This window comes from Scatophagus argus, chromosome 18, assembly GCF_020382885.2.
Source record: "Scatophagus argus isolate fScaArg1 chromosome 18, fScaArg1.pri, whole genome shotgun sequence".
Classification (NCBI taxonomy): Eukaryota; Metazoa; Chordata; class Actinopteri; family Scatophagidae; genus Scatophagus; species Scatophagus argus.
The window spans coordinates 10,254,185-10,396,341 of NC_058510.1; the positions used below are offsets into that span (position 1 = coordinate 10,254,185).

At 39.6% G+C, this 142,157-nt stretch overlaps 10 protein-coding genes across 18 annotated transcripts; 5 read left to right on the forward strand and 5 right to left on the reverse strand.

The window, feature by feature from the left end:
* Positions 1-15,422: 15,422 nt before the first annotated feature.
* LOC124049509 (inositol monophosphatase 1-like) lies at positions 15,423-19,833 on the reverse strand. Its single transcript, XM_046371228.1, has 9 exons — positions 19,793-19,833; positions 18,773-18,874; positions 18,517-18,650; positions 18,300-18,404; positions 17,907-17,952; positions 17,708-17,816; positions 17,237-17,345; positions 15,946-16,097; positions 15,423-15,765 (listed from the first exon to the last, which is right to left on the reverse strand). Exons 2-9 carry the CDS (start codon positions 18,833-18,835, stop codon positions 15,638-15,640), a joined length of 846 nt encoding a protein of 281 aa, XP_046227184.1. The 5' UTR covers positions 18,836-18,874; positions 19,793-19,833; the 3' UTR covers positions 15,423-15,637.
* LOC124049506 (inositol monophosphatase 1-like) lies at positions 18,772-30,575 on the reverse strand. 4 transcript variants are annotated; one of them, XM_046371225.1, is made up of 10 exons: positions 30,487-30,575; positions 30,022-30,141; positions 29,246-29,379; positions 28,859-28,963; positions 28,568-28,613; positions 28,233-28,341; positions 27,901-28,009; positions 26,534-26,685; positions 19,793-24,959; positions 18,772-18,874 (listed from the first exon to the last, which is right to left on the reverse strand). In XM_046371225.1, exons 2-9 carry the CDS (start codon positions 30,082-30,084, stop codon positions 24,838-24,840), a joined length of 840 nt encoding a protein of 279 aa, XP_046227181.1. In that variant the 5' UTR covers positions 30,085-30,141; positions 30,487-30,575; the 3' UTR covers positions 18,772-18,874; positions 19,793-24,837. The 4 variants fall into 4 exon arrangements, with proteins under 4 accessions (XP_046227181.1, XP_046227179.1, XP_046227180.1 ...); XM_046371223.1 differs by having other exon boundaries at positions 30,022-30,104; positions 30,487-30,526; XM_046371224.1 differs by having other exon boundaries at positions 30,295-30,493.
* Positions 30,576-30,584: 9 nt separating this feature from the next.
* On the forward strand, positions 30,585-40,836 carry LOC124049507 (ADP-ribosyl cyclase/cyclic ADP-ribose hydrolase 1). 2 transcript variants are annotated; one of them, XR_006841421.1, is made up of 12 exons: positions 30,585-30,740; positions 31,089-34,150; positions 34,444-34,568; positions 34,681-34,801; positions 35,300-35,426; positions 35,538-35,673; positions 36,426-36,508; positions 36,647-36,720; positions 36,808-36,900; positions 37,392-37,478; positions 38,008-38,563; positions 40,662-40,836. XR_006841421.1 is itself a non-coding variant. In XM_046371227.1 (11 exons), exons 3-11 carry the CDS (start codon positions 34,460-34,462, stop codon positions 38,105-38,107), a joined length of 930 nt encoding a protein of 309 aa, XP_046227183.1. In that variant the 5' UTR covers positions 30,585-30,740; positions 31,089-34,150; positions 34,444-34,459; the 3' UTR covers positions 38,108-39,606. The 2 variants fall into 2 exon arrangements, 1 of the variants encoding a protein (XP_046227183.1); XM_046371227.1 differs by lacking the exon at positions 40,662-40,836 and having other exon boundaries at positions 38,008-39,606.
* LOC124049510 (ADP-ribosyl cyclase/cyclic ADP-ribose hydrolase 1-like) lies at positions 39,681-46,053 on the forward strand. Its single transcript, XM_046371229.1, has 8 exons — positions 39,681-39,942; positions 41,169-41,295; positions 41,408-41,543; positions 42,854-42,936; positions 44,319-44,392; positions 45,406-45,492; positions 45,758-45,841; positions 45,936-46,053. The coding sequence occupies exons 1-8, from the start codon at positions 39,764-39,766 to the stop codon at positions 45,991-45,993; spliced, it is 828 nt and encodes a 275-aa protein (XP_046227185.1). The 5' UTR covers positions 39,681-39,763; the 3' UTR covers positions 45,994-46,053.
* A 5,420-nt stretch (positions 46,054-51,473) lies between these two features.
* On the forward strand, positions 51,474-56,160 carry LOC124049476 (TNFAIP3-interacting protein 3-like). Its single transcript, XM_046371168.1, has 10 exons — positions 51,474-51,866; positions 52,729-52,841; positions 52,948-53,038; positions 53,264-53,335; positions 53,422-53,487; positions 53,583-53,699; positions 53,805-53,930; positions 54,062-54,139; positions 54,705-54,830; positions 54,952-56,160. Exons 1-10 carry the CDS (start codon positions 51,864-51,866, stop codon positions 55,081-55,083), a joined length of 924 nt encoding a protein of 307 aa, XP_046227124.1. The 5' UTR covers positions 51,474-51,863; the 3' UTR covers positions 55,084-56,160.
* Positions 53,684-60,050, reverse strand: LOC124049474 (cocaine esterase-like). The gene is made up of 14 exons (XM_046371166.1): positions 60,000-60,050; positions 59,759-59,868; positions 59,421-59,619; positions 59,132-59,270; positions 58,698-58,831; positions 57,861-58,014; positions 57,664-57,768; positions 57,481-57,582; positions 56,573-56,713; positions 56,226-56,306; positions 55,854-55,995; positions 55,605-55,754; positions 55,430-55,502; positions 53,684-55,336 (listed from the first exon to the last, which is right to left on the reverse strand). Exons 2-14 carry the CDS (start codon positions 59,820-59,822, stop codon positions 55,159-55,161), a joined length of 1,662 nt encoding a protein of 553 aa, XP_046227122.1. The 5' UTR covers positions 59,823-59,868; positions 60,000-60,050; the 3' UTR covers positions 53,684-55,158.
* A 134-nt stretch (positions 60,051-60,184) lies between these two features.
* Positions 60,185-86,403, reverse strand: LOC124049475 (F-box/LRR-repeat protein 7-like). Its single transcript, XM_046371167.1, has 4 exons — positions 85,442-86,403; positions 80,359-80,448; positions 62,993-63,610; positions 60,185-61,662 (listed from the first exon to the last, which is right to left on the reverse strand). The coding sequence occupies exons 1-4, from the start codon at positions 85,476-85,478 to the stop codon at positions 60,926-60,928; spliced, it is 1,482 nt and encodes a 493-aa protein (XP_046227123.1). The 5' UTR covers positions 85,479-86,403; the 3' UTR covers positions 60,185-60,925.
* A 1,301-nt stretch (positions 86,404-87,704) lies between these two features.
* On the reverse strand, positions 87,705-93,734 carry zgc:111976 (uncharacterized protein LOC553663 homolog). 2 transcript variants are annotated; one of them, XM_046371396.1, is made up of 19 exons: positions 93,593-93,734; positions 93,359-93,471; positions 93,126-93,184; positions 92,845-92,936; positions 91,665-91,740; positions 91,519-91,573; positions 91,230-91,356; positions 91,128-91,156; positions 90,864-90,935; positions 90,696-90,770; positions 90,527-90,603; positions 90,388-90,450; positions 90,142-90,241; positions 89,896-90,020; positions 89,630-89,751; positions 89,275-89,473; positions 89,019-89,114; positions 88,711-88,813; positions 87,705-88,548 (listed from the first exon to the last, which is right to left on the reverse strand). In XM_046371396.1, exons 4-19 carry the CDS (start codon positions 92,932-92,934, stop codon positions 88,191-88,193), a joined length of 1,767 nt encoding a protein of 588 aa, XP_046227352.1. In that variant the 5' UTR covers positions 92,935-92,936; positions 93,126-93,184; positions 93,359-93,471; positions 93,593-93,734; the 3' UTR covers positions 87,705-88,190. The 2 variants fall into 2 exon arrangements, with proteins under 2 accessions (XP_046227352.1, XP_046227351.1); XM_046371395.1 differs by lacking the exons at positions 93,126-93,184; positions 93,359-93,471; positions 93,593-93,734 and adding an exon at positions 93,031-93,064.
* Positions 93,456-97,349, forward strand: ralaa (v-ral simian leukemia viral oncogene homolog Aa (ras related)). 4 transcript variants are annotated; one of them, XM_046371397.1, is made up of 6 exons: positions 93,456-93,594; positions 95,178-95,430; positions 95,559-95,767; positions 95,997-96,171; positions 96,307-96,431; positions 96,537-97,349. In XM_046371397.1, exons 2-5 carry the CDS (start codon positions 95,317-95,319, stop codon positions 96,427-96,429), a joined length of 621 nt encoding a protein of 206 aa, XP_046227353.1. In that variant the 5' UTR covers positions 93,456-93,594; positions 95,178-95,316; the 3' UTR covers positions 96,430-96,431; positions 96,537-97,349. The 4 variants fall into 4 exon arrangements, with proteins under 4 accessions (XP_046227353.1, XP_046227355.1, XP_046227354.1 ...); XM_046371399.1 differs by having other exon boundaries at positions 95,205-95,430; positions 96,307-97,349; XM_046371398.1 differs by lacking the exon at positions 93,456-93,594 and adding an exon at positions 93,751-93,894 and having other exon boundaries at positions 96,307-97,349.
* Positions 97,350-100,355: 3,006 nt separating this feature from the next.
* On the forward strand, positions 100,356-109,518 carry cdk13 (cyclin-dependent kinase 13). Its single transcript, XM_046371501.1, has 14 exons — positions 100,356-102,457; positions 102,846-103,412; positions 103,521-103,679; positions 103,782-103,921; positions 104,103-104,273; positions 104,364-104,553; positions 104,679-104,735; positions 104,863-104,964; positions 105,086-105,163; positions 105,743-105,859; positions 105,949-106,080; positions 106,168-106,364; positions 106,976-107,476; positions 107,989-109,518. The coding sequence occupies exons 1-14, from the start codon at positions 101,310-101,312 to the stop codon at positions 108,687-108,689; spliced, it is 4,260 nt and encodes a 1,419-aa protein (XP_046227457.1). The 5' UTR covers positions 100,356-101,309; the 3' UTR covers positions 108,690-109,518.
* Positions 109,519-142,157: the final 32,639 nt, after the last annotated feature.

A 142,157-nucleotide genomic window follows, 5' to 3' on the forward strand; every position in this document is an offset into this window, starting at 1 on the left:
CCAAGACAAAAGAGTTCACAGAATATACAGCTTTAACACTTCCTAAATTTTCGCATGAACATGAATAACATCACTTCTGATTTAACGCTTTGGTTCAGCTAGTGTATTTTTCATAGTGTTCATGGGGAATTATAGATTTCAGCCTGTAAGCTGACAGCGTGAATGTTACAGGGCAATAACGTGAAAGTGAACTGCACAAGTGTTTGCCTGAAATAGCCCTGGTTAAAAAACATTCATGAAGTAAAGCACTACAATTTCTCACAGTTCTAAGTGTAAATGATTTAGTGACTTTCAGACCCTCTTACTTTAATCACTTTAAAAATGAAGCTGATTAACAGTGGTGGTAGGAGGCACATAGTGCAGCATATTTCTCTCCCTGCACAACCTATTCTTTGATGTTGTTGTTTTTGTTTGTTGCACCGCCCCATCATTTGAATATCACACAGAGAGGGGGCTCCTACTCGGCCACTTGCTGCGCCTTTGTTGCCGTGATTAAAGCAGGTGTCGCGCAGGGTTGTGTTTGTTAATGACAGTTTGCATTTAAATAGCTGTCACTCGTCTGTCAAGGGGAGGGGAGGAGGGGAAAATGTTTGTTTCCGGGCCTCCAACGTACTCAGAATGCATCTCTTTTACATAAGCTTAACCTAGCTTTGCAAATGAGCAGGGAAAGTTTTGCAGGAGTGTACCTGTATAGACTCTCCACTGACGCTGGGAAGCCATGAAAGTCCAAACTTTAAAGGGGGGCAAAGTGCAAGCTAACCCAGTTGAAAGTATTTGTTTACAGCATGAAGAGCTGAATGTATCTGATGGATGCACATTTTTGTTGCACAAGAAAGTTCGTAGAAACAATCAGAAATTACCTGAAAAGAAAAGGGTTTTAAATGAAATAGACCACCCGGTTTGTTTCCTACATAAGCCTCTGCACCCCGTAACAGCTACACAACACGTATAAGCATTTTTTTTTTGTTTTTTTTTTTACAAAAGTATGAAGTGTGAAGCTTGTAATTGCCTTCCAAAAGTGTTTTTTGATCAACCTACATTGTTTGTCTGGGCCTTCCAAAATGGTTCCATTACAAAAATTATTCATGACTATTTTCGGATTTGCCACCTTGTTGAAATTTAGTTAGGGTCTGGCACAAAAATTTCTCGGTAAAGATTAGGGTAAGATCATTGTCATAGTTTTGTGAATGGAGTTGGTTAAGTGTAAACCAGTGACATAGACCAAGCAATATTACTTGAAATGATCAATTAATTATGCAGATAGTATGTCAACAGAAAATTGATCGACAACTAGTTAAATAAATAACCATTTTAGCCACTGTTTAAGCAAAAATGAAAACTGGAGCTAACTGCTCCATTGTGTTCACCAGCTAGTTGCTAACTTTGACTTTCAGGTAATGTGGGAGTGGGTTTGTTAGGGCATTTCCACTTAAAGCAGGTTGATGATGTGAGCAACAAGAGGGTACCAAAACAGTAAAGCCACAAAACCAAGACAATCAGCTTAAAGACGTTAAAATGTTCATAGAGCTGAAGGGAAGTGCAGGTTTGAAAGCTAATTCTCTGTGGGTTTATAGCTACAAGCGAGTCATTTGATCCATTATTAATGAGTGCAGCAAGAAGAAACATATTAGACATATTAAATACTCTGCATTGTATCTTAATTTGGTCTAGAAAGTGATGATAAAAAGAAATGGTAGGTTCTCATCTTAGTTAGAATTTTACGGCCAAGTCTAAAGCTTGTTTGGCTTTAATTATTATTAGTACTCTGAGTAAAGAGGATTTATATTTACAACTGCCACGTATGTCTGTATTTTACAATAAAGTTGGAAGACTGAACCTTTGAAATTTATTGTGCTGGGGTATGTGTCATGATTCCTAAAGTTTTCCTGCATTTTAACACGGTGTCTGAAAACAGTGCTTGGCCCACAGAGACTGCATCATGGCACAATGCAGCATCCTTTCAGAGGAAAGTGACAACCAGGAAGCAAACATGACATTTTCTCTACACTAAAACAGGTGATGTTCCTAGGTTGTATACAGAGTGTGTTTTTATAGGCCACTGGAAAAACTGTGGTATCAAGGAACGAATTCAGAATGGCAACTAAAAATCAAAAGAGATGCCTCACTGAGGTATTAACCCTAATCAAGAAAAGAATGGTGGACGACCCATATGTCAAGAACAATTGTATTGTCCTTGAAAAGCAAATTTCTCTTTACTAAAATGGCCCTGCAATTGCGCTGTTTGATTGTTTAGGTGCCCTTGATGGGTCAGCAGCAAACATCATTTATTCGCTTTCCTCCCAACAAAGTTGGTGAAACAAACTACAGGAGGGGGGGGAATTGCCTTCTGGAAGTAATTAGCCATAATCATGCTGTTGCTGTAGCTATTGGTGGCATTAGCTTACCTTCGCTCTTAATCACTGTTTGTTTATAAGCACCCAAGGGTCTTGAAAATTTAAAAATAAGCAAACGACCGAGGCTTTAGAAGTGGCTTTACGGATGTGTATGGGAAATTTTCAAACAACAGAACACAGGGTCCGGAAATGACTTTGGACAGTAATGAGTGGCTGACATCTTGTTGTGTTACAGACTGCCTGTTTGCCTTTTCATCTGAGCTGGAGTCATCATATCAGCTCTAACAAAAAAAAAAACACATATCTGCAATCTGTGACTGAAATCCTCCATCCATTGTTTTACAAATATGTATCCAGCCTAACTCTAATTCTATTTATTAGCACTGAGAAACCAGGTTGCTCATTACACTCACCTATTGATTGCTTCATCCTTACAGAAGGGAGATTAGCGGTCAACTTTCAACACCTCAATCAATAATCATCTCCCTAATTGGGTATTTGCAACAAGAAAGTGGACTCACTCGTCACACAAACAAGGAAAGAAAGACTAAAATTCACTATTTTGAGACAGCTGGGTTTTGGCCCTTATTCATCCGAAGATTGCTCTTGTAGCTTTAATTTGAAATTAGGGTGCTATTCTTGTTAAGGATGTGGCAGTCTTGCTGTCTGTAAAATATAATAATCCGGGTCTTACTGAATAACACCACAAATCCCACAGGACGGAGGAGCATGTGCTCATTAATTTGCAGACTTTCTTCTATGGGGGTCTTTTTCAAAACTGTTTGGGTCTGGAAGGATTCTGTAGAAACAAAAAAATTGACCGTAGGTGGAAAAAAAAAATCTCACACTGTGTGATTCTAAAATGGTTTTAAGATGTCAACATGGAATTTGAAAACAAAAGTTGTTTGGTATTTTTTTTCTATTTCTCCTTTACAAGGTCAGTGACTGTCAAGCTGTGCCTCTTCAATTAACTTCAAAGCCACTGAAAAGTCTGCATTCTTTTTGTGCACATCGCATTTATCTGTGATTGACTTCTCTCTCTGTCTCTCTCTTTGCATGCCGTGCTTCCCATCTGGCTTCCCATTCAATCAGAAAAAGATTCAAGGAAAGCACAGAGTTGCACAGCTTCTCGCTCTATCTAGATAATTGAAACAAATGCCCATTTGAAACCAAGAGTGTCTGCTTAATTTACAGACAGTGTGATCCTGAAGCATTTTTTGGAAGCAACAACTCTCCATCAGCTGGTCCCATTCATAAACACTAACAATGTAACTGCACTCCAAGCCAGTTTGAAGCGAGAAAAGAGCATAATGTAACAGATGAAGATTTTCTCGCCTCCTCAGAAGTTGACGAATAAACAGAAAACAGTGATCAGAATACATTAGTTTAAACTGGAGTCTGGTCTCCCTAAATTTTGTGAAATGAGCACATTGTCAGAAAATTAAAATACACGGTCTGTGCTTGAAAAGTGGTACAAATCACTTTTCATACTAATTCCAATTTCATACTAATGCTTGCAATAAAAACAAGCTGTAGTTTGAAAGTGATGGTAGAAAGTATTGGTGTGAAAATTGTTTATGGGGGTAAAACGTGTCGGCATGCCCGTTATGGTTCCTGACAGTCTGTCCAAATTCCGCCCTAAATTTCCAAAACAGTTACTACTCAGCCCAGGCCACCATCTTTGTCCCCAAGTCTGTTGCAACTATGCTGTATACCCTATACCACCCTACTTTGTTCTTCTCCAGTGTTGTTTACCACCCTGTTCTCCTCCTGTGTTATCTATCTCCCTTTTCACCTCCTGTGCTGCTGAAAAGTTTCAGAGTGACAGAGACGGTAAGATGGTAAGTCACTCACCCCAAATCTGCACAATGTGAGCAGAAAAGGAGAGACACTGAGCTGAACTGCATGCTCACAGTCCTCAAGTTATGTTACATAACTAGCTAGACAGTATAATAGCTGTCCCTGCTTTAACACCCAGTTCAACTGGTGATTTTTGACACACAAATTAAAAGAATGTTTTTAACCAATAACAAACTATATTGACAGATGTGAGTCTAAAATGGAGGAAGCTATTGTTGCTTACAGCTGTGTTGCACTCCTCTGCTGGAATAGCCGACTTTTCAAATGAGTCCTTGTTTGGGTTTGTGTGGGTTTTCTCCAGGTACTCCGGCTTCCTCCCAAAAACATGCAACATGCACATTAGGTTAATTGGCTACTCTACATTGCCCCTAGGTGTGAGTGTGTGATTGTCTGTCTTTGTGTGTCGGACCTGCGATTGGCTCGCGACCAGTCCAGGGTGAACCCCGCCTCTCACCCGTAGTCAGCTGGGATAGGCTCCCGCAACCCTGACGGATAAGTGGTATAGAAAATGGATGGATGGATGGATTAATTATATTATTAGAGAATTATTTGGAGAATTATATTATTCATTTATTATTTTCTTGTTAGCTGAGCTGCTAGCAAGTTAAGTAGCTTGGAGAGCAATTAGCTGACCAGAACTTGCATTATTTTCTGGTTGGTGTTTTTAATCAATTATGTAAAACTCTTTGGATGCTTTTGTGTATGAAATGTTTGCCTTTGACTTCTGGCTGATCGCAAAGAAATAGCTGCCACTTTTCTTCAAGCCTTGACTCCAGCTGCATGCTGTCCTCCATTTTTCCACTTGATAACATTACATCTTATAACATTACTATTGCATGAAAAGAAACGCAATTTTCACATGAATCACGCCTGCAGTCTGCAATCAGTGGTTTCAAAGTTTGTCTTTTTTTCTTGCTTTTGCTGCTTTTCTTTCTTTGAATATTTCTATGTTGCTCAAATCAGCTAGCAAGAACTCAGAAGAATTTCTAGTTTCTGTCAAGCCTAAAACTTGGGGCCTGACCAGACACTGCGGGGGACAGTTAAAAGGACTAGCGGTCCATGCCTTGAGCCGGTGCTGATGGGAGGGGAGCTGCAGCACCCCATTCCCCTCTACCGATTCATCCAGCTCCCAGAGGATCGCTGGTAAACACTGCACCTCAACCCTGAGGCCAATTAGCCTGCAAGATCAGCCTAGTGAGAGGCCTGCTGTAAAAGGGAGGGGGACTTAATTCAAAGAGAAGACTCTGTGAGAGTTCAGCTATCCTAATCGCTAAAAGAGCTCAAGTCCCAGGGGTACCATTCAGGCTTTCAGGAATTGTAAAGGAGTTTTATTGTTTGAAAAAAGTGGTGAAATAATGCACCATGGTGATTTTATATAATCATGTGGTGTTATCATATGAAAAATAACAACCAAGCAAGCGATATCTACAGAGAGGTTGGTAGTCTGTGACCCTCAAAAGCAGATCAACCCACAAACTGAACTTCTATCCACAAGACCATACACGTTCATTTTTTTCTCCAACTTTGGCCAGGATTTGAGAAATTTAATTTTATTTTTAGTTTAGCGTCCATCACAGCACCAAATGAGGTCTGTAAACTGTGATAGTGTAGCAAGTGTGGGAAACGGAGGTTAACAGGAGACCATGTGAATCACAAAACTGTTAATTAGAATCATACAGTATCCAAGCAACAGCAACAGGGCACCAAAGAAAATTAGTTATTTAGTTGGGCGCCATTCTGCTCCTGTTGGCTCACCAGTTGACCTCTGTCCTGTACACTTGCTCTGTACCCATCATGTTTTATTGCCAGATTCTGACACCATAATGCCACAGCAGCAGTTTCGTTTTAGTATTTCATCTTTTTTTTTTTTTTTGTAATAAATTAATTTTTTCCCCAGCAGAGGAATTACAAGTGGCAAAACACATCATAGACAAACAAGGTTCAGGAAAATATTTGAACCAAGGGTTTAAAAATGCTACCAATTTGTCACATGCGGTTACTCGAACTTGAGATCAAAACTAGAAAGTAGCTTCAAGCAGAAGGGGAAACAGAAATCGTGCAATTCTTCTGATATCCAATTCTATTCTTGAACAAGAGCTGTATCGATGTGCACAAAGCATTTCCACAAATATTAATAAAAAAAAAAAATCTACCCTCCTCAAAGAGACACTTTAACCTGCTTTGTATCATTACAAACCTTGACCTGAACCTTATGAAAGAAATTTGGAAAGAAATGGAGCATCAACGGTGAGTCTTATCGCACACCTCCAGTCTCTGTGGTTGAAATTTTTATGCTCTGTGGTTCAATGTTAGTAACTCCCTATGGCCCGGTTACAAAATGGTCATTACTCTTACAGCAGCAGATTCTTGTGCATGGATGGGGAATAAGATATTCAGGAATCACATACAAGCATAATTTGCCTACATAGTTTTCTTTTGTAGTTCTTGTATTGTATTCCGTCTTTAGGTCATTTGTTGAAACCATACAAGCCAGCCCATCCACTACACTCTGGTACAGCAAAAGAGCTTGCTACTGTGTCGTTACAAAGAAGCCACCACTCAACAAAACTAGGAACGTCCACTATGCAGGAACAAGCTCCCTATTCATTTCAGAATACACATCTTCTGCAAACTCATCAGTTCCGAGTGCACCTTGGCCATGCAGTGCTGATCCCAGACCCTGGATGAAATCAGGCAAAGAAGCCAATTGAGGTGGTGAAGTTGAAAACTGTAGATTGTATCCACATGGCTGAATGTAAACCTTGGATAAAAGCACCATTTACATAAATGGAATAATTTTGCTATTTTGTAGATCTTGGTTGTATATTGTAATTATATTGTTTAATGTTTAATGTTACCACCTCTATGTCTGTCTACTCTTCGTGCAACACGCATTACACACAGGGAGTTTTTCCTTGTTGAAGAATAGAGGCTGTTAGTTCTGGGCAGATCACAAAGCTCTCTGGGACACACTTTCTGGCAATAAAAATAAACTTAACTGGAATTGATTCAAGAACCCCCAGTGTCAAGCGAAAATTTGGTGGCCTGAACCTTATTCCCACCTTAAGCTCTTTCCTCATGCTTTGCTCCATGTCGTTATACAAAAGTTTGGGGCAGCTCTTCAAACACTGCTGAGTAGTTCCATCCAGTGTAACATTTTTCTGTTATCCTCCTTGTCATGATGGTTGATTGTGGACTTTCTGCTAGACACAGGCCATAAACCTTCACAGACACAAGCAGCCTAACAAGACTTGAGCATGTCTGCTCCGAGACACTGAACCGGTGGCTTCTCTCGCCGTCTATCTGCTTCGGAAAATGAGAGGAGCATCTCCAAAAATGTGTCTCTATAACAGTAGCCTGTGTGTCCCTGAGGATACTGAGCTAGCACGGTCTGCCAGTCTATCACGCAGGAGCACACTGCTTTTGTGACAAACTGGCAGACTAACATCTTTCATTCCTGTAGCTCCTCTGTGCTTTTCTTCTTCTTCCTAGACAATCCTCACAATAACCTCAGTGGTGAGTGCATGATGACACAGTGTTCCCTGTTGCTTTCTGTTGATTCAGTGCAGCGCACCAGTGGATATCAGTGCTTGAACACTCCACATTCATTTAAAAAATGTGTTGCATATACAACAGAGAGCCGTCAAAACATCACAAAAGGTCAGAGTACAGATTTAATTACTTTTTATTGTGCGTCACGCATTTCTGCAACGCCGTATAACAACAAATACTCCAGCAAACCTCTCATTTGCCTGCAGCAGAGAAATCATGCTTTGTCAAAGTTTGTCAGAGGGTAGACTTTCCAACAAGCTCTATTTTAACAGGTGAGCAGCCTGGCCATCTTTAAATCCTTCAGAGGCTGTATCCATTACAGAATCCATGAGAGGTGGGTAAGAGGCAGCGAGCATTGAGGGGCTGCTTCACTGCACACCACACAACCTCTCTTTACACTCTAACTGGCAATTGTTAAATTCACACTCATGTCAGTCTTCACAGTTTAGAGCCCTGTCAGGTATCTCCTTGTGGACAGAACTTCGCTTCAGTCACTGATGTCTTGGAATAAAACAGAAAAGTAATTCTGCAGTCTGATGGCGTCGCTGTCTGGTTTTTTTTCCTTTTTTCTTATTACACAGTGGCCTTAAAGATTCATGAGGGAACTTGCATTCAAATAAGTTTAATATCCATCCTGTTTCATACAAGTAACAACACAGTCTGGCAGAGGAGAGTGAATCATAGTGCCCTAGTGACTTGGAAGTGCCCAGATATGCAAATGTGTGAGTTGGTGCAATAGATTATTCAAATGCATAGATGCTTTGCCTTTGGGGTTGCCCTGCTGCCGAGCTGTGCTTACTCCCCGTGCGTAATGGCCCCCTTGTGCTGTGTTTCCTCTTAACAGTCGAGGAGGGAGGGGGGAAGCAGTGACTATTTTCAGACGGGCTGGTGACACAAGGTGACAAGGTCTAGCCGGTGACCTCATAGGCCGCCCACACATCTGGGTGGACGAATGGCTGTCTGATGTCCCTTTTCTGGAATTTAACAAGACATCTAGCTTATTGGAAACTGTTTTATCTGAGTAGTCAAGTGCAGTGCAGTTTGTCAGAACAGGAGCAGAAAAGGCAGAACTGAGGAGGCGACACAAATAATAAAGTTAAAACTATTTGCTAACCTTGCAAATGTGTCATCATGTTGTTCATTATTTGAATATGAGCAATTCTTCCATTAAGGGAATAGTTAGTCAGTTACAGTTTAGGACATTTACATCCTTATGGAGAGTTAGATGAGAAAACTTATATTACATTCATGTCTGAAGGGTAAATATGGATCAGTGGATAGTTAACTTAGCACAAAGGCTGGAAACAAAGGGAAACAGCTACCCTGGCTGTGACCCAGTTTTGAAGATAACTAGTAAATACATTTTATCCTGTTTGTTTGAAGAAGTATACAAATGAAGTACACAAGCAGCAGTTGATGCTGGACTGTTCCTTGGTGTGGACTAGTAGCTTCTTGGAGACTCCACTGGTTTCCTGGCAACTGCTCCTGTCGTCTGTGGTCAACTGTGTTATTTGGCCCCAATTGGTTCCTACTGACGATTCAAATCTTTAACAAATCATGCATAGCATATACAGTACAATGTCATTTTAAAAAAGGCTAAAATAATTACTAGGATAATAAATAATTAATGTGTTTGTTGTTATTTTCTGCTTCTGAATGACAAACAATGTGCTCTTATAGTGGAAAGTAACCCAACAACCCTGTCTCATAACCCCAAGTACTTCAACACCTCGGACATGTTCCGGTTGTGTTCACTTAAATTGTTTTTTAATCACTATTTGATTCTATTAAATACTCTTATTAGACTCCAATAATGTTTTCATACAGTTAAATTGTCAGTGTTCAGGTGGTTTTGTCTGGTTATGTCTGCATTCACTTGGAGTGAAGCTGGACATTCAGTCATTTATTCAGTACTATAACTTACAACTATTCTATTAAAAGCGGTTCAGTTTTGGTTTTTGGTGTTTTCATGGGATCTAACCTCAGTAAGAATAATAACTCTTAACTCTTCTATTTAGAGTTCAGAGCTTTCCTGAAATCCACCAGTCCTGTCAATTAAAAGCACAAGGTGAGGCTGGTACAATTTGCGTGCTTATTTGTCAAATTAGTGACTAATGAGAAACGTTCCCTTACTGTGATTTGATCCATCTGCCACTGGTCTAAGGCTGTAACTGCTAATTGCTAATGCCTACACAAGCACCAGGCTGGGATATTGATTCCACATCCTCACATCGCAAACATCTTGAACGACACTGAGGAACCAGTGGCGATAGGCTGGCACATTACAGGACGTCATGGTGCTAGAGGAGGGTAATTTACTGGGACCGTGTACAGGCATGCACGTACTGCTGTGCTCACACTTAAAAACTCCTTAGACTGTAACACATGTGGACAGGTGACAAGTGGTCGGTGAGGGAGCAGAGCGCAAGAAATGTGCTCACTTAGAGGAAAAGTACAGAATCAGCAGATGTAATTAAATCTGGGGTATTAAAAAGCAAAGATTAAGTGTGTGTTTAATGGATCAATAATGACGGACAGACAAGACAAAGAAGATTAATCAAAGTGCTCAGAAAATGGAGCACTTAGGCAAGCAATTAATTTGTCAAGGAAACATCGCAGGGACAAAAAAAAATCTGTTAAAATAAATGTAAGAACGGCTTCGAGGGCTATTACTTAGGATTATCACCATTGATTTTGTCTATATCTGTGTGTGAGTGTGATGTTAATATTACTATCGATTCACCACTTTTGAGCAGTTTTTGATAGACACCACTCACATGCTGCATCTCATTAACGTCCCTTTTAAGATTTCATTACAATGTCTCGACCGTTCCCTCATTTCCTCGAGGAAGGTTATGAATATATCGATCCAGATGGAAAGCATAAGTTCGGCACACGCTTTGATGAAATGCGTCTCAACTTTTTTTTTTTTTTTAGAATAGTGTAATAGTGCATCAAAAACAACTGGGACTGGGAGCCTGCAAGTCAATATGGCTGCCGGCCAGGACAAGCTAATTTCTTTGGCTTTGCTTCAGATGTTTTGCATAACATGACTTAAACTGACTGACAAAAAGAAGAAGGAGAAGAAGAAAAAACAAAAATAAGAAATGAAAGTCGATCTTAGTACGTGTATTAATCCCTGCAAATCACTTAAAGGGAACTGTACTGTATATTACTGGATGCACAGGGCTGTGTATTATTGTTTTGCATTTATAGCGGCCACAAGCCTCTGTTACCTAATTATGACAGCTAATGGTAACAAGTGTAAATTAAAGGGCTCCTGCCTTTTCCATTTTGACTATAGTCATTATTGTTTACTGTGATTCTATGTGCTGGACCCACAGGATCTGCCGACTCAATCTCCTGCGGCCTGCTTTGTTTCTGGCTCTATTGAACCAGAAAAGATGGTCTCTTAGTGGATATCTGGGGGCTTTTCTGCTCGTGATGGTCTCTTTTTTTCTGTGTTCAATTTCATTACACTTACTGACACACTTCTAGACATTAACTGTGTGAAATTAGGAAATCAAACAGCAATGTTATCTCAGACCATTGCTTTACACTCCCCACAGTATTGATTGCAGGGTGTAATATATGGTGGACTATTGATTGTTGAATACATACATTATAATCTAACTAATCTATCATAAGTAATTTCTTCAATTTCTTCTAATTGGACGATAGCTTTCTACAAACAGGTTATTTGAATAATTTTACTCCTTACATCTGTAGCCTGCAAGCACTTCTGCACTCAACGTCTTTGAAAGTAACATTTCCCTTTTTTGCAATATGAATAACCGCCATGTTATCATTTCCAGATTTCAGCTCTCGAACTTTCAACAGTAACCCCAGGGTCTTGCTTCAGCCACTACATCCTTTACCTTTCACAATTTCCTCGCTATATGTGTTCACAGTTCCACCTGTAAATTGGCTTCCCCATCCCCCCCATAAAAAAACAAATTTTAAAAAACCCGATGCATGTCATGGCAACTGCAACACCGGTGTATGAAGAGAAGAGCTGAAAGCTAAGTCGACTGATCAAGTCGGTGATCGACTTAAAATTATTCAGCAGCTACATTAAATAATCAATAAATCAACTGAAGGCATTTTTCAAGCAACAGCGCCAAACTTTTGAGTGTTCCAACTTATCAAATGTTGGAAACGGCTACTTCCACTTACATTGAACAGAATACTTTTGGACCGTTGGTCAAACAAAACAATACAAATGAAAGCACAAGCGCTCAAAAATTAGGTTTGTGTACAAATAATTTGCAACAGTAAATATGTGTTGAAGGAAATGTAATGCAGGCTGCATTATGTTTGCTATTAACAAATGTTGTATAATTTATTAGACAAGTTGCAAAAACACTGATTTGGAACATATCTACAAAATATTCAGAAACAATGCATTTCAGTTGTCTCACACCAAAATATCAGGCTGTGCCATAAAATATCTCCTGGTAGTGACTTCAGTATTAAATTAACCATAAACTTTTTTTATGGTGATATTTGGGCCCTGGAGCATTTGGCAAAAGCTCTGTAAAGGTCATGATGGTTTCAGGTCTGGTTTGATAAAGATAAAGTCTGACTGGGAACACAACGTATTAATCGGTTTATTGTTGAAATAATGATCTTTACATAACCTTAACCAAAGTGTTTTTATTCCCACGACTGAGGTGAGCATTCTTTTTCTGCACCTACCTCTAACAGTGCTATAATAACTATTTTCTGAGACCCCATTGCAATCCAACTTAAACCGCTCCACTCGTGGGGTATGTGCAGGGATTGAACTGACTTCACTGAATCTGACAGGACCCTAAAACCACCTGATAACCTGAGCCACACATACTGCATCTTCAGTCAGGCAACCAAAACAACAATAAATTAATCACTTGGCTTCATCTTGGTAGAAAGTGGGGTGTGAGTTAATCAGCCTCACTAAACCACTAATGACATGTGCCAGAGAGAAATGTTCGTATAAACGAAAAGATTCTTGCAATAATGAAGGGAACTTGACAATGGGAGTTTTGAATGTGACCGTTAAAATCCAATTTGTTGTTAATCGCAGCTCCTCTCAACTGGATCTGAGCTGGTGAGGGTCATGGACACAAGCTCTCTGCATGGGCTGAAAAAATTTAATGCAGAGCATCTTCGTCCAACATGGGGGCAGGTTTTTGGTCCCATTTTCTTTTTTTGGAGTCTGTTAGGATTTAGTTTCTATTAAGTGCTTTCAGATTTTTGCGTGGTTTTAAATTGTCTTGGTATTATGTTCAATATGTCCTTCAGGTCGGGATTCATTTTTACCGGTCTTTAGGTTCCTTGTACCTGCTGTTTTATTTCTGCGCTTATGCTGTTCTTAATTAGCCATTGGAAAGCTGGTCTTCTGAAAACACAAATATTTAATCTCACACCGGAATCAATTTACAGACTTTATGGAGCCATGAAGGTCAATGGCCATGTTTTCATATTTAACCTTCAAATGGTACTATTTACCTCTACATACTACCTTCACTTACACACTCATGATCTGCTTACATACTATTATTAATATTATTATTATTATTTTATTTTGCACTGCAACTTTTACAACTTTTCCTTCACATGTCTCAACAATTCTAAATTAATCAATGACGCATCTGAGTGTATAAATAGTTAATAAGGATCAGCAACATGTAATCATATTTAATCACATACGACTGATTACTCACAAGCAGATCCTTGTGTTATATGACATTTTTAATAGCTTCAAAACTCGCTACAAAATGTTTAATGCTTTACTTCAAGAACCACTTAATAGATTCATCAGTGGTTGGAGTTAGCTCAGATGTTAGGAAAAGTAAAAAAGTATTTGTACATTTATTAGTCCCATAACTGGGAAATTACAGTCTTAACAATAAATGTAATACACAAATACTTCATGCCATGGTTACATGCTGTCAATATATTATGACTGCTCTGTTATCAATCAGTCATTATCAGTCTATAGATTAGTTCAATGTGTCTTTCAGGGCAGCATTATTAGACACATGAATAAACACTCACACTGACAACTACATTATGGTGTATTACAATGTGTTATAAACCAATGATTGATTTTCTATACACTGCTAAAATCAAAATATTTAAATCTTTTGAAAAAATATATTATTCTGTACAATATAAAGCCACCTCGCTTGTTTTAAGAAGTCATTTAATGTAATCAGAATACCGTTATACTGTTATTGTATCTCTTTATAATAAAACTGTCGCTGGTGGTCATCTAATGGCATTCTGACTGAGAGCTGACTCTACTGTAACTGATACACATTTCATAATAACACACAGGCATTTTGGCATGATTTAGCATGAGGAAAACAATGACAGTTTCAAATAATATGCTAAAGTGACTTTTATGTACTTGCATGCGCTTCTCTGACCTCGGTGACATTTACTGTATCATCCTACAAGGCAAATTCCAGCCATCTGGGACTCCAGGCAGGTTCAAGCAAATGTTAATATGTACAAGTATTATTTGGTCTGTTCCACTGCAACACATTACACCCCACCACCACCGCCACTATATGATAGAAAAAAATAAAGTATTAAATTACACATCTGATGGGCAAAGATTTTGCCTTTTGAAATACTGACAAAGAACATTTCTGTCAGAACATCTCATGTCTTCATCATACACCACACAGTAGCAGATGTACTTATCATAATTATACAAAGAAATTGCAGTTATTTATGTTTCAAAGGCACCAGTTCAAAAACATATTCACAGACTCCTCACCTCCTCCCATCTCCTCCCAGCCTCCTGCTGTTATTGTTGCTGCTGCTGTTGCCATTGTTGTTCCTGCTGTTTGTGTTGCTGCTACTCTGTTTGCTGTTCCTTAGCTTGCTCCTGCACCTTTATACCCTGCACTAGTGACCATTCTCATAGCCAGTTGTTAATTTACAGATAATAAAGAACAAGAGTGCAGAAGAGAATTGAAAAATCACCTCATCTCATGGGGTCACTTTTTTCCTTATCATAAGGAGAGAAAAGGTAATGATAAAGCATAATGGGAGTTCAGAGCATGCTGTGCCACAATACACACTTATAATACTTGTGAATTTAATCTGTAAAATTACTGCAAGTTCAACCACCAACATGAAATGAGAGCATCTTAAATATCCCATCTAATTGTTGGTGTATTACTGGCCTCTAGTGGTGAATGTGAATATGAGCTGAAATAAATTGTGCAAACAGCAATAATGCTCAAATAGAGGCTCTCAGGCAATATGGCGATGTTAACTGAAGGTAATTTATATGGCACTTGACAAGGCCAGTGTTTATAGAGTTACTTCAACACTGACTTAACTCAGTGCTAAGGAACGTTGCCTCTAATGAGGGTAATCATCCCTGCAGAATTTCACTCATTTCTATAAGATAATTACACATTAGATTTACATGAGGCAGGAGGAAAAATAGATTCACTGATAGGAAAAATAATTCAGGGAAAATGACCATCAGTCTCTGACTGTGGAGCTTATAATAACAACAATAATAACAAACTTGGCTAAGTCACATTTCATGCAAGATTAAATGCAAACACGGACAGCTTCATGGACATGTGTGCAAATTACAACATGCTACAATGCTACAAAAACATTTAAAAGCACAATCACAGCCATTTTCTACTTCACTTAATATTTTTATTTACAAATCACAAAAGGGCAATCACATGTAACCAGAAGGTTACTTCATTTGGACAATTGAAATCATGCACAGCCAATGAAACACACCCAGTATGCAAATGCAGACAATCAGTGGTGATTACAGCAGACGCTTTTAAGACATACAGATACAAAAGAGTGGACTTTTCTTCTGATAGCAATTTTGAAATGCATTCTCATTTCTCCTGCACTGGCTCGTCATCCCTCGCCACTGGGAATATTTCAATTTCCTTGATGATCCGCTTAGCAATAACCTCATTGTTTGCTGAAACCATCCTTCGAGACATCAAATCAAACGGTCCCCCTAAATTGTCAAACAAAGCTTTTATTCAGAGCGGTTTCACCAAAACACAAATCCTGCTTTTAGCCACAGTATTTACTTACATCCTTCTCATTCATTAACTTTAATTTGTAAGCCACTGCATACACCTCAGTGCTGCTTAAGCAATTGATGCTCTGTGATCAGATTTGAAAGCATACGCACCATCAACATCCATTAGTACTCCTCCGGCTTCTTTCACTATAACTGCTCCAGCAGCAATGTCCCAGCAGTGGATCCCAATCTCAAAGAAGGCCTCCACCGCCCCCGTTGCCACCAGACACATGTTAGTGGCAGCTGTCCCAGACCCACGCAGCCTGTCAGGACAGATCAATTGGAGATGAATGCATACAAGTAGGCTACATTGCCCTAAAAAGGCAGTGAACAGTAACCACAGAGGCAGTGAAGTAGACAAAAAGGGTTGAAACATTATTGCTCTGCAAACTCTACGTGTGAGCAGTAGGCTACTTTAATTGTATGCTTTTTTTAAAAGGCTGATTGTTTTTCTAAACAAAATAATAAAAAAATAAAAATGCATTTACTTTGGATGATTATTAAAGCAAAAGAAAATGCAATATTTCTCTCTGTCTTGTCATTTTTTACTGGTTTGTCTGAGAAAATAAACAATTAGGGAAACAAATATTTGCTAGCGCCTTTAGTAGACTAATGGCAGGTCCTGCTTTTATTCATTCCAATGAGAAAAGTGAAAGTGAGCTCAAATTATGACCAATCCGCCACAAGCCAAGTCTGCCAAACATTCTGACATTAAAATTCTATTTTTCAGACAGATAAATGAGGAGAAAATAAACCTGCTTGTAACCTGCTGCTGTCTCAGCAGCACACTGTAAGAAGACCTGAAGAAACCTGTAGCAAGCATGTCAAGACAGCGGACCAAACCAAGTGCCAAAATAAGGCACAAACATGAACAGTTTTGACGGTAGCTAATGTTGTGTTACTTTGACACGGACAAACAATATCCCTCGGGAATGTTTTATTCTTAAAAATGCCCAGTGGTGAGAGAGTTGAGGAGCTGAGGTGGCGATGCCCACGTAGGAGACGCTGAAGTGTATACCATTTCACATGATGGCACACACATGTTATCGAGAATCTTTGGCTAGCTGTCACTGTCTTTCTAGTATCATGGCAAAGGCAAGCTTTGCAAGCATTCCCATTCCCCATATGGCTCTTGCATTAGCTATCTAGGATGCTGTTTTTCCGTGATTGCAGTAAGTGCAACTATGGCTTTTCAGAGCCAAGAGATGATTAAATCAGAGTGCAGTTACCGTTTTTTTAGCGAGTCACTGCAAATTGCAAGTGCCTTTTTCAGAGAAATTACGCAGAATAGTTATTATAAAGAAAGATAAATGTCATAAAGTCATATTCCAACTCAATTTCGATTTCGTAGGGCAGAAAAGTCCTCCAAATGAGTCAGCATAGCATTGCTAAGACCGCTTACCCATGCACTGGAATGCAGAGAATCTTCTGCATGGTGGAGAAGATCTTTGTCACTTTTTCCTTGCTTCTGTCAGTTCCATGCTCAGAAATTATAATGGACTTATGGATATCTGCAAGGACAGTACGCCAAAGGGGTTATTTGGTTTATTTTACTGGTGTGACAGTGACTGTAAGGGTGGACACACTCAAACAGAAAATACTAGTCAAAGTCTTTCATACTGAAGGTGTGTAACCTTTTTGATCAAGAGGATTCTGCTTGAATGATTTATTAATATGTTGTAAAATATGTAACCTTGAGGTCCTTGATGTGAAAGTGTATAGATATGTCATATTCAATTTCAATTTCAAAAGCAAAAGATAGCACCAGTTTGTGGTGCTGAAAAGCTCAATTTGTGTTATTAGTTCTTTCTTCAAATATGCAAAATATGTCCAAACTTTTGACTGGAACTGCAGAAAAATAAGACATTGTTACCTTTTACATCAGACACCTGAATCGCTTCATCATCACAGAAAGCTCCCTTTCCCTTCCTGGCTTTATACATCTTGTCCTCCAAGCAGCTGTACACCACGCCAAACTCCAGCTGAAAACAGACATAATATCAGCCTTTGCATACTTAGTACGTATAGATTTACTTTCACAGACTGTAAAACTGTTTCCTGTTTGGACATACCTCCTTATTGACGGCAAAGGCGATAGACACAGCCACGAATGGAAACCTGTGAATGAGTAATTTCATGTACGTAAGAAAAAAAAAAGGATGTTAAAATATATCCACCTGTTTGTCTGTGTATTGAATAACTGGAAATACCTGCCAAACTACCCCATTTATGTGGGCTAATCTGAAACTTCTATCTTGCTGTGTTGCTGGCCAGGAGTTCAGAAATTTCAATGAGTTAAAGGTGAAATTTAGATCTAATCAATGGAGTCATTCCATAGCCATATTGTGCAATCAGCAATTACTTCACAATACATTCAAGCCAAATAAATAAATAAATACTGCATTACATTTCAAATGCTTAGTTCAACATAAAATAAGTCTCCTTTAGCAACACTGACATCTTACCCATGCACAAAGTTTGTGGTGCCATCCACTGGGTCTATGATCCATGTAGGTTTTTCAGTCAAGTCACACGCCTGCCCCTTTGCAACGGACTCCTCCCCAATGAAGCTGCAGCAGAGAAGCGAAGGATCAATATGAAAATATGACATACCAATTAGATGCCTCTGTTACAAACACACAAACGTTCTTACATGGGTGTGTATCTGTGTGCATGTCTCACCAGTGTGTGCCAAATTTCTCTTTAAGAGACCCAATGATGATTTTTTCCACCCTCTCATCGGTTTTCGTGACGAGGTCAACCGTGGAGCTCTTTGTCATCACCCTTATTTCACTCTCCCCAGCTTTCCTAATTTCCTAAATGGAAGGAATATTACTTATGAACAGGAGATTGAAATTGGGTACGCTTTGATCATAACAACCTCCCAAATTTTACCCAACACCAGATTTAGACACTATGACAGATGACTCTTACATACCGCTCCAGCTTTTCTCGCCACTTCAACAGCAAAGTCATATGCCTCCTGCCATGGGTCGCCCATTTTGTTTTCCGGTGGTGTTTTCTGGGGTGGGGTGACTTACTGAGGAGAGCATGTAAAATGAATTATGCTTGTAAAAGTGCTGCAATCACTAAATGCAAAAAGTTCGACTTAAATAAATCTAAAAGTTATTTCTTAAAAATTAGTGTCAATCTTAAAAAAAAATGGGCGAATGCCTTTTTTTCTGAGGCAAACAAAACAGAACTTATAAACCTGCATGCTTGGCACACTTCTCTGACAAAACAATGGGTTACACAACACTGCTGCAGCTGGCTGTCTGTTCTGCATTATTCTAAATCACCACCAAAGGCCACAGCTGATTCAGAAACAACAGATGGAAAGTCAGAGGTTCTTCATTAAATACACAAAAATTAAAGCATGTGATTGTTATTTCCTGCATTTTATATTTTACAATTTAGAAAATAACACAGTATTTTGAATTTTGATGTCATTCCTAATTTCACTTAAGTCAAAGTGCTTAGTATTAGCATCAAAATATAGTTGAAGAACCAAAAGAAAAAGTACTCATCATACAGAATAGCCAATTTCAGAATAATATGGCCCTAAGTTATATTAGTGAATTACGATTACTGATGCAAGTTCATAATCAATGACAATACATTATAACTACATTATAATATCGATTTTGTATCAATAATCGGAACCTGCAAACTAACAACTCAACTTTGAAACAAATGTAGTGGGGTTAAAAGTAACCAGTTTTGGCTTCAAAAATGTGGTGCAATAGCAGCATAAAATGACATGAAATGGAAATAAGTTCCACAAAACTAAGTACTGAGTTAGATTCCACCACTGTGAGTGTCAGAGCAATGGCACAGAAGAATAAAGAGTCATAAAGAGTTTCTGGTGATAAAATCCACACACAAAATGAATATTATCCATCTGGTATGATGGGAAACATTAGCACATTTGTGTGTCTAAGATGACAGAAAATCTTACCTTGTGAGTCAGGTGGTGCTGCCAAAGGTTTAACTACTAGACGCTAGTGCAGCTTCTTTTGAAAGACTAAGTTACCTCATTGGAGAGATGAGGCAACTAAAAAGAGCTGGTATGACAGAGTGGGAAAAGTACTAGCACCGCCCTCATCTGTTCTTTTACAGCAACCAAAGGAGAAAAAAAAAGTCTGTGGTTATGAGTACAGACCTGCAACAACATGATACCACATCTACTGTAGTGGATCTATGGCCATATAAGTGGAAAATTTAGGGGTGTCTTTGTAACTTTCCGGAGCCAACCGGAGGTGGTATAATGCGGAGGTGTTGCGTTCAGACACACCCTGGCGTGAACATTTCTGTAACATACGTGTACGCAGCAGCTGATGTGACTAATAATTAAATGCCGAACAGTGCACGATAGAAATTCCATTCTCTTACTGGTATGTCAGATCATAAACCTTTCGCACATAAATCAGACTTGCTGAGCTGAAAATATGTTTTTTTTTAGTTTTAACATGGGATTTGCATGACAAACAAAACTCCTGTCAGTTTTGTATTTCCTGACAGTTTCACAGCTATTGAGTTTTCTCTTTAGGTCCTTTTATTGTATTATTCAACTGGTGGAAAATACTTGGAGAGGCCCCCTGGTGAGTCAGCATACATGCCTGTTTCTCGCCGTGGCTGCTGAAAGTTGGATAAAGTTTTGACAACATCTTCATGAATTGAAATAAAGTAGATACTGGTACATAGATCTACTTGTACCTGTACATTCATATGTCATAAGTTTTCATTCCCGCAACAGTTATCACGAGAACATGTAAAAGCAAGTACTTACAACATCTCGTTGTACAGCGAGGTACCTTAAATGCAAATCAGATCTCCTTGTCTGTGAGAGACTCAGAACATTCAGGACATACTGCAAGGTACAAGTATCAAAAAACAATACTGCAACACTGGTTCAAGTGGACTTAAGTCTCCTGAAGTAAGTAAGTAAGGAATGTTTTGGCCCCAAATGACATCATTTTAACTCTCTTTCTTTCATATACTGCGCTTAAGTCCACAGGGAGTGACAGTTTTGTGAATCTTCAGGCTACAAAAAACAGCAGATAGTTGTCTTGCAGGAAATCATATCTTGCTGCAAGACTGATTGTTCAAATCATAGGAAATGCTGCATGTGTCAAGAAAATTACATTGTGCCTGTTGCTGACAACCTTGTAACATGATGACAGTGGTCCCCAGGTGGATCATTTGCAGTCAGTCTTTGAAAAAGGAGGTAGCATATGTAAAGAGAACAGGAATTCACCATTCCAGTCCTTGGGTTAACTGAGAAATAAACATTTTAAGAGATCAGGTTTATAAATATACACAAAATAAAAATAATAATAATTCTATAAGTTCTACATTGTCTGACACCTTTGTCGGTGTTAGTAAAACAGCACAGCGTGGAATTTTGCAGAGGCTCGTCCAGACATGACGTTCGTCAACGCCACATCTTGCATAACTCAAGTTCACGTGTGTTGAAATACCCTAAACCTGTTTTGACTGTTTGCTAGCAATGACAAGATGAGCGCTAAAGCGAATGTTAAAGGACTACATCCAATCCTCTCCATGCGAGTTAGCAATGTGATGTCGATCAACATGACACTTGCGTTATGCAATGACAACCCTGGCAAACAACACTGTCATCCTACTTTACAAGGATTCACAAGCTGCACAGCTAAAATAAACAGACCTCTGTTGAAGTTAACACATCGGTACGCGGTATCATGAAGAGAGGGTTTTGTTGAAAGTTTTGTTTGACCGGGAACAGCGGGAGAACAGTAGTCACCCTGTTGTCCCTGTTGTGCACTAAATATAAAATGCTCTCTAAAATGGTGGGAGACAGGCTGAGGGAAGTGATAGGACAGGCAAAACAAATACATCAGTCGTGCTGTCTCCCTGGCAGGTCCGTTATGAATAATTTATCCAGGATGACGGATGTTTTGGATGTTTGGTTCCCTAGAATCACAGCTGTAACTGAGGCCTGCCATGATCGTGCAGTTGCTGAAGGTCAACGGTACACTGTGAAAGATGAGCAGGAGAGCAGGAGCTTCAGACAGGTTGTTTCCGGTCTACAGGCCTTTATAATTGTGCCACCGAGGCCCATCTGATTTTGAGCCTTCATTCATGCTAGCATCCCTGTTACTTGGTTATCCCTGGTTACTTTGGCACACTGGGGCCTTTAGCTCAATGCTAATTTCAGCAGCAGGCTTACATGCTCACGATGAATATGTTAACATGTTGCTGTTTAGCATGTTAACCACCTTAGTTTAGCGTGTTATGAACATCTGCTAATCAGCAATAAACACAAAGTACTGTCAAGGCTAATATTAGTGTTGCATTTGGTCAGAAAATAAATCTCTTCATGGTGCTAGACCAACAGTTAGGAGTTATTACAATTCATCATGAGGGGCAGATGAATGTCTGTACCAAATTTTATGTGAATCTATTAAGTTGAGTTTGTTGAGACAATACACTAAAAACCAAAGATATCAATCTGCCAAGAACTGCCAAGTCAGTAGGCCTCATTCTCCAGTGAGCATGAATGTCTGCACCAAATTCTGTAGCAATCCATGAACAGCTGTTTTGACATTTCACACACACAGAAAAGAAAAAAAAAATCAACTTTGTGGTCACAAAGTCAGAGGATCAATCAGCTTCATGCTCTGACGACTGTTAATACGTCAATGCAAAATCCATCACATATCATCTAATAGGTGTTAAGATGGATCAGTTTGGATCAAAGTGGTGGACCTCCGAGATCAACTGTCATTACTATAACCAGGTAGCATGGCTAAAATAAATACATAACATGATGGCAAACCAAGCCAAAGACAGAGCACAAAGACACGTACTGGGGCATTAACAAAACTGAAGAAGCAATTGAAACAAAGGAAGAAAAAAAAACACAAAATCTAATCAACATCTACAGAGCCTGACTCTGCCTTCTCCAGGGACACATTTTTGGGATGTAGCAGGAAAGCATAGCCTTGCCAGTTTTTCAAAGAACAATGGATGGTACTTCCCTTAACTGAAACCAGGACATAGCAGTAAAAGTACATGCTTGGTTGGCTGCGCTATTAATGCCTGTAACAAACAAGTAACAAAAACATTAAATGTCAAAAGATGGCGATGCAACAGGACTAGTTGAGCAATCATTGATGTAAAGGCGGTAGATCGAGGGGGACTTCAGCTGTCCGGCCCTGGTGATTACCCCTGCTGCAGACTAACAGAGACCATTGATTTCTGTGGAAGCCGCGACAGCAGTTTAAAAACCTGGGTTTGCTCAAGTAAAGTGTTTTAAAACCATTTGTCGGTCATCGGCAAGTGTAGGTATTGAAAAAATAAAGAGACAAAAGTCCTTGGAGAGCAGAACTTGAGGCTATTTCATAGAGCACATCAGCCCGGGGGGGCATCCAATGCTCTGCATGTGCAGCATCTACAGCACTGACTGAAAGGGCAGAGGAAATGCAACAGAGAATTTCACATGGTGTAACGGCTTTGAAAAGCTTTTATCTCCCTACTAAATCACAATGTTAGCAGTCTGTGATTTTTTTTTCTTCTGTTTTATGGAGTTTTAGAGGCCTGCTGTGTTCTGTTTATTTGGTTTCCTGTTTGGAGCAAGAGATGCTTTGTCTCTTCATATTTTTTGCTTTATAGGTTTTATAAGGAGGAGATAGTTTATCATCTTTCCAGGTCAGACTGAATATGGACATTTATTTATGTTTGAACACACACGGCTGGTGCGAACCACTAGTCTGGTCTTATGAAGGTGTTCAGAAGCCTGGCTGGAGATTAAGGATGGAGGAATTTTTATTTATCCAACGTAGTTCGAGATAAAATCTGATTTCAGAGCATATGGTCGGGTATAGCAGCTGTTGTTTTCTCACAGTGAAGGAATTATAATGTTGCACGACCGCTGGAGTGACGTAACATCGGAGCAGCGCTGGGAGAATTTACTGTTCTGTTAATTTTCTTGCTTTTGGTGTTGTGGGTGGTTTAATTACATATCTCAGAGGGAATAAGTCATGACACAAAACTGTCATGTTTAATTAAACAAATCAAAGTTGCTGTGTCAGCATTTTTCTGCACAAATGTTTGCGGTCACGCTTCTGTTGCCACTTTTTAGTTCCTGAGTACAGCCAACATGTGGATGCAGGCTGACACCTATCCCTGCAGGGCATTAAAGACAAGTAGTGCTTCAGAGAGAGGCTCTGCACAAGCAGGAGATTTTTATAGCACTTTATATTCATCGACTTCATTTTACCTTTTAAAAAAAAAAAAAACTAAAATATGCACCTATTTTAAAAGAACACCATCAGTTTGGACTTCAACTGAAATAAATAAATCACTTCATGGACACAAAGAAACAGGTATACAGTACAGTAGTTATATGTACGCAATGTCTGGCATACATCTTTTTGCATATCAGTGCAAACCAGTGACAGGATTGGATCATTTTCTTACTGTAAAAACAAATACATCTACTAATTAAATACAATAACCTAAGAATCAAGCCCCAAAGTCCTGTAGAAAAAAGCAGTATTACTGGTAAAACCTGAACACATTTACATTAAAATTATTGTATTGCAATACTGTATGGAAGGATTTTATCAGTGAAGTTCCTTGATTTGGTTATGATAGCATTTGTCCACATAAATAAGTAAAAACAATTAAAAAAAGGCTGACGGATCAGAGACAATACTGTAAAAATAAGCTTTTAAATTTTTTTTTCATTAATCATGTCATTACGGTATAAATAAGTTGAAACAGAAAAGGAATTCTGAATCTGTGAATGTCTAAGTGCAGAATTACAACAATGACAAGAGAGCAGAAAGAAGAACGAAAGTCTAAGCTCTGAATATTTGACAAACCCACTCACCATTCAGAGGTAGGTTTATCGTTGTTTGGTGCTTAAGGCAAAGTTTGAATCGTTACCTGCTTAAGACACGAGTTAAAACATCTGCACGTTTAAATAACTGTTCAGTTGGCTGAAGAGACGGTGGATGTTTACTGGCCTTCCATGTCGTCCCTGCCAACGTGAAACTCTGTTACCTCCTTCGCAATACGTTCTGCTATTTTGCTGCTGCTCGCGACGATTAGCCTCCGTGACATTAGATCAAACGGTCCACCTGGATGAAAAGAGGAAATAATAAATATTACTGTAATTGCATTGCTGTAAAGTTAGTCAGAACATCTTTTTTTTTATTTTGCATGTGTTAACATGTGCGACAACATTTTTCAGCATGCACGTTTCTTTAAGATTTTAAGTCCTTATTGACTTTGATGACTAGTGAAGATTTTTTTAACAAATTGCCTTGTTTCTCAATAAACTAACCTTTTTGTCGTACTGCCCTGTTTATTTTGGGTTTTTCTACACTCTGTGCTTCAAATATTATTGTAAGTAGGCTTAAATGTGAAATATCTATTGATTTTTGCAGTTAAACCCCAGAGAAGATGATTAGGCATCTAATGTGGCATTTGGTAAATCATTTTAAACGGCAAGTGGCAAACTGTTCCTACGTTCACAAGAAATAAGATTTAATTCACCAATGCATTCATTTTGAGATTATATAAGAACAATTTTCAAATACCAAGCTAGTCATAAAGAGGAAAACTGTTGCTCAGTATAACAGCAGATGGTGAAGGCACTGGAACAAATTTCAAAAATGATGATCCCACTCATGTTAAAACTGTGCACAAGTGATGATCAGATGGGCCACTCGGGTCAGTGATTCAAGTCATTAGTAAAGAACACAATCAGTTGCATTTTGTCAGTCACATCAAGACACTTCAGTGTCTTAGCTGCACCACTGTACACAAAGTAATGCAGGAACAACAGCATGACAGGCTCTGAATTTTACAAACCACAAAACTAACTGTGATGGAAGTGGAGGAGGGTGACAGAAACAAGAGGACAGCATGAGGACGGGCAGCACGACTCCAGTCTGTCGGCTGTTCAGACACTTTCTGACTGTCAGTGAAGTCAGCTAAATCACTGATGAAGGAGACAGTGGTACAACCTCCTCTACTGCCGTCCACTGTGGTTGACTCTGACTGACAGCACGGAGAGAAGCTCCATGGTATGGAATGGAATTTTAAAACTGAACTATAAGCTGGTCGCACTCTTCTTCTTTCTCTGACTGTGTGGACATCTGATGTTCCCACATCACGCATGATGGAGGGAGGGATTAAAATACATTTGTGCTGCTTGTCTCATTATTCCAACAAATCCATAAAAGGAGACCAACATTACGCATCAGCGATTCAAACGGGCAGCAGCACAAATCTTAACATACACGCACTCCTTCACTGTACTTGTTAAACATATAGATATATACATACACATACACACACACATATATACATAACGTTTAGGTCCCATGTTACATCAATGGCAGCATTGCCCAAATTTAAAATAAGATTTCGCAAACCTGGCCACTTCCTGTTTCTGGTACAAAACCATTGGCTACCCCTCACTAGCTGTACTCCATCTTTGACTGCTTTTGACAGACACTTGTGAGTCGAAAGAGGGATTAAAAACAAACAACAGGAAGAGTTAGAGACAATAAATAATTCATAAACATTAATAGCTTCTTTTGCTTGCACTGAAAATCAAGCACCCTGTCACCCACTTCTGTCAAATCATCCAGTGAGTCAGTCAGAAGTTGGTGCTTGAATAGCTCAAGGTTTCCTGGTGACTCACCTGAGATGTCCATGATAACTCCTCCTGCTTCAGTAACAACCGCCGCCCCTCCAGCCATGTCCCAGCAGTGGATGCCCATGTGGTAGTAAGCATCAGCTGATCCGCACGCTACCAGACACATGTTGACTGCTGCGCTGCCCGGGGAGCGGATACTGTGGATGGAAACAGGATATCTTGTCTGCACTTGATGGCACGCAATACACTGTTATCCCCTAGATGGTTTTGTAAAAGTCTAGAGAAGAGCAGCACAAAGTTTTTCCCTTGAAACTTAATTGACTGACTTTGTGTGCAAAAGGTCACTCTGTCTGCTATACTCAGATTATGAAAAAATAATTAATAACTAGGGATCTTACATAGCAAGAGCATTTTTACCTCAAAAAATCAGTATACTACAGTACAGAACAGTACTTCAGTAAACTGGTCACATTCCTGTACCTTAGCATGCTTCTTAAACATTAGTGCTCCATTCAACCGGGCATGGCAGCATATTTTCCGGCTGTGTCACGGCTACCAGAGCTGATCACGGCCAAACTAGACAATGGCTGTGATTCCACCAGACACGCTGCAGCATGTTTCAGAAGCGGTTCTCTGCTCTGCTCCACTGAAAATACACGCCTAGTCTATTTTTGACAAACTTCACGTTAACCAGCACAGGACAGACTGTGCTTGGCACGACTGGTGCAGAGATTCAACCTGAAACACCTGGTGCAGACTACCAATTCTATATCACAACAAAATATTTAACTACACAGCACTAAAATCAAGGGAGAATGGCCAAATTAACAAAATCTGAGCAAGTACTGCGCCAGCAAAGTGTGCCGAGTGTGCCCATGGAATCAGTCAGGCTACCAGGGCATCCCTCTACACAGTCCTTTAAGCTGCAGAGTCTGCTGCCGTTCCCACACTGAATTCAAAATGCCTTCAGACGCAGGAGGGATTCATAGGAAACAATGCATGATTGTAATCCTGAATTCCTGTTTCTATTTTTACCTCAGGGATATCAGCCTCACTGCTTACTATGTACTATCCTACTGCTGTATGAAAACTATGCCATATTACTGCTAAAGTAAAAACTAAGTAAAAAAGAAAGTTTTCTTTCTTCTTTCCAGTCTTCAACTGGGAAAGTAAAGGATTTTTCATTTGTGGATAATTAGTCATTTTTAAAAGGGTATAAAAGGAAGGTGCCTCAATACCTAAAACTTACAGTGAACTGCTGCTGTGGAAACCTACCCACACCACACGCCTAAAATCAGATTGCAGGAGCAATTACTTTTAACAGACTTCTTTACGAAGTAATGGCAGGAGTCACCAGATCAACCAGGACTGAAATGTTAAGAATTAAGTATTGTGTATTAGGGTATATTTACCCATGTACAGGGATGGAGAGGATGGTCTTGACGTTGGCCAACATTGTTTTGAACTGTTCAGGATCCTTCTTGAAGCCCATTTCTGTCAGTACCAAGGACTGGCTAATATCTTGAATGAAAAGCACAAAATCTATCACTCAACAACTGACAGCCTGTTCATTCCTCTAAAAACACAGAATCACAGTCAGTAATTTACAACTTATGTCTCTGAGGTGTCACTGTGAAGAGCTAGTTGTGCAAGCAGAAAATATTGCTGTGGTACTGCCTCCGCCTGGTGGATTTGTTAAAAACTGCAGCACTTACGCCTGATGTCATCATTTGACTATATTCACCTTCCTGTCCAGACACCTTTATAGGGACTCCATTACAGAAAGCCCCTTTGCCTCTCCGTGCTGTGTACATTTTGTCTTCAATGCAGCTGTAGACAATCCCAAACTCTATCTGTGAAGACACGAAGCAGGACAGAAAACAGCAGTGATTAAGTGGTGTGGGAGGATGGCTAAAAATAGAACAACAATCGTATTAAAGAGAAGAAACCTAAAGAGAACACTGCTGCGTTAGTCATCTGAAATTCACTGGGTTATCTGGGCAATTACTGTGTGGATGAGTCTTATAATTAAGATGTTGCAGTGTCAAAAACAATGTGTGATTCAACAATAAATCTTACCTCTTTCTTCACAGCGAAGCCAATTGATACAGACACAAACGGGAATCTGCATAAAAGAAATTTACTGCATAAAACATTCATTTAATGAACTCCCTCTAGGTTTAAGCTCAGAGGAATCAATTTCTATTATCAGTTCAGTTTCATCTGTGTTGTCTAATTATCCCTGACAGACAGGACAATCCAAGAGAGAACCTAATTAAAAGATAAAAATAGTTAAAGAGCGACAAAGATAAATGCAGAGCCATATCAGGTTTCTCAATGGTTTGTACAGAATTTCACTGCAGGCAGTACCTGTGAACAAAGTTGGTGGTACCGTCAATAGGGTCAATGATCCAAGTGGGATTGTCAGTTAGAATACTGGGAGCACCTGCTGCTACTGACTCCTCACCTATGAAGCTGAAAATCACAGAACGAAAGAAAAAGAACAAGTTCCACTTGTTACCTACAGTAAAACGACTGATTAAACTTCATACTGTGAACCTGAAGCGATTCCTTTTAACTTTTTAGGAGTCTATACTAGGTGACATTAAGTACATTTTACATTTAGTATTTCCCCATCAGAATTTATTTTAGGTTGTGTAGAGTAGGCTTAGCATTAATTTCTTCATATTTACACAAAACTGAATAAAACCAAATGTTTTTATACATTTGGATGATTGATGATTGCTAGTAAGGTACCTGTGAGTGGGGTACTTTTCCTTGATGGAGGATATAATTAGCTGTTCCACTTTCTGGTCCGTTTCGGTCACCAGGTCAACCGGTGAGCTCTTCTGCATGACGGCGATGTCCATCTGGAGGGCCTCACGGATCATCTGGCAGGAACCAATGACAAATTCAGCGGGGGGGATTTTTTTTGGATGACTGACTACATCTGTTCCCTTAATTAGCCTAACAAGTGGTGTGTTTGGTAACATACAGGTGGCAGCAATTGGTCAGAGATGATCAGGTAAAAGGTCCAGAGTCCAAATATATTTATTATCTTTGTATTTAACATGTTAACACAGTCTCCTAAAATCATGCCCATTTTGCACAAAAGGCAGATATATAACATCACTCTTCCAATCACAGATGGATGTGAATGTCCCATATATGCATGAATCAGGATCACTACGGCAATTCGCACCTGTCTATTGTTCACCTGTACCATTTTATTTATGTTGCTGTATCTCATAACTGTAATTAAAACAGTTTATACAAAAGAAGGTTCATATGTACCTTCTCATCTCGTTTTGGTTTTGTTTCCTGTCTGCCCTTTGTGTAAAGCTGTCTCTTGTTTCTAACAACTATCAGACCAGTCGGTTTTGAACTTTGCAAGACGGATATTTTTGAAGTCTGTCTTCGTTCCAGGCTTTCAAACCTCAAAACTTGTGCTTCACCATGTTTCCACCCAAAATAAAAACGATTTCGTGGCCATAGCATTTAATAGTGCACGTTACGCCAATTACAGTGCTCACCTTCCCAGCCTTTTTGGTGACCTCCACACAGTAATCCATACATTCTTGCCAAGCATCACTCATGTTGACAGGTAGGAGTAAATCTGTTGACGGACGCAGACTCTACCGTTAGATTCCTTCCTGAGGGACGAAAGCGACATTTATTCACAGATCGATTCACAGTCACGATAACGTAAACTTTGTTTGCACGGTGACAGGTGCAACTGGCTGAAGAAAAGGATCGGCTTAACGTTAGATAACTGAAAAACGACTCAATCTGTTGGCGATCATTACCTCTTTAGCTCAATTAGCTTTCTATGCTAGCTAGCTTTTCACACGAATAAACGGGCGCCGGTCAGAGTGGCAAATACAGACGCAAACGTAAAATTTACGGTTTTGCTGGGCTACAGTGTAATGACTTTAAATTTGCCTTGTAATAAACTACAATACCAACAGTTTCCGCAAGCTAAAGCTAGTACAACCAACCTAAAGCAGGGACTTGCTCCCCAGTGTTGACTTTTAGCTGCGGGAGGGTGGAACTAAAGGCAACTCTCGCTCTCATTGGTCAATACGTGCCACTCGGCGTCAACTCGCCGCTCTGATTGGTGAAAAGGCTGTCATTTTTTTTAGGAGAGGAAACTGCTAAGTTACTGTATTAAGTCTAAGTATGTGACTTATCTCGAACTACTTTTCCAGGTCGTTAAAAGAAAAGGGAACGACAGTGGATGATTTTCGCTAATGTGAGTTTTTATATCATGTTTTGATTTAATGTGTGCATATCTCGCAAGCTAACTGTCACGCTTGCTTTTTTACAAAGTAGAGTTAATTACTATTTTGATGCAGTGGTGGCAACCAAAAACAACTATCCAAGTGATGTCATTGTGTAATTTACTAAAAGAAAGAAATAGTGGAATATGATTTAATCAGTGCAGGTAAAAGTAGGCATCTGATTTGTAAGGATTTATGGTGGAATGGTGTATGAAAAATATAAGTTAAAAATTTTAAAGAAAGACAGGAGCGTGTGATTTCAAGGGGGTTTTCACCCTTTTCTTCTATAATACTGTCTCTTGTTCCACTTTCTGTATCAGACTAGAAAGATCTTACTCTGGATCCAGGCGCAGACCACCCTGAGCTCATCCTCTCTGAAGAGGAAGGTTCATAGCTCATCCTCTCTGAGCTCATCCTCCACATACATTGTGCACCCTCTGCCAGTCCTCGACCACCCAGCGAGATCTGACTACTTGGAGGGGGTGCTGTGCAGGCAGGGCCTGGAGCAATGCTGCTTCTGGGAGTGGAGAGGGTAGAAGGTTTGCATAGCTGTGTCATACAAACACGTAGGCGGGAAAGGTGGGAACAATGACAGTCTGTTTGGAAAGATTCAGTTTGGACTAATTTTTTGTTTTGGTTTATTGGCACAATAATGAACATTTTGTCATAAAAGTGGTGTCTTCAATTGGGGAGGGGAGTTTTTCTGGACCACAAAGCTTGAACTTTTTCATTTTACAACGTGTCTTACACAGTAGATGTCATACAAAGAGTCCAAACCATATTCACAGAGCCTCTTTATGCAGTTTTGCAATTATGGAGACCATGTCAAACTTTCTCATGAGAAAAGTATGAATGCTGAGTGACTTCAATACAGGTTTCATGGACAGAATTTGAACCTCAAAACTTTGATAATGGGTTTGTTATGGTTGGTGTGGTATCTTAATGTATGAGCCAAGGTTGCTGCTAACTGTGTTTAATGTCTCTCCACATTAGACAAAAAAGTGCTACTATATTTTTATTACATTTTAGAATGTCAAAATTGAAATCAAACCCTGTTACATATTCGGAGATCAGCTCAGAGTTGCTGGCAAGTCATAGGAACATAAAATGTTTGCGTGCAAGTGATTTTTCTAGGTTTACAGCAGTCAGCAATTAAACATGGAAAGGATTTGTCATCGTAAATAAAACTCAAAGAAATGAGGATGTTATCACAAGCCTTAACACGGTTCAGGATTCAAGCTGAGCCAATTTCAATTTAGAACAAAACATTTATTGTATTTTTTTATTATTATTATTGTTTATTTTAAGGTTAGCAGAAGGATTATCTGCAAATACACACTTCAGCACAGCCTGAAAGTTCTGATTTGACATATATGCATGTACATTTTATGTTGTATGAGAGGACATGGAGGAGTGGCATGATAAAAATCACAACAGATGTACAGTAATATAGAAACGTTTACCTCTTTAGGCCAGAGGGTGGCACATTCAGCACTGTTTGTAATGCATGTTGGCTGCCTCTTGTGGAGAAAATTGCAAGTCAAATATCATGTTGTGTAGAAGCTTTAAGTACTGCCTGCAGACAACTCCAAGTGTGGTTTTTATAATGAGATGACATTTAAGGGTGAAATATTTATCAAAACCGATCCCCATTGACCTAATGAAGCTTATTTGCAGATCTTCCTAGCAAGACTTCAAATTTAATTTCAAAACTATAAATTGTACTTTTGGTGATTTTAGTCAAGCAAAATCCAAAAGATTTGCTGGTCAAAAATTCATAAATGTAAGGAATTGGTTGCTTTTCTGCAGTTCTTAAATTATTCATTTGTTTTTTACTTGTTGGTCTCTTGTGAGTCATTACCTGAGTAACTTTTGATGGGAATTTTTAATAATTTTGATTAACTGCCTTAAGTTAGAGCTGGGAACTGATGCCAAAATACTACTAGTTTCACTCTGCGGGTTTTAAAAGTTCATTTGAAGGGGAATGACCATGAAATCCTCCTGAACCAAACTGCAAAAGTGATTCCATCCCTAAGGACAAGGTAAAGAAAGAAAGAGGCACATATTCTCTGAGAATGATTTGACCTACTTTGTAATACCTTTGATTTCCTTCATTTTGCATGAATGTGCGGACTTTATTTGAGGTTAATGTGACACTTGTATTGCTGGCATCAAACAGTTAAATGTAGCAACAAAGGAAGTAGTGTTTAGATGATTAGGGTTAGCTTCCTTTTGCTTGAGCTAAATATTCATAAACTTCCCCTCACGGCAACATGTTGGTTCTGCTTTCAAGAAAAAATAAAAATCTATGCTTTTTCTACATGTAGGGAAGTAAATATTATAGAAAATCTGCTATCTTCAGCTCTTGCTTAAAGATCTTAATCAGATTTTTGGCTTCCCATTCTCTGAGGCTGTGTTTGTCTACTTAACCTTGGAGCTCAGGCAGACCTGTGGAGACACTCTATCCTTCTATCTAGAGTGCCACCGAAGCTATTAGGCTTAAAAACACAAGGGCATTATCTTATCTATACTGCTTCACAGACTCACCCTCAGATGGTCTTTATCTCACAAAGAGGTGGCAGAAATTTAAATGAATCTTTCAGCAGTTAATGAGAAGTCCAGCAACAGTTTTGCTGGACATACAATCTAATTCCAATCTAATTCCTCCAATCCAGAGCAATGTTTCTTTATTGTGTCAGTATAATGAGAATCACATTCTGCTGATCACAGTTTGAGAGCAACTTTCTGTACATTTGGTGACAAACACTGAAAAGTGAAGCATGACGGTAACTCTTGGATTGCCTACAATTTTAGTATATGTAGTATGCTATGCATCTTTAATGTTATAGCAAAGGTTTTACTCCATACCGCCAGTCCACCTTTGAAAAGGAGAAAACAGGAACACCCTGATAAACAGATACAGAGAGAAATATAAGATCAACACTCTTTTCTGAAGATACAGTACACATATATGCCACACTGGCCAATATGAACAGTTTTGAGATATGCACACAGCCCTGTGTCCAGTAACACAAACCTATATCTCTTCCTGCAGGCCATCATAGCATGTGGAGAACAGATCGCACTCTGTGTGTGGGGACTCTTATTGGCTCCATAATGGGAATCATGCGAAACTACTCTTTGCAAGAGGAGGCTGAAAAAAAACAACTCATCTGTCCTTTAAGAATGCCCCTGTGGGTTGGGAAGGAGCTGTTTGTCAACCTACCAAGACGAACCTCTCGGGCATGATGACCATTAGGCCGGAGGAGAGCTCACACATCAGACCACACCACAACGGGACTCAGTTTGGGCAGAAATCCGACCTTAGTGAAGCATTTAACATCATAACCATGGAGACAGTTGTTGCAGTGCATTGAAAATGGTGAGTGATTGCATGACTGGTTTACAGATCTGGGCATGCATATCTGTTTATTCACATAATATTTTTATAATTGCATGTACTAACCACCCTCCTTTAAAAGGGGAAATTGTTTTTAAAGATCATGTGTCAAAATCTCCCGCAAGCTGCCAGGTTTGACAGCCCTAGACAAAAATAATATCGTGGGAGGAAATTTTGTCATGCCATGTCAGTAATGCAGTAGCAGACATACTCCTTGTGAGTTTCCTGCTTGGCCTGGAATCAAATCAAAGACTGATAGAAAATGTTGTCTGCAGTAAGGCGAATTGAGGCATGTACAAACACGCATCTTTTCTGAGGCACAGTGAAGCAGTCCAGGGTCTCACGATCATGAGCTCCCCAAGAACATCTGCGTCCTTTGTACTGATCAGTGTGACATTATGTAAGTAACTCCTCCTTTCTTCCTTCTTTTCTCTCATTTCTTTTGATGCTCCCTCCCTCTCAAATGTGAAAGATAATATCTTCTTTCTTCTGCCTTTGTGTCCATTTCAAAGTGTTTATTATACTGCTCAGCCCAGGTCAACTGAGAGCACAGCTTGGGACTACCCCCAACATTAAACACATAGTGGTTGGAAGATGTTACAATTACATCACATTAGTTAACCCCAGCTTGAGGTAATGTATGGTGCCATAATTCTTCCCTGCATGTGACAGTTGATTTAATGTCTTATGACTTAAACAGAGGTGACTTTCTCTCTCAAGACCTGAAATACTTGATTTCCTACCAAAGCAGAAGTCTTTTGTCTGGCCCAACAGCACATTAAAGACTGGGATGATTGTCAAGCCAGTGTCAGAACACTTGCTTTGATGGAATGTTGAATGACTTTTCTTCGTTTCTGAAGATGAATTTTACTTGTTGTGGACATTGCTCACAAAGTGATATTTCTATTTTTACTCAAGTAAATGATCCGAATACTTCCAAACCCACGGTTTACGATAACAGAAAACCAAGTAAGTCAGCAAATATTCACATTGTCGAAGCTGTAACAAGAGAATTTTGGAATTTAGTAGTCATCAAATAGTTGTATGTTGATCCCCTGTCAGTTGACTAATTGATTCATTGTCCAATTGCTGTAGCACTGAAAAAGATAAAAATATATTTTGTCTTTGTAGGTATGACTGTGATGACATCTGGAGACAGTTTGAGGAGGCAATTGTCCGTCAGTCCTCTTGTAATGTGACAGTTGGGGATTATCATCAAATGTTTTATGCAATTCCACAAACATGGCCTTGTGACAGAGTGAGCAAGAGCTCGGAAATTAGGCATATGTTCATCGTGTTTCACTGATATCTTCTTAAGTGGAAAATCTTTGAGCTAAGTTACTTGGTATTTTGCTTCCCTTCTGTTTAGTTCCTCTTCTGGAGTAAAACCAGGACACTGATGCACAGCTATGCAGCTGTTGTACGTCACTTTTGGACACTGGAGGACACATTGGTTGGCTACATGTTCAACGACCTCATCTGGTGTGGACAAGAGGAAGACTCTGGTAGATCTTTTCTAGTTTTAATAAGACAGAGACAAAGGACTCAAAAAACTGAAATATAGTGTTTGCAGTAGTTAAGGAATGCCCCCTGAAGAGAGACTGGATGAACCCAGTTGTTCCTGAGCTCTTGGTCTTTTGACCCCATAAAATGAAGCAGGCCAACAACTGTTTTCTTCTTTTTTGTACATCTAATTAGTACACTGAATGGATCCTGACAACCAAGGTCAAGAAATAATAGTGCTGTATCTACATCATGATATTTCATTTCATAACATCTCCTGTACCTGAACTTTTTTGTGACAGGAGATGCCAAAAGCGATCTAATCAAGTCTAATAGTAAAACCATTAAACATATAAAATGAAACAAAATGCAACACTATACAATGTTATAAAAATTGTATTATTTATAAACTAATGAGTTATTGAAGATTCATTGGTTATTCTCAGCTCATTTGAGACATGTTGTCTACTAACATTAACTATCAACACTAAAAACCCTTGGCCCACTTACTGTGTATCATTGTATATGAATATCACTTGCGATACAGAATATATAGTTGAGGTTCTTAAAATCTTAGACTAACAGTGGATCGTGCATTCATTTTGCTGTGCCTTTAGGGTTTAGATCAAACTGCGGACTGATCAACTTTTCAGCTCCATGTAAACACATCACCCAATCAGTTTTTTTCTTAAAATGTATTTGAATTAACAACAATGTGCTTCCTTTAATTAACAGCTGTGAATTTGACACGCAGGTTTTGATTTCAGTTCTTGTCCCAAGTGGTCAGCTTGTAGAAATCATCCAGTGTATTCCTTGTGGAGACGAGCCTCGCAAAATGTGAGTTTGATGCCAGAAATACTTCAGCGACATTCCACAGCGAGAACAGCTGTGCTATTTATCATTTATATGCAACATACTGTTCCAAAACAAGCGGCGATATTGCTCTTATGTGATTTTCTTCACTTATTTGTGTAGTTTGCAGAAATGGCATGTGGTAACATCACTGTCTTACTGAATGGATCTATTGTCAACGCTTTCAATAGGAAAAGGTAAAAATTAGATAGTAATGAAGGGAATATTTTAACACTGGTTTGTCTTTAGTATGTTTAAAATATTTTTTTTTCTTCACCTCACAGCATGTTTGGAAGTGTTGAACTGGACGGTCTGAACCCACGCAGGGTAAATTATGTCAACATAAAGGTGGTGACCAATCTAGAGGGGCCCTTTATGTAAGGATTAAAACAGCAGATACTTTCTACTGAAATACATCTACTCTTGCCTTATTAACATCCATAACTGCAAACTTTATGGCTGGTTACAAAGTTTAAAACCCACAAATATCTATTAATACAGTAAATTGCCAGCATTTATGGCTTCACTCTGTTTTAATGATATGATTATGTTTCATTGCAGGCAATGTACAATGACAATAAAGGTGAATTATTACCAAACAGAAAATATAAACACTTTGCCAGAGTGAATTTCCGGAGCATGGAAATGCAAGAGTTGTTCTAATGGCTTATACCAAGATTTATTTTCAATCCTTGATCCCTGAAATTCTCTTGAATTTCCCTCGGGGTCAATCTGTCTATCTATCTATCTATCTATCTATCTACCGATATTACCATGAGCTACAGTTATGAACTCCAACTGGTGACTTATGAAAAAGCATTAAACATTAATATCCACAAATCAAGTCCCTTGTTTTTCTCTTGTACAGAGAATCATGTACTCAAGGATCCATTGTGGATCTGATCAGCATCCTCCAGTCTAGAGGTTTCCGCTGGACTTGCACAGACAACGACCAGTAAGTGACTTCCAAAAAGACTTTCTTAAATGCATTGTTTGTCTGTGTCTTCTAAAACGACATGTAGAAGCATTTTCTGCAGCCCAGTTGGCAGTTTATACATTTCTGCTAACTATACATACATATGATACATAGAATATTGACATTTCTACAATACATATCACATTATGTTATGTATATGGGCTGACTTTCTCATTAGGGGAGGGTGGAAGGCAAAAAGCCTGCCAAGCAAGAGACCACCTCAAGACTACCATTTGCTTCCTGTTTCAACCAACCATCAGGACATCATCTTTGTGGCTAACAAGCTGGACATTTTTAATGAGACACTGAGACATTTTTCTGCCACGTTCGTGGTGACTGGGTATTTTGAGCCAAGACATGATCTTTTCTTTAAACTCCTTGAAACTTTCAAGTTTCAGCATCATTGGACACAGGCAGCTTAGTTTGCTAGAGGTGTTGTTTATGACTCAATATTAGACTTCCTGATGAAAGTACCCTGGAGTAACAGATGTGTTATGTTTGTCCACAGGACCCTGATGATCCTTCAGTGCATCCAGAATCCCAAACAGTCGTCCTGCCAAACATGTGCAAACAGCTTGTTGTATAGAACGAGCCTCACATTGAACTGACTCACCCCCAGATTTAGAAGGATTTCCAGTATTGTTATATTGCAGTGTGGCGCTCAGCGGAGGTGCATTAATTTGAACCAAAAGATTTCCTGAAAGTTTTGAGTGTTTTCTTTTGACCCCGTACGTTTTACTGATCCTATTTCATTAGCAGATTAGGTTAGGTTAGGTCTGTGTTTGTATGACCAAAGTTCACAAGGGAAACACTACAGGACTTGAACGTCTTGTATACTCTAGAAGAGCTAAGAGTTGCAGTAAACTAAGTAATATTTGTATTATTATTTGTAAATGTATATTAGTGGGAAATGTGACATAAACCGTGTTCTGGAAAGCTTTGGCAATCTTGATCAGTACAACTGACTCTTGACTTTTCTGTTAGTGAAATGTGAACAGTGCAATAACAGTAAGTGCTACCCAGAAAGAGTATCCAATAATGCTAAAGTTGGAGTCCAGCCAGAGGTTTAGTCTCTTTTGGTAAGTAAGTAATATTTGTCTGGTGTAACTGTGACTCTGTTTTTAGTGATGGATTAGTAACAGTTTAAAGGTGCTCAAATTGCATGAGTGCAAACCCTCAGGCTCTGACACACCCATATGGACAATAGAGACATCTGACCTGATTACTGGGATGGTTAATCTCTAATTTTGATCTTGTTTGTCCTCAAAGGTTGTGTGCACAAACAGGTTCACCACTGACTCCTCTGTGCCCTTTGAATTATAGCCAACAAATGTCTTTGAGTAGAGAGTTTCCAACGTTGAAAACAACAAACTGTGGGGTCTTTTCTGGAGGATGGGGGTTGTAATTGGATGGGACAGACTCTGTATTTACTTTATTTCTTAATTCATTCTTTCGTAGTTCATTCTTTTGTATATATCTGTATTCTTGTTTGACCTTTCCAAACTGAAAATGGAATGGTTAAATAGTATTTGTTTGTGTTGGAGATTTAAAAGTAAAACATCACACTCTAAAATTACTGACCCTGTCAGTGTTATTAATGATTAGCATGAAGACGTACTTGACTATGTTTATTTGATGCATTCAGTTGCTTTGCAGATTCAGATAAATAATACATAATATGATCAACAAAAAAATTGTATTGTATTGTGGATAAAGATAAGACTTTACTGAGCCTTTGGTAAAATTCACAATCCACCCAACCATATATAGTAAATACTAAAAAATATTTTCCATATGATTATTATAATTGTAAGTCAGTAATGCAATATAACCTGCATAATTCTGATCTCATTTAGCATAGCCTATTTGATGCAATTTACTAAAGTGAAATTTTGAATGCAGTAACTTTACTTGTAACGCAGTATTTCTGTACTGTACCAGTACTGTAACCTACACAAACAAACAAATAAACAAATGATCAAAGGTCTTCCACCACTGTTTAATGCACAATTAAACGTTTATAGCCTACTTGTCACGGTACTCTCCTCATCCACTGAACAGTGCTGTTGTGACCCTTGGACCTTCGTCTGTGCAGCCCCACAGGAATATTCCTGATTGGAGCAGACCATACAGGGCCATGAGCCAGGGCGTGTGTGAGCGCGCAAGGGTTGCGCCATAAATAGACGCTCGAGCGCAAGCGACGCAGCAACGGGAACAAACAGCAGTTTGTCAGTTAAACTTCCAAATTTCTTAAGGGCTTTTAAATGGAGCGCGGAGAGAGTCCTTCTCCTCTGAAGACACGGAGAAAACGCTGCCTTATTTTAGGTGTCGTTGCTGTCCTGATTGTCATTATTATTATTGCTGTTATTGTGGGACTGGCACTGCGTCGGGAAACAGACCAGTTTAAAGCAACATTTATTGCTCGGTGTGAGAAGTTCAAAGAGTAAGTTATTTTATCTTTGAGAGTTTATGTGAAGAATGAAAGAAGTCTCAGCCTAACAACAAGGAGGGGATCCTCACACATCTTGGAATATACATCTTGAATATAATTTAAAGTATGTTTCAGAAAGCCAACATTTACACTGAGCACACCTGTTGGCTAAAACCAATGCAGTCTAACACTGATGGAATGTAATTCAGTATATTTTGACTGTTCAAGTAGCCTACAAATGTAAGGTATTAGTACTTTACTTATACTCTACTATATTCTACTTCGAGGAAAGTGTGCACAGTAAAATGCAACCTTTAATGTAATGTTAATAAACTGTTGTATAATAGTAAAACACTGACAGGGACAATTTTACTGCAGAATGAGTAGTTTTAGGGTTTAATACTACTTTTGACAAATGTAATCCTCCATGATGATCATAAAGGTGAATTAAAAACAGTTTCAGCAGAAACCACACATAACCTTGAGGGTTAATTGCATTGCGAGGTGCACCTAACAATTGGCCACTGAGTGGACATTAACAGTCCAGCTCCATAGAACAAATTAAAATGCAGAAGTTGTGATTTTGTAAATGTGACATAAACAGCTTTAGCAATCTTGATCAGTACAACTGACTCTTATCTTTTCTGTTAGTGAAATGTGAGCAGTGCAATAACAGTAAGTGCTACCCAGAAAGAGTGTCCAATAATGCTAAAGCTGGAGTCCAGCCAGAGGTTTAGTCTCTTTGGTACTCTAGTCAATGATTAAGAATCCAACATCTTTTTTTCTTTTTTCTTTGATTATGCCTTGTAATTATGGTGGTATTAACTGGAAATATGAGCTGGCAATACTGTCTCGAACGCTCATGAACATAAGTGATCATGAACAAAACATTATAAATTGAAAGTATCTGGGTGAAACTGTCAGGATTCTTTTTACCCATTTAGATAAATGCAAGTTTGAATAGTCAGTTTTTAATATCAACCAAGCAACAAAAAATATATAAATACTCAAAAGACAGATGTAGAGTCAAGTGAAACAAATAATTACAATTCAAGGGAGCAGCGGTGTTATGTTCAATGGAGGGAGGAAATACCCTTCTCCATTTGCTAAATGACAACAAACTCCAGGGATTCCTGGACAGAAACTGGAATTGAGATATAGCCAAAACTTTATCTTTTTTTTCTGTCATGAGGCTTTGCATTTCTGAGACTAAAGTACTACTGTCATTTATTTTTCAGGTATGACTGTCAAAACGTATGGGATGCTTTCCAACAAGCCTATGTTGGACGGGATCCTTGTAAAGTTCCCGTGGAAGCCTATGACCCTTTTATTGCTGCAACCCCCTTCAAACCTCCATGCAACAGAGTAAACATCACTCATCACAAAGACTATTTGTGCGCACAGTATCTACTCATGAGTTCCTTCATAATGCACAATCATACATTTAACAATGTGATATGAATTGACTTTGGGTTAGATGATGTTCTGGAGCAAAACCAAGGATGTGGTCCAAGATTTCGCAGAGAAGAAAGATTGTTTTGTCACCCTGGAGGAAACCGTGTTGGGATCTGTGGTGGATGGCCTGACCTGGTGTGGAAAAGAGGGGAGCAGTGGTAAGGCTTTTCAGGAAACAGATGACCTCATCAAGAGTAAAGTTTAGTGCAGTTTCGTTAATTATTTGCTGTATACAATAAAATAAATTAAAATTACTCAGTTTTTCAACATTTAACCCAAGACTTAGCTCCCCCCCTTGTGTGTGCTGCATTCCTCTCTGACAGAAGAATGATCATAATAATCACTGATGACAAATGACAGGGCTGGTATTTGTGTTCATTAAAACATGTCAAGTCATGTGAAAACCCATTATTAACACTTCCCAGACTGACTCAGGCTCTCATGCAGCAAAGCTAAGAAAAAAAAGGTGACACATAAAGTTCACATATCACAGGAAGATTTAATATTGCTGTGCTGGTATTCAGAGAATGCTCACCTTTGCTGTAATTGTGTGGTATGGTAACATGTTAGCTCAAGAATCACAAATCATCAGCCAGGAGCTACCACTCCTTGCCAAGTTTCTACAAAGTTCCTCTCTCTCCCTCTTTCTGCCAAACATCTTTTCAATTTCCTCCCTTATTTTTAAAGACTACAAAGTACTTCAATATGCTGGGAAATACACATTTTATTTCTGGCCAAATGTTAGATGAGAAGATTGATACCACCCTTAACTCTAGCAGCACACTAGCAGCACAAGGGATGTACCAATTTATCAGACAGACCTTGGTATTGGCCCATATTTGAATTGTTAACTGCTATTGGCTAATCAGCAAAATAAGCTGACATTCATGTCATGTCATTCTGACATAGCTGTTTAGCAGGCTAAGAAGGCCTTTGAAACAGTTTCTTTTTTATTTTTCATATAATAAAAGGTCATATTAAAAGTTGTGTCTCTGAGCTTTAAAGATGTTGATAAAAACATTTTGTTACTATTACTAATACCAGGCTAGCTGGTTCCACCTGTTTTTAGTCCTTGTGCTAAGCTAAGCTAACCAGCTGTTGGCTGTAGCCTCGTATTTAGTGAACATTCATGAGAATGTTATTAATCTTGTTGTTTAATTCTGATTTTAAAAATGAATAGGTGCATTTTCCAAAATTTTGAAGTAGTCCTTTATCTCCCAAAACATTATGATTATTCTCATTCTCAAGATAATGTAGTCATATGTAAACAATGGTACACATCATTGTAGTTTTGTAGTGCTACTAGTATCTCTATGGTTCAGCTGTGCTCATTCATTCATTCATTCATTCATGTGTCCCTCAGTGTGGGTTTATGATGACTAATCACCCACACTGAAATGACAAAAAGAAAAATTATTAAATGTGTTATTAAGTTATTAACTGTGTATGTGTGTGTGTGTTGTTCTAGAAACGTTCACCACTGACTGCCCAGGATGGTCAGACTGTGACAACAACACTGTTAGGTCATTTTGGAACAGAGTCTCAGCTACTGTAAGTTAACAAAAAGCATTCACTAATTCTGTCAAAAAATACCCCAATCTGGCAGTGGTAAAAATAATACATAAGTGGAGCGTGAGATGAAGAAAATCTCTCCTGAATATAAGTGATTATGATGCAGAGGGCAGAAGAAAAAGGTCACTCGGCCTGGTTCACCATCAATGAGGCTTTGTGCTGGTCTCCATGGAGCCACATTGCGTAGCTCTCTCCTGAGCAAGCAGGGGCAACCCACACATTCAGAGGAGCCCCGGTTTGTTTTGTGTGGGTGAAAATGCAGAAAAACAAAATTAACACAATAAAACAAACCACAAACAACATGGAAAAGTGATGCACATAAAGTTTAAGCACAACAGAGGATAACAAAACATTAAAAGTTGAAATAGAGAGAGTAGCTGCTGCTGAAATCTTTAAGAAAGATAAGATAAGAAGATAAGAAAGCCTTTGTCCCATAAAGGGGAAAGGTTAGGGTACAAGAACAGCACTGGAATAAGAGTTACAAGGATCAGAAATATTTAAGATAATAAGAATAAAAAAATATAAGAAATAAAAATAAACATAAAATAGCATCTGCCTATCTAAAGCTCTGCATAAATAATAATTTAAAAGGTACTGGAACTAAACAGTTGATGCAATACAAATTTAATCTTAACTTCAAGTTAAGTCAGTTAAGTTAGAAAGCTAAAAGTGCAAAAAAATCAAACTGTCAGAACAACTCATAGTGATAAACCTACAGAGAACGTTCACCTGAATATGCATCTCCCTTCAGCTTGGTGGAGCCTTAAAGTGAGTTTCAGCTCATTGTTTAGCTGTCAACGGTTAACAACAATAGACACGCATACTGACTTTTACAGAACTGCTTGCAAGTGGCATGCGGTGAGCATCAAATAGGATATATCCACAAATGCACTCGTGCAGAGGTCAACAACGTTATGTTATGATTCAGTGCCATATTTGATATGACACATAACAACACCAACAATCATATCAACCATCTGTTGCTGTTCATGCACTTATTATCTCCTGTTTCATATTTCCTTGTGTTGGAAAGTCCAAACAACCCGGTTGTTTTCCAAACTGTACCATTATGAAATCAGCATGAGGGCAGCTTTTCAACGCAGCTGGAGTCGTTGAAAAAGTGATCATTAGAACAATGGCAACATTTTGCCAATAAAATACTTTGGTAAAGGTTACTGGAAATACGTAAAGATGAATCGAGTTCAGTAAAGTGTTTAGAAACGAGGGCCAACGTTGTAAAAGAAATAAAACTCGTTACGCAACAAAATTTTTGTGTTTCCTCAAAATCTTGTCTCATTTAACAAGCTGAAGTGGGTCTGAATTACATTTTTTTTCCTTCAACACCATCTTCACGTCTGTAGTTTGCAGAGGCTGCCTGTGGTGACGTCTCAGCAATGCTGAATGGATCCATCGCCACACCATTCAGTCCTCTAAGGTTAGTCGCTCTGCTCTTCTTATCAGTGAGGACATTAGGAGAAGAAATATCCCTGTCCGTTGTTACTTCACGCAATCAAACAACTGCCTGCGACAGACGCACCAAAGATATGACTAAGTGTGGTTAATGCAATATGATACAAAGCTGACACAGCAGAACCTTCATATGCATATTGTTCCTTGTTTCTTTTCCTGTGATTATCTGTCTCTACAGCACAATAAACATAAACATAATTTTAAAGAATACATTACTAACAGGAACAGACAATCAACTTCCTCTGCACAACGTAACATAATGATCACTTTGAACTATTTAGTAAAAAAAAGTATTAGTTTCTGATGATCCAATTTATTGTTAAGACAATAAAATTTCAGAAAGTCAGACAAACACCAAAAGAAACTGGATACGTAAGAAACCAGTAAATCATCTCGGGAATGTCTGATTACCTGATACCACGTATTTATTGGAAATAACTCATAATTGTTACAGTATGTTAGCAAAATGAAACCACATGAGGTTTTAGCACTGAAAAATCAAGAACCAAAACTACCATTTGGACTTTCGAAGGCTTAAATTGGTTTTAGGTGCTGACTGTTGATAAGCCGTTTTCTGTCCTGGCCTTTTAATATATTAGATGCTTATTCAGCCAACGGTAACAACAGCCTGGATTACACACAATATGGTATCAATTGTTTTCTAAAATTGAGTGAATTAACATCAGTCTTGTTTCAAATCAGCCTTAATTCATCTTGTTTCTGCTTTGAATCATTTACATGTATGCAGATTCATTTGAGATTTAGTACTTTAATCAGTTTTCCTTGGAAATTATGTGAGTGGGGGCAAAAAATATATTTTAAAGCACTCTGCAACATGAGATTAATTCTCTGGGATTACCACATATCCTTAAATTAGCACTTTACCTTTAGCTTCTTATCTGCTGTTTACATACAGGCTCTTGTTGAGCTGATTTGATGAAATCTCTCTATATTGTGCTGTTTTATTTTTATTGTCAGTGTTTTTGGGAGCGTCGAGGTGAAGAGGTTCAACTCAACCAGAATGAGAAGCTTGTCTGTTGTTCTGGTCACACCGGAGAACCCTGTGTAAGGCTTTCTCTTCATACACTGGGCTTGTTTTTTACATACATCATACATACATCGATGAGCCACAACATTATGATAGGTGAAGTGAACGACACTGATCATGTCATTACAATGTTCTGCTGGGAAAACGGCATTCATGTATGCACTGCTGCAGGCTGTGGTTGATGGGTGTATGTTGTTTCTCAGTGGTTAATTTCAAGACACAAATATACAGAAAGACAGACTGCATATAAACTGTATGTAATGTTTCCTGTGTCCTCCTCAGCTCACACTGTACAGATGCATCTTTAAAGGATTTGCAAAAAGAGCTGGATGAAGGAATTAAATATAACTGCACAGAAGTGACTTTGTAAGTGTTGCATGTTTGTGCGACAAAATGTAATCACATGTATGTTTCTGTACTCACATAGTGTGTTGACTTTGTGTTACTTGTCTCTATGCAGAGCTCAGATCCAGGAGTGCATCTCCAATTCAGAGAAACCCTGTGGACCCTGTTGGTGAAGACATTTGAACAAAACTATTTGTCTAGTTTGTTTAATTAATAAAATAATTTCACCTTTCTGTAAATAAAATACTCTACTTTTTTTGCTCTATCATGGAAATGTGATTTCTTTTTGTACCTGTTGGCCAGTTTGACTTGTCGTGAAATGTGTCTTTACATATATATCACTGACAACTTTTTGCAGTGGAACAATGCAGTAAATTTTTTAAGGAACCGCAATGTACCTTTGTATCTTTTATTCAAAAGGTTCTGGGTGTTTAAGAGGAAGCTTTTTTTATCACTTTATCTTTTATCTTTTTTATCACTTTTATCACAGAACTGTTGAAAAGTATGGTGTCCTGTAGGGTGAAATACATGACGATGACAATGACAGATAACTTCTAATGTTTTTAAATAAAATCTAAGGTTATGAAATTGTCTTTGGGTTCTTAAGTGTGACAGTGACTGACTGTGAGATTTATTAAGATGTATCATAGTTCATGAGAAAAACTGAGGGTGTAGCAGTCTGCTGCTGAAGGAGCTGCTCAGAACCTCCACTGTCTGATGCAGAGGGCGAGAGGTGTTGTCCATGATGGATGTTAGCTTGGCTAACATCCTCCTCTCACCCACCTCCTCCACAGAGTCCAGTGTTCAGCCCAGGACAGAGCCAGCCCTCCTGACCAGCTTGTTCAGTCTCTTCCTGCCTGGTCCTCAGCAGACCACAGCGTAGTGAATAGCAGAGGCTACCAGTCATAACATGTCCGTAGCGGGGGCCTGCACACTCCAAAGGACCTCAGTCTCCTCAGAAGGTGGAGGTGACTTTGGCCCTTCTTGTACAGGTCAATATCCATCCATCCATTTTCTATACCGCTTATCCGTCGGGGTCGCTGGGGAGCTGGAGCCTATCCCAGCTGACTACAGGCGAGAGGCGGGGTTCACCCTGGACTGGTCGCCAGTCAATCACAGGGCCAACACACAAAGACAAACAACCACACACTCTCACACTCACACCTAGGGGCAATGTAGAGTAGCCAATTAACCTAATGTGCATGTTTTTGGTATTGTGGGAGGAAGCTGGAGTACCTGGAGAAAACCCACGCAGGCACAGGGAGAACATGCAAACTAGAAGGGATTCGAACCTGCAACCCTCTTGCTATGAGGCGACAGTGCTAACCACTGCACCACCGTGCCGCCTACAGGTCAGTAAAGTAAGATAGCGGCGCGCAGTAGTACAGCGGCTTCTCATGCTCCTGTTTAGATAGCTTTATTGCTGATTTTTATATCTTGTATTCTGATTGCTTTTTTTTATATTAATATAGCGTTGATTATATTTATTTTGTTAGGTAATTGGGCTTATACCGGGGCCGGGGAAACTAATTTTGTTCCACCTCATGTTTCTACATGTGTGAAATGACAATAAAGCTCCTTGAATCCTTGAATCTGACCAGGTCAATTAATTGTTGAGGTAAACACCCAGATACTTAAACCTGTCCACCATCTCAATGTCTGAGCCCTGGATGTTCGCCGGCGTATGTGGTAGTGTCCTTCTGAGGAAGTCAATCACCATCTCCTTCATTTTACTGGTGTTTAAGCACAGGTGGTTGCGAGCACCATACCCTCTGGGTTGGTGAAGTGTTCTCCACACAGAGGTGAATGTAGTCTGTGATGCAGTCAGTCAGGCCATTGATGTCATCACCATGAGAGCTGTAAAGTGTCTCCCAGTCTGTAGTTTGAAAACGGTCTCTCAGTCTCTCATTGGCTTCATCAGTCCACACTTTCACAGACTGCGTATTGAGGGAGTAAATGAATGAGACAGTGATCGGAGCATGCTAGCGGGGGGAGGGGGCGGAGGTGTATGCGTCCTTGACATTAGAATAGAAAAAGCCCAGCATCTTGTTGTCCCTGGTATGGCATTTCACATACTGTGTGAATGTGGGGAGGGTGGAAGATAGAGAGGCTTGATTGAAGTCTCTAAGCATCAGGGACTGTGGGTGCTGTGTCTGCATCCTGGTCACTGTACTGTGAAGCAACTCGCAGGCGGCTGCTGCGTCAGCCGAGGATGGGATGTACACATTAAACACGATAACGTGTGAAAACAAATGCCAACCGCAAGTAACTCGATGTCTTTAGCGCAGACTTGTTCCTTTACAGAGATGTGCTCTGGGTTGCACCATCTCTCATTAATAATCACCGCCAGTTTCTGCTTACCACAGTCATGCGTTAACCTTGACTCAGGGGTCGATACGCAGCAAGAAGACGAACAGTTCAAACTAAAACAAAAGCTTTCTTTGTCTGTATCAACCTCGGCCACATTGTAATGCGGTTGATTTACATATGGACTTCCGGGAAAAACTAAAACCAAAAGTTCATTATTTTATGCCAGAAAGTACCTAAGAAAGTACAGCAAACTCTTATTCAAACTCTTGCAGTTACCTCTGCTAATAAATGACTGAGTAGATGACTTGGATTTCTTGGTGGAGGATCTCAGAAACAGTGCATGTGTCTTTGATGTGGGACTCCAGATGTCCAGCCATTAGTAAACACTAATTTCTTTCTTTGTAACCATGATGGCAAACCTTTCATATCCTTGACTATGACCACAAACTTTCCATAACTCTAGCCAAACAGTTTTAGTTAACTTAATAAGACCTTCATAATCCAGGTGGCAGACCAGAAAAGCGTGTAAATCTTGGTTTGAGGAGTTCCCCTCCTTCAGTACAGATATTTGTTGATGGTGACTGAATAAAATGTCAGATTACACAGTCAAACATGACAAGACACAACAGAAAATAACTATTAATATATTTATTTTGAGTTTGTTGTGACTTCTTTCCAGTGCTTTCAACTTCAAAGAAAGTGCTACAGAGTGCTATATGATTTGTAGGTAATATTCCTGTTGTGCTCTTGGCTCAGCTGGACCTGAAATTTCTGTATTTATACAGATTTAATCAGAAAATTCCGACGACCAGTCCAGGGTGAACCCCGCCTCTCGCCCATAGTCAGCTGGGATAGGCTCCAGCCCCGCCGTGACCCTGACGGATAAGCGGTATAGAAAATGGATGGATGGATGGATGAAGTGACATTTGTTGGCATAATTGTCTGGATTCCTAAGTTAAAATCCTAAATAATAAATTCTTTTTTAAGAGTTACTTTTTGTGAAGTCATTCAGTAACATTTCAATTAACTTGTGAGAAAGAAACACGTTTAGTTGATTGTCTTAGTTGTGTTTCCATTTGTTAAAAAATGCTAAATACATCATTTTTTGGTTTCCTTTTAGAAACCTGCTGCATAAGGTTAGACTAAGGTGTATGCAAATTAACAAAACCACTAAACCACTGAACATAATAGAAAGTGCTCAGAAGAAAAAAAAAAACCTGCTTTTGGTTTGATATCTGTAGGCGTGAGACACAAAATGTCTTGTGTATTTTATGTATGTGAACCAAACTCTTGTGTTTGGTAACACAGACAGGAACTCAAAGAGTGTGAGTCTGAGCCTTCTAGAGTTCCTGTTGTGGCAGGAAGAAGGAGGCTGAGAAAGCACAGTAATCACCTCCTGTTTCCTTTCTAATGACTTGCTTTGTCACACATACCGTAAACAGGCTGTGTTGGTGCTGGGAAGAGACGTTCGGGGTTCTCTCTGCTCAGGTGTGACATGAAGGAGGCCCCCATTGTAAAACCACAACATGGGGTACTGTGACACATACACTAATGTCATTTTAGCCACTGATGCTGCCCTACTGATAATAATCTTTACACAGCACTTAGACAGTAACAAAGTGTTGAGTGTTGAGTGTGACATCCAAAGTCTCCCCCCCCCCCCCCCCACATATTCATCTATCAATTATCAAAGTGAATTAAAAAAAATCAGCTAACATTTTTAGGGCTGTCCTGTAGGGTGTTAAAAAAAATACTGACACACTTCAGTGTCACATTTTGTGTTTAAACAGCCAGATGGAAGTACTGTTTATCTGACTCTTCCACTCCAAGGTAACAACATCATCCGAGACAGGAAGAAGTTAAGCGCATATCACTAGCAATAAACACCATGAATCCAGGCTCAGTTAGTTCAGATAGTTTTTTCCTGTCTGCGTGACTACGGCTGTTTCAGAACTGTAACAAAGAAAACATTTGGCCAAGCATGGATGGATGTGAAAATGACAAAGTGAGAGACTGTCAATCAAGCTAACATGTCCCAGTTAATTTTACGGCTTCAAACACTGAATAAAACATGTGAGCACGAGCCCAACTAAAGTTAATAGTTTGATATTTTGGGAAATAGACTTAGACTTGAATAGACTTTCTTGCCACGTATTAAAAGAGAAGATTGATACTGTTGTTATGTCCAGTATAGCCTAAAGCTATAGCTGTCGAGCTAAGCTTGAGAGAAAGACAGGAAATAGGGGGAAACAGTTAGACTGCTTTTGTTAAAATGGACAAGCTCAATAACAACATATACGGATGGACGACATGAATGCTCCCCATAAAAACATTTTGATTGCCCAATGGTGACTGGATCCAGTACAGGTTGTAAACCTGTCCCCCTCCAAGACGGTTTCTGTCATTATAGGTAGTTCTGATCAGACTTCGCTTTTCTACAGTGGGTCCATCTTTATATATGTCAGTTTTATTTATATACTGACACTGCATCCCAACTCTTTTGGAATTTGGGTTGTATTTTTTGGAAAGCAAGCATATTGAGGAAGATTGTCTCTCTCGTTTTGTTTTGTTTTTTTAATTTTATAAGAAACTAATAGTTTTCTTGGTGTGGGATGTCCCAAATACCCAACTGAAACCACCCCAAGAGCTGGAAGCTCCAACTTAAAAAAAAAAACAAAACAAAACATTACAGTAAAAATTATATAATTTATTTTGGTGGGAAAAGTCTGAGTAGGGGAACTACTTTTCTGTATTTTCGCTCGGGCATCAGTTTGATCTTCTTTGAACCACGACGTAAAGGAAGAAATGGGTGGTCTTACAACTTCGTAAGTAAAGGTAATAATATAGAAATACAGTAATATAGAAAATAGGCATTAGTAATACAAGTTTCTTTAAGAAAGAATAAATGAGTGGCCATGTGTCGCGTCCCCTGCAGTGGAGTCGGTTACTGGAGGAGGAGCAGATACGTATTTTCCCCTCTCCTCCTTCCCTGAAACAAGTTCGCTCTGAGTCAACACCTTTGAGAAAAGGCTGTAAGAAGATTGAGTAAGATGATAAGCCTTCGAGATGTGTGGTTTTCCCATTACCCGCAGATATTTTTTTTCATGGACAGTTTCATTTTGACATTAAGTTTTAAAGTCATTTTCCGACTTCTAATTGTGCTCTGTTCGCCCACCCATGAAAATCAAGTTCACACCACACAGCGTCCACTGTAAAAAATAACCGCATCTTCCACTTCACTCCAAAAATATACCGGCCTTCACTCACTTTACTGGTATTTTATTTTGATAGTGGTTTCAGATTTACTTGCATGAAGCGACGTTTTATTTCTTTAATTTTTTATATACATCTCCCTGATTGAATTTTTTGTCTCAAAGCATAGCAGTGTCTCCGAATATCGCCTACTGTATGGTATTGGGTCCGTAAAATTACGTTTCCTGTCATTTTTTGCTGCGTAGAGTCAAATTTTTCTCTTCGTCATCGATTCGTACCATAAACACATCGTTAATTACCGCTCGCGCTGCTGATCCACTGCTTGTACTTTCCTTTCCTTCACTATGGTCTCAGCCCTGTGACTGTACCGGCCCCGGGGAGGGAATCCCGGAAGGTGATTGGACAACACTGGTTTTTCCACGTCATACGGGATCCTCAGTATAACTAACATGCGGGGCGAGTCATCGCTTCAGATCTTTTGTGGAATCAGCACAAGTCGAGGAACTCAGAATATAATAATATGGTGAGTTCGCTAACTTTATTACCACCAAGAGCTCGCTCTTTTTGCGCTTTGGGTTATCTATCTCCAGCCTCCAAAACTTCGACTTTGTGTGTTTACTGTGAAGGGATGTAGCCAGGTATTTGAGAGCCTCCACGCGCAGCCCGGTTCATCTCGTGACATCGTGGAGACCGTTCACATGCTCTGCGTGTTTGAGTCAGCTGACACGTTTGCAGCACACTAGGCATTTACTCGAAGTGTGCAACAAATGATCGTTTATTTTATTTATTTATTTTTACTGAATCGATTACTATTTTTGATTTATTAGAAATGGCCACCAAAATGCTTGGTTTAAACGTTGAAGCAGAGAGTGTTTTTCCTTTTTGCTTGATAAACAATTTAAACAATTAGCAAACTTGCATCTGGAGATAATGTACGTTTTTATTTTTTATTTATGATTGTTGGATACTGACAGCAGAGAAATGACAGGAAATGGGGGGAAAGACTTCTGTCAACAAAGCAGTGTTACTTACTGTATTCTACACAGTCTCATGTTAGAAGTAGGCTAAGGATTTTAAAAGAGCTTTTAAGTATAATGTACGTTTTGGCAGTCCATGAATGAATTTATTTCATGCTAATTCATTTTTTTTCACGTATTTCATTGTATTTACAGGTTATTGATTTTTCTTCCTCCTCTATGATTATTTACTATTTTTGTCTCTTGGCTCCTCATCTTCAGGTTGTTTTGTCTCAAGTTTGTGCCTTTTTGGCGTACATTTATTAATAGTGTCTGAAAGACCAGTCTTCCTTCAAAAGACTAATGTTAAAAGTAAGGGTTTTCAAATGGCTGTTAGGTATAATGTGTTTTTCCTGTGTGTTTTGACAGTCTCTACATGAAAACTCAAAGGACAGGCCTGTGGAGAGGCAGGCCGATGAAACTGTCCCCTCCGATGGGAAACGGATCCAAAGACTGTATCCATCGTTGCCAAAAGTAGAGAGGTGAAGCACTTCCTGTGATTTTGCAGGATTTACTAGCTTGGCACTTTAGTTAAAAGACAAATGATGCCAAATGTTCATTTTTGACCTTGTGATCAAATGTTTTCAGGTATGAGGTTTGCTTGCTCGACCGCTCCATTGAAGAAAATCTTCATACAGCTGCAGTTTATCATCCTGACACTCTCCTGGGAGACACTCAGGTAATGTCAATAAACGCAGCATTGGAACATGTATTGGACAGAACAATATTTATTCCCATGTTGTCGCCATCTGATTAACTACAAGGAAATGACCACATTTTCTGTATTACTGGAAACACTCCAAAGCAAAAATTCCATAAATGTGTAAAAGGAAATCAGTGGATCCATATTACATAATTGTGCCACATTTTGATGGTTCCCCTTTTTTTCTTGTATTTGCTGCAGTCAGAAGCCTCAGCCAGTAATGACGTCAGACTGAAAGCTCAGATACTTATCTTGGAGGGGCAAAGGCAAGAGGTGAGTTCATTTTAGAACTGAGATTTATGTTCATACCAAAACCCATGTACATCTCAGTATTTAAATGTTTTTTCTCTTTTACTCAGCTTCTTTCTATTAATGAGAAATGGGCAAAAGAGTACAGAACCATGAAACAGTACTACAAAAAGAAGGTAAGAGCGGGATCGTTGTTTAATCACTTAACCAATTTGTCATTTCAGTGCTCTGTGCCTTGTTTCACATGTACTTTTCTATACTGAACACTCAGGTCAAAGATTTAAAATCATTACTGCAACATGATCACAGTCGCTTTGAAGAGGAGATGTGTGGAGTAGAAAAGAACATCACATTATACAAGCAAGTCAAAGATAAAGAGAGCGCAAGGGTAAATAAAGCCACATTTTATTTCCAGATACAATTTAAAGCATTTTCATGTATTAAATCTGTAAAACGTGTATAATAATTTGATTTCGGCGGAAAATTCACTCAGGCCGGAGATGCGATTGACCCTGAGTTACTGAAAGCCGAGACGGAAGCCAAGGAGTTGAGATCGCAAAACAGCACCCTGACCCGAAGATGGAAGCATCAACATGAGGAGATCAGGCGGCTGAACGAGGCGAGTAATGCTTTGTGTTTCCGTTTTAGATCAAGGTAACATAAAGGTTTCCTCATCAGAGCCAGGGTGCTTCAAGTGTTTGTTCCCTGGGACAACTTTGGCCTTATAGTGACTTTAATATGTTTGTATAGGCCCTAGAAGAGGCACTTAGGACTACTCCACCCCTTGATGTGAGAAGTGAAACACTGCAGGATGTCTGGAAACATCAGGTGAGCTTCGTTCATGAGATATGTGCAATTTTCCTGTGCTTGTTTGTTTTCTTGCCAAGACTTAGATGATACTACTCTTTCGATATGAAGCTACAGGCAGGAGTCGCTAGCTTAGCATCAAGACTAGAAACAGCTAGTCTGTCTCTGTGTACAGGTAACAAAATCCACCTATGGGCACTAAAGAAGAAGTAACATGCAAACAAAAAATAAAGGCCTAACCACTAATTATGGTCTTGTGGGAGGTCTCATGCTGGACTGTTTCTCGGCTGGGAACAGTTTGCCTGGCCAGAGCGGAAGTCACTGTTCCCAGTCAAGAGATGGTCCGACAGAAAACCTCCAGTAAAACCATAAATTATTACATGCATACAACATAGTAATTAAGCTTTGGAGGTATTAGCAGGCGGTTTTGTTTCTACCTTTTAACATACAGATATGAACATGGTATCAAATTTTTCAACTCTCAGCAGGAAGGGATACTGGTATGACTTAAAATGTTGATCAATTTCTTTCTGCGCAAATTCCCTTTTGAATCCTTACATCGTGTTTCTTTATTGTCCATTTTTAGGCAGAAGTCTACAAGGAAGACTTTTTGAAAGAGCGGAAGGACAGGGAGAAGCTTAAGGAGAAGTATCTGGAACTGGAGGAGAAGTTCAGAAAGGTTCACAGCGAGCTACGTGTCCTCAAACCTCAGGTACAACATACCATGTGGAGTTTATGTGTTTATATTCTATCCTGAAATAAAGGGTATATTTACTGAAATAAAGACTGAATGAAGGCATAAAAACTTTAACACGGTGTCTCTGTTTTAACAGGTGACCAGGACTCAGCCACCTCAGCGTGTCTTTGAATGCACCTGCGCAAATCAAGCCAAATGTCCAAGGTGGGAGGTCCGGCAAATTAACCTGCACCACATGCAGTCTCAAAGATGTTCTAAACACTCTTGATAACAAACTGTGAAATGCAATGGTCTTCTCCCTCTTTGCGCGATAATGTATGTTGCACTTTATGGAAGTCTCAGATCAGAGTTCATCAGTAGCATGATGAGACTTTGCTAGTTTATCAGGCAGGACAACATCCAAGAAGTGAGCTCTGTCCTGCTTCAGTCCTTGGCCAACTGTCTGTCTCAGGTTCAGCTTCAGGTAGTTTTTGTCGTGGTCATAAAGAGGCCATTCCACTAGTCCAGGTCCATTTGGAGACCTGTTTGGAGGAAGCAAACACACGCACACACAAATCTCCTGTAAATTAAGAAAAAGAGAGAACAGTAGCACAGAATGAAATAAAATACTCTACCCATTGCGTGCAAAGTTTGCAGCATAAGCCATTGCAAGCTTGCTCAATTCCTCCTCTTCGTGTGACACGGGTCCTTAGGGAGATATCAGTTATTGCACTGCCCAGACACTATTAACATGGGACAATGTTTGTCAAAGGTACAAAATAAATGAGGTTATCTTCATGTTTCAAGTACCTGTAACCACAGTGTGCCCAGTACAAAAGTAGGATCCAAGAAAAAACAAAACATCATCATAGTGGTCTGCCTTGACAAAAGTGGGTCTTGTCCCACTGTGCACCAGAGGTGAATGCTGAAACTCGTAGACATATACAGGCACACCTGCATCTGTCAGGAAGAAGGAAAATGCAAGTCATGTTGTAACTGCAAGGGCTGCAATTGTTTTTGATTTATTGTATTATTTATGTATTATGTAAGTGTGTTCACCTCGATGGTACGTGGCCACTTGAAGTACGGGAAGAACAATGATCATGTCACCAAGTATCTCTGTGAAAGCATCCCGTATGTTCTGTGGAGAGTCGTTCTGTTGCAGGTATTCATCCAGCATCAGTTCATTTGCACCCGAGGCCTGTCAGTGAGGAGATATAAAGGGTTGTGAGAGAGAAAGAAAAAAAAAAGGCATATAGAAACTTTTATTTTTACTGAATATTTATGAATGTTTAAAGGAATCTGTTGGCACAGATTTGTTTCTTACTTTGTCTTTGTTTTTCATGTAAATAAATTGTTGCGTGTGCATGTGTGCTGACTTTCTTGCACAGTTGAGTATACACAGCTAAAATGGCTGGGCTAGTAACTCACTTGGGAGGGAAAGAGCAGGTTCATCATTGATATTGCATCTTCCTTTTTCATTCCTTCATCCCAACCGGGAGGTCCTAGGGCCTAATCACAAGTACGTGTCAACTAAAACTAAAACAGAATTATAGATTACTACAACTTTGGAAATGCTTTATTATCAAGGTTTCATTTGTGACCACAATGGCCAAAAAGACAAAATTTATCAATGCACATATGAAATGGTCAAATGCATGGAAATATTCATAGTAGTACCACTGCCAGTCCTTGTAAGTTAGTAGTAGTTCAAAGGTGGAAAAACAAAACAAAAAAACAAATAATCCATAAATACATCAAGAGTCCTGAGAATTTACCTGTGTGACCATCCATCCAAACTCATGATTGGTCACTCCTATTAGCATAGGAACCTTCTGGAATTCTTGGTTCTTTAAAATTTCCTCAAGTGGACCTTTCAGGAACACGCCGTCAACTGCTGGACCCATAAATGCCAGCAACTGGAACATAAATGGTTGTCGTAAGGCCTTCGCAATATATATTGTGAATGTGTCACAAAAATAAATAATTTGCATGTAGCAAAACCATTAACCAATTTCACAATGGTTAATGGTTTTGATGATCCCCAAAGTTTACATCTGTCTAATACTTTATGACCAAATAGCTGCAAAAATAATGACATTTGTACTTTGTGTTTAGCACAACTTGGCGAATGTTGGCATGTGAACACTCTAAACTAAGATGGTAAATATGAGAAACATTTCCTGCATTGTCGCTGTGAGTGTGTCAGCATGCTGATGTTGACTTTTAGGCACTGCTGTACCAATGTATAGCCTCACAGACTGACCAACACGGCTATGTGAAAATATTGCCTTTGATGACACATTTGACCAACAATGATGGTGTTATTTCAGTGTTAGTCTTAACATCAGTTTGTCTGTGCCCACCACTGTCAACATTGTTAATTAAGATTAATTTGGTTAAAGTTATTTTCATCATTTTGATGGGATGTAAACCATCTGATGCACTACCGTTATCAATGGTAATTTTAAATATAAGATAATCTCACTTGGTGTAGGAAGCTTTTCCTCTGATTTTGATGACTCCAAAATTTTCTTGTACAGCTTTAATCGGTTACTCAAGTGGCATTAAAAAGCACGGCAAACCTGACCAAAAATGTTACCATAATGTCAAGCAAATAAAAAAACAAAGAAAGAAAGAGCAGCATAAGCCTGAGTTAGATACATAATACAGACATTCACTGTACCTTTTTCATAGCGCCCAGTATCTCCTCCTCAGACCTGCCTTTGATACACTGCACAAGTTTCTCGTTGTCTTTGCTCTCACAGTCGGTGAGATTGGCTATCATCTGCAGGAGGGAGCGTTGAAATTAAATGTCAGCTGTAAAGACACTGATTGTGATTTTTATTGTATCAGTATAAGTTTGTACCTGGGCTATAGCTAGTGGGTTGTCAGTGTACTTGGCCTCCAGTGGTGCCACTCCACTCATGGCGATAGCTTTGTGGAACAAACCCTCAGACAAAGGAGACAGTGCCTGCCCAGAAACATGTGTAAAACTCTATTTTATATATCCTGAATGAACCCTGCTTGGGTATTGGTAACCTACATTGCTCCCTTCATGCTCACCAGAATGGAGACACTGGCGCCACCTGCAGATTGTCCAAAGATGGTGACTGAATTTTGGTCTCCATTAAAAGCTGCTATGTTGTCACGAACCCACTGAAGACTGGCTAGTTGATCCATGAAGCCCCAGTTGCCAGATGCATGTTTGTCTCCAGTGCTTATTTAAAAAAAAAAAAACCAACAAATATTCACTCACTTAATTCAGCAGTAATAGCTTAATTTCACACCAGTACTCTTGAACGTCAGCAGCATTCGGAAATCTAGGACTACTAGGGACCTCTATTGGCGGAGAAAAGGAACAACAACAACAACAACTTTTTTTTTTCTCCAAGTTCCTTTGAATTATGAAGAACTGTAATTCAAGCCATTACTGATGCAAAATATTATAATAGGATATAGATAGAATAGTAGATATTCAACATATAGTAGTTACAATATGATGAAACATATTGTTACTACTTTATCTTAGTCCCTTTTTTGCACTCAATAGCAGTGTATATACAATGAATAAATGGTTTATAATGCACAATAAAACAATATATTGTAGTTTGCACCTTGTAAAATGTTTAACAGTATAACCTAGTAGTGTTCATATGTTTTTAGTAGTTTAATGTTTTATAGCACCCTGTTTAGTTGGTATTATTAATATTATAAATAAACTTAGGAAGTAATTTTCATCTGGCGGTTGTTTAACAGTGAAGACTCCCATGATCCCACTGTCCTTCATTATGTCATTAAACTATGTATTTTTCTTTCATTGTTGTGACTGAAAGACAAGTGGTACAGATTGTTGTTATTATTTTATTATTATTATTATTATATTGTTGTTACAATACTTACCTTAGGAATCCCAAAATGCTGAGACGATACTGAATGACAACCACAACCACGTTCTGATAAGCTGCCAGGGCTGAACCGTCGTACTGAAAGGCCCCTCCTGAAGCCAGACCTCCACCATGGATCCACACCATTACCTGGACAACACAGCAATCAAATGCTCACTCGACTTAAAACTGTTTTAAATTGTTCACCTTTAGCTTATATCTTTTGACACGCAGGAGCACATTTTCTATTTATTTGTTGGTTTCAATTCAATGAAATAAAGTTGGCAAAATTGGACCAGTTCAGTCATTTCATATGTCACGATTAAATGTAGTAATGTCTTAAGCAAACTTTGTGCGTCTGGCTTACACTTCCATGTGGCATTGGACTCTGGCTATTATTTTTATAACTTTGTGGAGTCCAGGACCAGTCCAGTTTGCTATTGTACTAACTGGTAGTTTGTCTCCAGGGGCGGCCCCAGCAGGTCGGTACACATTAAGGTAAAGGCAGTCCTCTGACATTTCTACTGATGGATGCTGAACAGGGAAGTTTTTCCAGACTTTCTCCACACGTGTTGTATCCTGCAGACAACTTTACAGAAAAAACAAAAAGTGTGGTTTAAACAAGACTAAGCTTATTTAGTGTGCTAAAGACAAAGTACAACTGGGGCTGATGTGAATATTGTTACTTTTGCAGATACATAGAGTTAAAGTGAAGCTGGACTCTCAGGGGTGAACTCACATTTTTGGCATTTTGGTGGCATCTCTCACCCCTTCCCAGGACTCGGCTGGCAAGGGGGCAGCAAAGCGCAAGGGCCCCAAAGGTGGATGAGCAAATGGGATGCCTAAATACTCTTCCACCTGCTGTTCTGTGCCTTTCACTGTCCTATAATGTCCACGCACCGCTCCAGTCTTTAAAGTCACTACAGGTCTAGAGCTCTCTAATGCATAGAAGCAAATATTTTAATTTTATTTTTCACTGCTGCACATTAATTTCCAAGATCCAAATTCAATTATTAAGACCACAGTTGGATTTGGGGAATCTGGAATCTCTGCGTTGTGATTATATAATATACTTGCCTGCTTGAGCCAAGGAACACTGTAGGAGGGCGACAATCAAGAACTGGTTGAGGAGGCTTCCCATAGCTGACAGATACCTGATTTGGGTGGAGTACTTTGACAACCAATTGCTAGTAAAGACAAATCAAACCCACAGAAATGTAATATATAACTGCAACAATTACGACATACATCTGTGTTCCAAAGCTCAACAATTTTAGAACCAGTGCAAAGTGTGTGTGTGTGTGTGTGTGGACAATACCTCTGGGCTGGACAAAAAGGTGTGTGTCTAACTACGAGCAGACGGGGAGCCAAAAGGACTAAAAGCAGGAAGCACCTTCCTTTTGAACTTGCACACCCCAGTCAACAAAGGGAAGTACGTTTAACACATCCATATATGGTATTCCTAGATATTCTCACTCAATTGTGCAGGTGGTTGAGTAAAACGCTCAGAGCCGTGGAGGCGGATTTTGAAGAAATTTATTGGCACAGTCGTAGCAGCAATGTGTTCTTGTTTATTTTCAACATGATCCCATAACAGTTTGTTTCTGTTTGGCAGTACAAATTCTTTGGCAAATAGTAACTTTTAATTTACAAGAAATCTGTTGACAAAATAATGACACGTTGAGCTCAGCTGAAGTGATTATCAGCACAGTTACATAAAGTGCATATGCACGCACAATAAAGAAAAATGAAACTCAGAATACTTTAAATAACCAGATCTGCTTTAGTTGCTGCTTTCTAGCTACATTCTTAGTGGTTTAGTCTGAAGATACTTGCTGTTTATAAATAGATGCAATAATGTATGATAATGGTTATGATTTAGGGCCTCAAGGTGATGTTGACCTTCAAACTAAAATATATTACAATGCTTTAAAATGGTAACACAACTGTACCCAGTGCTCAGTGTTGTAGCATGTTCTTAGATTGTGATGTTGAAGAAGTATTACATTGAAATACTGTACTTCTCTGCCTTTTTACAGATAAATATGTTAAATACATTCTGTGGAAGTATTTTCAAAAGACAGCATTGAGAGCCAACAAGCCGATTTAAAGAGACAAATTCTGGCCAGTATTGCACACCAGTTTCAGCTAGTTCTGACACGCCAGCTGCTGAACTCTGCCAACTCCAGAGCAGGAATATTAGAACTTCCAACTGTCAGAGAACCAGCCTAAGAAATCCCCATCTCAGTAGAAAGCAGGGTTTGTGTGCTCGATGATGCAGCGCCGGCAGTGGCGTCTAACAAACCGCAGAGCCTCTGGTGACACCTCGCAGTCCTGCACGTTGAGCAGCTGCAGCTCGCAGCAATTGGCTGCCAGAGCTTTGAGTCCTCTGCCTGTTACACTCTCACAGGCTCTGAGACTCACTCGCCTCAGGCCTTGGCAGTACATGGCCAGCTGCTCCAGCCCACTGTCCGACACAAGCGGACACTTACCCACATCCAGAGACTTGAGTTTGGGGCAGCTCCTTGCCAAGTGGCTCAGACCGTGGTCTGTCAGGCCTTCACAACCCCTCGCATTCAAGTAGCGCAGTCTTGGGCAGTAGCGAGCCACATAGCGCATGCCCACATCAGTTATGCGGGTGCAGTGGGCCACGCTTAGGTAGCGAAGGCAGCCCTCCAGGCGGGCGACTTCACGAAGGCCAAAATCCCCTACCAAGCGGCAGTCACTTAGACTAAGCTCCCTTATTGAAGGGCAGTGAAGAGCCAGGTGGCGCAAGGCTTCATCTGTCAGTCTGGTGCAGCGGCGCAAATACAGATGTGTTAGGCGGGGACAGTGGGAGGCGATAGTTCGCAAGCCCTCATCCTCGAGGGAGAAACAATCGGTCATGTCCAGATAGTGAATGGAGATCTGCTGTCCATGTAGAGGGGACAGCTGGAGTGAGGCCTCTTGGGTGAGGCTGATACATGTCACCTTGGAGCAGCCTGGAGGCAGAGGAAGCAGAGATTATTATCCAAAGTAGAGTGACTTTATTTGAAGGATAAGCATGTTACAAAAAAAAACAATAGTCAAGTGCTCATATGGACAACAAAACAGATTTTGCTTTTTGTCATCATTCATCTTGTTTAAAATAACAGCTGTTAAAAAAATCAGTTCCCTCTGTACTTAAGTGAATGGGAATGAAGTCCAGTCTTCTTAATGAAGCTAATCAAGCTGAGTCTGAGTTAGCCAAGTCAATAGAGTATTTTCCAAAGTTACAGTCCTTTAATACAAAATTCTGTCTTTGATTTATTGTGTGAGCACAAAAAAAGAAAAGGCAGTGGTTTTCATGTGGTTTTGTGGTTTTCATGAACAAAATAAGAGTTTTCAGAAACCTGGAAGAAAGATTTAAATAGTAATTTGTGCTAGCTAATTTCTAACTAAAACACTGTAACCCAATTACCAAATTTAGATTAGATTAGATTAGATTCAACTTTATTGTCATTACACATGTACAAGTACAATACAATGAAACGCAGACTGCTAAAGTGCAATTTCACTGAAAATGAACTGTGGACTTTTGTGCCCATCACTTATAATAAAAGCCCATTAGGAATTCCTCTCTTGGTGGCCAATATGAATGAGAGGAATGATAATAGCAAGCAGCAAGTAAAAATTATTCAGTTGTCAAAATAGACATGTCAATATTGTGAGCGTATCCTTGCAAACTGTTTGCTTTATGAAGGCCAAGTTCAATCACGAGTAGCCACTTGAGGGCACCAGAGTAAAGCCTGCCGTACTTGCCTACATGCATGCAAATGCAAACGTTTGAGTCCAAACAACCCCATGAAAACCAAAATTGTGGTCAGTATATATGAAAAAAAAAAATCAAAGGTCAATGTCCTCAGCAGTTAAAAAAATAGACTTGATTTCATTATTTTGTGCCTTTCAAATAAAAGCCGCAAGTTTTTTTAAAGGTTATTTTTACAACAAAGGGCTTTCTTCCTGTTGCTAATGGTGCAGACCTTGCTCTGCCACTACAGTGCTGTCCAAGTCAATGTTATTTGTGCCACTTCCTTAATGAAAGCAGCAGACCGCTCTTCTTACTCACGTTGAGGTAAGTTCTGCTTTCAGCTAAAGAAAGTCTTTCTTCTCCCACATGGGAGCTTAAGGTTGGCAGAGCTTCTCCTTCTCCTCTAATGATTTTACCAGCTTTAGTAGAAATGACTGAGAGTGACTTCAATGAGGAATTCTTTAAGGTAAAGCTACACATGTGCATGTTGTAGGCTAATAAGTCAGCCGTTCATCAGTAAGTGTATTTTTTTTTTTTTTTACCTGAAAGGTTCAGGTGTTCCAGGTTGGGACAGCGGGACACCACCTCAAACACAGCATCATTAGAGATGTTATAGCAGCCAGCAACCTCCAGGCGACGTAGCTCCGGGCAACACTGAGCCACCACATGCAGCCCCCGGTCAGTGAGCCTTTTGCAGCCATTCACCATCACCGTCTCCAGGGTCAGACACACGTTTGGAGTGTCCTGGCACAACCGGTGGGTCAGAACCCTGATGGCACGGTCGACATGAAGCAGCTCTCCTGTTAGCCGGATGGTGCTCCAAAGCCTCGGGTCCCATGCCAGGTTATACCAGCGGCGACATACGCGTGCGCAGCGGCACAACTGATTGGTGGGGAGATGGGAAAAGATCTGCAGAAGGGTTTGGTCAGGGAGTAGGTCAATGGGCGCGTGGTGGTGGCTTTTCGACTGGCGGGAGCGCGTATGAGTGCCAGGTTGAGGGTGAACCACGGCAACAGTCTCGGCGGGGGCAGAGGACGAGGAAGAGGAGTTGGTCTCATGGCCGTTACTGGAGAGGGCAGGTGAGGAGAGGGAGGAGGACTTGGATGGCAGGATAAGACCAGGGCTAGGGGTGCTCAGAGTCCGTGTGCTGGAGTCTAAACCTGAATAAAAGACAAGATAGATGTGTGATGAGAGAAAAGACAAGGATTGAGTTAGTGTTTAAAAACAAAACAAGGCTGTTCTGGGATGTTTATTTGTTTCATATGTCTATTCGGAACCCATCAGATTTATCTTTCGGGGGTTTCTGACCCTGAAACCTCTTTGTATGCTGAACATGTCTCAAATGATGTGACAAGCCCGCAGTAACTTTTTGATCAAGATGAGGTTTAATGCCACTGGGTTGGAGTAAAAGCAGTGAAATCTCCATTATTTTGTTTCCACAAAAGAAATGAAGGTCTCACAAACTAAGAACTAAGTCTCTAGATTTAGATTTAGTCTAATGTGATCGGGCCAGAGAAAAGGCAGTTAAACTCGGCATTGTCTGATTTCCATGTATTAAAAAAAGGTTTCAATCTGTCAGTGGGTTTAAAGCATTAAGGCTTTTACTCTGAGGTCTAATACTTCTCACTTTAACTTTTCACCTACTTTCCAAATCTAAGTAAACATTTTTTTGTTTATCATCAGTGCTTTATACGCAATGGATTTTACTGTGATTTAGGTTTTTGCTGCATTTTTCTTAAATGTGACTGCAATTAAAATGACTTTTAATTTCAAACACTTCCCAGAATGGTATTTGTCTTCATTACGAGGAAACTCAATTTGATTTACATTAAAGTACAAGCAGATACAAGAGACATGAGACAATAATAAATAATCTAAGCCCTAGTAGGGTTTACATTGCAAAATCATCAACTCCCACACTTCCCATAATGCAACCGACGGCATTCTTTTTTTATTAGACCCTCCCTGCCCGATAAATGCCAATATCTTTCGAACTCCATGCCCCCAGTTTGTAATGCAGACCTTCTGTGAAAAAACTGAAGTCTCCAAGCTCAAGCTGAGATAACCCTTGGGTTATTTTCTCAAGACTAGTCAAAGCTCCCTTCAGAACCACAGAAGACGTTATACAGCTGTTTTTACAGGCTGGGTAGAACTCGCCTTAAAAGAGTGCTCCACTGATTTAGCATAGCACAGATACAGCAGAACAAGAGATATCATCCTTTTTATTTAGTTCTTATAAGACCTGGTGCCAACTCCACTAAAAGGCCATTCAATGCCATTCAGTTATGCTACTACCAAGTGAAGTGTTAGCTAGCCTCAAGCAGACACAAGGAACAGCCTACAGAGGTCTGGTAAGCTCACCTTTTTCTAACTCCACAACCCCAGATCTTTTTAATTTTCAAACTGGTAGCCTTCAGACCCAACTGACAATAACTCAAGAGACATCACTTTAGGCACTTTATCAGAATTCACACAGCGCCCCCTGGAGTCACTAAAGGCTTCACACAGCTTTTTTCCATGTATGCAGTAGTACTCTGCAGGATCTGTAAACATATTTTGATGTAAAAACAAGAAATAAATTTCCAATTAACCGGGAAACCAGAGCTGATGTGCTAGATTGGTGGAATGTGCCTTTAAAACACAACATGTGTTGTGACTGCATGTCTCCCTTCCTCGACTATGACTAATTTCCTGCGGTATGACTGCTCAGTGCTATGTTTCATTTTGAAGGACTAGCACCAAATCCGAATCCGAATGTTTTTGATCACTGAAATTATTTTATCCCATTAATGTTCATTGTGTATATGTGGAAATGAGATAATCTCACATTTTACTTGCCAGTTATTTATGGAAATAAGAAAAAAGCCAAGGAAATGGGTCAAAGAGTACAGGGTTCATCATGATGGTGCCACAGCCACACCAGTTTTTATCATCAATGAAGAGGAGTTTCCATGGATCTCGTTATCATGTTTTCAGATGCTGAGGAAAAAATGTGTCACATTTGTCTTCCAGACATTTGGGCAGCATTTACAGGGCCTCTTCGTCAGATGAACGCTATGGCTTCAAAGGGACCAGCTGAGGAGTTTGGTGCTGGGGCTGACAATGTACTGTTAGACTTGTGTAAACACTGAGGCCCTCCTGACAGATGTGCACTGATCACCACCACATTTGAAAATGCAGCTGTGAGAAGTCCTGTCCTGGAATCCATCACTGTGGCGTGAGACAGCAGAGCCCTCCATCTCTTAATCCGGGGTGTTAGATCTGATTCTCGGGGTTGACCCATTACATTGGGACAATGAGTGATCTTCTCTGATGCTATCTGTGTCTCTTCATCACCCCTTTAGTTTGTCTTTTGCATTCTTGAGGAATTGAGTGGGAGTGATCGTCATCACTAAAAGCATTTAAAGTAGTCACAAATATGATGTCACTTACAGATGTTCAACTGAGACTACAGATAGCCCTAACATAAGGTGTAATCATCTTTCAAAATAAAGATCATATTATGATATGTTTAGAGCATGTCTAGAATGAATCTCTATTCTCTATTTTCCAGTGTTTTCATAAAACATTTAGTTGGAAGTGCTGAAACTGTTCCAGAGTTAAATGGATAATAACAGATATACATCTTCAATTAAACTGAAGCTTTTACTTAGTTTATGGATGTTATATTAATTTTTCACCTCTGCAAATGCACTTCACAGAATCCAGGAACTTTTACGGGAACTATACCGCATCACTTTTGGCTCAAAGATTTAGATTTATGAGACCCTGGTTGTCACTGTCATCAATATTAGGCTTTTAGATATGATATTCTTGAAATTATATTGTGGTTTAAAGAAAGTTATGGTGTTCAATTCCCAGCAAGTCTAAATAAGACCGAGATAAGGTAAGAAAAAGAGAGAAGGTTAGTGAGGGTAGTTTAATTTGCTAATTGTTTCAATGTGGTTACGTGCAAAACAATGGAAAAAGTCACTGAGCAGATCCTTGATAGTTTGCAGAGAGGTCAGGATTACTCTAGTGCTGTTGTCTTGCTGTGTGCCAAAACTGAGGTTCAAACAACGCTGTCACTTTTTAATCCTTTATCTCTTTTGCCTAATCTTGGTTTTTCCAGATATTGTGGAAAAACAAAAGAAATGCACTTTTGGTACTTTATTTAGGTTCTGAGGTGACTTTCTAGCCACCCCCCCACCAAGTTTTATTTGAACAGTATTTTGGTTAAAAGTACTGGCAATGTACTGGCCTATAATGTTTGTTTTTGGTGAAACTGCTGAGTCAAGTCTTTGGTAATGTGTTAATGTTTGACGTGGTAGCCTGCAGTGCTACATTTGAATACACTGCACTTTAAAGTCTACTTTTATTACCTGTCATTCCCCTATGGTTCCCATCCATTCACATCAACACTGTATTAACCTACATTTCTAGTCCCAGTCATGCAGACTGAACCATGACTGAATCATATCAGTTAATGGATGCTTCCGGGTAAACAGTCAGCTGCTTTTACACAGTATCTGTCAGTGTCTTCGTGATAAATGGACAGCATCCTGCCTGTCTTGTGGATTTGTGTGCAGGGACAGACAGCTGGGCAGTGACACCGTCCTTATGGTTGTCTTGCTGATCTGTATTCCAGACCTTGGCTCAGTTCGTCTCTGATGACATCCACAGGCTTGTCCTCTTGGGAACATGTCCACCGATTCACGGCTTCTTTAAAACGCCCTCTCATGTGCCTTAAAATTCCCACTCGCATCCAAATTTGAGCAAAGTGCTGCTGTCCACAAAGCACTGTGTATTAATCATACTCACTTCATTCAGCTGACAGGAGCATGTTGGGATTTAATTGTTCTAGTGGGATACAGTTCATCTTTAATGCATCACATTCTTGTGGGAGGTCTGCCTATGATTAGTTAAACTTTAAATGTGCAGGATTATTTGCTTGAGGTCATCTAGCTTATCTTGGCCTGAGTTCTTCAGCTTCATACAAAGGATTTAATGGTCTGAGGTCATTATAAACACTTCATCTATTTCGAATTTCACACACCTGTCCAAATATGTCGTGACAATAGCGGTGTGGAGGTTTTTATGTTTATTCAAGCACACTGAAAATATTGGAAGATTCCTGAGTTAATACCTAGTGATTGTGGATTTATTCAACATGCCTGAAACCACACACTATGAAAGCTAGAGCTTTACAAACAAGTGGAAATCAGCATATTTTTGCCCGCCGTGTTAATCAATTCTATCATTAACTAATAGGAATATCAGTGATCTAAGCTCATATATTTATGGTTACAAATCTGAATTCTAGTTTCAATTCTGTGACATCACTAGAAAGCGATCTCCACAAGTATTTGTGATGCAAAAATCACAACATCAAGCAGCAGATCAGATTTTCCACAGCTCTGTGTGCAGCCATGACAGACACATTTCTTGAGTCATTAGTTTTGATGGATGAGTGAGGCATTTCTTTACTGTCCAAGTTCAAGCTAAAGCGACAAACTCAGCTGCCACTGGCTAAGGAGCAACTTCCAAATTGCATAATTACACGTGTCACTGATCAGAGGAGCGCTCCGAGCCCAGAGAAACAGTCCTACTAATTAGTCTACATCCACCCCCTTCCCTTCTCTCAGAGCCACACTTCCACACAGATGGTGGGAGAAGTTAAATGAAGACAGCTGTACAGTTTCTTAGACGATTTTGGACAGAACCTCAGTCTCTTCTAAACTGTCCAGGTGTTATATTTGCTTTCCAGTTGTTGATGTTTCTGAGAATGATCACATGACAAAAAAATAAATAAATTTTTTCACATTTTGTCACTTTTGAATAATGCTAATTTTTCAGAAAAAGTTTCGAAAACTTTTTTTTCTGATGCATTTAGATCCCCCATTTCACCAGAACAAACAACAGACAGTCCCAAATGTATATTAAGACAAACACAGTTTCAAAACCAGCCAAGCAGACACAGCCTTAATAAAGACCATAAAAATAATCCAAATGAGGCACATAAATGTACCCAAATAAGGAGCAAAGACAAGGTGCATCAGGTGCAGAAATCTTCATATCACATTTTACTCTGAAGTGCATGCATCTACTTAAATTACCTTTAACAAGTCCACTTACTGGTACTGTAATGGTTTTTGATAAGTTTTCAGGTGTATCACGTGGAAGTGGCCCTTGAGCTGGGAATGTCTACCATAATTTAAGTCCAGAATGAAATTCAGGGTTAACTTGCAAGTTGAAAGACATGAGAAGTCCTATATTCTATAGATGAAATCGTAACAGCTGCTGAGCTTCAGTCTATATCCATGACTCATCTGCTAATAAGGACCATCTGATAGTGAGTATTACCTTTGAATCTTTTAAGTGAAAGCTTCAGAAAAATCTATCTAACAAGTGTACCTTGAGTTAAGAGTGTGCAGAGCATATATACCTGTTGCCCTAAACTCTAAGCCTGAAAGAATAACTTTATTGTAACTCTCAGTTCCTGCTGAAATCTAAGTCAACCAGTGGTGTCGTGTTTTATATCTCTGCATCACTGCAAACCTATCATTAACAGGACAAATACATGCAGCTGTTATACTGCTTTTGAAGCAGTGCAAGTGCAGATGGTGGAAGATTCAGTTTGGTTTAGGAAATCAAAGGAGAAACAGTGGAACATCTGGTCTTTACCCTGGACAAAGAACAACGGAACAGTGGTGAAATGAAAGAGAAACTCATGCATTTTGAATGTGCATATAGCCACAGCGAGGCATACTTGGCTGAAATCATTTGCCACTAATACCCAAATCTATGCTGTTCCACAGCAGCGCCACAGCAGGATCTTATTAACATCAACTTAGTTGTACTTCTGAAACACATCTGGATTGTGCTTTGAAACCAGAAGTTTAATGTAAATCAATTGAAGTGATTACTGAAAAGACAAGATGCTTGCTTGCATGATGAAGAAGCGCAGCTGGATGTTTGGAGTGATGTCGCCTTAATGACAAAAACCTGATGAACTCTTTAAAAAAAAATTTAATGCACAAAAACAGATTTCAGGGAGTCATTTGAGGGCCTCGAAAAAAATGGAGGAAAGAGGAAAAGAAAGAGGGAAGATAAATTGGCAGAAGAGTCTGCAGACTTTACCAGAGACAGAGACAAGTGCACAGGCAGGGTAAATCCAGACTTTGACGCAGTCTAGTCATAAACTAAAGCTATAGGGATTCTTTTCGGGATCTCGCAGTGATGTGAAGCTCTGCTAAGACCATGTGTGGAGCTCGCAGGATTATTACTGCTGCATCTGGCAGAACAGACCAATCCATTACCTCAATGCCATTAGCCCTGTGACATGTTCCTGCTCTGCAAACTTGCTCCTCCCTGCCAAGACCGTGACAGGGCGGTGTTGTTCATGTGAGGGAATCAGAGCTCATTTTCCACTCCTAAGTCAGGAAATCATATCCAAATCACTACAAGAGGGGTGGAGTGTAAAGAAAAAAAAAGTATCATCTCATAAAAAAACAACTCGGCAGCAGGGATTTGACTGAAAGAGAATTAAAAGCACAATTGATTTATCAGGACTAAACGGTTACGTGCTCCAGGTTTTTAAAGAGAGACATCCGACTGAGAGAAAAACATATGTCTGTCTTGAATTTTATTGAATACATGGAAGTTGATATTGCCTTACAGTGTGGCGGCTGGGCTATCAGCAAAGCCTTCACTACAGGAAGGTCTTACGTCACTGGACAACCTGAAAGACAATAGGGCCTGGTGGTTCCTTTACAATGTGCACACTCAGACAGGAAACAGACTCCTTAGCTCCACACAACCCCCATAACTCCACTACTTCTGGACTGCAGCTATTCTCACACTCACTCAGTCTTCAGATTCATTTTTGAAGCTTGTACAGCAACACATTTGGCCATACATGCATCAGGAACTAGAAGGAACAGCCTTTCCCCACAACATGACTAATTTCCTCAAGGGAGTTTTCACCTCTTAAAGCCCTTCTGTCAGTTCAAAAGACACAATCGTCTCCAGACTCTGCCCTTGTCGCTTTATAAATCCTGAGCCAAGGAGAACAGCAGAAGCTCAGATATCTTAAAGCCAAATTTAAAAAGTGTGATCTATTCAAAAGCAATCCTTCAAAAATGAGCTTTTGCCTATTCACCACAGCACAAAGAACAGAATATAGATGGCAGTTTCAGATCCAAAAACAATTTGGCATCATGCAAAGCTGCCCTGGCCACTGGCAAATCACTGAAATTCAAGATGATGTCATTTTTTTTTAACAAGTTGTTAAATTGGGATGTCAAAGATGGGGTGACAGCAGTTTGAGAGTCATGTGCATGAAATGCCTTTGTGTACAGTTTATCCTTTTTGGCAGTGTGAGAGGAGGGTTAAGAGTGTGGAGTGACAGTCATCTTAAATGACTGAGGAGGGTAACTGCACCAAGAAGAACTGCACATCAGACAGGAATGGAAAAGCGAGCGCTGGCCTAAACGGTTGATTTGGTTGAGATGAGGAGCACATGTAATGATCTCATGTGGTTGAATCAACAGAACAAGGGAAGTGCAGGAACTTGCGGTTATAAACTTCTGACCAAGAAAAGGGGGGTTCATTTAGAAATGGTCTCAAATGGTCGAAGAGCCTTTAGTGAGAGAGAGAAAAAAGGTTAAAGAAATGGTACAAAAAGGTGGGAAAGCAAGAACTTTTTGTTTTAGGAGGTTTGTAATGACTTTGAATTTTGCTCAATACAATCTACTAAGCTACAGCCAGCAGGTGACTTAGGTTAGCTTCAGACTGAAAGCAGACACAACTAGACTGTACTGTCCAAAGTTTAAAAGCACCTTATAAAACCACAATTTATCATCTTAGCATTTCTTTGTGTGACTCAGGTTGGTAGGTGGGTTTTTCAAACCAACCACATCTAACTAGCCTAAATGTTTCCCTCTGTTTCCAGTCTTTATTTTGCTGGCTGTACCTTTGACACTGACAATTTCACACAGCAGCAACTGTCATCATGGGGAGACTTCACCATTTTTTTAATACATTTTCTGAGCTGACAGCCAAGTTGGTATTGGTGAGGTAGATAGTGAGAGATGTTGTTTACTGAGCAGTTTCACACAAAATTATCTTTTAAATTGACAGGCATTTTGTAAGTCGTGGCACAGTTCAAATTTCATCAAAAAATGATTTGTCTCTTGTCTTGAGGGACTTAATCTCTCTAGCAGCCTGTGCTGAGCAGGAAGGAAGCTTATTAGCAGTGTGCCACTACCCAGTTTTGTAACCTGTGGCGTTTAAGGCAGCTTCACAAAAAAGGAATGATATGCAGACAGTTAAGATTGCAGACAGGATTTGGTGGCACAAATGCCTAAATTTTTTAAATTAATTGTGCCAACTTATTGTTCCATTAACAAAACAGCTAAACTGGCAAGCTCCATGCTTTTTTTAGTCCTAATTTGAATGAAATTATGTATAGTCCTGAGAACAAAAAAACTGTCAGAACTATGACTAGCATGTTCCTGCTCAGGCTAGCGTGTTAGCAGTTAGCCTGTCAGCTCCAGCTGGTCACCAATGACATGCAGATTTATTCTGCTAGGCCACTTTCAGGTTTTAAAGGAAGATTGCCTACCACCCGGTGAATTTGTATTTTCAAACCACTGAGCCACTAAAATGTCAGGGCTCCTGATGGGTATCTAAAACCTGATATGTACTGTTCCTGGATAAGGCCTGAGTCAGAACTTCAGCCAGAAACTTTGGCAACCAAAATACAGTGCCTCTGGAAAGTATTCACACCACTTTGCACATTTTGTTATGTTATAGTCTTATTCCAAAAAGGAATAAGGATTAAATTCATTTTACAAAGGTATTAAAAATAAAAAAACAAAAATATAACATGTACATAAGTGTTCACACTGTGATCAATACTTTGTTGAAGCCCCTTTGGCAGCAATTATAGCCTCAAGTCTTTTTGAGTATGATCTATAAGCTTGGCACACTTTCTCCCACTCTTCAATGCAGAACCTCTTAAGCTCCATCAGGAGTGTGTGCTACTTTAATGTGGCAGAAATCTTTTGAAATTTTATAACCCTCCCCAGATTTGTGCCTCGACACAATCCTGTCTCAGAGGTCTACAGACAATTCTTTTGACTTCATGGCTTGGTTTGTGCTCTTACATGAGCTGTCAACTGTGAGGGCTTATATAGACTCATGTGTGCCTTTCCAACTCATGCCCAATCAACTGAACTTACCACAGGTGGACTCAACTCAACTGAAGGATAATCAGTGGAAACAGGATGCACCTGAGCTCAATTCTGAGTGTCATTTCCCCCCTCCAACCCTAACCCTAACCCTAACCCTAATCCTTTTTCATTTTTAATAAATTTGCAAAAAATTCAAACAAACTTGTTTCACTTTGTCATTATGAGGTATTTTGTGTAGAATTTTGAGAGAAAAATTTAATTTAATCCATTTTGGAATGAGACTGTAACATAACAAAATGTGGAAAAAGCAAAGCGGTGTGAATACTTTCCGGATGCACTGTAAATGTTTTCTCCATGTACGAAACTTTTTACGTCATTTGCACTATTTTTTATACTGATGTTTATATCTTCTATTCTGATTGCTTTTTTATATTATATAGCGTTGTTTATATTTATTTTGTTAGGTAATTGGGCTTATACCGGGACCAGGGAAACTAATTTCGTTCTACTCATGTTCTACATGTGTGAAATGACAATAAAGCTCCTTGAATCCTTGAATCTTTGAAAGATAAAGTAAAACTTCTGAAAGTTTTTCCTTCATATGAAAGTGCCAGGTGTATTCAGCTAAAAACTCCAAATCATTCAGTTGTTCTGCCTTTTTAAAAACATTAAATTTATACAACATTTAAAAACGCTCTCCAGATTTTCCCCTTATTTTTGTATCACTGCAGCTTCAGCCACAACTGACACTTCCCTGCTTACGTAATGAAACTAACCACAGAATGAAGAGGGGAGGGGAAGTCCAGTGTGTCGGTTTAGCTGGTTCACAACTGTAGTCATATTGCCACATAAAAGCCCCAAAGACCCAGGTGTATCACCGTAAAAACATCACTTGTGAGCCAAGAATCTTACAGGAAGCAAGCCTGAGTCTCGGCCAGGTGGCGTCTTTCCCAACTCCTGTCAAACACGCTCCTGTAGTAGAACTGAAAAATGTGACCCAGTTGAAGAAAATGGCAAACGCATTCACAATAACAGGGCCAGTGCTTCCTCCCTGAGACAGAGAATAAGAAGACAAAGCAATAATCAAAGAAGAATTATGAGATGGAGCCCACTGAACTGCTTTTCCTTCACTTCCCCTCCTTCTCCTCCAGCTAAACTGCTTTCATTTGTTTTCTTTTTTCTTTTTGCCGCCTTGTTCAGTGCTTTTTCGCTCAGATTTCCTGGCTCTAGGAGCAGTAGAAAGGAAGGGGGAGGAGCAAGGACAGCTGATGGAGAAAATCTGGGGAAAATAGCTTTGGCATTCTTTGTCTCTCTGTGTTCTCTCTTTACATAGACAGTTTGAAATGAGGATTAGAAGTAAGGCACTGATATTTCTCATTGCAATTGCTATAGGCTTGTTGAAAAAGTGTTAAAATAACTGTAGGCTGCTGCTTTTTGTCCTAAGTCAAAACAGTGAAATGGGATAGTTTTTTGTTCCACAAGTAATGTTTGCAATACAAACTTTTTGAGGCTGTGCATTTCTGTGCATAAAACGAGAACAATTTCCTCCAATCCTCCATTAGATAGCTGGTCATCTGTCAAACATTCCTCTCCAAAAAACAGATGCTTCTTCAGCTAAACAAACTTCTCTGCCTGTGTGAAAACTTCCAACACAGCTGTAGAGCAGCAGAACAAATGCAGCATTGAGTTTCAAGCCATCAAAAAGATAAATCTGCAACACCGACTTGTGGTTTACCCAGAGTTGTTCGGCTTAAAAGATACACTGCAGTAATGACTACTGACGAATGATTAAAGTTAAATTTAACATAAGTGGGAGACAACAACTTAAATCTTCTCTCTTAAGTGAAAACGTCCCAGTGGCAATAACGCACTCACTGGAGCCTCCTTCATATTTGGCACGGCAAAAATCAACAGAGAAACATGATATATCTGCTTGTGTAAACACAAGTAAATGGCTCATATGCACATGAGGTTAGTTTACAGATGGAGTGTGAAGGATTTGTTGTCTTTGCGAAAGGCAAAAATATTAACATGTTGGAGACAGGAGCTTTATGGAGGGGCTGTTTAGACTGCACAGCTGACCCTCACACTGCCTCCCCAACAGCTAAGTGGGAATACTGTGAACTATGACTAAGATAAATATTAGGGGTGTGTATTGCTATAATATTACTACATTAATGGCTGTGATCCCATCAAAAACCATTAGGTGTTTACTAGCCAGAGTCATTGACAACACTCGTGTAGATGTGTAGAACATTTGGTTTGCAAAGAAACTGGTAACTTTGTAAATGTCAAATTAACATGGTGGAGTTAAAGAGGAACTAAACCCCTAAACTAAAAATTAATTTAAACTAAACAGGTCGATTAAATTCGATTCAGGTCCAAATCTTGACATTTTAGCGCAAAGTATTTGAATTGTACTTTTTGCGGTATAAATATGAGCAGCAGAAGGCCATCTACACTGAGTCTGGTTCTGCTCGAGGTTTCTGCCTGTTAAAAGCAGGTTTTTCCTCGCCACTGTCGCCAAATGCTTACTCAGTGTGGGGTTTTGCCCTGGGACCTGTTTCTCTTTGATTCTCTTCTTGAATATGTTGTTTACACACCTGTATGTCAAATGTCTTGAGTTGACTCTGTTATGAATTGGCACTTCAAATAAAATGGAATTAAAGAATTAGAATTAAATATGAATAGTGACTACAACTGAATTTTGTGAGCATTTGTCCTACCTCTCCTTCCTCTTAAAGAGTAACTTAATACCCATTGAGAATCTTGTTTACGCCGACCTTCTAGAGTTGAACCTTCTCAACTTGCTGCAGTGATGCACAGGCGCACCTCAGGATCCCGTGACGTCACTGTTGGGTGTGGTTAGATGTGCAGCAGAGCACACATCTAACCACACCTGAGAGGTAAAACAGACTTTTGAAACAGAGATGGTGAACCACTGCCCTTCAGTCTGTTGAATTACTATGTAAGTGAATTAAAGCATATAAAACCAAAAGATCCTGCAAATTAAATGCCAATACACATCCTCTGTCCACAAATCACCATTGAAAGATAAATCAATTTTATGATGTGACAACACTCTGGTTAAGTTTCAGCTAAGTTTAGACACAAGTTTATGGTTTGTGTTGAAATAAGTAGTTTGTCAAGGCTTGGAAAGCGTATTTTGAGTTGAAATTACTATTTTGCAAGTTGCTTGACATGCAAAGTTGAAGGCACAATCTTCATATTTACATGTGAGCACTGAACCCATTGTACACCTAGTGTAGTTTAAAACTTAAAAATGTTGTAACTTGCTACATGTACCTACACATGCAAAATTAGTTGTCCACCACTGTGATAAAATGGTACACTGACATGCCTTACTTGGCCTGATAGCATGTGGTTGTGTTGGGCAGAAAACAGAGATCTGTAAATAATGAAAATCTAACTCATACACTGCTTTTTACAACAAACGCAGTGATACTTCAAATAAATCATGACATGTTTACATCTTTTACAACAGCCTTTTCTGGTGTGGAAGAAAAGAGTACGCTGTTATCACTGTTTCTTTGGTCCTTCAGAAAGGAAGTCAGCAAGTTCATTGTTCCCACCATTCCCTGTTTCCCAGATACCTTCCTGGTGCCATTATAAATGGGAGAAGGAACTGATCCCAAGGTATGGCTGCTGATCGACGCCCTTGTGAGGCTGCATTACATCAGTGGCTAAAGCTTGGCACATGTAGGCCTCAGCTGATATGGGAGGATCAAACCTGTCTTTAAGAGCTACAACGCACAGGGTGTTGTCAATTGAGCTCCTGCCATGTCTGAGCCACATTCCTAAGGTACCCGGAGTTCAGCTGTGCCAAAGCAAACCCTTGAGGCCCAGACAGGGTCACTGTGTACCCCCGCTGGGAGATACTCAGTTTCATCCCACAGGAAGGATTTACTGTCCAGGACTGTGCCTTTCAGTATGCAGCTAATAAGCAACTCAACTGGGTCAGGCCACCACAAGTCCGTCTAAATATTAAATGAAAGCAGAGATACATTTCAAAAACTTGCCAGATCACTGTCCGACTCGGTTTGTTTTCAAGAGGCAAATGAGTGTGACTTTCTTATGTTGATTTTGTGGTAGTATTTCTGGACCATTAGAGGAAAAGAGGCAATGGCCTACTTTCCATCTGCATACTGATATTAGGGCTGGACAACAATTTGATATTATAATTTATTGACTTTAAAGCCACTATGTGAAGACTTCTGAGATGATTATAGCATCTTTCAGATTCTTCTGTTGGCAAAAAATTTGAGTTGTAGAAAAATCAAACGATTCTGGTTAGAACTGATGCCGTCTCCAGCCATTAACTCTCACTGACCCTGGTCTGGATCACACAGGACTTTAAAGGGAGAAAATTTGTTTTTGGAGACTTAAAGAATTAAATATAGAAGCTTTGTGGTCCCACTGTGTTGTGTCGTCACTGGTAGGACTAACTTAAACAAATGCTGGCCATTTTGGATACAAGCATCAGCAAAAATAGCTAACTATATGTGTTACCAGAAAATAGCTTGTTATATTTTCATGTTTTATACGGCAGTGAGCTAACTTAATACCCAAGTTATTAACAAACTAACTGACTAGTTACTTACTGGAGCACGACAATACTGTGCAAGACCCTAATATGAATGGTCCCAGTGTGTGGTGGGGAAACAGTCCAGACTGCTTCCTGATTAGTTTAGTGGACCACAGGACGAGGAGGGCAACAGTTGTGTGATCTGCCACTGTGTGTGAGTATGTGAATGTGGGTATGCACGTGTGTGTATCTGTGTATATGCATGTGTGTGTTTCTTTTTAAGGAGGGGGGATTTGCCTGTGGCCGTGGTGGTTCCATACCATGTAATTACTCCCACTTAGCATGGAGAAAAAAATAACAATTTCAGTCATAACACAGAAGGGAAATTATGGTTGGGAAGCCACTGGCCAAGGTCTATACTATATATTTCTATCTGCACAGGTTGTTCTCTGAGCAGACACATTCAGGACAATTATCAATGTCGACAAAAAACTCTGGGTGCACTTCCAGCAGCTCCTCAATGGATGTATCCAGAATTCCAGCAAAAGTCAAATGAGTGACAGTAATGTGCCTCATCCTAATGCACACCCACAAAAGGATGGTGCATCTCACTTTACATTCAGTGAGGTTAATCAGTGAATTAACCTCACAAAAACACACTAATTGACAGGCATCTTGCGTGAAACCGAAAGCACATCCGACGTCTCATTAGGAGTTAACGCGAAGCTTTGTTCTTTCTGCTTCATTTCTCCTCTCTCTGAGAAACACCTTGAAATCTTCAGCTGAGTGACAGTTATAAACACAGACTGGAGCTGGTATTTGTTTTCTTGTGGGCAGCTCCAAACCACAAGAATACTACATTCATCATGCCAGAGCAAATTTAAGATTGGTGATGACAATGCATGAGAGGAACGGGGTGAGTATATGTGTATGAGCATGCAAAACAGTCGGTGAGTCACCGGTCAGCGCAGAAAAAGACAGAGAGGCCACATCACAAAGAGAGGGAGAGACTGTAATGTATCTGTAGGGAGTTTTGATCAAAATCAGTGAGTCAGTTATTACTTCACTGGGTTCTGAGATTTCATTTTCATTGTCTGACTCATATTCTTTAAACGTTTCCCACCCAAAACAAAGTCCTAAGATCTGTAAAGCACAGAGAGATACGCAGTAATGAGCTGTGGGATTCTACATATTGTTATTGATAACTGACATTAACCAAAACTTAATTAAAAGAAGCTATAAAGCTAAAGAATGTCTGCTATACTGAAATGCCTAAAGCTGCACTAAACAATGTGAATAATGTGTAATGTGCAAGGAATCAACACAGCCGTGGAAATTTACCCAATAACACAACCCCATCTTTATGAAGGGTTTTAGTGTCTTTCTTGAAAATGAAGCCACAGCGTCTTCTGTCGTGTGGAGTTTTCTCTGAAACAATCAAACAAACAAACAGGCACCCACAGCAGGGCCCTATAGCACTACTAATGATCAAGGTATGACATTATCTAAGATTACTTTGGTTAAGCTGGGTTCAGATTACAGGAGTTAAAAAAATCTTAATTGATTCTGAAGACAGGTTGGATCACACACATCCAGAGAAACTTCACTGATTTTCTTCTTTCTACTCACAAACATGCACACACATTTGAAAGTAAGGGTGCATCACACACTACAGAATGTTATTAATATTGTCAGATAAAATGGAGACTGACGTGACACAACAACTTGCTGTAATAATTCTTTGCAGTGAGAAAAAAAAATCAGAAGGCTAAACGAGCGCAGATGAGAAAGACAAGGTCAACACATGTCTATTTTTCAGCGAGAACTGGAGGCAAGATTCAGTTTCTGTTAACAGCTGTACGCTAGCTAGATTTTTTACTGCTGTTTGGCAGAACCGTCAGCTGTTCCAGGAGTTTTCTCTGATTGGTTATTGTGCTCCCACTTGGAAAATACTTTCTAAGATATCCAGATTTTGATATTTTAATCTTAAATATCAAACAAGTTTGATATTATTGGTTTGGCCCTGATGAGTTTGGGAGAAGTTCAGGAGGTTTGAGACTGAATCTGTAAACCCCTCTTATTACCAGATAAGCTAGGCTGAACCTCCCAAGCTCTCAAACGAGATATTTCTTCTGATCGTCAGGAGGGGCAAATCAGGATCAAATTGGCCTGAAACTCCTGTAGTGTCAGCTGGGCTCAGGAGAAATGTTTATGTTTAAGCATGTGGATTTTGTTTTTGATTTTGCCCAGTTTTGCTCTGTAAGCTGGTTTGTAGTCAAAATAAATAGAAAGTTAATTAAAAAGCAATTTGGTTGAGACATGTGGTGTGAAGTTTATACGAATATGCAAATGTTTTTCATTACAAATTATGATTTCATAGACAGCAAAAGGTCAAATTAATGTTTTTTACAACACATTGAGAACATACCACCTGGCAGTACAGTACTTTTAAGCTGTGACACTGAGTGATGTTTTGTGTTCTTTCAAAATAAAAGGAGCTTCTGCTCTTGACAGATTGCTAAAATGTATCAGACAGATCCACCTTCAAGACAACTGCTGACAGGGAGCTTCAAAAGGCATCCATCAGCCGCAACATATTTTTGAACCATTATAGCATCCATAAAGTTTACATTTGAAACACTCAGACTCCTGACAAAGAGGAGCAGTTTCCACAAGCCAGTCCGCCGAGTTCAAAGATTGCCTGGGCAGCCGGGGGCTGGGGAGGAGAGAGGAAGCCAGAGAGCTTCATGGAGAGGAGTAACAACAGCGTCTGAGCAGAAGGTGAAGCTCTCTGTTCTCATTTTCTCCCCCTACACCTTTTACAGCAAAATCCCCCTCGCCCTCCTCTCTCAAGCACATGTACCTCCCTCCCTGGCAACACTTTGAGCCTGATACGACCACAGTTTAGATAAGCATTCTTCCACAATGAGAAGCCAGAAGTGCTTTTTTTCCCTTCTCAAACAAAGCACCAAGAAATGCCTTTGGTTTCTGGGCTCTGATGGGAGCTGCAAGTTTGTTTTCAATTTAGGGTTATCCCAGGAAGATGCAGGTTTCTCTCCAAAAATAGGCAGTACAGAAAGTGCATGGGGAGGAAAGAAAGGGGTGGGAGGAGGAGAAGAAGAAGAAGGAGAAGAGGAGGGAAAGAAGAAGGGAGGGGACTTTGGTTAATGAGCACCAGATGCCTTACCTTCGGTGGTAGCCACATTCTTTGGAGCTTTAGTTGGTGTGTGATCTGTGCTCGAACTTATGTCAGAAGAGATGCTTGAGCTCCCTTTACCTGCAGGGGGAATGGGAAGACAAACAAAACTGCTGGGACACAGTATAGAAACTTAAAGATAACAAACTGCAGCCGTGATTTACTGGTCTTACTGTTTTCATTTCAGAGAAAACACTTTTTCTGCTTAAATCCTGAAGAATGTCTGTCAAAGATAAGGTGAATTTGCACTTTAATGATGTATTAAATACGGTAAGGAGGTATTAAGTGTGAAATATAAAGTCCATCATTCTCTGCTTTCATGACTTTTATGTTCCTCAGTTTTAGATGAATGATTCACCTTGGCATATGCACAAAGTCTGTGCTGGTTTGTTTGAGTCAGTGTCCGTTTTTTGATATTCTGAAGAAGAATAAAGTCTCCTGAAATCCCCTTCGGCCTTTGCTTCAGCAGAGGAAACACTCGTCCTCTATCAATCACAGTCTTAAATGAATGAGTACAATTAAACGTACCACCAGTGGCATACTTAGAAGGTCATTACAACTGCCACATGAGAGTGCTTTTTGTTACCTTTACATGAATTTACAACTTTTACTTTATGAGCTATCCTTGTATAATTAGATTTAGCATCTAGATTATTGTACAGGCATACAGACAAGCTAAATTGCAAAAAGATATTCTTTGAATGGCTCTGCTGCCAGAGCACGATAGGCTCAACTGCCATGGTGACTGCTGGCTGCCTGTGGAGTAGTTGTTTATGGCAGCTCATTCCACTGTCAGATCATAAATGCAGCTTTGTGGCTTTCCTGAAACTAAGTATGCTCCTTTCATGGAGCACGATAGGCCGAAGAGGTATTCCCAAACAGTCACAGCCACATGCACATCAAGTGTAGCCACCTAAACAGACCAGACAGTTCCCGAAATAAGCCATAAATATGAAAGCTTGTGTAGGCAGGAGAAACGCATCCTGTAACTCTTAAGCTCTGCTGCACAGAAGACACAGAGATCAAGATCACACAGATAAATGCAAGATTATTTTAAACCAATGCAGTACATATGTTATGATTACGAATGACATTGTGTGGTGACATCACACAGTCTGACCATCTGCTATATGGCGCCTTCAGTCCTCAGAAGTGACTAAGAAATTCATAAGGAGCTTGCAGATGTCAACCTGAGACCACTTTCTGATATCTAAGCAGAGCAGAAAGCATAAGACTGGGTAAACACAGCAAAAATAATTTAATATTTAGCAGGTTACAACATTCTGTTCCTCAGCATGAGGAACTCTGCAAGGCTGTTTGTTTGACGCATGTGGATCTGTGCAAGGCTGATTGTTTTCTGCCTTTCATGGAAAAACCACTTTCAGAAAAGCTCCTGCTTCCTGTCTTATTCTTATATAATGTGTTGGTCCAGGGTTGTGCACAGCAGTGTGTAATTAATTGTGGAGTCACACTTGAAAACAGATGTGGACAGAAGGATTGCAGAATTCTGCACTTGTGACTAGATACTGGTGTAAGACGCTATCAAGATTATGATGATGCCATGAATACTGAGCAATATTTTCTTTTATGAAATGAAAATGCTTTGAATAAACGTGAGTATGTAAGTTACAATAAGAGTTTCATAAAATCAGGCCCAGGTTGGTCAACATTTCCACAGAAACAGCAATTCAGTCTGTTTACATTCTACAATTGCCTCACTGTCGAGTAGTTTTCATTATTACTGGCGGAGTCTTCTACTGCATACTGTATTATAAAATAGCTAATTGGACTAAGTTCTTCATTAAAACTCCCATGAAACAGAAGGTGGAGTGCTTTATACCTTCACATTAAAATAAAAATGGACAGCTAGAGACCCATTTGTTGTAGATATTGATTGGTGCTTAAAGTCACCAATAGTATTAGTGTTCCCCCCACTGTGCAGGTTGTTGTCCAGCTAGCTACCTCTGACTGACTGGGACGTCCCACAGAATACGACCGATTAAATGTTAAAAGGGCTTGCTATACACACGCCAAAGAAGGTCAGTTTGATGACAGGGAATACAGTACCAAAATGGCTTTCTTACCAAGGTTTTGCTACTGGCAGCCCAGGGCTGAGTCAGCTAATAGGTCAGCTCATGTTAACTGTTTAGCTAACCGAGCTACCCATTTAACAGCAGCTACGAGTAACATGAAAGCAATATGTCAGGAAACAGGATAAGCAAACTCCACCTTGGTACTGGATTTGCTGTCAAACTGGCCTCAGTTCGTCTCGGAGGCTTTGTTCACTCCTGGTCCAGCCGTGTTCATTGTGAGGCTGCTGAGCACAGTTAGCAGTTACTTCAGTAACAAGTAAATTCAGGACATAAATCAGTGAATAAAGTTGTGTTTTTACACAGTAATAAGTGAGGCCCGGCTCCCGGAAACACTGAAGCAGCGTCCGCCTGCCATGAAATCTGGGCTCTGTGCTGCTAAAAAATTGATTGATGTGTGGAAGTCATGGTATGATAAGACATCAACTTAAGTTAATCATCTGAATATTTGATCAGTAAAATAATCATTAGCTGCAGCCCTAAACAAAAGTGTTGAGTTTGTTAGCCTGCACTGTAAACAGCAGCAAACAGCTGCTCAAACAGTGTAGATTATACAGTAGCCAGTAAGGTAACTGGTGTCAACAACCAGGATTAAAACCATAAGGACTATGGATCTTTTCTTTTCTTTCCTTTTTCGTTTACATTTGAATTTGAGTCACTTTTACCTGCAAGCTGCATCAGTGCAGACAAAAGATCATGTTTTAACTGGGGGGAATAAGACATCAAAGCACAAGTTTGCAGTAGTAGTTATACTTGGAGTTTGGAGTATAATGCCTATGTTTTATGTTGTACACAAAAGAGGTGCAATCTTGCCGTCACAAAACCTTCCATCTTGCAATAAAAGAAAGAATGAGGAGTTTGTGAACCATGGGAGATGATTGCAATCTGCACAGCCCACATTTTATTTTTCTCACCTGACTAAAAACCGTTGACCTGTGAGTTAAAAGAAAGGCTGGCATGTTGCAAATTCATCTCAAGGAAGACTCAGATCTGCGACAGAATCTGTTCATGCACCTTCACAGGCTGGATTCCTAGGTGGAGCTGGTCCACTTGTTATTTTTACCATCATGAGTTCCAATCTTTTCTCTGCAGTTATTGACTTAGGAAGAGAGCACAGTGGAATGTTATTTATACAAACACTTTGGCACTGGAGACAGAAGTAATGTGTTCAGTAGAGTCGGACCACTTTTTTTTAAATTTTTTTCTCAATGTTGAAGATTAGAACTCAGATGAAAAAGGCAGACAGAAGACAGAGGAGGGAGAGAGGTGATATGAAGGCTATTATTACTGATACTAACTGAATAAAGTCAAACCTTGCCTGTAGCAGTGAAGTCTGACTGCCAAGGCTCATTAATGCCAGATTTTATCAAATTTGTGGTCTGTGAGTCTTCTTCAATTTTGGTTACTATAATATCACAAAAATGTTCTTTTCCCTTGGACTTAAGATGCATTCCAGTTGGGTGAAACAATTTTTCTGAATATATCTGATAGCTGAGTGAAATGGTCAGTGAATGTATGTGCCTGCATAGCCATTAGTTCAACATTACTAATGACCATATGCGTTATAGATCAGTACTGCCCCCATTACTGATACTGCGATGAGCCAAAAATTGTGGTGGATAGATTTATTTTTTTTTTTTTGCTTATCTTGAGTTATTTTCTCTAATAAATAAGACAGGGAATCTATGCCAAAGAGACAATATCTGTGTTTTCACTGTGATCACAATCTCTGCTGTGCATGTGAAGTTCATCATTTGGTGAACTTGTCCAGATACTCTGGTTCCTTGACTCCACCCAAAGACAACATTTGCCATCAATTGCAGCAGATTCAAAAATACTTATATTAACTAAAAGATCACTATAAAATTTGTAGGAATAAATCATTTTAGCTATGTCCACCACAAGAAACCATTTCAGGATGAGCTGTTTCCATGTCAGCACAGCAATTTCACTAATATAACTATTTTCTCTATTTTTTATTGTCATATGACATTGACCAATAAGCATAAAATGGCTGCCAAATCAAACAGCAACAGGTTGAGGGACTGTAGACAAAAATCTCTGGAGTTGGCTGTCAAGATAAGAATGACTAAGTGCCCACACGCCCAGACACTCCTGTCCTTTGACCCACCTCCACTAAACCTTGAAGGAATACACTCTTTAAAAAAGACTGCCATAAATTAAGCTACTTGGTGTTGTCTAATGAACTCACTGCCCTGTCGAGACAGCTTTTTTTGACTGATTTTGTGAGCTGATATTTGAATTAAATGGACTTACTATTGGTCCAAAACATCAGAGTTGTTTCTATCTTAATGCCAAGAGGTTGGTCCTTGGGTATCAGATAAGATCTATGCAAGCTATAGGACATTTATAGTTATATTATAGCACTGTGTGAAATGGATAAACTAAAGCTAGACAGACACCTTCAAAGGGTTTTAAATTATTTTGGGGGGAAAAAATGTGGGTTAATTAAAGCAATTGGACTAAAAGTGCCTTATATCTTAACTTTCAAATGTCACACTGTACAGTCAGGAACTTCTTTTGTGTTTAAAATGCGACCACCAGATGTCTCTGTTTTATATGAGAAATAAAAACGTTGCACATTTAAAAAAAAAAAAAAAAAAAAAAAAAAGTCTAAAAAGTAGGCGAAATAAAAGTTAGATGTTGATATCAGGTCCACATTATTTACTCAAAAACAGTGAAGATTTCTAAATGGAGTAATTCTACACAAAGAGAAACAATACTTGCTTTAAGAAAATTAGATATAGAGGGAATAGAGCTACTTTAAAGCTAGCTTACTAATGTTCAGGCAAACTCACGCTACAACAAACTGCTCCAATGTATTCTGTGTTTAGCTGAAAATGAAAAACACTGAACAGAAACATAGCCTTTGTGAGGTCTAGTTTGATTTAAAAAGGCTCTCCTCTAAGTGGTATTGAATTAAAAAAAAAACGTGTTGTTAAAGTCGCAATTACAGCACTTACCCTCGCTTCCATACTGTTTTCCATTGTTCGCACCCATTTTAAAGAATACATAATCTACGCGCAAAGCTTATCAAAATGAGTTAAATTCCAGAGGAAAAGGGCAGTCTTTCCATGAAGACAGGCTAGACAGTCAGAGTTTGGTGCAGGGCCGTTAGCTCTGACTCCAAATAGTTAATCCAGATGTTGAACGGAGGACGACTCAGCATTACGCAAAAAAAAAAAAACCTAGACTCCGTAGCTGAACTTCCAGCGGCGCAGACTTTCTATATCCGAACATCCACGGACACACGGCGTGGTACACACAAAAAATCCCGAATGGAGGAGTTTTTGAGAAAACTTTTAAGTGCCCTAAATAGTAAGCAGCTGTTTATCAGCCCGAGTGCGGAGAATCACAGCGGCCAGAGAACTAAGAGAGGACGCGCAGCTCTCGTCCACTGGATCTGGATTTAAAGAGACCGCAGACCAGAGAGGGAGATGTGGATATTTAATAAAAAAAAACAAAAGATAAGCTACAGACAAGGCAGGACTGTGATTCAGATAACCAGACATGCAACGATATTTTGCAGCGCACTTTATTGTGAACAACTACAACTTTTAATTTTGAATTAAACCATAGCAGTCTGTAGCTATAATGTCACGAATACTGTACTGTACAATTCAGTACAAGTAACAACACACAACACTTCTGAGTTACTTTACTTGAGTATTTCCATTTCATGCTACTTCTTACTTTTTGAAAAGTTCGGAAACCGGTATTTACGTATCACATTAGTTTGCAGATTGAGATCATTATTACAATACAAATCAACTAATTATTAGGATTAGGATAACAATAATGTGGTTGAAATAAGCTTCAGGTTTACCAGCTCCAACATACTAATGTATGAGCATGCGCACAAATTCTAATCTGGAAGTGGTGGAGGAAGTATTCAAATCCTTCTTTAGTAAAGTAGAATTCTAATAGTATCATATTAATTGTACTTAAATAGTAAAATATGGCTCCTATGACTTTTATACTACTATATATCATTGTCATATGTCATTATTACTGTCACCTGACTAAAGGACTGTCATTATTATTACATTTTTGTTAAAGCACTTGGCAGCAGTTGCAGTTGAGGTGGTTCTGAACTACTTTGTGCTGAAAAATTAATAATTTTCATTGTGGTTTACTCTGCTGGTTATTTTTTTCCAATTAACTGACTGCTTAGTTTGTAAAAAGTCAGAAAACATTGAGAAATACCATCACAATTACCCAAAATGACACCTTCATAATACTTATTTTGTTCAACCAATAGTCCAAACCTCTTAGAATGATATAAGTAAGTTTCAATTATTAAAAAAGGAAAGGAAAAGCAGCAATCTTCACATTTGACAAGCTATTAATGAAACAGTTATCAAACTAGTTGCAAATTAATTTTGGCTTTTACTCTTTTGTTTCCATTCTTTTGGTACTTATATTTTGATGCGAATACTTTTACAGTACTTTTGAGTATTTTTCCTCAAATTGTCTTTTTTTTTTACTTAGGTAGAAGACCTGAATTCTTCCACTTCTTCTACTACTACTTCTATAAAGTGACAGAGAGGTAGCAGTTACGATCCCATAAGTTAATTTCCATAACATATCTGATTAAAACTTCAGATTTATGTCATCACAGGGCTTTAGAGACTGATAAAGAACCAATCAGACACTCAGGACACGCAGTCTCTTAAATATTCAGAGGATACAGACCCCCTGAAAGAAGAGAATGGTTTACCACACATGTCGGAACATTTCTATGAATAGCAGTCATACAGGCCACTGGATATCTACAAGTGAAGGCACAGGACAAAAACAGTTGTCTGCTGCCAACAGTCCACATAATAATCTAGATACATGCTGAAATTCCTTTCTAAATGCATACAGACTAAAGATCTCCTGAGGACAATGTGATATTTTGGTCCACGTGGACTTAAATACACAGATTAATGAAGCACCACTGGTTTTATCTCATCTACTACACAGACGTTGACCAAAGGCAAGTCTTCTTTGAAAGTGCAGCTAATTCATGATGGAGCTTTACAGGGACATATTCCACTTCTCTGTATTACAAGGCCACTGTCAGCATGATAACTTTTGTGCTTTAGAAGGCGTTTCCATTCTAGAGACATATTTAACTCCTACGCTTTCACACTGCCATTTCTCTGTTGTACAATTGGGTTTTAAAAAGGAAAAAGTCAAGAAAGGTCTATATATTTTCACACAATCAAGCCCTAGCCTTGATATCGTTTATGCATCTGGTCGAGTTATTTATTTTAACGTGCAGTGTGTGTTGATCTCTACTTTACTCTTACAAGCCATCAAGAATGCATCATGTACTTTAACAATGTTTGATTGGCTCACATGGTACCAATCAACTGAGCTCTTGGCTGTCTGAGAGAGGTCAAATGCCAGACCTCAAACCTTTACAACCAGCAATCTCTGCCACACTGGAATGCATAGTGAAGAAGAAGGGAAAAAAAAAAAAACACTTTATGCAGACGATGGATTTGATCATACACTAACTGAATTAACAAAGACAAAAATAAACTCAGAAAGGTCTAAAATTTAAACTACACAAAACATATTTCATGGCAAACCTGGTTTTGAATAAAACAGTTGCTTTACCAAAACATTTATTCAATTCTAAAAAAAAAAAAAAAAAAGGAAAAAGAATGACACATTTAAAGACTTAAACTTTAGAACCTTGCATATAAAGCTCGTACAGTTTCAGATCAGCTCTGATAGTTGGCCATTATTGGTCATCCAGTGTGGAAACACACCCACAGGAGTGAATGGGTAAAGGTTAACAGCAGGACTTGTATTTATTTCAGGAAGGAGCTCAGATTTGGCTACAGACATGGCATAGCAAGCTGAAGCAGAACCACTGAAGCTATCCTGTGGCACAGATGAACTCTGGGAGAACGTGGTCAAGGCGCTGCTGGTGTCGGCCACGGCGGTGCTCGAGGGAGCAGAGTGGTCATTTTTGGCCTCTGCGGTGGCCGGGCGTTGGAGAGAAATTGGAGCAGAGGTGATCTCTTCAAGCTTGCTGTGTAATGTACTCAGGGTCACAGGAATAGACATGCACCTGCAAGAGTATCAGAAAAGATATTTATATAGTTAACCTATAGATCCATTTTATACTCGTGCATTGCAAAACAACTGTGATCACGCTCCAAGATACTGATGCTACTAAAAGAGGAAGGCACGCAGCCACTGTCCTCCTCCTCTGTAAGTTAGAAAGCCATACCTCTTTGTGACAGTGGAAAGGTGTTCATCTAAAGATGGATCCCTTATTCCTGCTCCGAACAGAGTGCAGTTAATCTGATGAGAATCAGATACGTTCACAAACACTGTGGCAAAAGAAAAAAAAAAAGCACCATTAAATCATAAAAGTTTCTATGCAATTATCTTAAAAATATACATCCTGTGGTGTAAAAATCAGATAAATCCAGGTCATTGTTGTTGATTATGAAAAGGTGGCATTTTTCACATGTTGAGGCTTCATCTAAACAGTTATACTTAAACCTCAGTAAATATTCTGCAGCAAATGCTCACAAACAGCGAGGGAGTCAGTGCCAGGTTGGTGGAACGTCACAGAAAAGCTGGTCTCAGATACCGGAAGGACTTCATAGTGCAGGTCACACGCCCAACCTGAGAGCATCCAACTGTCATTAAAGTATCACATAACTGACTGATGAAATAAGATAAGATTAGGTAAGAACTGTTGAATGAATGAAAAATGAAAAATGTTTTCATTTCTTGGGTCAACTTCCCGTTTTAAACGGATTCTGTGATGTAAAAATTGTGCTACCCGTTTTGGCATGCTGAGAAGTGAAACAGCTCCTCAGCAAAGTGTTAATGGCACACTGATGTCGAAGCAGCTCCAGTAGTGGCGGGACATGGGCAGGGTGGGTGAAGGGAACCCTGGCCACCACAGCCCCTCTCTGGGCAGGAGCCTCCCATGCAGCGTGAGGGAGAGTGTAACTATGCATCACACCACCAGGAAGAGGCTGGATAGAAAAGGTGTTTCATCATTTTGTGTCATGCAGTACATGTTAAGCTTGTTTATAATAATTTATTAGATCTAATTTATAATATAACAATTTAGTTTGAAATGAACCCAATTACCTTTTGCGATGAGCTACAAGTGAGTTAAACATACAAACCACTGTGAAAACAGCATCCTGCCCATCTATTGTCTCCTTGTGGCTGTTTGCACTGGGTGAACTTCTCATCAGAAGCTTGGGTAAGGGTGCCCACTGCAGGTCAACATCTGGTATGGTCACATCTATTTAGTACAAGAGAGTATGTAATAGAGTGATGCTTTTGGTGCCATTAGTTCTGAAAGAATTTTTTGAACATGTTTTAAAAAGAAGATGAAAAAAAAACCCCACACATTTCATGCAATATTTATGGTTAAAACCTGCCTGACCTGTAATTTGGCTCAGCTTGTTTACAAAAGATTCCATCATTGGTATTGCTGGCTGCAGTTTGAGGAGAAAGCAGGCCGGCAGCGTCTCATACGTCACCTCACTCAGCGGCAGGAACACAGGATAACTACACCACAGGACACAATTTCACTATATTTAAACACTGCAGGCACTGATATTCACATTCATTGTAGCATATAAAATGAATAATATCTCATTCAGAGAAAGATTAAACTGTAACATGTTACCCTTGGGGATCCAGCTGTGCAGGCTGTGAGATCACAGACGCTACCTGAAGCTTGTGAGTCACTTCACTGACACCTACAGTCACCTGGGCTGCCTGGATCGCTGTTTGTTCAACAACAAGAGCTCATCAGGAAAAGCTACAGACTGGGACTGTGCCTCACAGATCCAAGCATTTATCAGGTCTATTATTAAAGTATTAGACTTTACTAGCAGTCAACTAAATCAGTTTGGCAGCTTTGACATCTTACATAAATCTGAGTTCTTGAGTCCATCAGATGGGCTTTCATAAAACTGGATAGTCAGGGGACAATCTGGACGGACAAATTAAAAATTAGATTTAAAAAAAGGCATGCATGACTTATGTTTTGGCTTCTTGGTGTTATGTACCTTCTTTTCCAGCCATCAGACACCCAACTCTGCCACTGTTAATCATATCCGTTCGGGGGTCGGAGTCCTTTGGCAGCCTGAGAGTAGAAAATCTGTGCTGATTAATTTTCTTTTGTTTGACAGTGAGTCATCCAAGAGCTGGGAACTCTGGGAGCTTGATGTCACTTACCTTGGCAAGTGTACCATTTGCTGCAAGTCCTTCCCAAGGCATTGTAGAGATGCAAACAATTTTAACTTGATTTCGCTGAAATTCAACAAATAAAAAAGACATAAAAACCCAAAAGCTTCAAAGGAACCAAAACTTGAAAGATCAGAGAATATTTTGAATGGTAGGTACTTGTCTCCAGGAATGTTATACTGGGCGAAGAGACCTGCTAACTTCATGGAGAACTCGGCAAATTTTTTTAACCTGTGTCCCAAAAGAAAAAAATTGCAGTCAGCATCTAAAGAATTTCCCTCCAGGGATAAATAAAGGAATTCTGATTCTGATTTAAGTAATTTGGGTAATTATTTAAATAGCACTGCCATCTCTATCTTTTAGGGGATAATGATGCTGCTGGCGGCAAGCAAAATGTCAGCATTTAAATTTACCATTGCTTACCTCAGCAGCTGAAGAAGGGACTCACTGGCCTGCAAGACAATTTATTTTTACTATCATGCAGAGGAAAGTGAAGTAGTGCAGTGAACGGTGCAGGCCACTTACAACGGGCGATCCTCCATGTGGGGCCACTTTTACGTCCTCCACCCCGCCACATGGCAGCAACACAACCTCCAGGTAGAACAAATCTGCTGTCATGTAGCATGTTGCCTCAGTAATGTGAAAGCCCATTCTAGGGTGAATACAACATCGAAGAATATTTGTGCCACTGCATTGTATTAGAAAATAAATTATGCTTTATAATGAGGAACCTATTCAGAAAAAATGGCGGAGCTGTGAAGTCAAATATCACACATCCACAGTGTCACAAATGACAGGCAAAGACAGACTCTACCCCTGTTGTTTGGCAATCATTTCCAGGCGAGACTTCACAGTATTCATGGAGGACACTGAAACATAATGGAAAGTGACTTACTCACAGGTAAAGTAAAACACATCTACTAAAATACATACAGAATCATTCATTTGGTTTTTATTCACCACTGAACACTTCCTGGAGCCTTTCCAGTGATCTAACCAGGGGTTCACAGGGCCTGGATTCATCTCTGGATCTGTCCTATTTGGGGACAAAGAAAGAAAAAAAAAAAAAAACAAAAACAATGGGGCAATTGTGTGGCAAAGTCATCTTTGTGAAAACAGTCCTTGGTACTCCCAGTGCATCCTGCAACACACAAACAGCATGACATCATGGCAAAGGGAAAGGTTGGCATTTGAATACTTTGCATTTTGGGATGGGCATGTTATGTTTGTTTTTTTTTTTTTTTTTTAAACCAGACAGAGACTGTTACGAGGGCTGTTGCACCTGAGAGTGGGAAAATATATGGCGCAATGACCTCAGTTCTTCTCTTGAGACATCTAGTCCTAAAGATGTTCTCTACAGCATTGCTGCTTTCGGGAAATTGTGCAACTATAGCCTCAGATGCCTTATCCCTTTGGACCACACATCACTTCAGACCACCAACTAATCATGTTTACCAGACTCCAGAGACTGACCACTGCCAAGCTCCACTTTGTATTAATCCAAGAGTATTATCCACCCTGCTGCTCCACTGATGACACATTTAAAGAAAACTAACACACCCCATCATGGCCTGAGCATACAGGTTAGTATAACAGTGGTTAATACATTTAAGAGCTATTTGCAGGCTTTTGTTGCATGTGCATGTCAGGATCCCCAAAACTGCAGCCAAATGATGATTTGCGAGTGGGGTATGTATGGAACAATAAATGGTCTATCAGAGTAAACACTGCAAGAGCAAATGACTGAAGCAAACAGATATGTTAGAGTTGACAAGGTCATAAGGCAACCTAAAAAGCAATCAAGAAATCTGATGTGAAGTGAATCCAAGACAATATCAATGCACAGACTGCTGATCCAACAACAAAGACTTGTGTGCTCCAGGAGAGATGATCTCATTCTCTGTGCATCATCACACCAGTCTCCGTTTAGTAGCACATCATCATATCAGAGAAGCAAACACTTTTGTCTTTATACAGCCAATAAGGGGCATGATTACAAACAACCCTGTCAACACAATCAATTGTGTGTGATCTACTTGATTTGGTCTGTGGTAATTAAAAAAAATGGGATTTCCAACTAACACGTAGACAAAATCAAAATTAATGTGAGAAGATGACCATTTACTGGAATTTATCTTACCATGCATCTTCGAACAAGCTGAAATGTTTCATTCCATGTCTTCTCTGCAAATTTCAAGTGCAGGTCAGAGATTACCGACGTCGCCTTCATCACTAAAGCAAGAAAAGGATTTTTAAAAGAAAACATTACAACTTTGGTAAATAAATTGTTGGATTTCATTCAATTTTAGGCAGTTTTAAAGTATACTTTGGCAGTAGACAAGCATGCATTACAAAGTTTGGATCTAATCATATTAAAATAAAACCTTGATTAAAAGATAATTAGGTCGACTTTGGGCCTACCTGGCTCCTCAAAGTCTATTTCAGTGTTGCTGACTTGATAAAGAGTCTCCTGAACAAACCTGTCAACATTTATGGGATTAGCCAATTAATCAATTACCTGGCATGTTCAATCCACACAGCCCTTAATCTGTATTTTATATTCAGCCATAAAAGAAAAATAACCAAAGAAGATATAATGGTATTATTTAGAACCGTAGGCGTTTTTATTTGTGAGAAATTATGATTACACTTACACAAAAAGTGAAATCGAGTGTTGTCTGGTTCTCCCAGGCGGGCGGGCGTTGTCAGACGGAGCCAAGCCTACAGGACGTCCAGTCAGTCTGCTGCTAACAGCTACCGACCAAGTCTGTGGAGTTAGCAAGGGAGCTAGCCATGAGCTAACGAGTGGCTAGCTGAGTCTTTTCATTTTACTACCATAATTCAGCCTTCGTCAAACGTCGTGTTAAAGTGAATACCGTTTAACCTACCGGTAGGTGCTGCTATTCAACAAATACCACCGTTGTAACCGTTGCTGCGGGTCATATCTGTTCCCTTTTTACGCTGCATCATTTAGTTATGATTAGCTGCTTGTTATCGCTTGCTAGCCTTTTGCCTGTGGGGCCACCCTAGCTGGCTAGCGAGGAGGCTGCTGAGTTTGGAGGATCGACCGAACATCTGTTGCCGGCTGCTGGATTTTGCGTATTTGTGTTTTACATGTTATCTGAGTCGCTGCCTTAATTTTTAACTTCCTCGAACATTAATTAACGGCAAGGTGACGTTAACTTGCTTGGTAGGTTAGTTAGCTCATTAGCCACATCGCCCAGTGTAGTCAAACTGCTAGCTATTTTACCTGCACTTGACATGTCACCAGCTAACTTGCTATTAAGTTAACGTGGTTATTTGAGTATTGCGCCTCGTTATTTGTGATTTCAGGCATCTGTGGATATTATAATATGGAGAAATTGCTAATTGCTCAGCTATAGACCATCTTATATTCTTGTCATACCAGTCCTGATAACGTTATTGAGTAGGCTACGTTAGCCAATTTCATGATAAGCAGATACATTTGTTAAGAAACTATGATGACATCTAATTGCAGTTACACCTAATTCTGAGGTTGTTATATAAACCTTATTGCTGTTTGCTACTGCATTTCTTTTTCCTTTTCTTGTTACGTTAGAGACCTCTACTGAGGACTTAAACAGGTGAATAGATATGAACATAATCTTTCTACAAAAACAATTTGATAAATAATGTATTTCCTTACTATAGGGGTTTTAAAATGACATTTCCTTTATTACCAAATCGTAATATTGACTTTCAGTGCAAAGACCCCTTTTGTTAATTCGTATAATGACCTGTTGGCTGCATTCCCATCTTTATCCCTGATCCCCAGAGGTCTGCGAGGGCTTGCTATAGGAAAGAGCATTAACACACACGTCAGAACATCATGGTTTTCCCATACTCTTCTTGTGCTGTTTAGTATGGGGAAACTGACCACTAAATCGCTTCGGCATGACTCAGATTTTATCTACTCCTGTTCCAAGTTTGGAAAATACTAACAGATGTTACTCAGAAGCCTTAAACATATAGCTATTTGTTTGCTAAATGGCCTCCACTGGTTACTCCTGCTACTCTCGCCTGCTGTTTGTAGTAGTACTAGTAGTTACATTTGCTTATCTGTGTGTCATTAATGGTCTGACATGCATGTGTAAGTTGCCTGCAAACTATTAATATTAAATCATAATGTAGCATGTGATGGTACTGATCTATGTTATACCTAAATGGTCACATAGTTGCATGGAGGAGTGATGCTGAGTTATGAAAAATACTGTTTATAAAGCAGTTTCTAAAGCATCAATCTAGTCCCACATTTTATATTACTATTGTCCTCACAAGGTACAGAGTGTAATCATCTGCACTACATTTGTAGTGTGATGGCAGTTTCTCCTGGTTTGATTTTATTGCAGTGAGACACAAAGATGGCTGCACAGTCTAACTGCAAAAGTGGAATCTAGACCCTCGGAAATGATGATGAAACTTCTTAGGATTTCTTCTCTTTTTGTCTCCCAGGAGTTATTGTTTCACCCTTTGTTGCAGCTGGAATCCTTGGACAGATTTTACGGTCTTCATTTCACAATCATTGCCTCCACCTCCAGCTCCACGTTGAACTTCCTCCCTTTTACACTCGGATCTCTTGCTACACAGAGCCATGGCAGCTGCTAAGCCAAAAGGGCAGAACTCTCTAGCCCTTCACAAAGTGATTATGGTGGGCAGTGGAGGAGTGGGGAAATCAGCCCTCACTCTCCAGTTCATGTATGATGAGGTAAGTAACATACATCACAGCGGTCAAGTAAAATGTACAAATTGTTGACGAACGCAAACTTTGTTGACATGATGGATGACCAGCTGATCCACAGTTGTTAACTCAAGCTTTATTTTTCTTTTCTCTAGTTTGTTGAAGACTATGAGCCTACCAAAGCAGACAGTTACAGGAAGAAAGTGGTGTTGGACGGAGAGGAGGTACAGATTGACATCCTTGACACAGCTGGACAAGAGGACTACGCAGCCATACGAGATAACTACTTCCGCAGTGGCGAGGGTTTCCTCTGTGTGTTTTCCATCACAGAACTGGAATCATTTGCAGCAACAGTAGATTTCAGGTCCAGTAGCATTTAAATCAGGCAGTTTCCCATTCATTACGATTTATTGGCAGCGACTACTGGGAATTTTCCCCAGCTGAAATGCATAACCAATGTATGCTGCTTTGGCATTTTGAAACATCATTAAAGGCAACTGTATTTTCTACATTTTCACCCATTCACTTTCTACTTTAGCAAGCACTAGTCTGTTTAAATAATTCATGGCTGAATGACATTTCCTGTTTTGCAGAGAGCAGATTTTGAGAGTGAAGGAGGATGAGAACGTGCCCTTTCTTTTGGTCGGTAACAAGTCAGACTTGGACGACCGACGGCAGGTCAGCGCAGATGAGGCGAAGGCACGCGCTGAGCAGTGGGGTGTTTGCTATGTGGAGACTTCTGCCAAAACCCGTGCAAATGTTGACAAGGTACAGTTGACTTGGTTGAAAAGAAAAGGGAAAAAAAGGCACACCTGTCTAAATAGATTTATGTTGTTGACATTGAGCAAACAGAGAAATATGACCACCCACTTTTTTTTCTTTTTCTTTTCCTTTTCCTAACAGGTGTTTTTTGATCTGATGCGAGAGATCCGGGCAAGGAAAATGGAAGACAGCAAAGAGAAGAATGGGAAGAAAAAAAGTAAAAGTTTGGCCAAGAGAATTAGAGAGAGATGCTGTATTTTATAGTGGTAAGAGAGAGCAGGATAGCTGCTTATGTACATACACATTTCTCAGACTTTTGCATTGATTTTTGTGCCCATACCTGACCATGACTTTCTGTTCCTGGCTAACAGGACATCCGACCGTGTGTCAGGGAGTAGAAAGGTGGCGCTCCCTACATCATTTATAGCTCTAACTTTTTATGTGCTGACACTCCAAATAATTTATGTTTTCTCTCTATATCGCTCTTACTCTGACCACATTACAGAGTGTACTAAATGGATGGTGTTTTAATTTAGGCCTAAGCTTGACAAAAAGGCTGAGCCCTGAAATGTTACAAAACCTTTCATTGTAAAGTTTGATGTGTATAATATATTCAGACAAATGTGCTGTTCAAAAGAAAATATAAAAATGAAGGTGTCAGAGCTAAGGTTTGAATGGGGAAGACATAACTGGAGCTTTGGTTGGAACTGCAAGTTAACAGACTCAGCAGTGTAGTGTCAACTCATAAGTGCCACCAAGGAAATGTACATTGCACTGATGGATCTATAAAGCAAGCGAAGTGATGCCATTCCTATTTGTCGTTTTACACCTCAATTTTGCTACATGGTATGGTTATGATCACTTATTTTTATCTGTGAAGTCAACCTTTTTTTTTTTCTTCCTGTCATATCAGCCAATGTAAGATAAGCGCTCTAAAGTTTCCATTTTCTTCCCCCTTAGCATTGCTTTGTTGAGTCTTCTCAAATGCACAAATGACATTGATCATCACCCTTAAATCTGTGAGGGATTTTACAACACTTGAACTGTTTTCAAATCTAACATTTCAGAAGTTTTACCTCATTCGGCTAATGACTTCCATTGCCTTTTTTGGGGGGGGCAACAAAGGAATCCCTGGTGCTCTGATAAAAGGTGATTCCATGACACTACATCCTTAAGGTTGATTTTAAAAAAAAAAACCTTCCAGTCATGTAAAGATTTACTTTGCCAGTTTTACTTTTCTTGGCTCAAACTTTTAATCACCAACCTTGTATTCCCCTCTTTTTTATGACAAAAATGTATAATAGGGATTTAAGTGGGAATAAATTAAATATAGACAAATTGTAAGGCATACAAAATGAATGCAGGCTTTGTAGAAGTAAGGTGGTACCGGTCCAAAAGGGTTGCTCTCAGTCACCAAAGATACATGCTAGCTAATACAAACAAGTGCCCACTTCGTAATGAAAATGACAACTTGTATTAGTGAGCACCAAAGGTAAGCACTGCAGTGTAAAACTGATGGTGGCAAATGTTGAAGGAACCTAAAGAATTTCATTATGAATGGTCTGGGAAAGAAGTGCAAGGTTACTTGGGATTTAGTAATTCATGTACAGTGCATCACTGTTGCCTCTCTGTCCATTGTGAATGTGAATAATCCTCCAAACCCATCCAGTTTGCCTGTAATCTTAGGCTGGCAATGATGTGCAGAGTTTAGAGGTCACTGACATTCTGCTTTGTTTACCTTTGTGTAAGACTGCCTGGTGTCCTAAAGCTGTAGAAACATCACACTGAAATCCCTGATGTGTTTAGTTGATTTTGAAGCAGTGTAAAAAATTGGCAAAACGAGGAGGCTATATATGATTATAGACCAGAACACACTGTGAAATTGGCCCCTTTATTCTCTTAGTTTCCCTTTATGACTGAGCCACTTTTTAATTTTAACCACAAAATTTCTTACTTATTTTAAGTAACTTAGTATTTTCGGTTGTTTTTAAAGTCTGACCACGCTTGACTCGTTCCCACATAGTGGTGCACCCACATGGTTGTTGCCACATTTCACTCTGATCCAATTTAAATCATTAATAGAAAAACTTATGTGCGCAGCCAAGAGCAATTGCATACCATCCTCAACCAATAGGATACCCAACACTGGACTCTATGCAAAAAAATATTGTTGTAGTTGCAAAGAAGAGGAGAATATGAAGCAACATTGTCAGGATGTGTAAACTACTTTTAATAAGACTGAGTGCAGTGGAAGCATTTAAACTTGAATGCTGTTTAAGAGATCTGACCATCTCAGAAAATGCAGCATCACTCACAGATTGTGAACCGTTTTCTATCTCGAAACACTTAATGTCTCATTGATTCCCAGAGTTTTTTTTACATAAACACTACAGAATCCCTGGCCTTGATTACAGGCTGTGTTTGCCATATAGTTTGTGTGTCCATTGTACAAAAAGACAGTAATTCAAAAGAACATCTGAGGTATTTCTTGTTACCTGAAAAGCACACTACAGAAAGTTAGATTTGAAAGATGGCAGGGTGAGATGGGATATATCAGGCGAACCAGAACCCAAAATGTTAGAACACTATGGCATCAGGATTTTTGGAAAGTAGTTTGGGTTAATATGTTCCAAGGGCTAACCTCAAGTACACCATAGTATGATTGAACACCCCTGAATGTTAAAATGGCAGGTGGAGAAACTGACATTATATTCTAAGAATCGCAGTCTGTTAAGGCATATCTTCCTCACCTTATAACTACTACATTAACTGCTTTGTCTTCATTGTCAAGGATGGAAGGTACTATATTTCAAGTGACCACCATAGTGCTTGCTTACTCTTAACATTGGCTTAACACAGTGTAAATCTTGTTTCAGTGCTTTTTCAGAAGCATAATCATACTTATTGTGCTTCTTTGTCTTCACGTTTAATTTGATAGAATCCATGGCCCAAATGTTTTCAGCAGGATTTGAGGTGTGATACTAAAACAGATATCTTTGTGAAAGCTATGAGCAAACTGTCCTACTGGGTATTCAAATATCTTGTTTTGCCTTTTATATAAATACCCTTGTAATAAAAAAGAATAGATATCTATGTCTCTGACTGAGTGGTTGTATGTATGCCATCAATTAAATGTTTCATTCATGTTTACTTATTTTGAACCTAACCACTAATGTAGCCTATCTGTTTGTGAATGCAAGAGGTGAAGCTTACATTTCATTTCATTTTTTGTGAGTTATTTGGAAATGGCAAATAAAGTGGATATTACTAATAACACTTTCCAACTGTGTCCAGATATTCTTTTTTGTGAAGATATATGTTTTGTCTTGGATTGTTACGCTCGGCACGCCGATTGTCCAAAGGGACTTTCCTATGTGACTTTGCACTTTTTGCTTTTCACATGACATTAACACACTAAGTTCCCACCAGCAGAGTCACCTGATTATAATTTTGTATGTCCAAAGAATATGAAATTGTGAATTTCATACCTTTGGTTCCACTATCTAAAGTTAGTGAATTTTCTGACATAGCTTTTCACTTTTTTTTTTTTTTATTATTATTTTTTAAGATTGCAGGCAGTTTATCAGTTTATAAGGCAGACTTTGCACTAAATTGTTCTTTTTGAACCATAGTGTGCGTGCAAGAGACAGCTTATCTCTGTTTACGCAATCGCGTTGGGTCTTTGTGCTGCATTTATGGTCTTCCTAATGTGTGGTTACGCCAATGTCATGAAGGACGAGATCAAACAAAACCATATGAATGTATTTATGTGTGCTTTTTCATAAGCATATCATGCGCATATTTAGAATACTTGCAACATATGTTGACAACATACACACGCTTATTTTATGATTTCAATTTTCAAAACATTTTCCAGGTAATGGCATACAAACGGAAACTGAAAGAGGAGGTGTGGGTGAATGTACATGTTTTTTTTTAGGAAATGTGTACTATTTCCATGAGTAATGTCTATCAAATGTGATTGTCACAACTCTCAAATGCGCTGTGTATGTCTTTGAGTGAATAAGATCAAGATCCAATTTTCAAACGATGTAATGAGTGTCATGAAAAAGAAGAGATTATCTTTTGTATAGACTCATTGATTTCTTTTTGCATTATATTTTGAAGGAAAGGGTTTCCCTTGGCAGTGACGTCACCACTGATCTGGATTACGCATACGGGTATCATTGGTTCACACTGACGCTCAAGGCCTGTAGTTTGAAAGCTGTCTGGGCCCAAGCGAGTAGCCACATTGCGAACAAAGTTATAATATTTTGAAATAAATTAAAGGAACGGTTGAGCCACATTGCCTGGAAATACGTTTGGTAAATTTGAGCCATGTACTGCTGAGGAGGAGCAACAACTCGACAGGATACGTGGAAGCTGTCGTGTTTTTGGATAGCATTGTTTTATTCAATCTTGACTGAGTTGCATTGAACTCCACGCAAGGAGAAAAGAAAGCTAGCTGACCAAAGTGCTAGCGGCTAGCTAGCTAGCAGCGGCTACACAGCCAACTCGCGTGCTATTCACTTCCTTGTTGCATACTGGAGTGTGATGGAAGGCGAGAAGAAGTTTGTGAGAGAGCGACTTGGTTTTTTAATTAGACTTTAACACTATCCGGTTCATGGATTTACATGCTTGCATGAACTGCAAAATTTCAAAGGAACTGGATTTTAATTGTAGCGGCGCATTGGGCCTACGCTTTGACCATGAAATGGAATGCGACTGTCTAGCTGGACACAGTTAGCTATTGGAAGCTAGCTGGCTAAACGGACTACCGTTAACTGGCAAATCCGGGAGATGGTTGTTCAGTGGTTGAGTACATGCTGGGTGTATAATTGAACACCATATTGTGGATTTTATGTAACGGAATCTGCACACACAAAGTGTCATGAATTGGGGTAATTCACTTTTCCTGAAACCACCAACGAGCTAGCTTTGTAATGCTAATGTTAAGTATGCATTTTAGCTAGCTAGCTGACTGGCTGTCTAATTGTGAAGTTGCTGTTACGTGAGCTAACTAGCCTGTTACACAGCTAGCCCAATGTTTTGTTCCACTGCACATCAAGGAACATAGTTTAGATAAGGTATTTTAATATATAAAAATATTCTGAACGTGGCTATAGCATTTATTTTGCGAATAAATGCCTAATTCAGAGGTGCTTCGCGAAGGTCGGGGACGGAGCCCCTCTGCACAGAGAAATGCTAACAGGCAGGACAGGCGTAGTAAACCAGGGAGCGGTGCTGCTCAGCGAGAGAGGCACCATGAGAAGAGGCGCTCATCAGTTTCGAGGAGGAAAAAACGCAGGCAGACCAAGGAAAGAGGCTTGTGGTTAACCGGTACAGCAGGAGACCCTGACAATGACCGAAAAAGCACTTTTGAAAACGAGGCTGAACTTCGGACATTGGTAGAATATGATGATGTGAGCTCCCAGTCAGAGCGATTTTCTGGGAGCCCCTCTCCTAAACTTGACCCCTATGCTGACAGGCTCTCAGTAGACCAACTCAGCGATGTTGACTTTGGTGACTATAATGGACCAGCATCCCCCGACAGAAGTCACCCGAAAAACCGGGAGGGGGTAGGCATTGGCAAGGATGAGCAAACAAGAGGACCATCTGAGAAGAATAAGCAAGAAAAGGAACTAGGCAGGAGAAAGGAACACCCGAGTCGTGAGAGAGATTCGTCCAAAGCCAGGAGTGGAGGTAGCCAAAGTGGCTCTAAAAATCACAGAGACACTACAAGAAGCAATGACAGAAATGGCAAAAGGACATCTACATCTCAATTCTCACAATCTGCAGATAAAAGGGATTCAAAAAGACATAGGAGTAAAACAAGATCTGATAAAGAGCCCCCATCTGCATACAGAGAAGCACCACAATCTTATAGAGATGACCGTGACGACCTCAGGGCATACAGGAGAAGTCCTGGTTTCAAAGCAGAAAGTCCCTATGGGACATCATATTCGTACAACTACCAGTCTCCTGGTGGTTATAACCAGCTAATATCTAGAAGGAGTCCAACTTATGGGAGCAAAAGACTCTCTCCCAGTTCCACATATTACAGTAGGGATGTAGATGTGTATGGGGCATATGTTATGCCCAAGTCACCCAGCACGTACTCCAGCAACAAAAGAAAGCGATCCCCGGTGAGCCCAGCCAACTGGCGCAGGTCCCCAAGTTATGGTCGACACAGTCCGTATGAACAAGGAGAGTTTGCTTCAAGTCCTTTTGGAAATCGCAAGAGATCACGGAGCCCATACAGAAAGTCCCTGAGTCCAAGTCCAGATGTCAGGTAAGTTCTTATAAAAGCAACTAATAGAAAGATTTGTTGGCTGTAGTGTAATTGTGTGGTGCGTTGATAATGGTTTATAATAAACAAACTCTTCAAATTTGATTCTGTGCTCTTATTAAATATTTGTAAACACAGAACTAACTACCAAATTTAAAAAAGAAAAGTTCTGGCATTGATTTCCTTAAACATCAGTTGTAGTTCTTTTTTTTTAATTTACACTTTCAACTAATTTTACAACCAAAACAAGAACAAAGTTGTTTCTGTCTTTTCTGTGCAGTTGTCATTAGTCATATCGTAGCTCTTGGTTATTTCATGCAAATAAATGTGTACATTCATTTTGTAATGTTTAAAGAAAGTCTGAAACATGTACATATCATTTTCTTTCTAGGCGATCTGCTAGGTCTCGTAGCAGAAGCCCATATTCATCCTCGAGGCATTCGCGTTCACGCAGCCGCCACCGCCACTCCCGCTCCCGCAGTCGCCCCTCTAGCCTCTCACCAAGCACGCTCACCTTCAAAACCAGTCTTGCTGCTGAACTTAGTAAACAGAAAAAGGCTAAAGCAGCAGAGGCAGCTGCCAAAGCCAAGAGCTCTAGCAACACTTCGACTCCAACCAAGGGTTCCTCATCTGCTCACCAGCCCAGCCCTAAGTCCAATCACTCATCCAGAAAAGGCCGCCCTCCCACACCACCACAACCAGAGAAGGGTCCCAGAACCCCCACATTGAGCCAGCCTCAGTCCCCCTCTGACAAGTCGTTGAAGAGGACCGCTGACCACCAGACCAGCAGAGACAGAGATGGAAAGGGGAAAGATGACTCTGTACCTCGGGATAAAAGGAAAGCACCAGCATCTGGACAGAGCAAAGACAGGGAACGAGCCACTGGTCCACTCATCTCAACTCTAGCATCTGTGCAATTGCCCCAAACGGTTCTTGAGCACATGGACAAAGGAGAAAGGTATGGATGTCTTGTTATGCCAGTTGACCTAGAATTTTTAATGCGCCTTTGTGCTTGATTGTCAAGACTTAACCCACTCTCTGTGTCTTCTATGTTTTCAACTTCCAGCTTGAAGGACAGCTCAGTCTCAGGGAAGAAAAGGTCAGAGAGAAAGGCACGTCAGCTTCTTGCAGACTTGCCTCTGCCCCCCGAGCTTCCTGGTGGCACATCCTCCCCACACAGCCCACCTGAGGATAAAAAGTCTCAAACAGTTCGCCGAAGACCAAAGTATGTTACCATGTATTTACTGGTATATCATATTGTCTTTCCAGCTGTTATTTGCTGTGAATTCACTTTGCTTCCACTGAAATATTTTCTTATCAATACCAGAATTTGTGGCCCAAGATATGGTGAGATTAAGGAAACTGAGATAGACTGGGGCAAACGCTGCGTGGACAAGTTCGAGATCATTGGAATCACAGGGGAAGGCACCTATGGTCAGGTGTACAAAGCGAAAGACAAAGACACTGGTGAGTGTTGTGAAGATGATATGTCATTTATGGCCCCTCATCAGTATTGTGAGCAAGGATCTCTTCTTGATGTTCTTTAGAGGTGAAATAAGGGAGGGTGGTGATAATCACCTGTTTTTAAAGCTCTTTTTTTAAAATGCAACTAGTGGTGTAATCTTGACTGTCTGCTCATTCCTCATAGCTGAAATGGTAGCTTTGAAGAAGGTTCGACTGGACAATGAAAAAGAGGGCTTCCCAATCACAGCTATTAGAGAGATTAAGATTTTGCGACAACTCAACCACAAGAGCATCATAAACATGAAAGAGATTGTCACAGACAAGGAAGATGCTCTGGATTTTAAGAACGATAAAGGTACATTATGTTTTTTACTCATATTTGCTCCATGATCCTGCTACACAGCATCAGTTTGTTTAAAACAGCATCTTTATTCTCTGTTCTTAGGTGCTTTCTATCTTGTATTTGAATACATGGACCACGACCTGATGGGTCTGCTCGAATCTGGCCTTGTCCATTTTAACGAGAGCCACATCAAATCATTCATGCGACAGTTGCTGGAGGGCCTTGATTACTGCCACAAGAAGAACTTTCTGCATAGAGATATCAAGTGTTCTAATATTCTGCTCAATAACAAGTGAGTCCTTTGTTCGTTTGTTTTTTACACAAATATAGTGAAGAGTTTTTTGTTTTTATTATATACTGAAATGTGTTATCCCAACATCATTTAATTAGTTTTTTTTTTTTCCCCTTCCTGATCAGAGGTCAAATAAAGCTTGCAGACTTTGGTCTTGCTCGGCTGTATAACTCAGAAGAGAGGTGAACCTTCTGTGTTCTTTGCAGATACACACCATTATACTACACAGTTAATATTTACAATTATTTTCACTTTTGTGTGCGATAATACTAACAAACACACCTTCTTGTCTTTCGTACTCCCGTTCAGTCGTCCATACACCAATAAAGTGATTACGCTGTGGTACCGTCCCCCAGAGTTACTTCTGGGAGAAGAGAGGTACACACCAGCCATTGATGTGTGGAGCTGCGGGTAAGAGAGTGACCGATGTTGGCTTTGAGTTTACTTACTCTATGTTAATCAATGATCTGTCCGATCAGTGTTAATCTTTGGTGGTGTAATGATAAAATGTATCTTGTTTTGCCTATCACAGATGCATTCTTGGAGAACTGTTCATAAAGAAACCAATTTTTCAAGCTAATCAGGAGCTTGCTCAGTTAGAGCTCATCAGGTAAGTTTAGGCTAAATCAGGCAAACATATTAATGTATAAAATTAACAATTAGTTCTGAAACCCTGGCTGGTCCTCATATAAAGATACACTATGTGCGTCAGAGACAGAGACCGAGAATAGATTTCCACTAAAACAGGAAGAGAAAGTGTTTTTTACAGATCATTTCAATCAACCATAATGCTGAGCAGCCACAAGATGTATTTTGATTGAACAGCCCTCGCTTGTCTTAAGTGGCGATATTTTTTGTGGTCTGCCTCTGCTATGGAAAACCCTCACAGTTTGTACCGATCTTTTCATGCCTTGAGTTATGTGCATAAATGGGAAAAACCACAACTGTCTCATTTAATCTGTCATTTACTTTTCTTACTTTATTTATTCACATACAGTATTGGTGGTATTGAGGGAGAGGAGAGAGTAAGTTGTAGTGTAGGCAAATGTGATGAACTGTAAACAAATAAGTCAGGCCAGTCCTCTGGGTGTTGTCAGAAATCATTGTGGTCTATGTAGCAAATCGCTGTTGCCTGTTATGTCCACACATTGCGGTCTTCTGCCTAAGCAAATAAATTTGTGTCTTTCAGCCGAATATGTGGCAGCCCCTGCCCTGCTGTCTGGCCAGATGTAATCAAACTTCCCTTCTTCAATACCATGAAACCAAAGAAACAGTACAGGAGACGGTTACGGGAGGAGTTTGCCTTGTATGTTCATGAATATGTTGTCCAGTTGCATGTTCCAGTATTGGGTCCTCTAGCGGTGTATTGTACTGAAATCTGCTTCCTTTGTCCAGCATCCCTCCACCTGCTCTGGACCTGTTTGACCACATGTTAAACTTAGACCCCAGCAAACGCTGTACAGCTGAGCAAGCATTGGGAAGCGAGTTTCTGAAGGATGTGGACCCAGACAAGATGCCCCCACCAGAGTATGCTTAGTTTTATGTTGCATCAACATGTTTATTACCAGAATGACATTATTTTCTCACCGTGTTTATTTGTTTCTATCTCCCCAGTCTTCCACTGTGGCAGGACTGTCATGAACTGTGGAGTAAGAAACGACGGCGACAGAAACAGATACCAGAGGAACTTGCAGCCCCTAAGGCGCCGCGTAAAGAGCTGGGCCTTGATGACAGCCGCAGCAACACTCCTCAGGGATTCCAAGCTCCTGGAGGTGTCAAAGCTCAGAATGCTGCTGCATCCGCACTACTGGGTGAGGTTGACTTCTCTTTGTACCTGTTATTATTAGCTTGTCAGGTACTGGTTACAGATTTTTTAATTGCTCTTGCCTGTTTGTATGGTGCTTTGCACTATGGTTTGAGTGTGATGCAATGCATCCAAAACAAGCACGACCAGTGTTCGTAATGACCAGGTAACTCCAACCCCATATATGTTGCTGCTGGAGCCGTGGATGATAAGTAATATATTTAGTTTATAGTTGGATTTTTGGATCAATTTTGAAGTATTAAAAGCTTTGTTGCTTCTTTGATCAAGATTGTAACACATTTTCACTTACTCAGTTCATCTTTTTCGTGCCTTCTGAAGGTCATAACTCTTGATGAATCAGCTGGGCCACTTGGACCGGTAGTCTAACTTGTCCAACTTGTTTTCATGCTTGCATTCACTTCACATGGAGTAATACATTGTTTTTGTTGTGGCTCGTTATGATAATCCCCTAAATTTTTTTTCTAAATTTCAGTCTATTCTCAGATATGGCGGAAAGCTCCAGATAAAGCTCATCAGTGATCCCTAAGTTTAGAATGTGTCGTCCCAGATATGTGTTTCCAAGGTTAAGAGTGAACCATCCTTTCTGTCTTCTTACAGACCCAAAGGGTCCAAACTCTCAGCTGACCCAGGAGCAGCTGGCATTCCTACTGAACTTCCTTGGTCAGCCTACGAGTGCAGTTAACACGGCCCAGTTTGTCCAGTCCATGAGCACAAAGGTCAATCAGGAAACATTACAGCAGCTCTCCAAAGCCCTAGCTCCCACTGATTCAGCTGAGCCGCCTCCTCAACCTACAGCTGCCAAGCCTCCCCAGCCTGCTGCTCCTGCAGGTGTGCCCCGTACACCCCCAATGCCGAAGCCTCCTTCACCCCCCACGTCTGCGCCATCAGGCATCGCAGAAGGAGAGGCTGCAGCTGCTACGCAGACAGCCATGACAATGTTGCTGGCCCAGCTCCTGAAGGCTCAGCAGGGTCAGAGGCAGGAACTAAGTGACAGTGGAGAAGGGGTGGAGAGTACTAATCCTGCAGGAGGAGCAGCAGGGGGACAGCTTCTACTGCCGGAGGTCAAACAGCCTCCAGAGCCCAGCCCAGTCTCTCCAGGTAACTCTCCATCTCTTAGTCTTTTCAGTGAGAAAGCAATATTTATATATATTTGTTATTTAATATATATTAAAATACGTTTTCCTTTTAAAGGGCAGTTTGACATCATGTGCAAAACATCAGGGTTCCTTGTCTTATTCTGCTTCTGTGTTTATTGACAGATTGCAAATGAACTTTAGTTTGGCTTTGTATTGTCAGCTCTATCATGTATCATGTATAATGAGAGATTAATTATTCCCTTTAAATAAAGCCATGTTAACCAGAATTACACTGAAAACTAGCTAGACCAAGAATACACGTGGAGTTTAAATTATGGACAAAACCAGTGAAATTGGTTTGGAACAAGGGCGAAATTCAAATGCATGTATAATAAATAGTTTGGGGAAAAATGTTGTTTTCCTATTAAGACTTAGGTAAGGACAAGAAATACTTGAAAATGAATGAAACAAAACATAAAAGCTGCATTCATTGCATTCATATGTTAGTTATGTAAAGTAATGTCTGTCTTTCAGTGTCTGAAGTAGGTGGAGTGTCTATCCTACCCCCAGACCAGAGACCACCTGAGCCTCCAGAGCCCCCTCCGCATGCTGACCTGGACTACCGCCAGCCTCCACCTGAACCCAAGACTGGCCATGCTCCCCCTCTTACTTCTGCAGGTGGAAGTGATGGAGGAAGACCTCCAGAGCCTGACTACCCACCTCTCCCCACTGCAGAGGGGCCTGGATACGGGGGAGACTATAACCATCCACCTCCCCCACCCTTCACTGCTGCTGGGTTTGGTGATGGCTACATGGGTCACATGTTAGGTGGAGGCCTGCCACCTCATGCTCTGAGAGAAGTATTTAGCGGACCAGGCCAGGCTGCTGGCTCTTCATCTGCTGCAGGCATTCTGGCCCCGACCCACCCAGACTCCTTCCCTCCAGGTGCAACGGCCACTGGATCCAGCAGCATGGTGTTCACTGGTGACAAGGACCATCGTTTTAAGTACAATCACAGCCCCTTACCCGTAGAGGGACAACCTAACCCCAGTGCTATCCACTTGTACAACCACGCCATGGCTCGAAAGGATGGTGTACCTCCTCCCCCACCCATCCCGGCACCAGGACAACCCTGGGGCTCCCCTTCCCAAGTCGGGGCTCCACCACTACCCCTTGGCTTTGTCCCTCATGTGAACTCGACAGCAACAATCAGAGGACGAGGCCTGCCTTTTTGAAAGACTGGAAATATGAAATTTAAAAGTTTGTGACAATGGACAAAAGGCTTGAGGACTCGGTTTGGAGCCTGAAGCCTCTCAGGCCAGACCAGACAGATCTGGAGATGCACACTCAGTTTGTAATAACTTAAATCTGTGTTAAGGCATTGTATTTCTCCTCAGTCTAGAATGTGGAGTATGCTGCACGAGGACAGCCAAACAACAGCGGAGGAGCTTTTCTGGCTCATACCATTTTCATAATTTTTTGTAATCTATTTTGCTGTCTTTTAAATTAAACTTTTACCTTTTTTGAGTGTACATTTATCAGGCTGGGGAAATTTTAAACCTGTATCTTAGCCTCTCTGTAATTGCTCTAGGGCAGACTAGTATTAATGTTTTGCACTACTGACTGAAAGTAGGCGGAAACTATTTTAGCTATGAAAGGAAATGGATGATGTGCTTTATCTGCACAATTAGGAATATGACCAATAATGTAGTGTCCTCTTTTTTAATTGCCATGATTATGTTGAAACAGTGATGGCTCAGTTCAATGGCTTGATGGCTTAGGTATCAGCACAGGGAGCTGTTTGAGGAAAAGGACTGTTAGTTCCAGAGAAACTGGTAGCACTTGGACAACTGCAGCAAATCTGATCGGACTTCATGCAAAAAAGGCTGTTTTCACTTTAAATTCCACATGCCTTTTTGCAAGTAGTTGTTATAAAATCATGAGCAAAACAACACACGTAATCCAAGTTCAATAAGGAAACGATGTCTTTTTTTTTTTCTACTAAAATGATTGTCCCCCTTCCCCCTCCTTTGGCAAATGTTTATTAAAGAAATGCCAACATCATATCTTTGTCTGCTTAATTACTACAAGGGTGTTCTCACAGTTACATGCTGTAAATGACTAGCAGTAGGTGTGGTGACTTCATAGATCACACCACTGGATGGCAGTGTCATGTCAAACATCACCACACTCACTTGCCTGCAGTGTGCACTCATTGCAACAGAAGAATATGGTTTCTGTGATGTAGACTGACATCCAGTACTGCGACTGCAGGCAAATGGACTTGTAAGTCTTACTCAAAACCAGTAGACCTTAGCAGCCACGATTTCACTGGCACTAAATCTTGACACTGAGCATTCACAAGATGACAAGCTCCTTGAGTATGTCAGTGTAATTCAAATGGACATGTTTTGGCTGTATTTGTAGCACAAAAAACTCTTCTTTTTGAAGAAGACACTCCCACACGTCTCTTTATAAAGAGTCTAAGAAGTGCTAACCTGGTATAGAAGATAGTAGCACCCATCAGTTTTCATACATACAGAGCACACACACAGCATTGCGACTGCTGGGAAGAAACAGACTGTTCCAACAACTGACAGCTCCCAGATGACTCAGTCTTCAAGCACTTTAAATTATGCTCTGAACATACTGGAAAGCAGTTTCTCATAGGTCACAAACGAGTACCCCCTCAATGCTCCCTCTTAAAGCTGGCATTGATGTGGATGTTTCTGGCTTTCGGTAGGCCTTTTTGCCGTTTTCACCTTTATCAAGTAAGACGTTGCTCTCAATTTAAAATCATCTTTATATGCACGTCACGTTCAAATGGAGTGATTTTTTCCAATTCCGTCTCATTATGGAGAAAATTAGAGATAAAATTCTGAAGATACATGCCTGTCTCATAAGCCTGTCCTTAATTTGATACTTCATAGAGAACACATATCACCACGCGCCTAAAATATGTATCTGGTTATTACAGATATTCTTTCAGGCTGAGTAACTGACCTTAAATACTACACACAGACTACAAACACTACACAGGGCAGTAGGTTTAAGACAACCTTGACGCACAAACTATGCTGGAGGAAAACTTGCAGAAGCATCGCCCATTGAGTGACATACTATTTGCAGCTGAATACACAGATCTGTCCTTTGTTTTACCCATCATATCCACATCTGAATTTGCCTCACATCACATTGCTGGTGATGAAAAAGTGATTATCTCAGAGGGGTTCCATTCTGCAAAGCTAATTCAAAATGTGGATGGCAGCTAGTCTGTGATTAATACGGCGTGAATGATGGATTGCTGTGAGAGTGGTGGCATCATATTTTTTGTACGGGTGATTGAAACAACAGCAAGTATGTTTAAATAGAACATGGGAAGAAAGAGACAGGGAAGATATGGTATGTATGGCTTTTTAAACACAGCACCACTCTTCATATTTTGGCAGATCCTCATCTTATTCCGTTATGTCATGATGAAGGGGGAAAAAAATGAGACAACAGGCCTTCCATCTTACAATTTAATAGGACGTTTTACTTGACCCTACACTTTATTTGGCCATTGAGGTCATGTTTAATGTTATGTTTAAATTCAGATAACCTCATCATGGTTTTATTTTGACCTTGTGTTGGTCCCAAATGTTCTTCATAAGATTTTTTATATTTTACAGACACTCCAGACCTTTACCAAGTCAAAAAATACTAATTTTTGGAAGGAATTACCCAAAATTACCCCATCACTGTCTTTGAATTATTGGTGCTATATATTGATCAACCCCCATTAAAGTTAGAGGTTAAATATATGAGGTTTTCAGCACTACTGTAACATCAAACAGCTCCTTGCTTGGAGCATGCTTGGAGATACGATGCAGCAATGACATCCTGGACACAAAATGAGCCGCCTCGTGCATGTGAGTCCCTCTCTGTCCTCTCCGTGTCTGGTTCCAACATGACAAGTGGTACAAAATTTATCATACATTGTATTAGAGCTAAACAGTGCACTAAAAATGCTTCTGATAACATCTGAGGCCAGTAACAGTAACAGAGTCTCGATTCATAATTGATCAGCACTGCCTTATGTTATAGTCTGATCTGAGACATTCAAAACAGGACACAAAATGGCGGCCAACTTGTTATATAACTATGCAGTACCCTAAAATATGGTTCTGAAAAGATTGTCTTGATTTATACTTTCGATTGTGGGTATCTTCTTCTTTTAACATCTGCCTGAAAGTATTAAGTGTTGAAAAATGATAATACCAGTTTATTATGAAGATGTTTATAAAAGGTTTAAAACATTACAGGCACAACATCCTACAAATAGAACAAGCAGTATTTAAATCTTGACCCGTTATTAAGTACGTTTAAGGTTATGGGGAAAAAAGCAATTTATACAATTCCAAACATTACCTCCAACCTTACAATGCATTAGCTCTGTTTGTTCCTACTCTTGGAAGCTCAAGGAAATTTGCCAATTTGCTTTCTTTTTCAGAACTGGATAGGAATGACACGTCTGTCCTGTAAGTGTTAACACCAACAGACGTTTTACCCCACAAACCCGAGAGTGGCACCAAACTTCTCTTCTAACTCTCTTCAATAAATGTATTTCCAGAAATTATTCCTTTAACTGAGGTCATATGATGCTGTTTGTACGACTGCACCAGGCAAGCAATTGGAAAACTTCTATTCATGCATCAGTTTCATTTCCCCAGGTTTTAACAAAAGCATTTAGGGATTAAGAGGCTAACTCACATGTAAGAGCAGTAAACTTAATAAGGTTAGCAGAATATTTCTTCTTTTTGCCTTTAAAAACTACTTCAGAAATGTCGGGCCAAAAAAAAAATAAATAAATAAACAAAATGTGGATGGGCTGAATATTTTCAGGGTAAATGTGGCTGTAGACTGGCACACGACAACCACCAACGGGAAAATTGGATGGGTGGGGAGGGGGTGACAAACAAAAAAGCTAAACAAAATTGTCTCAGTATGTAATTGGTCACAGCGTGGTCCCTCTTTTCTGCTGTATGACAATGTTTGTCCAGGTAGTTTCTCTCATTTTCCCAACTCAGAAACACACACACTCGTGCACATTTGCATCACTATTGTCGTGAAGGCCTTAAATCTCCTAGATTCACTCATTGACCTTAAGCCTCTAAGAATGGACACCAAACCCTAACCCTGACCTTAACCTAACACTAACCTCAGCCTAATATTTAATGATTTTGTCACACATGGCAGGTTTTTGCAGTGCGTACACACTCTCTCTAATAACTGTACTTCCCTCTCGAGGCACAGGGTGGTGCTAAAAGACCTGAAAGAAGATGCTAATAATTGACAAGCATCTCGATACATCAACTGGATTTCATAAAACTTGCAAAACAGAAAATTACAACCGAGAGATACCGTTCATCCTTCAACTAATACCTATAAATACTGACACATGCCCATTAATAGGGATGTCTGATAAGTCGGGCTGACAGAGTGATTCTTTCTTTACGCCTTTATGGATGAGAGAGTTGATGGAGGGCTGCAGACTTCCTGCTTTAGCTGCTGGCCTGGCACTTGTTGAAACTGGAACGCAGCCAGTTTCATTATGATCCACAAGCTTATCATATTTGGATAATCAGAGATTTAGCTGGATTTGAGCTTGTTAACTCATTACTGTTCCAAGGTGGATTGAGGACAGGGAGAGCCACCACCTGATCTAACTGTTAACAGTCGAACAGGGATGGAAAATAATTAAGAGTTAAGGATGATTTATTGAAGAATTAACGTGGTGACTTTGAGTTGACCTTTGAGATTTTGCAGTAACTGAACCATAATGTAACACACAGTGCATCACTATGCCTTGGGCCATGCTGCTCCTTGAAAAGGTGAGTCAGCTGAACTAATGGCTGTTTAATGGCCACTGGTCAGACCTTGTTTCCCTTCTGTGTGTGTGTGTTAAAATAGAGTGAAACTGAAAGGGAGGGCATGTGGACGTAAACATTTTTAGATAATGTTTTGTTTCTAATTTTATTTATTTATTTTTTTTCTGAGTGATTTCCTCCTGGGGCTGTGTTCAAAGTGGTTAATTAAAATGTGAAATCTAAAAGCAGTGGCAGTGAAACAATAGTTGTGCAGTCTTCCGAATGCATGCACATCAAAACTTTCATGGTGTCAGTAATTATGTCTGGTGCATATTAGTTAAGCTTAGGAAGAATACCAACCATTTGCATCACTATATTACAGGGTGTTAATCTATCTTAATGAGTGGTTTCTTTTTCAGGACTCAGCATTTACTGTGTAATTTCAAAGATGGTGGTTTACCTTGTCCTCATCATCTGAGGAGAGTAAAGCTTTCAGAGCCGATCACCCGTGATGGAGTGTTAAAGGGCAGCCTCTCCGCCCTGCTGCTGTGAATCAGGTCTGTGCTTTTGGCAGCAAGGTGACACAAAGGTTACGCTGCACTGACCTTTGTTGTACGATTGTCACACGTGATGGCAGATATGTACGGAGTCAAAGGAATGCCATAAAAGCAGTTTGGAAAAAACAAGTGAAATATGAAAAGAAATAAAGGAAAAAAATGTAGAAATATAAAGACAACAAACTATAAAAATATAATTGTAAGCATTTTCACGTATTATCACCTCTATTTCACAATTTATTTTGTTTCTAATTTTTAAATCTACCACTTGGATCTACTCCACTTTTCCTGTGTGATTTAAATTTTTTTATTTTTTTTTTTTTTCCTTATTTTTCTCTGTAATGTTTTTGGTTTTTCCTTTTGCTTTTTCTTTTCCTTGAAGAGCCAAGGAGACAAAAAACTCAATCCTTAATTCTTTTGGACTATAAATGGTCAGCACATCAAATTAATCCACAATAGTAAAAATGAACTTCATGTCAACCGGCAACAGCAAACTTCTGCTTCCACGTTAATGCAAGTAATAATAATCTAATATTAATCTCCTGATTATACTTGCATTCTTTTACTTAAGTCACCCAACATTTTCATTTGCAGGACTTTCAGCGCAGTTTCAGTTCAGTTTTACAGTGTGGTATTCTTGGTATTTAGTTGTCTTACTATGTCTTTATGAGGAGGAGAATCATCTTAATGTCACACAAATGTTTTCCTCACCACATGCACATGTTCATCTCCGTGTTTCCTGTTAGACATGGCCTCACCTTCGCCCTGACATCCCCATTAACTCCAACCATGAAGACAAAGGGCACACTAATCATTTCCAGCAGATATGACCCATAAATGTCATGCTCAACTTCACTTCACACCTTACCTTTGACATGTAAGGTCAGGCTCTAGTATGTCATTACGGAAGTGAATCTGGCCCTGCCAATCTGCACCAAACGTTTTGACCCCCAGACTTGTTTCAGAAGGGCATGTCGCAGTGAAAGCTTTTGGAGAGAGTTTTCATTCAGAAAGTTAGACTGCGTGAAACTCAAAGAGAAAAACACCTCCACAGCTGAGAACTGTTTATCCTTTACAGATGTTAAAAAGTACTAATGAAGGAGGATGGCCTTGAGTTATGAACTTGATTTGTCAAGGCTTTTGACTCACATTCTGTTTGAACAAATCATTAGAGACTAGAATATTTAAAGCCAGACTATGCATCTTTGAGCAAACAACGACCAGTGTAGTTGCAAATAGCAATTATAGCAGGATGTTACATTGAATTTCCTCACATTTCCTCAAGATTCCCTTGGGTCTGCTGCTTTAAAGATGTGAGCTTTAGCACAATGTTTGAATTGGTCATAGTGTCAGCAAAGTGACTCAGTAATGCCTTTCAGACAGTACAGACAATATGTAATGTAAGCTAACAATTTCTAAAATCAGTCACAATAAGCAGCTGATCACACCATATTAAGTACCCACAAAACCCCCAAGTCTATTGCACTGAGCAAATTTGACTTGCTTACGTATGTAGCTTATCCTTTCTAAGAAGATGCCTGTTCTGTTCAGTCTTTAAAAAGATACATGTTTCAGCCTTAATCATTTCAGTGCTGGCACGGTGGCTTTAATTTTCTCAGTGCCAACTCGAGGACAGAGCTAGGAATATTTTATCATTAGATTTGGCCCAATTTTTGAGTCAAAGTCAAATCATTTTGCAATTTTGGTTCTTTTCCATCATGTGTTTATACGTTGTCAGTGCGCCTTTTCTGTGTGGCTTTTATTTCTGTATACTTCTTTCTGCTACCCGCTCATCCTCTTCTAAACAAATTAACTGAGGTATATTTTTGCTATAGCAGTTGTCCATGAGCTGTGGCTGACTGCAGAAGTGATTGGATGCAATCTGTGATCTGCTATATTTACTGTGTGATGCTGAGGGTCAGTAAGATTTGGCTGCAGTAATGGCAGCATTTTGTAATCTTGTAATAACATGTTTATAAAAGGATTATGGTAGATAATGTTCGCAGAGTGGACAGGGTAATATCAGTAAAGCCCCTTCTTTATGCCATGTAAAATCCCACATCTGGAAGGCTAAACAAAGCTAGATGATCTGTGACAAGGGATACAACTGTTTTTATAAAGCAACATCCCACACATTATGGGTGTCCGAGCCGTAGCAAAAAACAATCTCCAGAGCCATTAACATAAATTGTGTAAGCAAACACTACTGCTTTTTCATAAATGCAGAGAGAAATATGAAATCAAGCGTGAAATGTAAGAGTTGCAATCCAGAGAATTATTGTGGCTCAGATTGAAATGGCGTGTGGCGGTGGGGGTGGATGGAAAACAGGCAACCACTTTGACGTGTCTAAAGGTCGATAAGTCAATAAGACATCTTGCTTATGATTCATTGCTTGCTTTGTAAATTAAGCCTTGCTCAAATACTGTGCTCTCTGTGCTCAGCAGTTCTGTTTGTCGTACTGTAAAACCTTGACAGTGCGCAGGAAGATGTGGCACATATTTATACAGTACAGTGTACAGCACATCTTGTTCTGCAGCTTGTTTCTCCACCTGCACCTGCAGAGACATACTGCTCCCAAGCTTTAAAAATTATTTCAATGTGAATATGCCTCAGATAAATCCCTGACATCTTCCTGAGCAAACAACCTGTCAGAGAAAAACATATCACCTCACACCCAGGGCCCATGTTTACCTGGAGGGAAGACTTACCTCACAATCTTGCACCTATCAGAATAAAGAAAGAAACAGCCGGTTGTTTATGTACAACCAGCATACAGCAGCAGTGGTGATAACTGGCACTGTTACATCATGCTGAAGGAAAGAATTTAGATACTTACTGGCTGAAGTTTTCAACCAACAGGTAAAAGCTAAGCGAAAAAAACCCCAAAAAACTCAATGTGCTAATTAAAAGAAAAAAACTGATAGAACTTCACAGCTTACAATATTTCATATGGACGTAAGGACGGACGTTCTATCAATCAGAAATCCCCTTCACAGTGCTATAAAGCAGTTGGCTGCGCATAAAATCAAGGCAATGCAAAGTTGGGTGGCACACAAGACATACATTTAAAAAGAAAATGGTTAAAAAAAAAAAGGGTTCCAAAAGTCATGGATCCTGTTTTTCCCATAATGCAGCTCACTGCCTGGTAAACACCCACATCTTTCAAACTCTGAACACTGTGGGCTGTAGCACAGGACTGTTTACACATTGTGGTTGTTTCAGTAATTTTCTCAGACTTAATAAACAGACAAAATATATTGTACTGTTTTAACACTTTATACTGTTCCCCATGACTAGTAAAAAGAGACTGACTTCTTTGAGAGCCACAGTTCCCAGATTATCTAGTGGAAATGAGTCTTGCATCCCTTCTCCCTAGAGACAAAGATGAATCTTAAAGAGAGATTCATTATCCAATTAAGGCTCACACCTGCGATTGCTGTAGTAGATGTACTTATTTCTCTGGAGGTAATTAGGTAGACATGTTGCATTTTCTCTAGATTTGTCAAAGACCAGATATTTGATGCTAAAAATACAAAACTTATCTGGCAATTCCTAAGCAGCCCAGTCGCCGGATATGTTTTATGTTTTATTCATGTGACATCAGTGTTAATTAACATTATCCGACTAAAGAGGAGATTTTCAGTGAGACCTTTGGAGAGTTTCTAGCAGTAATTTGTGCCAACAAATCCAGGTATTTTAGTGCAAAACATGATCTTTTCCTTACCCTGGCCAAAGTGTGTTTTGTGCCTAAACCTAATACACAACATAAAATTTAAAATTCAAACATACAGAAACATTAAGCTTCAACATATCATTGCAGGAGAGTACAGTGCCAACATTTAATTCCAGTGATTGGGTTGATGCCAAGGCAGAAAACAATATCTAAAAAGAGTGGATTCCATTAGAGAAGCGACTGGTCCAACCTCATTATGTTTACTTGTGAATAATGCAGCATTAATGGCTAATGAGTTTAGGTTGCAGGTAAATGGGTGCCCTTAGGTTGGTCACTGAATGTGGAGATCCATCTAAAACAGAATAATTAAAGGAGGAGGATATTAAAAAAGGAGTCCCTATTGCAGTGTTCTTGTTCTATTTAACGATACCCTTGAAGTCACAGGATATTATGTATTTCTTAGTGACATTTGATTCTGTTCAGTGCATTAAGTTCTCTTCCCAGAAGACCTGATTTGACTTGCCATTTCAGTGGTTAAGTACACCAGGCATATTCCCAATTTCTGTGAAGTTCTAGTGTTTGTTGGCAGTCCATGAACTGACGAATGTTCTTTTCTGAATCTCAAATACCGTCCTCGTCTTAAAAACTGTCTAAAATGATTGGTACCAGTGAGACTGGAGGGGTGAACGCTGTCTGCCCTTATTACTGAATCAGTTTTCTTTTTTCTTGAAACACAATGTCCTCACAGTATCCCTTGTCATGTGGGTTTGAAAAAAAGTACATTTATGGTACTCCAGGTCTAACTTTGGGGTTGATACCAAGACAGACTTTCTATTTCTACAGTCCTCTCTAAGGATGAAGATCAAGCAACAAAAACACCAAGTTGTGTTTGATTTCAGGCAGGGATTAATTGAATGTGCACAGTATGTTCCAGACACGCAACAGTCCAACACTGTTGGCTAAATGCTGGAGTTGAGCTTGGACCGTTACTGTTCAGGTTTTTGCAATCTTAACAAATTTAGTCACTGAAGGCCCTTCAAGCACTGGATTTCACTGCTGAAGCCATGTACATGGGGCGGGATTAACAGCCATATTTGACATTTAAAGATAGATCAGTTAGAGCAGAAAAGAAGATATATAAACACAAATGATCACCAATAAATAAATCAAACCATGCACACCTAGTGGACACAACGATACGAGGCTACAGAAATGAAATAACTGCACTTAAACAGCAGAACAAAACATCACCATAGCAGACAACACAGAGATGTATGCTCGCTGGGTGGTGCATTTAATGAGCGACTGAGTTGGGCAGATACAGCCTTTTCCCAACCACACCCAGGCACAATAATGCTAACCTTATTCTGCCTTCATTTTACTGCAATAGCATGTAAAGTATTATTTAATGTAATATTAATAAAACTATTTTTCAAAGGCACTGTTACTACATCTTGGGCTCAGTGCTGCCCAATATGATTGGGATTGATTTATGACCAAGCCAGTTTTTTTCCTTCTATATCACACTGATAATGGGGTCAGCCAGAGCAGTCTGCAGTGTTGGCACAGCACTAAACCAAAACACGGAGGTAGGTCTGGCTATGTGAGACTACTAGATGCCGAACCAGAGACCTTCCTGGAGTCTTGAGGTAGTTGTAAGACATGTTTATGCTTAAGGGAGGAACTTAATGCTAAAACCCAGAATCAGATATTACGGCAATATAAAGCAGCATCCATTAAATCTTATGTCTTTTGGACATAACTCAAATACTACCAATTAAGTTGTTGTGTATTGATGGTGAGAGTTTTGTGGTGTGCCTTGGGCATCAGCTCAAATACTCTGTTGATTCTTATTTACACTGCCAGAGATTTGCTGTCTGCTGTTGCTGTAAGCTTCACTGGTTTCAGGCAGAGATGAATATTGATAGCATCCAGATACATATTTCTTCATGACAAGAAACAAGTTTGTTTTTTCTGTATGTTATATTTAATTAAAGTTTAGTTTAGTTTGTTAGCAGTTCAGGGTGAGAACCGTTTGGTAAGGTCTTGGTTGACTGACATTGTAATAATATAATGGTAATGCACACAGAATGCATACGCAGGCTCACATGTAAATGCTGTTGTTATGCAATATTTTGTTGTTATCAGGAGTAAGACTTTGCATAAATGGTGGGAAGTCATTCCAGGAGCATTGGTAGGTTTACTATAACAAGCTCTTGCCAACCACGGGTCCTGCTTATGAGTCATTTATGACCCTGTTGGGTTTTCTGCTGTAATAGCACTTTGTATGGAGTGCTGAGATGAGGACAAACTGTATATTTAGTGTTCAGCTTGGTCTCTCGCTGTGTGATTAATGAGCAAGCAGACAGACAACCAGGGTGCATTCTAATCACCCACAAGGACAAAGAGTGATAGAAAGAGACAGAGGGTGTGAATCAAAGCCTCCTTACTAATGACCCCAACAACCTGTGATCTTAGACTGAATCTATAAAGGAAAAATCCACCCTAATGTTCATAAAAATAATATTCTGAAATGAAATTATCTCAAAATGTTGTCATTTTTCTTAAAAATAAACAGATTGGGACGAATTAGCCATACTTTGCTTCATGAAATCATTAGTAGATAATGACCTGTTATGTTACATGACAAATCTAACATTAGCTCATTTTCTACATTTCAAAAAAGATGCTCACTTTTATTTTATTTTATTTTATTCATTTTACTGACAGTGTGATGCATCTCTTTATGCAGTGGAAAAAACTTTTTTTGACCACCAGCTGCACCGTTGCATCACAGCAATTTACTCTGCATTTATTTTTATTTTTCTATATATACCAAATATCTTGTGCCCCCAAATTTTCTTTGGGTTGTACAAATGTCTGTTTTATCTAACATTATTTGCTCAATTGCATCCGTCCTGTACAATATTTCAGTTGGTTTTGGGTTGTTTTTCAGGCCCATTCACTTTTAATAAGTTAACTGTGCCATGATAAACAACAAGAAGTGCCATCAATTGCATTTTGAAAATATGCATTAGAGAGCCAATATCAGGCTATACATTTCAACATTTTGAAAAACTCTGTTTCAGATTAATAGGCACATTTGGGTACAAAGCAAGAGCCAAAGGCATCTTACTTACAGTTTCTGCCTCTCTGATTATCCACATTTGTTTTGGATCCGAGATGAATATTCAGCTGTCAGTCACAATCCAGTGAAGCCAACCAGCAAATCAAAAGCAAGATGCTTCCATTAGCTGTAATCTGCAGGATAAATGTAAAATAAAACATGATGGCATAAAATCAACTCAAAATGCCACCTTAGTTACTGCAATGACGGCTTACTTCAAAATATTTATTTTAAAGCACAACTTAAATGATGCAAATTTTGTGGGATAAAAGTGCTGCAGTTAAAAAAAAACAGTTAAAAAAAATGAAGAGTATGAACTCTACGATGGTATCTGGTGACATGGTTGTATTTACCACTGAGAAAAATGGACAAAAGCTATGCAAACATATGGTTGAAGAAAATGTTCCAAAATGTGTCTCGTAATGAATGACTTCACAGGCTTTAGATACGTTTCCATTATGAAGTTCATCATTCACCATCTGTTTTTAAATCAGCCAAACTAAGACTAGTTAATGGAGTCTGTACTTTTTAATATTAGTTATATTAAGAAGAATAACTTCCTGTTTCTCTAAATGTCTCCCCATTAAAAACCATTAACAAATAAAAACCATTTCCAGACAGAGACATTAGGAAAAAACAGGAGCTATGAGAGAGATTCCAAAACTGGAAACATACAATGAAAATTGAGTGTCCATGTGTGGGATGTATTGCCAAAAGTCACCATAGATTTAGGTGATGTATCTGCTGTCACTTTGTGCATTAACGGTGTGACCTTTTCTAGAAGCAATGTGGCCCAAGCTGGTAAGAAAGATGGATACGTAGAAGATGAAATCTGTCACAAGGAGAGAAATTGAGCAGGCGGCCTCTCCACTGTGGTGGTAGGACATATAAACCACTGCAAATAACTCTGAGATGTGAAACTACCACATGGTATTGCAAGACTCTAATGTGCTGAAGTTGCACAAGAAAATGGACTTGAAGTGATTTGGAGGAAGAAGAACAGAAAAAAAGGAAGTGAACACAAAAGGGGAAGAAAGAAAGTGAAAGGAAGATGGGTTTCTTAGCAGAGGAGAAATCTGCTTCTTTCTTCATTTGTGTTCCTTTGTGCGAGCTGTTAGATCAGGCCAAAATGTGGATTGATTATCCTGCCATTGCCAGTGTTATCCCCTTTTGAATTAATGTAATGTTTGATTCGGTTTGCTATTCATGCTCTCAGTTCTTTGCGATGCCATTTGGCTCCACTGCCACTGTCAATTCATCTTGTACTGTCCTCAATGTCAGCAGCTAAATGTGATTTGAACAGACTTTTTTGTTGTTGTTTTTTTTATTTGTTTGCTTTTAATGGTGCACAGTTATTATTTATAATTTTAGAATTATATAACTTTATAATTTTGTTTTCATTGTCCTATTTTCCAAAGAAACTTTTCTGGGCTTCTTTCTGTTGTCCAGTGGTGGAATGTAAATAGAATTAAATTTACTCAATTAATGCACATAAGTAAAACTTTGAGGTACTTGTATTTGACTTGAGTATTTCCATTGAAATTGAAATTGAAATTTTGCATCAGCATTGTAGCACTGTTGTTGTTATTTATTTAGCTCAAAATACTTCAGAGCAAAACCAGTTACAGACAAAAACCAGTCAGAATAACAATAAGATGAGATGAGATGAACTTTATTGATCCTGCAGTGGGGAAATTCACTTGTTGTGGCAGCTCACAAGGACAGAAGAGGAGTGCAAAAAGCAAAAAGTGTGCAAAAACAGTTACAAAAGCATGAATGTAAATAAATGAATGAATATAAATCACAGCCATTTTTATTTTGTGTCAGAGTAACTATTTGCATACATGATAGCATCCATAATTCAGTGCAGACATTCAACAAAACATCAGGGTGTCACATCAGGTTATCATCTCACGACTGCTGAGTTTTATCTTGTGCCTCTGTGGAGCGGACTTGGCCCCTTGGTTGGGAAACAACTCCACTAAATTACCTACAGTAAATATATAGTTGTTCAAGCTACGCCTCAAACAGCTACAGAAAAATGCTCCTTATATGTAGATGGATCTGTATGAAGAAAATCATAATGTCACATATAATAATAGAAGTAACACTTTTCATGATATTTTTCTGCAGAATGAGTTCTGTTACCACAAAGTTATTGCTTAAAGATTTTGGACAAAGGACTTTCACAAAGTAATATAAGACCTGAAAGTATAAAATGTCAAGAACCTTGATTTCAGCCTCACTGTTTTACCAGCCTGAATTCTATCTTTGACTGCCTAAAGATACTGTGAATATGTCTGATATTCCCCAGCTGAACACTTTGCTTTGTGCTGCCACTGCAGTCTCATCCTGCTCAGTACCAGTCCTCACTAACCGCAGGAGGCTATGTTGTATTGTTCTTCTACCATAACAGCCCTCCAGTCACAGGTATTTACTGCCCCCAGCACCAGACTCAGAGCCACATCATGATGTACAGCAGCTGAGTCACCAGACTTGTGTAGTTCAGTAAACTCACATTCATGAAAATGTATGTGGTGTAGTGTAACACAATAGCACAATATAAAATAATCCTGGATCAAACTAATGCGACACAGATGGGTCTGGTTTCATATCTCCGATCATATGATCATGGTTTTGATGTTAAACTGAAAGTTAGATATTTCACTTGAAAAAACAAATGCACACAAAACACGAACAGATGAAGTCGTAACTAACTGGAGGAGCAAAAAAAATCCTGTTAAAGCATGAACATCAGAGTTATGGAATCTTTACTTTGTGATGAATAATTAATGTGTTTGGATGATTTCATGCTGTGGGCTACTTGCCAACTAGGGAGAGCTGAAGTCTTTCACTGAAGCAGCCTCTTGTGCTTTTTCCCTTCCTGGTGGGTTTTTACAGTGAGCTGGAGGGACTTGGATATCTAAAGCCCCGAAGATTTGGATGCATAGGAGATGCAAGCACATGCTGTGCTAGTCTCTTGGCACCTCATTTCCTCTACATGAGCATATGTACGTTGGAACGGGTGTGTGGCTTCAGCCCGCTGTGAGGTGAGCTGCATGCTGGGATGGCTGAGGGGCTGAGGGAGTCTGCCTGCTCGTGCAGCCGTGGCAGCAGTGAGGGTGAAGGTAAGGGTTAAGGGTGCTGTCTCTTCAGATGGCCTCCATTTGCTGCGGTGCAAAGCGCAGATGCCAGCTGCCGTCATGGTATCCAGAGGGAAACTTCCCCAGTCAGTTAACAGCCGGAGGGGAGGAACCGTTCAACAACTTGAGCTGCAATGAGAAGCTGAGGAGTAGCTGTGAACCATCCACCAAAAACACATTGCATCAGACTGCTTAAACAAGATATGACACTTGCCTCATTCCCTTATGCCAGCCCATGACAAGTGATCAGGCAATCTCATAACTCATGCAGTTCTGCGGTAGCTGATGCACACATTTAAATATATCTCCATATACAGTAGCTTCATTATTTCAGCATTTAAATCTTTGATAGCTTCTCTTTGTCACTGTCTGCTTTACCTTTTCTTGACGTGAAGAAAAGACACATTTGTAAACTACTTCTATCAGCTCGGCTCCAGAAATAAACCCAGACGATGTTACCAAAAGAATTTGCGAATGCATGAGCTGTGACCTGGAATTTCAAATGTGATCTTATAAACTGCAATTCATATTTGATGGGGTAATAGAACATGAATTTTTCACTCGGCAAAGAGAAGGGGGAGAGGAGGATGCATGTGGTTTGTGTTCATTTCACTCTATATTTCAAATTTTGGATTTCAAAACACCGCAGTGTGCAAACACACAGAAACCAACCCTGACGCATACACACTCATGTCCATAGCTGGTGCCTACATGGTTCATAGTTCTGTGAAACACTTTTCTTTCTTGGGATTTTGGGATTGTGCAGGAGTTAGGTGACAACACTGACATCACTGTCATTATTGTCAGTAAAAATGAAGTTAGCACCAGCAGCCAGTTAGCTTAGCTTTGCATAAAGATTAGATACAGAATGCAACAAAATCTGTCTAATAGCACCTCTAAACCTCATTAATTACACAAAAACCGAAGCGTTAAAAAGACAATTTGCAGGTTAACTGGGGTTATGTGCTTGACTGCTTGGTCCAATAAATTCCTGGAGGCTGTGCTGGCTTTCTGGCTACTGAACAGAAATAGTTCAGCAGCTAACCCCTGTAAATGGCAAACTGTCTTTTTACATATCTGTTTTCTGTACAGAGTAAACTAATGAGTTATAAGAGTTAATTAGTGACCACTGCAGATGTTGGCAGGCTGATTTTGTTTCCTTTGGATGAAGTCAGGCTAGCTGTGTCGCCCTGGTTGTGGCTTCATATTTACTTATGAGTCGTATTGTTGTATCGTATCCTCGCGTTGAAGAAAGTGACAAACTGTCAAACTATTGCCACATAATATGACTATGTGAATCCGAACCAATTCAATTCAATTCAATTCAGTTTATTTATATAGCGCCAATTCACAACAAAAGTTATCTCATGACACTTTCCAATTAGAGCAGGTCTAGACCAAACTCTTTAATTAAATTGTAAAATAGAGAGAGCCCAACATTCCCCCTTGAGCAAGCACTTGGCGACAGTGGCGAGGAAAAACTGCCTTTTAGAAGGCAGAAACCTCGGAGCAGACCCCGGCTCAAGATGGGCGGCCATCTGCCTTGACCGGTTGGGTTGAGAGAGAGAGAGAGAGAGAGAGAGAGAGAGCAGGAGAGCGACAGAGAGAGCAAGGGAGAGAGGCAGAGGGGGTGGGGCGTGAGAGAAGGAGCACACAAGCAGAGATGCATAGCAGCAGTAATAATACCAGAAGTATCGAAATGTAGATAATGATAATGACAATGAAGTATACAGAAGGTATTATGGTGATTTTGATAACAATGGTAGTGACAATAATGGTAGTAGCTGTACTGAGTCTTAACAGATTTAAATCAGATTATGACTAAACAGTAGTAATTGCAGTAGGTTTTGAGCAGGACGACAGCAGGACCGCAGCAGGAGGTCCAGTCATGATCGCTAGGAATCTGCGGGACAAGAAAGCACAGGGACTCCAGGGAAGAAGTTGAGTTAGTAATATGCATTAATGGGACATGAATGTGTGCAGAAGGAGAGGGAGAGGAAGAAAGAGCTCAGTGCGTCATGGGAGGGCCCCCGGCAGTCTAAGCCTATAGCAGCATAACTAGGGGCCGGCCTAGGCCAGCCCTAACTATAAGCTTTATCAAAGAGGAAAGTTTTTAGTCTACTCTTAAATATAGAGAGGGTGTCCGCCTCCCGGACCGAAACCGGAAGATGGTTCCATAGCAGAGGAGCTTGATAACTAAAGGCTCTGGTTCCCAGTCTACTTTTGAGGACTCTAGGAACCACAAGTAGCCCTGCATTTTGGGAACGCAAAGTTCTGGTGGGATAATAGGGTACTATTAACTCTTTAAGATAGGATGGTGCCTGACCGTTCAGGGCTTTATAAGTGAGGAGGAGAATTTTAAAATCTATCCTGAATTTTACAGGTAGCCAATGTAGAGAAGCCAGAACAGGAGAAATATGGTCTCTCATGCTGGTTCTTGTCAGTAGTCGTGCTGCAGCGTTCTGGATTAGCTGGAGAGTTTTTTATGGATTTACTGGGGCAGCCTGATAGAAGGGAGTTACAGTAATCCAGTCTAGATGTAATGAATGCATGGACTAATTTTTCTGCATCTTTCTGACTCAGGATGTGCCTAATCTTTGCGATATTTCGGAGGTGAAAGAATGCAGTCTTTGAAATATTTGCAATGTGCGAGTTAAAGGACATGTCCTGGTCAAAGATAACTCCTAGATTTCTTACAGTGGAGCTTGAGGCCACGGCTAAGCCATCTATCAATGCAATATCACTGCATAAGTTATTTCTAAGGTGTTCGGGGCCCAGAACAATAACTTCGGTTTTGTCTGAATTGAGAAGTAGGAAGTTGCTGGTCATCCAGGTTTTTATGTCTTTAAGACATGCCTGAAGCTTGACTAGCTGATTTGTTTCATCTGGTTTCATTGATAAGTACAATTGCGTGTCATCCGCATAACAATGAAAATGTATGGAGTGTTTCCTAATAATATCACCAATGGGGAGCATATACAGGCTGAATAATATTGGCCCAAGGACAGAACCTTGGGGAACTCCATGACTAACTTTTGAGAGTGTGGACGATGTATCATGAACATGAACAAATTGAAATCGCTCTGATAAATAAGACTGAAACCAGCTTAATGCAGTTCCTTTGATGCCAATTAGGTGTTCCAATCTGTGCAGTAATATAGAGTGGTCAATGGTGTCAAATGCAGCACTAAGGTCTAACAGTACAAGGACAGAGATAAATCCCTTGTCTGATGCCAGGAGGAGGTCATTTGTGACTTTGACCAATGCTGTTTCTGTGCTATGATGAGCTCTAAAGCCAGATTGAAAAGTTTCAAATAAGTTATTATTTTGAAGAAAGTCATATAACTGATTGGCGACTGTTCTTTCAAGGATCTTGGAAAGAAATGGAAGGTTAGATATTGGTCTATAGTTGCTTAAAACCTCTGGATCAAGTGTGTGTTTTTTAAGGAGAGGTTTGACTACAGCTATTTTAAAGGACTGGGGTACATGGCCTGTTATCAGGGACAGATTGATCATGTCTAATAGACAGGTGCTAAGTAAGGGTAAAGCTTCTTTGAGAAGTTTGGTAGGGATGGGGTCTAAGAGGCATGTTGTTGGCTTGGATGAATATATGAGTGAGTATAGCTGATGGGGATCGATAGGTGAAAAGCAGTCAAGATGAATATCTGTTTCTACTGTTGGTTCTAAGACACTAATGTTTGATGTTACATCAGGATCAGCTGAGGTCAGTAGGTGCTGAATTTTGTCTCTAATGTTTAAGATCTTGTCGTTAAAAAAGGTTATGAAGTCATCGCTGCTAAGGGTCACAGGGATACAAGGCTCGATAGCACTGTGGCTCTCTGTCAGCCTGGCTACAGTGCTGAAGAGAAACCTGGGATTATGCTTGTTATCCTCAATTAATTTGGAGTAATAGGCTGCTCTGGCAGTTCGTAGGGCCTTCCTATATGATCTAAGACTGTCTTGCCAGATTGAGCGAGATTCAATAAGTTTGGAGGAACGCCATTTCCTCTCAAGTTTTTGCACATTTTGTTTTAATTTGCGAACCTCTGTATTATACCAGGGTGCAAGTTTCTTTTGCTTTATGAGTTTCTTTTTTAGCGGAGCAACAGAGTCTAGAGTTGTCCTTAGTAAACTTGCAGCACTGTTCACGAAATGGTCGATTTCAGAGGGATTATTATATTGTTCACTCATATGGGGACATGATACTGAAGTTAATGACAATAGAACTGTTTCTTTAAATTTAGCCACAGCACTATCAGACAGGTATCTAGTGTAGGAGTTTTTTCTTGGTGGTATGAAGTCAAATAGTATAAATTCAAAAGTTATTAAACAATGGTCAGACAGAAGAGGATTTTGTTCAGAGACAGTTAAATGTTCTACATCTAACCATACCCTCCCTTATGCATTACTTTACTTTCATGTGGTGATGCATCTTTAAAAAGTACAGGTTACTGAGGACAGAGCATTTGTTTTCAGATATGGGTCCATGAAGAGACAACAGCAGAGATTGTCTTCTATAAGGAAGCCGTGCCAAAGTGGTTTCGTAAAAAGAAATATTTATACCCAGGCTGCTTATCACCCAGCAAATGTCGAGAAGTATTAATATGCAACATCCTGCAGGGCTCTCCAGGACACTTGCCATAGCGCCAGAGAGGGAGAGAGCCTGGTTTTATCAAGGCTTGGCAGTGTGACTTGGTGATGGTATCAGCCATGCTGACTGGATTCCATTAGGCAATGCCCACATCTATGTCTACTGAACATATTGGCTCACACTGCGGGGGAAACGCAGCGAGTGATAGGCCTGCAGTCACGACACATAAGCTATCATCCACCATCCAGGAAGGCATATCAACACATACACGTTAGTTTACTTTGAACCTGATGCTGTGCTGCAAAGATTATAGGAGGTCTTTCTCTCTCATATAAATAAAAAGAAAAAAACAGCATTTAGGATGATGGGAATTTTTTTCAGAACCTTTTCCCTTCTTACACCCTGACTACTCCCCCAAGTGCCCAGATTTCTCAACACTAATAGGATGAGTCATTTCATCCCTTGCCTTCGTATACATAGAGCTGCTGATTTAAGCAGAAGATTTGCATTGCAAAGACAGTAATAGAAAAATTCAAAAAACAGAACAAGGGTATAATGAGACAGCAGATAAAGGATAAGTAATGAGAGGCACTACCCTGTTAAATGCAGTGGGCCTTGGAGGTCATAGATGTGAGTTTGACTGCGCTTTAGCTGTGCATCTGTATCGAGCTGTTATTTTAATGAGCCTCAGACTCGCAAAGTCATCACCAATTAAATGAAAACCAATGGGTTTACATTAAGTTTATATTAAATTTAGTCACTAAGTTGTGACTAAGTCACAACATCAAGCTGTTACATCAAGTATATATACATATATATATATAAATACCCCATGACTTTCATATCTCTGCCACCACTTAACTTAGCTATCACAGGCTGGTATCCCCCCTCTTTTCCCCTCATTGTTGGTAACTCTGCAGCCAAAGTAATGCAGTTCTGGTGATCTAAAGAAAAAAAAAGAATATAAGACAAAAGGACTAAAATTCCTCCACCCTCCGTGGAGCTACATTTTTAAAACTACAACTCCTGGACAAATACAGGCCTGACATGACACACACATTTTTTAAACAGTCTCCAAGGTAATTTCTCTGCTGCAGAATGGAGCAATGCAATGTGTCATCACTTAAACGGCCACCTCTCTGCCTCTGTTTTCCCCTTCTTGCCTCTCCCTCTTAAAGTCTGCTTTGTTGTGAATGTGGGTGTTCATTCATTTTCTTCTGTGGCAGCTTACAGGCTCAGGCTTGAGTTCACAGTTCTCCCATAGCTCAGACAAACACATTGTGTAGTCTGTTAGGATTATCTACAGAGGCAACAAGCTTTGGAGACACTGCCAAACAAAATCCTAATTATGCTGAATGCACTGTGCTCTTCTACCAGCTTGGTTTCTCTAGAATGTTGCGACATGAGCAACCGGGCTCGGTTAAGTGTTGTGACAACAGATTTGAATCTTAGAGGATCTTTTTTTGGAATTGCGGTTCCCGTTTGCTTTGTTTATAGTTCAATGAACCCAGCATGCTAATGTGTACACTATAAAACCACGTGGAAACGTTTGGCACCTCCAGGATCCAAGGAAAAACTTGTAAGTTGTTAGGGTATCGTATAATTTGTCATTCAGAAGATGTTTAGATGTAGATTATTGAAATTATATGGAAGTAATTCATGTAAATTTTCATGAAATCCTAAAATATTCTGGTACACAAATGAAGCAAAATGTGACTGTCTTTTTCATTTTGATGTTTTTAAGTCTAAATGCATCATGTCCTCTGTTCTTTTCAGACAGCTCAAATAGTAGTTATTCAGATTTCTCCAGTATTGCACCATATGCAGTTTGTGGAAAAAGTTCTGAAAAACTGATTGTGAAAATTACTTTCATTGTTTTGTTTTTGTTTTTGTTTTAATTTTTATTTTGTGCACTCCATGGTAATGCTTGAAAATGTTAAACAGGATAATCCTTCATTGATTCCCCGGAAGGGAAATTCAGGTTTTACAGCAGCACAAACACAGAGTAAGTGCAGATGACTTTGAAAGAATAAAGAATTAAATGTTTATAAAATAAGAAAAAAAGAGAAACTATTCAAAAGCAATTAGACACAGAAAGCCAAATTACAGGCAACAGCAGTATGTCACAGCACCCATAACCAGTGGTGTACTTTTATTGCAATACTGTTTCAAGTAAAAGTGAAAAAGTGGTGTGAATAGAAGCAGCCAAGTAAAGTACTCTATATGTATACAGCAATGTAGTATAATAAGTTTAGTGTAAACATAGTATAGTACAATATACATTGAAATGAGAGATACTGCTACTACTATCACCACTACAGCTACTACTATTAGTAATTATAATGTGTACATTATACCGTATAACAACATACAATATATATTATATGTACATAAACATATACACAGAATTATGATTATTATTACATTTATCCATTTTGTCATAATCTAAATAACTTTTAAAATTCAAAGTACAGCTTCAACATACCCTATGCATTTTGCAGCAGTATTATGTAAGTTTTGCATTGCATCAAATGATTTGCAGGTCCCGAACTGTTAATGATAGAAGACATTTTCTCCAGAATACACAGGGCAGGGATGTACTGTAAAAAGCAGCACTGAACTGTCGATATATACAATGCAGTTGGCACATGCATTGTGAGAATCCCTTTGAGAATCCTGAATTATCCTGATAGATCCTGAAGAATGAATATATATATATATATATATAAACACTGTTTACTTACAATGATTAAGCATTTTAAAAGTAATGCTACCTCAGGGCACCCTTTCTGAATACATAAAAGAATGTACCTTGTCTCTGAATGTGGGCCTTCTGTACCCAGGTGTTCTCAGCACTAACACATGCTGGGACACAAAGGTGTGCCTCTGTTCTTTTCTTATCTCTCATTAGGATGGTCTCACTTGTGTCCTCAGCCAGCCAGGCAGCCAAGCACATCAGCCATCGGCAGGCCTGGGACCAAGGTAACCTGATAGTCTGATACTGTCACAGTATTTTCTTCAAGAGCGGCAGGCTGATGTTGGACATGTTATCCAAGAGTAGGCTGCACATTGACCACAGGACATGGTGTGTCTTGCATGTCATTTGTTTTGTGCTTGATCTTGAGTAAACATGCGTGTAGCAGCTCTGATATCAGCCACTGGTTTGTGAAAAGGTTGAAATGTCAAGGCTTTTTTTTTTTCTCTAGCTTTTCAAAAGCCAAAACCAGAAATGCACAAGTGTAGGGAATTACTGGTGACCTATCATCACTTCCAAGGCCAGGGAGCTTTTCATCAGTCGCACTGGTTTGTGTGATAAGTACATTAAAAACAAATCCATGTTCAGCAAGATTTCATCCTGAATGACTTCTCCTTTAACGCTGAAACCATGTAGGCCTTTATAAAGTAAGGAGCCAAACAGGGGTTATGTTCGAACAAAATAACAGTCTGATTGTACGTTTTCCTTAGAATGTTACCAAAAAAAAAAAAAAAATACACTGCACCACAAGAACAATGTATCCCCAAGGATCGTCAACTGCTGAGGACATCTTGAAAGGAGTAAAAGGAGTCCGCTGGAAGGACTTCTACACACTGTGTGGTCGCTGTGTGTGGTTGGTAAATCCATAAAAAAAAATGGTCCATTTGTTTCTGTTTTTGTTTTGTTTTTACAAAGTGTGTGCAGAATTCTATTAATTCTTAAAGCCTGATAAGACACACTGATGTGATGGTGAGCAGGAACATAAATTAAATCAATAATGCATAAATATGACTCACCGCTGACTGACTGGTGAAGTTTTCCTTTCAGAAGTTGCCTGTTTTGTACATGGCTGAGGGGAGAAACTGTCCAGTCATCCAGGAAATAAGAGAGCAGCCATGTGATTTAAAGAGGAGAGTCTCTGTCAGGCATCCAGTCCACCTGAGACTGAGATCATTCTTGGTGTTCAGCAGCCCGTTGATGGATGGACACACTTCTTTTATTGCTTTTTCTGCCCTTTGATCATCCCATTGTGGACACACTATTTCATGCTTTATCTGCACTGCAACACTATTTGCTATATATTATATTGTATACTGAGAGACCTGTGGTTGCAGAAGGTAACTTCAAGGAGAGTTTGGTCTTTTCCCCACTGGTTTGTGCTTGCGTTTGTGTGTGTGTGAGAGAGAGAGAGAAAGAGAGAGTGTGTGTGTGTGCTTGTGTGAGAGGGGGAGATCATGCCTCTGGTTGATTAAGCCTCTGCAACTCAAACCACTGCATGGCCTTGGTGTTTATTGGCAGGCACTTCAGAAAGATGCACTCACAGGTGCACTGAACACACAAATACACACCAACACACCCACACAAACCATACTGACGTTCCCCAATTCTATTGAGCTTGGCTACGTAATGAGCATCTAACAGTAATTTAAGGCCATACCACTGACACCCATATTGATCCGGGTGGACAGGGCATGAAGAACATCCACAAATCAGTGCAGAAGTGTTAAATTGCCTCTCTTCCATCAGATAAATCAGCACTGCAGAAAAGACCGTAAGTCCACGTCTTCCACATGCATCTCAGAAATTTCCTATTTCATGTCATGTTTTCATTTTGGTGCCTCAAAATGATTTATTTCCCTGGCTTCTTTACAGTCAGTGCTACATTTACTTTTTTTTAAAAATCATTTATCATCATCAGTATGGCTATTTTTATAGAATTTTGCAAGTAAAAATTGTTTAGAGCAGGTTTTGATAATTTGGGACACTTTTATGAATGGTTTACACCAACAACACCTGAGGGGGAAATTCCAAAAAATCCACCCTCTCTCTTGTGTGGGTAGTTTGCATGCAAACATGAAGGCTTCAACATGTTTATCAGGCCTCAAGGATACACTGTAATTTGATGAGAAACACTGCATGAACAAACATTACTTCATCTCACATCTCCACAGGGGACCTCAAACTATTTGTGCTTTTATATTTTATGCAATTGTTGTGGGGTGACATGCCTTTACCTATCGCAGCCAGAAGACCTTTTTAAATGAAATTCATGTCAAACCATTTGCCTCCGTTGTCCCTGTTTGGTGAAGCATCACCGGTTAATTAGTAAACATGGGTATGCAGTGAGAGTTTCCGTCAGGTTGCATGAATTCTGCATATTTTGCAAAACGTCTTACCCGCTGCAGCAGTCTGGAGCTGCCTGTGTTCAAAACTGCTCTAGTGCTGCTCTATTTAGTCTTAAATGGTGAACAGAGAAACTGAAAACAAAATGTCTAAAAATATTAAAGAGCCATTAATGTCACTTAATGTTCCTATGATTTTTACACTGTACAGCAGTGTTTTTAACAAGCGGGTGCCAGATTTGCCTTCACACACACGCATGATGCAATACACTTTCCTGATGCAAGTTTCAGGATTTTCTACTGATCAACATTTGGTGGTCGTAACACACCAGGATATGGAGTAATGCACAACAAAAGGCAGAAAGAGACACTGAGACTTTCTCAACACAACTTGAATATTGGTTTATAGCATTTAGGATACAACAGAGCTGCACAGTTACCTAAAACTGATGTGAACCCCCCTCCAGCTAATCAGCTACCCTCCATAACCTTGATATAAAGAGGACACAATCATCTCCCACCGTGACATGTAATTAATTTGCTGCATTATGACGGTGGCACAAACGCGTCATTTACAACTGCGCGCTCCTTCTTGTGATGCACTGACTGAAAATTCTGTGACACATTGCTGCGTTTGGTAGCGTAAAATCTTCCAACACAGAGCTCCTCTATTTCTCTGCAAGAGTTTTCTCTTTACCTGGAGCAAAGCTCATTTCACTGGAAAATTGGCTCTACCACTCAGCTCCCCACTCTCCCATTCTATCTGCCTGCCTCTCTAAATTCAGCCGTTATTGTAGTGCCTTAAGCACTAATCCAATTAGCTATAGGAAGCAAATGGAGCTATCTCTCATTTTAGCTTGTCACCCGCACAGGGGGCAAGGGAAAGCAATGAGTTTTATGTGGATTGTGACTGGGGGAGATGATACCTGGCATGCAAATTTTTAAAGCCTGTAGAAGAGGAGTGTTGACATTAAAGTGAACCATCAACAGAAAATGACTTGGCAGTTGTATTAAAGAGGCAACTGTAGTAAGAAGTGAAAAGAAAAAAAAAAATCACAAACATGGCTCCACCAAGCTGCGAATACATAACCTTGTGGCTTGAATTTTCTGACCGCCCTTCAACACTTCACTGCCTAGTGATTAAACCTCAACATTTCACTCTGCTGACTTGTTTGACCATCGTCTGTGGCCTCAGGTGGACGGTCAGATTCCTGGCTGTGTGCCGATCTATTAGACACTGTAAACATATCTTCAACTACAAAGCACTTGCCCTGGGCAGTCAGACATCGATGCAGCAGCCATATTTCTTAGAGTGCTTCACTTAATGCCAGATGGTGTCAGTGCTCACAATGCCAAGAAAACATTGTGGGTGGGGAATCCAGAATGTACCTGCAGAGATGATTTTAAAAAACGGACGGTCTGACTACCACTTCACAGTGTGGAGGCACACAGAAAAACAAGTATTTTAGGTCATTTGGGTGGTGGTGTGTGTTCAGGTTTGTTACAGCATAAAGGGTTGAGACCACATCATTTGGGTGAATAATAACTGTAACTGAATAATAAAGTCAGTACAGCTGTAGGTAATTTGATTTGAGTGAGTCATACTTTAACACATTATTATGGGTGTCACATAGATCTGAATCACTGTAACACGGGCAATCCATTTGATAGTTAGACCAAAAATGTGATAGCTGCTCCTATTTCGTAGTTTACAGTTGGCCAATGGCACAAGTTTGAATATCAGAGCTCACTTTAGTTTATTTCTATGTGAAAACAACACACAGATTTTTGTTTGCTAATGTATGATAATTATTGTCAAAATTGCCAAACGAACCAAAATATATGAGATGTGCCATTTTTGAATTGACAGACTATGCGTATTAAAATACGACCTAATAATATGAAAACAAAAACTAAACAGCCAGTTAGCATCTTTAGCATTTTTAGATCAACGAGGATGGATCTTCTCGTAGTATGAGTCATGAGGCTGAGGTTTTTGTACAAAACATCTCAATTCTGCATGACCTGACAACAGAAGCAGCACTCTTGCGGGTGACAACATTTCTCTGTAAAAACCCCACCTAATGCAGTTTGCCTGCTGCATGTGTCTCTGTTCTCTGGTATTTTTGCACGAAGGGCTGGTGAGACATTTGTTGCTTTGTCATGTTGTGACTGTCGCCAGAATCCTTGTATGGCACTGGCAGACCTTGCCTGTAGTGCTGCCTGCCCCTTTGACACCCCTGTGCGATGTCATGATGACAGTTCTGCCTTTTACCCTCTCTGAGCTATTGTAATCCTATCTAGCTTGTGGTGGATTGGATACATGGTGAAGTGGAAGTGCAGAGAGCAAAGACCTGCTGGTTGTTCAGTCTCTGTTCTAACACTTGTGCGTTACTATGAAGTGCTTTGGAAAGGTCGGATGAGGCTTTTGAGTTCCTGATAGCACTTTTGAAAGTATATAATAAACACTATATATATATATATATATATATATATGAATGTGCTGAAAGCTTCTTCCATTATTTGACTCCAGAGAGGTTTGGAAGTCCTGTTATGACAGAAAGAATACTCAAATGTACACTGGAAGCAGACAGTTGTTTTTCAGCCTGACAACAAAGCTATGCGTCTATGCGTAGAGTTGTGGCCTTCCCCAAGCTGAGCCTTAGTGGGAACAGTAGAAATAAACACTGAGACAAAAAGACAAATTGACATAAGTGACTTATCAAAAGCTGCCAGCTATCAAATCTCTATCAGAGGCTGCTTTCACAGAAGGCAGCAAATGCTACAGCCAAGTTCTTTCATGAGAAAAGATGCAATTTGTTTGCAGATCACAAATCGACTGCGGAGCAATGTCAGAAAAACGAATGCTTTCACTTCAAAGAGAGCTTTTGAATGCTTCCTATTTTATTCTGTGACATTTCTCTGTTGTGTCAAGGAGAGGATGGGCCCACCAGCTGTATGCAGGACAAACACCAGTCTGCTGATGTCTTTGAAAAGAAATGAGATGAAACAGAGCAGACTAATTGAGACGAAGTCCACCCCCTGCTTCTGTGAGCTGCCATTCTCATGGCTGGAGGTAATTACAGTGCTGGAGAGCACCAGTCTCTCAAGCTAATGTGCAATCACAAGTTGGAACCTGACATTAAAGAGAATCTTACCATATTTGGTTCACATAAGAGTCCTTGTAAATATAACTGATGAAATCATTGTGTCCCTGCTGCCTCCATGCAATCACTCATTTTTGCCCCTGCTGCTTTGTGATTGTACTGTACAGGGGAAAAAAAAGAAAAAACTAACTAGTTTTTTTCCCCAGCAACAAAATCTGCAATACTCTACATATTTTCCAAAACAGAAACATCATGTGTAACATTTTGTCTGTTATTGTGTTCTAGCAAACAAATGTCTGTCCCTCAGTGCATGAATCTTGAAGCAGAAAGTACACTGTCTACATCAGCAGGGCATTAAATGATTCATGAGTTGAATGACAGTGACTTTAATAGACAGCTAAATCAGGCTCAGATAATAAGTCACCTTTAACTTTTGCACCATTTTGCTTTTTGATTCCTTTACCAACACCCCCCACCGCCGCCCCTTTATAACACAGGATTAGCTGTTTATTTAGCAACCGTACACCAAATACTCAGAGCTGTGATCAATGCAGCAGCCTTACAGGACTAACAGCATAAAAGAGTTTATGAGGTTTTGCATGCAGCAAGGCACAGCTCAGTGGTGGGACATGGATCCCTTGAGCTCCCTAAACAATCACTGGTGCTTTGTCGAGCACATTATTCTGGGATTTTCACTGATGCGTGTCCTTTGTAAGGAAAACTTTGTAAGGAAAACTCAAAAAGAGTACAGACTCGTACAACAACTCTTTGTACTGTAATGTTTTTCTGGGTGTTTAAAATTCCTCTCTTCACATATCAGGGAAGAGTAAATCACATTATCAAAAGACCTCTTTCATCAGTCTCATGAGAGTAATCAGATGAAAATGTGTGTTTCTCAAGGAAAAACTAAGTGCAAAGAAATTTGATGTACATTAAAAATATGGGCTTTTAAAACAGAGAGATAATATTCTCAGCTGGTACTGAAAGAGGCAGCAAGGCGAGAATCAACAGCAATAATTATTTTCTTCACTGCTGAGGCTAAACAACTTGTTTTTAGGTTGGAGATTGTTGGAGATTGGAGGGAAAATTTACAACTAATAACATGTTCACAGTCAGTGAGCTTTAACAGACACATTCCAGCGTGTGAAAAACATTAAATATAATTGCAAACGGACATAAATAAAAGACTTTGAAAACAATTGCAAGATCTTCAGCCTGCGGCCAAAAAACATGCTGAAAATCAGAACGAATGTCAACCAGCTGGCTTTGCTCATAGTTTACAAATGTAAGTCAAAAATAACACTTTTCACATTTCACAGATGTAAAAAAAATTGAAAAATAACATTTTGAATGAACTCGATTCTCCAGAGAAACAGTTGGGTGATTGTGAATGTAGATTAGATTGTTGACAGCAGTTACAAGTTTTGTGCATACTATTGGGAAAATGATTTCAAATAAACAGATTTGCCCCAATGAGCTGCTGAACTTCGGCTACATTACAAGTAACACTGACAAATGGGAATTAACAATGACTGGCTGAGCTTTTGTAAGACGAGGTTGGCAAACTTTTTTTTTTTTCTGTGCAGTAATGGGTAAACTAACTGGGGGATTGTTTGTTTCTCTCGACAGACTGGAAAAATAACAAACTGCCTGAAGTTAATAATATAACAGTAATGGGTTTGACCTTCACCCCGAAACAACGTATGGATTGCTGGCCCGAGCAACAGAAGTTTTAGCAGCCAAGTTACCACAAAAACAAACTGAAGCTCGAGCTCCAGTGGGGATACCAGCGAGGCTGGAGGGATCATCGAGCTGGTGGGCTGTCTATGGCTCAACACTGCAGGCTCAGGGTCTCACCCATCTGATAAAGACAAACATATCTCCCCAGATATAAGTCCCAAAAGTCACTAAGATGAGTTGGTCTTGTGGGTGGTTGAAGTGATCACAGTGGGCTCCTGGCAGCTGTTGCCACTGCCAACTCCTCCCACCTTTTGAGGAGGATGATGATGAGAAATGAAGCTCACATACATGTAAATATGATAAACACACATTGTAAAAATGAAAATGTACAAAGCTAACATTTAAGTGGTTTGAGTGCTAGCATTTAATTCAGCCTGTGACTGAGACAAGCATGAGCCCAATGGCTAGCAAGTCAGCTATTTAGCCAGATGCTTTTTTTTTTGTCTGTGTCATGACCTTCCTCAAGTTGTCTCATTGCTGTTTCACTTTTGTATGAATGTGAATAGGTTGCCTTTGTGTGTTACATAATGGGAGAAATGTGTAAATCAATGTCACAAGAAACCAAACTCTTCATGCATTCTGACTGCACAAACAATTTTGTCAGATCTCCAATGTGAACCAACTGAAACAGTTTGGTGCCCAGAACGGGGACACATTATTAGTACTATATACAAAATGCAGAGAGGCTATGCCTTCTGGGAAGCAAAACTGAGACAGAGAGATGTTTAAATAAGCCAAACAGCAGGTGCACCAAATCATCAATAACGACCCTCAATTAGCAGACCCACCACTCCTACGAGGCAGACAGGACCCAGAGCCTACACTCTGACACAACCCAGCTCATCTTCATCCCTCCACTGGCATTTTATGGCAAGGTTTTTCAGCTTATCATTGATTTTAATGTCATCAGGCATTAACATTAATAACTTAAGTTTTAATTGTTCCATGTAAGTCAGGCTTATTACTTCAGTTAATTTATTAGTTTTTAACTTAAGTGTATGAAGCAATTGCTATATAAGGGTTGTTAGTAATAAGACTAGCATGGCCACAAAAACTGCAAAACATGGGGTGGGTGTGTGCTTCATTGTACAAACATACACACACACACACACACACAATTTTAGCTGAAATATTTTCAGGCTGCAAGGCTGTAAAGCTTTTAAATTACAGCTGGTCCATCCCCACTGTTATGACTAAGAAAATAAAATGCCCACAAGCTATCGTCATGGCACATTGTATCAGCGTCTAGTGCTGGATGATCATTTTGCTGCTGAACATGAGTAATTATCACGTTCAACATGACTAATTTAATTGAACATAAATTAGTGTGGTCTTCCTCGGGCATCAAACTCCATCTATTTTCACTTACATTTACAGCTAAGTGCCCAGTGTTTATATGAAATGGTAGATAGATGGATCTTTTCTTAAATTTAGGTTGGGGATTATTTTAAATCCAAGCCTTTCAGATTGTTAAATATTTTTTTTTTCTTCAAAGCAGATATTTTGAGCTCTCATTACAATTAAAGCACAGGTGGAACCAATAATATTAACAGCAATAAAATTTTTATTACCTTATCATCCACTATGGCACTAACCTTAAAGGCAAATCAGAAAAGAAGCTAACGTGACTGTATTCTGGACTCCATGTGCTATCTCCTTGACCTTTGCTTAAATGATGTAGTAATTTTGCTGACTCTTCTCTCTCTTACTTTTTAAAATCAACCACCAAAAAAAAAAAAAAAAAAAAACAAATTATAATGAAAATAAATGGTATTATATTGAGGCCTAAGAAACATTGGCCAATATTGACCTTTCTGATGCAGGAAGGTTGAATTTCAGCTAAAATCAAAGACAACATGCATGTAGCACATGAATTAAATGTCCACTGAAGCTTCTGATACACTGAAGAATGAGATGAAAAGTCATCAGATCACTGTGGAGAAACAAAGAAAGCCATATTTCCATCGTGTTTTCACACTTTTTCTGTTGTACATACACTGCAGCCTATTCTTCTCATGTTTTAACAGCACCTGATTGGATTAGCTACACCTACTGTTTATCTCCGTGAACTACCTCCCAAGTTTTGTTTTGTTTTTGTTTTTTTGTTTCTTTGAGTGTCTCTGGAAATAGTCTGTTTTTCTTGGCAGATATTTTGACACTTCGTAACAAGAAAAGCACTGGTGTAATTAGCAACATGGCTGCATGTGTGAGCCATTTCCAGGGCTGAGCCATCGCTAAGGTTATTAGTTACACCTGTGCTTTTTCTGCTGTGACAGGCCAAAATGTCTACTGTGAAAAGGTCTATTTCTAGACTCTCACAGGATTTAAGAACCAAAGAACTATTGCACAATTTACTGGATTTTTTTTTAATTTAAAACCATATCCAACCTAAATAAATACATATTTTGTTAAGTTTAGTAATGAAAGAGCTTAAAATTCAGCAGCAGAGCTTAAAATGCAGACTCAGTCCCCAAATGGGAAGTGAACCAAGAAGACTGACCACCACTGGAGAACTTGGGAACAGGTTGAGCTTATGACAAAAAGCTGGAGAGTTTATGATGAAGAGATCACAAAGAATAAAAATTTACTCACAATGATTTCCAGAAAAAGCAAAACACAGACGAAAAGTTTGTTGAGTGACACAAGCCAGAGGTTAAAAGTCTTTGGGATTTTGAGGAGATCAGTGGATATCCCTGCAAGGTTTTGTCCAAGGAAATTTTGTTCATCATCTCAATCAGCTCCAGCGGAGGCAAAGACAGCTGGTTAGGGCACAGGGTGGCTTAATTTTTTAATAATATATTTTATAATAATATTTGTATTCTTGACAGTGAGTTATGAGGCATGTTAGTTTTACTCACCAGTATCCCCACAGTTTCTGATGAGCTACTCCTGATTATTCATCTGTGGAAGTACACTCAGAAAAGAGATGAAGGAGGTGATATGAATGTCAACCACAAAGTTCAGCCAACTTAGTCCAGTCAGGCTTTTTATATATATATATATTTTTTTTTCCAGATAAAGAAACAGAGATATCAAACTGCTTCCTATTGCTGCTGCCATAGTGACAGGAAGGTTTAGAAGAGGTGAATCAGAGGCGAGTGATAAAGCCAGGAAATAGATGTTAACGCTGCATCCACACTTATGAGCCAATATGGGCTGGAAAAATTCTACATTTAAAAATACAGAAAAGAAGAGAGTCCGACTTGTCATTTGTAAGAACACGTTAGTCTGGATACAACCTCTGTATTTAACCACCCGTCACATCTAACGACCTGACTTTGCATATTGCACTTTGCATCTCCAAAATGCCAGCTTTTCAAAAACAACCATTTATTTTTTTCATGCTGGGATTTGAGAGGATTTCAAGGATGTATTCAAAGAAGGATTTCCAAGAAGGACGTCCAAGAATGGCAAAATTTCTAAAGCCACAGTAGACCATTTAATCCTTTGAGTGGAAATACCAAAATGAAACAAAGCCTTAATTCCCTTGTTTATAGAAAAAAAAATTCAATGGGAAAAATCATCACTCTGTCTTAATTTATAGGGGTTTTTTATTTCAATTTTGCTGCTGAAGTGGAAAGAATTATCTTTTCTTTTTTTTTCAAATTGCTCCTCAGTGATTATGCTATAACAACACTCAATGACAGACATGTATTTCAAACTCTTTAATGAAATGTAATGATGTAATATTAGCAAATACTCCTCAGCACTGATGCAAATATTTAACCATGCAGAGAACGAGTCTCCATTTTGTGTTTATATATTCACACGACATTACCCGAAAGGCTGCAAAATCAAGAAACCATCAGGTATCACAG

Coding starts and splice junctions, on each gene's coding strand:
- LOC124049509 (XM_046371228.1), bottom strand. CDS start 18,835: ATGGGCGACCCATGGCAGGAGGCATATGACTTTGCTGTTGAAGTGGCG. Junction 18,405..18,516: donor GAGAAATTTGGCACACACTG/GTGAGACATGCA, acceptor TCTCTGCTGCAG/CTTCATTGGGGAGGAGTCCG. Junction 17,346..17,707: donor TCAGGTGTCTGATGTAAAAG/GTAACAATGTCT, acceptor CTGTCCTTGCAG/ATATCCATAAGTCCATTATA.
- LOC124049506 (XM_046371225.1), bottom strand. CDS start 30,084: ATGAGTGATGCTTGGCAAGAATGTATGGATTACTGTGTGGAGGTCACC. Junction 29,380..30,021: donor TCACCAAAAAGGCTGGGAAG/GTGAGCACTGTA, acceptor GGTTCCTGCCAG/ATGATCCGTGAGGCCCTCCA. Junction 28,342..28,567: donor GCTTCGCTGTGAAGAAAGAG/GTAAGATTTATT, acceptor GTGTCTTCACAG/ATAGAGTTTGGGATTGTCTA.
- LOC124049507 (XM_046371227.1), top strand. CDS start 34,460: ATGTACAAACACGCATCTTTTCTGAGGCACAGTGAAGCAGTCCAGGGT. Junction 34,569..34,680: donor ACTGATCAGTGTGACATTAT/GTAAGTAACTCC, acceptor TCCATTTCAAAG/TGTTTATTATACTGCTCAGC. Junction 36,901..37,391: donor AATCTAGAGGGGCCCTTTAT/GTAAGGATTAAA, acceptor TCTCTTGTACAG/AGAATCATGTACTCAAGGAT.
- LOC124049510 (XM_046371229.1), top strand. CDS start 39,764: ATGGAGCGCGGAGAGAGTCCTTCTCCTCTGAAGACACGGAGAAAACGC. Junction 41,544..42,853: donor TGGAAAAGAGGGGAGCAGTG/GTAAGGCTTTTC, acceptor GTGTTGTTCTAG/AAACGTTCACCACTGACTGC. Junction 44,393..45,405: donor ACACCATTCAGTCCTCTAAG/GTTAGTCGCTCT, acceptor TTTTATTGTCAG/TGTTTTTGGGAGCGTCGAGG.
- LOC124049476 (XM_046371168.1), top strand. Junction 53,039..53,263: donor CTCTCCTGGGAGACACTCAG/GTAATGTCAATA, acceptor TATTTGCTGCAG/TCAGAAGCCTCAGCCAGTAA. Junction 53,700..53,804: donor AAGATAAAGAGAGCGCAAGG/GTAAATAAAGCC, acceptor AAATTCACTCAG/GCCGGAGATGCGATTGACCC.
- LOC124049474 (XM_046371166.1), bottom strand. CDS start 59,822: ATGGGAAGCCTCCTCAACCAGTTCTTGATTGTCGCCCTCCTACAGTGT. Junction 59,271..59,420: donor GCCACCAAAATGCCAAAAAT/GTGAGTTCACCC, acceptor TTTTCTGTAAAG/TTGTCTGCAGGATACAACAC. Junction 58,832..59,131: donor CCCCTGGAGACAAACTACCA/GTTAGTACAATA, acceptor TGTGTTGTCCAG/GTAATGGTGTGGATCCATGG.
- LOC124049475 (XM_046371167.1), bottom strand. CDS start 85,478: ATGGGTGCGAACAATGGAAAACAGTATGGAAGCGAGG. Junction 63,611..80,358: donor GAATGTGGCTACCACCGAAG/GTAAGGCATCTG, acceptor TCTTTTATTCAG/GTTTAGACTCCAGCACACGG. Junction 61,663..62,992: donor GGAACACCTGAACCTTTCAG/GTAAAAAAAAAA, acceptor CTCTGCCTCCAG/GCTGCTCCAAGGTGACATGT.
- zgc:111976 (XM_046371395.1), bottom strand. Junction 90,771..90,863: donor TATAACATTCCTGGAGACAA/GTACCTACCATT, acceptor GTTGAATTTCAG/CGAAATCAAGTTAAAATTGT. Junction 90,021..90,141: donor GCACAGCTGGATCCCCAAGG/GTAACATGTTAC, acceptor CCTGTGGTGTAG/TTATCCTGTGTTCCTGCCGC.
- ralaa (XM_046371397.1), top strand. CDS start 95,317: ATGGCAGCTGCTAAGCCAAAAGGGCAGAACTCTCTAGCCCTTCACAAA. Junction 95,431..95,558: donor TCCAGTTCATGTATGATGAG/GTAAGTAACATA, acceptor TCTTTTCTCTAG/TTTGTTGAAGACTATGAGCC. Junction 96,172..96,306: donor CCCGTGCAAATGTTGACAAG/GTACAGTTGACT, acceptor TTTTCCTAACAG/GTGTTTTTTGATCTGATGCG.
- cdk13 (XM_046371501.1), top strand. CDS start 101,310: ATGCCTAATTCAGAGGTGCTTCGCGAAGGTCGGGGACGGAGCCCCTCT. Junction 105,860..105,948: donor TTACGGGAGGAGTTTGCCTT/GTATGTTCATGA, acceptor TCCTTTGTCCAG/CATCCCTCCACCTGCTCTGG. Junction 106,081..106,167: donor GACAAGATGCCCCCACCAGA/GTATGCTTAGTT, acceptor CTATCTCCCCAG/TCTTCCACTGTGGCAGGACT.